Source organism: Carassius carassius, chromosome 31 (genome assembly GCF_963082965.1).
Source record: "Carassius carassius chromosome 31, fCarCar2.1, whole genome shotgun sequence".
NCBI lineage: Eukaryota > Metazoa > Chordata > Actinopteri > Cypriniformes > Cyprinidae > Carassius > Carassius carassius.
In genome coordinates this window covers 15421335-15565513 of record NC_081785.1, presented here as the reverse complement: position 1 = coordinate 15565513, position 144179 = coordinate 15421335, and the positions used below count along the sequence as shown (strand labels likewise).

The following is a 144179-nucleotide window of genomic DNA, read 5'->3' as shown; positions in this document are numbered from 1 at the left end:
TAAGTTCTATGGCCTAGATATGCCAGTCACTCCAGGCGCTTCTGTCCTCCGGTCCTGAGCGGTGCTCTTCGGATACACACCAGGCAGGGGTTTGGTAGTCTGGCTGCGTTGGTACTCGTTCCCCAAAGCGCTTTCGACGCAGCTCGAGTTCCTGAAGAGGAACGTCTCTAGGTTACGTATGTAACCCTAGTTCCTCGAGGGAACGAGACTCTGCGTCTCGGAGCCATACCCCCGGCACCCCTGCCGGCGCTTGCTGGTACTCGAAGCTGACGCCAGCTGCGTGGCACGTGCTTTTATAGCTTCCTGGTCGCTTACGTCACCCCGTCGGTAACGTCACGCTCTTCCATTGGACTGATTACACACGATATTCAGAGTCGCGCACGCTGGACGCGTTCCCCAAAGCGCTTTCGACGCAGCGTCTCATTCCCTCGAGGAACTAGGGTTACATACGTAACCTAGAGACGTTTCTCATCAACACTTCACGAAGAGCTAGCGTAGATATCAGAGTATGGTGACAGAATGATCATTTTAGCTGAACCTTCCCTTTAAATTAAGTTCTTTCACAAGCAATATTTCCTAGTTCCTTATAAGCCATTAGCAAGTAATTTGATTTACTCATCAAACCAATACTTACACACATTTAACACTTGGCGATTGTCATTTTGGACCCTGACAGTGGACTAGTGTGTGGCAAGGAATCTCTTACAGTTAATTTGAAAAGTGTACGCAGAGGCCTTGCACCAATGTTGCTTCATTAATCTAATGCATTGTTAATTAATGCTAACATGGTTGATTGACTAGGCCATGCTGAATGTCTCTGGATGTGACATACTTTACTCCATTGTTGTGTTGTCATCAGTCAGTGTGTAATTTTCTGTGGTAATGCATGCCAACAGCCTCAGTCGATCAATATGAGCTGAGAGATACAGAAAATGAGAGTGAAACTGAAGATAACAGGTGAGGATAATCTGATAAACTTGTGTGATAAGAAAATAGATTGTTTAATCTAGGCTACATATTGTAAATAAGACAAATAGAGCTGAAACGTCCAATCTGTTCTTTCACTACAAGACAGCTCTCAATATAGCAATGATGAAAAAGTGAACAGATTCACTGATGGAAACAGTGTGCAGGCTGAGCATGCTGTAGCTAATTTTGAAAGCCAGTCTAGACTGAAAAGAAACCAGCTGGCTTGAAATGGTTTATGAATGAAAAAGACTAGCTGCTGCTGTTACTCTCTGGCTGTGAGAAGAGTTTGATGTGGCAGGTGGTGCTCTTGATTCTGCAGGAACAGTAGCTGGTGAATCTCTTATCATTCTATGATGGCTAGAACTACAGAGACAACAGGCCCTCCCAAAACTGATCCAATATGTAACCCAGATCACCTCTTTTACTCTGTGCAGTCTGGGATTAATTGGACAGTAGAGACTTGGACTGAGTCAGTGCTACAAAATTCAATCCATTGCCCACACTCGTTGAAATTATACATTTTAAACCTTAATCTTGGGATTTGTAGATTTATGTATCGGTTTATATATAATGCATCATTAAGGTATTTTGGAATTGGGTTTGGTTATCGGTGGTGGATTCCCACCGATGCATTGCTTGAGATGTTATGTTATTCTTGTTATATAAATTTTAATAGTCAGAATGACTATCCATGTTATTTATTAAATAGCATGAAGGATTAATGAACGTGACTTTTAGCACAGCAAATAAAGTTTGTTATTGCGAGTCTAACAACCGTGATAAAAGTGGTTATTTAATCTTTATATAACAATTAGTTATGCTCCACTAATTTGATTGTACAAATTGTGTTCTAACAGTGCTAAAACATTTTATAGTTTCTATGGATGTTTAAATGTGTTTATGCATATGTACAACCCGAATTCCGGAAAAGTTGGGACGTTTTTTAAATTTTAATAAAATGAAAACTAAAAGACTTTCAAATCACATGAGCCAATATTTTATTCACAATAGAACATAGATAACATAGCAAATGTTTAAACTAAGAAAGTTTTCAAATTTATGCACAAAATGAGCTCATTTCAATTTTGATTTCTGCTACAGGTCTCAAAATAGTTGGGACGGGGCATGTTTACCATGGTGTAGCATCTCCTTTTCTTTTCAAAACAGTTTGAAGACGTCTGGGCATTGAGGCTATGAGTTGCTGGAGTTTTGCTGTTGGAATTTGGTCCCATTCTTGCCTTATATAGATTTCCAGCTGCTGAAGAGTTCGTGGTCGTCTTTGACGTATTTTTCGTTTAATGATGCGCCAAATGTTCTCTATAGGTGAAAGATCTGGACTGCAGGCAGGCCAGGTTAGCACCCGGACTCTTCTACGACGAAGCCATGCTGTTGTTATAGCTGCAGTATGTGGTTTTGCATTGTCCTGCTGAAATAAACAAGGCCTTCCCTGAAATAGACGTTGTTTGGAGAGAAGCTTATATTGCTCTAAAACCTTTATATACCTTTCAGCATTCACAGAGCCTTCCAAAACATGCAACCTGCCCATACCGTATGCACTTATGCACCCCCATACCATCAGAGATGCTGGCTTTTGAACTGAACGCTGATAACATGCTGGAAGGTCTCCCTCCTCTTTAGCCCGGAGGACACGGCGTCCGTGATTTCCAACAAGAATGTCAAATTTGGACTCGTCTGACCATAAAACACTATTCCACTTTGAAATAGTCCATTTTAAATGAGCCTTGGCCCACAGGACACGACGGCGCTTCTGGACCATGTTCACATATGGCTTCCTTTTTGCATGATAGAGCTTTAGTTGGCATCTGCTGATGGCACGGCGGATTGTGTTTACCGACAGTGGTTTCTGAAAGTATTCCTGGGCCCATTTAGTAATGTCATTGACACAATCATGCCGATGAGTGATGCAGTGTCGTCTGAGAGCCCGAAGACCACTGGCATCCAATAAAGGTCTCCGGCCTTGTCCCTTACGCACAGAGATTTCTCCAGTTTCTCTGAATCTTTTGATGATGTTATGCACTGTAGATGATGAGATTTGCAAAGCCTTTGCAATTTGACGTTGAGGAACATTGTTTTTAAAGTTTTCCACAATTTTTTTACGTAGTCTTTCACAGATTGGAGAGCCTCTGCCCATCTTTACTTCTGAGAGACTCTGCTTCTCTAAGACAAAGCTTTTATAGCTAATCATGTTACAGACCTTATATCAATTAACTTAATTAATCACTAGATGTTCTCCCAGCTGAATCTTTTCAAAACTGCTTGCTTTTTTAGCCATTTGTTGCCCCCGTGCCAACTTTTTTGAGACCTGTAGCAGGCATTAAATTTTAAATGAGCTAATTAAGTGGATAAAAGTGTAAAATTTCTCAGTTTAAACATTTGCTACGTTATCTATGTTCTATTGTGAATAAAATATTGACTCATGTGATTTGAAATTCCTTTAGTTTTCATTTTATTAAAATCTAAAAAACGTCCCAACTTTTCCAGAATTCGGGTTGTATATACTTTAGCATTTAGGATGATTTCTAAAGGATCATGTGACATGGCTGTTGAAAATTACATTTGATGTCTTATATGTTCTATATTGTATGTTTTTGATCAAATAAATGTATGAATGCAAACCTAGTCTTCATTATTCCAAACATTTGTATGCATCTATGCAGTTTAGAGCAACTGTGGCACAAACACACATTATAATGAAATAGCATTGTGTGGCGTAACAACATGCAAACATACAGTAATCCACAATAATCGGTTGTTCTATAATCCACATCAGTAGCATAAGAAAAGCCTGTTCAACAAAGCCCTGGATAAACAGGCTTATAAATCATGCATGTGTTTGTTTCGTAAAGTTTGTGCGAAGATTGTTGTATTGTTCAAGACAACTCGAACAACAGGAGTTCAGTTTGACAGATGACCTTTTTCAAACAGCCGTGCACAGCTGTGTGAGGTGCCTCTTCACAGCAGTAAATGAAAGATAAATGTTAAAGGACAAAAAGGTATACAAGCAAACAACACGAGTTGACACCAACATTTCCTAAAAGGGAAGTCTGCAATTTATGTGCTGCTAGCACAACTACAAGGACATACTAACTGACAAGGAAATGATGACTGTTTTCAAACAGGTTAGGGATTAAGTTTAGTTTTAGGGTAAATTCACCTTTCACGTCTCATGAAAAAACAAATATATATGAACAGTCCAGGGTCTGTGTAGAAATAACACACATTTGCCTGTATGGTAGCATTATTTATTCCTTTTCGAATGAGTTGAAAGATTATTTATGACCAGGCTTTTTGTGCTGGATATGAATTTATACAGAGGTTATACAGAGCACTGTATAACCTCCTGTAATCGTAAATCACAACTTGATCTGATATTGAGATGTATGGCCACTTCTGACTCGGAGACCTCCAAGAGCTGCAGACATTATTCCGAATTGGAAACCATTTGAATGCTAATACAGATGCTGTTTAGATGGCTTGTGGATATAAACATTTATTTTTTTCTTTTTAGATTTCTGAAGTTAAAAAGAGGCACATTTCTAGTTGTGCAATCAGTCTATCATTGAAATACTTATAATTATTTAACAAATGGGCATAATTCCACTTGAATATGTTAAATGTAGTTTTGTGGCGAGCTATTGCATATAATATACTGTATAATATACATACTTTTTAAATTATCTTCTGTTCAGTGACTGTATTGTTTTTCAATAACAATAAGAAATTACATGATAGATTATTGTACTGAAATTACCCACTGTATGTGTATGTACATACAGTTTGTACACAAGTATGTGTATTACTGTATATCCCTATGTGTGCTATTTTAAATGCATTGTAAAAACTGAGACAGTTCCAAGGTGTTCTCCAGACAGGGACAGTCCCCTTTTATTGGCGCCTTGTCCCTGGCACATCAGTCCTTGGAAATACTTTGTTACTATGAAGTTTCTGTGTGTGTGTGTGTGTGTGTGTGTGTGTTGATATTCCTAAGGAGCATGCAGTCAACTGTATCTGCAGATGTTATGGCACAGGCTTTTTGACTGACACCCCTAACAAAGGTGAGCAGGCGCAAAGAGGTGCAGATCTCACCACAACATGTGTGTGTGTGTGTGTGTGAGAGAGAGAGAGAGAGAGAGAGAGAGAGAGAGAGAGAGAGAGAGTGAGTGAGTGATTGAGTGAGTGAGTGAGTGAGAGAGAGAGAGAGAGAGAGAGAGAGAGAGAGAGAGAGAGAGAAAATGTTCACCCTCTCTTATTTTAAATTCCATCTTCATCTCTGCGTCCTCCTCCTACAGTCTGGCACAGAGTGTTCATGTAAAATACTTCTGGGTTACTTTAGCATTCTAATGAGGGATGTGTATCTGTCTGCCTTGTTTCAGAAGGATTACATAAACCTCTCAATTGGGCATATTCATGGCCTTTTTAACTTCAAGCATCCCAGCCAGAGATTGCATCTCACACATTGTCACTGTCTGGGTCATCAGAATGATCTACCACAACACTGTGATCTCAGACAAGCAGCCCTGCTGCATCTAAATGGATGGCGGTTGGAGGTAATGTCACTGGTTTAATACAGTGTGTGCCTGGTACTGTTTAGCGTCACTCCATAAACACTGAAAGTGATGTCACTGCAGGGCTCATGATGCTTATCACTGCTTGCCTGCTGTTCACTGTAAGAGCTGAGGTTTAATGACACAATCAGGAGACTTGTTACTTTCACATTTTATGCATTTCACAGACACTTTTATCTGAAGCGAATACAATACATTCAAATTTAGTTTTTTTTTTAGTTTGTTTTGTTTTTACTTTGATGTCATTTAGAGGGGTTTTATTTTCCAAAATAGGTTATACAATAATATACCGCTGTGAAAAAATTTCAGGCTCCACAAAGAGTTGTTCAGAAAACACCGGAGAAATAACAGAAATGTTTATATACTTTGATCAAAATTGGGATAAATCATAAATATATCCGTCAAATGTAAATCAAGCTTATGTCACATACATTTAAGTCATTTGACACACCACATGGTTGTTTTTGTCTTGAAGAGTCATCTTTAGTATGTATTAACCAGGTCAATGCAAGGTGCCTGACAGCTTAATGATGGTGAATTTATGGCCCACTGACAGTGACACATATCTCCACCCCCAGTGGATAAGACTGCAAGATGAAATATTGGAGGAATAAGGAGGTTAGAAACATCTGAACAGCTGAATCTCTAGTAGAACAACAAAAAAGGGACCGTTAGATAGACAGAGATGATTAAAGATAAAAAAAATAATGGGGTTACAGAAAGAAAACATTTTTGTACTTTAAGCATGTAAAAAGAAACACTTAAGATAGTCCAGATGAAAAAAACTAAAAATAGACTGACCAGGGGTGCGTTTCCCAAAACCATAGTTGCTAACTAAGTTAGCAACTTTGTTGGTTGCAATGCAATTTCCTATTGCCAACCAACTAAGTTGCTAACAGGTTAGCAACTATGGTTTTGGGAAACGCACCCCAGGATGGTTTATACTGGTTAGTCCTGGTTTGGTAATGATGTAGTCCAGCAGATTAACCAAAACAAGCAAGGGTGATAGGCCTACTGTATTCATCTTAATAGCAGGACTGAAAATGTGATATTATTTTTAACGTTCAATAACTACATTTTGCCAGTTACTTTGTCTATTTTTGCTCCACCAAACAATATTGTTTCAAGCCATAGCAGATCGAACTGCTGCATGTTAACATAAAGCACAGGCAGTGTTTAGTTACTGAATAAATCAGCGTTTTGATGACTAATTTAGTCTTTTTGTTACTTAATCAGTGTTTTAAGCAAATCGTTTAAAAAATGGTTTAATGACTCGCTCATGCAAACATTAACTTGTTTTGTTTTTGAATGAGTCGATTCTGTAATGGGGCTGACGAGTTGTGAGACGTGCGGATCCATGTGCAAGGTTTTATTACACAGAGACGTCATAACAGGCATGGGTGAAATACTTGCAAACAGGTATATACTATATAGAGGGGAAGACAAAGAATATTCCAGAGCAAGCATGGGTTTTCGATGAACGAACAATATCCAGAGGGCTAAGCAAGAGGGGTAATCCAGACTCCAGAGCAAAGGGTCAAAACACGAGAAACAGGGCAAGGCAGGAACAAGACTAAACTATGAAAACTAGAAACTAAGATAAGACTATGAAAACTAGAAACTGAAAAAAGACTATGAAAACAAACACGGAATGGCTTAGTATCACAGCTAGGAGAGGGATATGTGCAGAACAATACTCGGCAGTGTGTGAGGGGAAGTCCTATGCTTATAAAGCATGTCTGATGATTGTGCTGTGTGTGCGATTGGTCTCAGGTGAATAGTGTGATTGATTTTAGGTAAATGTGATTGGTGCAATGGAGCATGGGAAATGTAGTCCAGGGTGTACTGTGTACTGTGTACTGTACTCTGGTGGTGAATGAACAGAAGTTCAGTGACCAGGTCATGACAGATTCAATGAATGAAACAGCTGAATAATTGACTCACTCATAAAATAGCTATTCGTCTTTAATAATTATAATTATTATTATTATTATTATTATTATTGAAGTTACACTTCTTTTAAGTGCAGCAGAGACCCTGATAAAGCTGCGAGTGCAACTGTCAAATACATCAGTCTAGCGCATATTTACGTAGAAAGTTAAAATAGACCAGAACACTCTGTTGTATATGTTTATATAACGATGCTGTTGCACTGCTAAACTTTTCATACTTACAAAAAGGAACAAACCTTAGGTTTTTCTGTTTACTGAAAAAAAGTGTAACACTGTGGATCATCTCCCAAAATACAATCCACAGCAGATGTATTTTTCACTGTTCTCCAGCTTTCCTGTAACCCATATACTGTAGCTAAAGCAGATGTAATTTGTGTAGGCACTGTGTTTATACAGAGATTGTATTGAGACTGAAAAGATCCTCCACTGACACATCTTCATGTATCACTGTCTCCAACTGAGCACTGTTGGGAGCCTTCGCCACTCACAAGGGCTTCTGGGAAATCAGCTTCCTCTGTGTAAGGGATTGTTCTCATATCCACCACCCCCCCCCCCCAAATGTTTGGGGAATTTCTGGATAAAGCTACACTCCATTTTTGGCTTGGATGGCTCATTGCTCTCAGTGTAATATTGTCTATTAATATACGTTTGTATTTGTCTTATAGCAGATGCAGAGTGGTTTAGCCTAAATTTAATGCTAAGCTGATCATTTGTGCTTTAAACAATTCTGTAATATTTATGACTGTGTATTTGAATGTCGGTATGTTATGTGTAACTTCATGTTGCCTTGTACACTGCGTCTTACCTTGGCCAGGTCGTGGTTGCAAATGAGAACCTGTTCTCAACCGATTAACCTGGTTAAATAAAGGTAAAAAAAAAAGAAAAGAAAAAAAAAAGTTAATAATATTTATGCTTATCCGAAAATGTAACATACAAAAAACACAAGTGAATAACTGTATTAACTCTAATGGTGTAAAATAGATGGCTGGACTTGTTTTGAATCAGAGCCCCTGTTTGTCTGTCTAGAACTGGCTTGTGCTGATAGCACTTAGAGATACAAGCATGGAGACACTTAGGGTATACCTCACCTAATGGTGTATCCTAGCAACCAAGTGAATTTTTAGACCTCCCAGTTGATATATATCAACAAATTAATGAGCTTTATGGGAAAGTGTGTGTAAGTTTGTGTCTGCAGATCAGATATCATCTGCATCACTAGGCTATTTGTGGCCAGCGATAGAGAGATAAAAAGACTTGCATCTAATTATTTATGTTTGACAAATATTTATGTCTGATTGCAAAGCCTTGTCAACATTCTGCTTGAAGCAATTCTTTGCATCTAAGGAGCATGTAAGGAGTGCATGTAACAAAACCTGACATCAGTCAAACTATGTTATGAGTCTGAATTTATTTTAAGAGATGAAATTAGAAGTCCAAATATTTGGGATAGATTTTTCTAGACCCCATCTGGATTTGTGACTAAAGGCTAGAATAAACTAGACTTTTTAGATCGGCATCACAATACCAGACTTTCAAATCATTCTGAACCTAACAAACACACAGAAACATGCACCTCATTGCTAGTAGATATATGACAGTTGAAAACAATATGTGTTATAAAATCAGCTAAAAATATTAAACATATTCAATATCCTTTGACTGGATTGAATTATAGTCTAGTCTGTGCCTGTTATACAATATGCAGTTTTCTGTGAATTCTGTCAACTCAGAATTGCACACTGGCACTGACTTTCAGCAGCAAGTGTCAACTGCTTCAGACTGTAAATCTGGGCCAAAATTTGTATACTATATTGCAGCCTTAAAGGAATAGTTCACCCTAAAATGAAAATCCTCTAAAACTTTACTCACATCACTTGATTCTCTGCAGTGAATATGTGTCACCAGAATGAGAGATCAAACTGATGAAAGCATCACAAAAATTAGTAAATTTTATTTTTTTTAGTGAACTATTGTGAGCAGTTTGAACATAACTTTGCAAAGGGGTTGAAGTTCAAGCCAGCAGGTGCTTTTTATTCCTGTTGTTTGAATATTTGGTTTTCATAAGGATGCAAATGACTCAGGGAGCCACGTTTTAGCTGTAGGGGCCACTGACCGGATGTGATTAATAGCGGAGGAACCATTTGCTCTATTAATAATCTTTTGAAGCACATTCATAATGGATAATGGCTTTGTAATAGGTGGATATGAACGGCTGACTGGCAGGAAGATAGTTCTGTTGTTCTGATGAATTAGTCTCCTGGTGATGATAAATGATTCTCTGGCATTGGAGGACACTATCATACTGTACATGCTTGAATGCTGAAACATATTTTGTTTTCTTTATATTGTTAATGAATAACCAAAATATTGTGAGTGATGTTTGCAGTGCAAATGCTTTGGTGGGTTGTATACAGAAGGATAGAAAAGAAATTCTATGCAAATGATAAAATGCAACTAACAACATAATTATGCAGCCAAATCAGGCAGATTAGGTGAGGACAAGCTGCCTATTATGACCTCATCCTCAAAAACCATGAGCAAAACTATGGAAAACAGTAAGACACAGACTATATAAAATACTGGTACATTTCCAATGAGATTAAACTTGGGTTTGTCCGACTATGCATTTTATTGCAGCAAATGATTGGCTACTGAGAGCATGAAACCATAGAAAATCCTTGTAGAAAACAATTACATTAAATTATTATTTTATTATTATTTTCAGCAAGGATTGATTATTTGATCAAAATTGAGAGAATAAGAAAAGATATCTAATTCAAATAAATGCTGTTCTTTTACATTTCTATTCAGTATTTTATTTTTGTTGCTCAGAGTTTCTAGAAATGACATACGGCATATTCAATTCTGTACCTGTACTAATTAGGATTTTCAGTCATATAAACCCTTTATTCAGAATATGCATGAATGCAAACATACAGTATGATGTACATGTAAACATTGTCACTGTTTCAGAGAATCAGCTTTCTTCTAAAGACTACATATGCAGAGAGTGGATATTTCTAGGTCTAATAAAATGTCTCAAATTATTTTTGAGAACTTTGAAGTTTGAAAGTTCAGTTTATTTCTGCCTAGAATAGTCCTAAATTGATGTTGTTATGACACTTTGTGGTTGAAATGACCTTAATGTTTATCCCAAGCAACCTCTCAAATGTCCTCTCTCATCGTGCCACTCTCCCTCCACTGTTTTTTTCCTTCTTTGAATGCTAATAAGTAAACAGCATGCTTTCTTCGCACTTTCCTCTTTACCCATGCTAGAGCCTTCTCTCTTTCAGATGGTAAGAACACAGGCACCGATAAGTCTATTTGAAAGCAGCTGCTGTGTAATTGAATTTGTTATTAGTTGAACTGTCAGTAAATTAAAAATTGATCTTGGGGAACAGATCTACGAAAAAAAAGGAAATACCACCCACCCTGAAGCTCACACTTCTTTGAGGAGCACTAGAAATAATTAATGCTTAAAGGAATGTTCTGAGTCCGGTACAAGTTAAGCTTGATGTTGATTTACCACAAAATCATTTAGACTCAGTCTTCATTTTCTTAAAAAAAATAAAATAAAATAGGCACTTACAATGGGAGTGAATGGGCCCAGTTTGTAAACATTAAAATCCCTGCACACAAAAATGTGTTTTAACATTAGTGTGACAAAAATGTTTACTAACCCTAATCTGCTATGTGAAGTCATATCAAAATAATATTTAATATCTATTACTTTTAATGATTCTATTATTCATTATCGGATATTTTCATAAGAATACATTTATAATGCAATGATACAGCCTTTATCACAGGACAGAATAACTATAAAATCATATATTTTTCTTCCTCATTCTATGATAAGAAGCTTATTTCAAACACTCAACATTATGAACTGAGTTTGGAGTAAGAAGTTGTCATTAAATGTTCTCTTTTATTGGACAGTCTTAATGTAACTGCACTGTAAATAGATGATTCAAACAACTCACATTTCTGCTTTTACGCCCCTTTTTTCCTGTTTATGGTAATCATTATTATTACACAAGTGCTGTCAATCAAACTTAACTTGAACCTGGAATATTCCTTTAGAAGCCAAATCTTTTAAGCAGTCTTTCAGCATGAACATCTGGAGATATGCACACAAACAACATGCACAAAAACACAAAGATTCACTGGTACTGGTGCCAGAAGGGTCACTTCTCTTGTAAATGTCAGTCGCTGTGTCTCCAACCTGTGTCAGTAAATTCATTACACCACATGTGCACAGATTACCTGCTAATTAGCATCTTGCTTACCACCTGCCAACAAACCGTTAAAGCACATTAAACTGCTTGTGGCCACTTAGCCATGAGGATGAGCCACATAATCTATACCAACCTCCAGTCGTGGTTTTTATAGAGCTCTTGCTCTGCTTTAAAATTTTATAACCTGTAAACTCTTTAGAGAAAATGTCACTATGAGGGTTGACAGCACCGATGCCTTGTCATCTAATTAACCGCACCATGTTGTTCACTCGATAGACGGACATTAACATAATCTGCATAGCATAATTAGGAATCACAAGAGTCTGCAGCCACTGTAGAGCCTCCTGGAAGGGAATGTACTGACTGGGCCTGCTGTGATTTATGAGACGGCTAGAGTTCAAAGACAGCTCTCTCCCATTCCCAAAACAGTGCAGATCAGCTGAGCGAACATAGCTTTCCTGTGTCCTTCTGTGGCCTGATGGGTAGAAAAGGTCTTGCATTCCTGCTTCCAAGGGCGCATGTCTTGAAACTTTTTATAAGTTGCCTCACAATAAACAGAAGTTTAGGAAGTTCAATGGGAAGATTTTCACGCTGGCATGCTCGACTCAAGTATAAAGTCTATAATTCATGCAATTGAGTCCAGCAGATTGGCTTAAATCTCTTCATTTAAAATATATATATTTTTTTTCATGGCAAGTAAGGTACTACAAGGTTTTAGGGGTGACAACAAGTTTATTCAAGTGTGCTCTTTGAAGTTTATCCAACTATGGACTCTTCTGAAAACCCCGCAAATGTGAAAGGGTTCATTGGTCCCTGTTATGCTGATATGTTTTCCTATCAAGAGCCTCCCGTAAGATTCCTTCTATAAAGGTCGTGGGTCAAAAGAAAATTTGCGTCAATCACTGTGTTTCCTGTATCATGTCTAGACTTGTTGAAGTGATGTTGAAGTGTTTCCTGTTCCATGTTTGTAGTCAGTTTGTTGTTTTCCCCCTTGATTAAGTCTCCCCAGGTGTGTTTTGTTAGCTTAATTCATGTTTAATTCATGTAATTAATACACCCTTCTTTAAATCACAATTCTCTACAGCACATCCCTGTTGTAGAGATCCATGATCATCATGAAGCTATAGCCTCTGAAGTCCTCCCCGCTGCTGAGGAACAGCTGGAGCAGGACGTGCTCCAACCTCAAGATGTGAACACTCCAGTTGGTTCCACTAAAGATCACAACACAGAAGACAAGGGTACTGTTTAGCATTAAATATTTCTGGAATGTTTGCTGAAACTGTTGAATGTGGTATTGCCATAATGTATTTATTTATTTATTTATTTTTTCACCAGCCATCACTGATTTTCAGTATTAAAATAAAATTACTTGTGTTTTTTCATAAACTAAAATGTGGGATAGAAGTAGTTAGTAAACTAGCAGTATGCCTAAAGTTGTATAGCTGTACACCTAGTAAAACTTATATATATATATATATATATATATATGTATGTATATACTGTACATATCGAGACACTAATATGTACTGTATATTACTTTGTATATTACAATGTATATTACATTGATTTTAGCATTTACGTACTACACAAAGTGTACTTGGAAAATGTACTTGAAAATTATTTAATACTTTACTTACATACTTTTGAACATTACTTAATGCAACATTACTTAAGTTTACGCATTTAAACAACACTGAAGTGTACTTCTTTTGCGTAGGAATCCTCAGAGTCATATTATAAAGCAACTTTCTAAATTTCTGACTTGCCTGTTGCCCACAGCAATCTCCTATTTAATGTAAATGTCAATGTAATGGATGTTTAGGTCAACATACCTCAATACAAATGTTACCTTTTAACTTGCATGGGAGAGCCTGGACTGCAAATGACAAAAAATGTGTCAAGTTTGTTGTTTAGCATCCTTTCTAGCATTGGTGTCAGTTCTAATATTGTGTATTCTCCATATTGGCAGATGTTCTGCAGTCATTACTTGAAGGACAATGGTGATGTTGACGAGGAAATTTCACCTAATTTGTAGGGTCCATTCATCCCATTCACTGCTCTGTTTCATGGTATGTTAAGCTCAGCTGGAATTAATCACTGTATAGGCAGCTGAGATTTAGTTCAGGTTTTTTTTCTCTCCTCTCTATTCCAGTCCGGGACAAGCTCCCCACATCCAGTCTTATTCAATAGAGTAAAAACTGTATAGCAGATCAGGCCGCCTGCTGCCAACACCTTAAGATATAGAATCCTCAATTAAGTATTCTAGTCTTTACCTCCATGGATGGGTTTCTTTTAGACTAATGAGAGTGAAAAGATAAAGGTGAAAGTGATTTCTCAACACTTTTATTTTGTTGGGTTGAGTGATAAGGAGGGAGAACACACACACACAAGATTGCATATATTAAATGTGTGATTCTTGAGTTAGGGGAATTTTTTGGCTGCCTCGTATGTGTCACGTTCGGTGATACAGGAAACACAGGAGAGATCCAAGTGCAGGTAAGAGGTTTATTGAGGGGCAATCCAAAAGGGTAAACAGTCCAGGCAGGGTCAAAACCAGAATATCCAATAAACATGAAAACCAAACAAGAACACACGGCAAGATCAGACTATGAAAAGTATCACACATAAGACAAGGACTGCATGACACAGACTCAGACAGACCGGGTATAAATACACAGAAGGATGATGAGGGAACTGGAGACAGGTGCGGAACAACCAATTAACTCAAACAAGGAGGAAGGTGACCAAATAAGGGAACAGGAAGTGATAAGGTGACAGACACCGTGGAAAAGGAGGACACCTAGTGGAAACCCAGGGAACGCAACCCAGACACTGTGACAGTACCCCCCCTCTATGGAGCGGCTCCCAGACGCTCCAAGACAGACACAAAACAGAGACCAGGAGGGAGGAGGACCGGAGGAGGTTCAGGGGGAGGGACGGAGGGCCAGACTAACAGAGGGGAACAGGGACAGAAGTGAACACATAAAACAAAAAACAAACAACGACATGAAGCCCCCCCAGGGCGGAGCAGAAGACCACCACATCCGTGTGGTGGAGACTGGAGTCCCCCAGGGCGGAGCAGAAGTCCACCACAACCGTGTGGTCAGAGCGGAAGCCCCCCAGGGCGGAGCAGAAGACCACCATGTCCTCATGGTCGATGCCAGAGTCCCCCAGGGCAGAGCGGAAGACCACCACACCCTTGTGGTCGACGTCGGAGTCCCCCAGGGCGGAGCAGATGACCACCACGTCCCTGTGGTCGATGCCGGAGTCCCCCAGGGCGGAGCAGAAGACCACCACAACCGTGTGGTCCGGGCAGAAGCCTCACAGGGCAGAGCAGAAGACCACCACGTCCTTGTGGTCGCTGCCGGATTCCCCCAGGGCGGAGCAGAAGACCACCACACCCCTGTGGTTGAGGCCGGAGTCCCCCAGGGCGGAGCAGAAGACCACCACAGCCGTGTGGTCAAGGCGGAAGCCCTCCAGGGCGGATCAGACCTCCGTGCGGCTGGACCAGCGGAACGACAAAGCTCTGGTAATCCCCTGGTGTTTTTACTGGACTCCAGAAGATTGGTGCTGGCCTGACTCTGCTCGTGAAGATCATTGGTGACTGGCAATTGTTCATGAAGATCACCGGTGACTTGACTCAGTCCTTGAAAATCACCAGTGACTTGACACAGTCCTTGAAGATCACCAGTGACTTGACTCTGTCCTTGAAGATCACCAGTGACTTGACTTGACTCTGAAAGGTCCTCGGTGACTAGCCCTGACTCTGGAAGGTCATCGGTGACTAGCCCTGACTCTGGAGGGTCCTCGGTGACTAGCCCTGACTCTGGAAGGTCATCGGTGACTAGCCCTGACTCTGGAGGGTCCTCGGTGACTAGCCCTGACTCTGGAGGGTCCTCGGTGACTAGCCCTGACTCTGGAAGGTCAGCGGTGACTAGCCCTGGCTCTGGAGGGTCAGCGGTGACTTGCCCTGACTCTGGAGGGTCAGCGGTGACTAGCCCTGACTCTGGAGGGTCATCGGTGACTAGCCCTTACTCTGAAGGGTCCACGAACACCTGACTCGACTCTGGAGAGTTCACTGGAACCTGACTCGACTCTGGAGAGTTCACTGGAACCTGACTCGACTCTGGAGAGTTCACTGGAACCTGACTCGACTCTGGAGGGTCAACTGGAACCTGACTCGACTCTGGAGAGTTCACTGAACCTGACTAGACTCTGGAGAGTTCACTGGAACCTGACTCGACTCTGGAGAGTTCACTGGAACCTGACTCGACTCTGGAGAGTTCACTGGAACCTGACTCGACTCTGGAGTGTTCACTGTAACCTGACTGGACTCTGGAGGGTCGACTGGAACCTGACTCGACTCTGGAGGGTCGACTGGAACCTGACTCGACTCTGGAGGGTCGACCAAAACCTGACTCGACTCTGGAGGGTCGACTGGAACCTGACTCGACTCTGGAGGGTCGACTGGAACCTGACTCAACTCTGGAGAGTCAACTGGCACCTGACTCGACTCTGGAGAGTTCACTGGAGCCTGACTCGACTCTGGCGCTGGGCAAGCAGCCATCTTGTGCCATGACTCTGGACAGGCGGCCATCTTGTGCTGTGGTGCTGGGCTGACAGCCATCTTGTGCTGTGGCGCTGGACTAGCGGCCATCTTGGGCCATGACTCTGGACGGGCGGCCATCTTGGACCGTGGCTCTGGACCAGTGGCCATCCTGGGCATTGGCGCTGGGTTAGCAGCCATCTTGTGCTGTGGTACTGGGCTGGCGACCACCTGGTGTTGTGGCGCTGGGCTGGCGACCATCTTGGGTTGTGGCGCTGGACCGGTGGCCATCTTGGGCAGTGGCGCTGGACCGGCGGCCATCCTGGGCTGTGGCTCTGAGTTGGCGGCCATCTTGTCTCGTGACGCTGGGCTGGCGGCCATCCCGCCGGAAGAGACAGGAGTGGCTGGGGCATCCCACGGAAGCCGATGCTGCAAGTAGCACACAAATTCCCAGAACTCGAATGCGTCTAACTGAGCCATTTCCTCCTGAGGAACCGGGTCATCCAGCCCGCTGTTAAAGTAATCCTTTAAGGCCGCGTCATTATATCCCATACCCTTATATCCCAGAACACCTGTGCCATGGCCCCCACCTCATTGCCCTCTTGACGGAGAGCGGTCAGCTTCAAATATTTCGCTCTCCGCTCCATCATCCGGGCTGGGGAGCGAGAAACATCAACTGACATACCGCTGGATCTCGTGTTGACGGAGTCCTTCTGTCACGTTCGGTGATACAGGAAACACAGGAGAGATCCAAGTGCAGGTAAGAGGTTTATTGAGGGGCAATCCAAAAGGGTAAAGGCAGGGTCAAAACCAGAATATCCAATAAACATGAAAACCAAACAAGAACACACGGCAAGATCAGACTATGAAAAGTATCACACATAAGACAAGGACTCCGTGACACAGACTCAGACAGACCGGGTATAAATACACAGAAGGATGATGAGGGAACTGGAGACAGGTGGGGAACAATCAATTAACTCAAACAAGGAGGAAGGTGACCAAATAAGGGAACAGGAAGTGATAAGGTGACAGACACCGTGGAAAAGGAGGACACCTAGTGGAAACCCAGGGAACGCAACCCAGACACTGTGACAGTATGCATTTTAAAGAAAAATCCTTTAAAGATTATTGTAGTTTAAAATTGTTGTGAATATAGTTGATTTGTTTATTTTTTTATAATCACATGTGTATAGTTCATTATTATTAATTATTGTTCCAAGTTAATTTACTGATTGTGCTAGCAAGTCCAAAGGTTATTAAACTTTTTCTCCAAAAAACTGAAACAAAGTCAGTACCATAACACCACTGACACCACACTCTATATCAACAACACTATTTAACAAAATCATTTTGAAAGATGACACAAATCTTCAGAAGGCTTGTGGCCACATCACAAGAATGTTTTCACATAGATGAAAAGTAGTGTCCTTATTTGAAAAATCATCCAATTTGTGTTCATGTATGTGTGCAGTTTGTGTGTGTCCACAAGTAAGGAGGTTTCTTTGTCTCATCAGGACTGAGGGAGAGCAGCTGGGTCATGCTGTAATAGATCAGGGAGAGTGGACCTATAGCACATACACCCGGCTCATACTTTATTTACCTTCCTCTATATGACCCACTCAACCAGGAGGCCAGGCAGATGGGGCTTACCACAACCTGTGCTTACTGCCCTGAGAGTTTCATTTAAAAAGACACAGAAAGAAAAGAAATCAAATAGCTGCAGAGATGAAAAGAGAAGAAAGAGAAGAGAACATTTTACAGTAATAGAGAAAAACTTGTTTTGATAGTTTTGTATGTAAGGAGCAGTGTGTATGTCTATGAATTACCCAAGGCCTTGGTCTTTGGTTATGCATTCAGATTCTTTGAAACATTATTATAAGTGTACATCCTTTGGATTTGTATACACATATGTAACAACCCACTGAATGGTATGTGTAACTACAAATGTGTAACAGGACATTGGTAACAACAGGTCTAACAGCACTTTTTGGTAAAGAAAGTGTTATACTTTATATTAGATTTATCATTTAATTACTCTGCACAGCAGCGGCCAGTAATTTAGGCTTTACATATAAATTGTGGTAAGTGTCCCGAATGTTACACTTTATATTAAGTAAACAGTTCCTGAAGAGTTACCATTTAAGTACACTGTTATTACAGTGGTGCACCAACTCCAACTCAAGATCTAACTCCTCTCACTTTACATATCCCTAAACCCATTTCCACCCCCTGGGTCCCCTAAACCTACCCATCTCCACCCCCTGGATTAAATGGTTCCAATAACTCTCATAAATATTGTTGTTACAACGTGTAGTTATATAATTTCTGTTACACGAGTACTTAGTAAAGTGAAAAAAGTGTTGTTACCAATGTCCTGTTACACATTTGCACTTACACAAAACCATCCTGAGGGTTGTTACATATGTATAGTTACAGAAATATTGGTTGCACTTTATTTTACAGTATGTGTACTTACATGTACCTATAGAGTACTTACAGTGTATTTATCTAAGAAAGTTCTGGTAATACAAAGGTAACTACATGGGGTAGGGTTAGGTTTAGGGGTAGGTTCAGGGTTAGTACCTGTTAGTAGTTATTGTAACCAGAAGTTATTGTAATTACTATAATAAGTACATAGTATGTACATGGGGAACAGGACTGTAAAATAAAGTGTAGATACTATGTACCAATGTGTACTTGCACTGTGGTTACATACTGCGTACACATTTACTGTAGTTATTATGTACTGTAAGTACACAAGTATGAGGGACACATATTATAAAGTGGGACAAAAATAGTGTTTACAAAAGGCAGGTAACGTTACCTAAAATAAGATACATCAATTTAAACCCAAAATCTTAATGATGTTAGAAAGAAAATCCATGTGCACTACTCAGAAATTATGTGAGAATGCTTTATAAATTCCGCTTTAGCTCCAGAATTTGAATTGAATTTAAATTATGGTGGCAGGAACTACAAAAGTTATATTTAAGGAAGTAAAATTAGAAAGTAATAATAGAAAATAACATTACTCCAGCATGTGTAATTTTTAACAAGAAATTGTAATCTTTTACATTACTTCTTGTCAGTCTGATAAAAGTGCAATTCAGTTTCCTATAATTTTTTTATTTATTTATTTATTTTATTTAACCTTTATTTAACCAGGAAGTCCCTTGAGATAGAATCTCTTTTTCGAGGGAGACCTGGCCAAGACGGCACACCAGTTACAATTTAAATACAAATACAACATAGTCAAAACAACCAAACAAGCATCACATAAAAAGGAACAGGTCACATATGGCAGTTACATTTTTGAGTTATATGGCATTTTAACATGGTCTTGAATTCATTTAATGGGACTAAAACATTTAGATGTAGCAAGTTTTGCAGATTATTCCAAGACCATGGTGCAAAGTAAGAGAAGGCTTTCCTCCCCAGCTCAGTAAAAACCCTTGGAACTTGGTAAGAGAGCCACCTGGTGGAATGGAGATAAAAACTGCTGGAATTCTTCTTAAGAAGATTACTTAAATATGTCGGCAGTTTACCTAACATGGTCTTGTATAGAAAAATATGAAAATGAAGTTGTCTACGTAGACTTAGTGACGGCCAACCAATCAGTTCATACAACGTACAATGATGAGTACGGGAACCAGAGTTAGTTATAAAGCGCAGAGCACTGTGATACACAGAATCTAAAAAGTGGAGAGTACTAGAGGCAGCATGCATGTAACCTTTATAAGATGTGGTCAATTCATTTAAAATTCCTTCTAATGAATTTTAAAAGGTAGCTGGTTCTTAAATTCTGAATTTCTGAACGCCAATGAAAACATCATGTGTCATCTTCTTGTGTACAAGGGTGATGTGTCATTTCACCTCCACTGGCATCACCAAATGTAATAGAAATAAATAAATAAATAAATGCTGAAACCTTCAAACTGTCTCGAACTGTTTTCAGTATGAGCTGAGCTCAGGTTGCAAAATAGTTTCCGATGACAGCAGAACAGCAGTAACATCAGTAAATGAGCCACTCAGTGCAGCAACAGATGAGAGTAATGTGAGCAATAACTGGTTAGGCCATCATATCCAGTTCATTGCAAATACTCAGACTCGCCAATCTCAGAATTGGGTTTTCCTCAGCCTCTTTCCTCAGTCTATATTGCTTTCTCACAATCTCATCTTTCCCTGCTCTCTCCTTAACTTTCTCCATTCTCAGTCAGAATCCACTTTATTTTTCTTCATCTATAACATTCAATCTTTAGAGCATCAAAAAAAAAAAAAAAGATATCGCTGCAGAAACCTAAAAGCCTCATTGGGAGAACAGAGAGCTATGATGTTTTCCTCATGTTCCTGCATTGACCTCCCTCTGGGGACTGCAGGCTGCTTGTGTTAAATGATGTTTGCAGGCCTGCTTGGCCTCTTTTAAAGCTCATACTTCTCTCTCTCTTTCTGTAAATGCATATCAGTGCTGTTGTAACCTGTCATGTCAGTAATAGTCCAGGGGATTCGCTAGACACTGTTTACTAGGGCAAGAGCCACAGTGAAATAACTCTGTGCCCTAGTAATATCTTACTGCTAAATTGTTGTCTGAAAACAGTGATTACCATATTGATCTGAGAATAATTTTGCCTGATAAGATTTCATTTTGCGTGTGTTTTCAACCTGCTGTTTATAATCAGCTAATGATGCCAGATTCATAAATAAATCACTCTTTTGATCGAATCTGATGAACTGGGTCGCAAAAAGGTCTGAATTTGTTTGTGATTCAGTTTCATTCATTTTGACAGTTCACACTTCATCGCGCAATTGTGGTATGCACTATTCATTCATCTGAAAATCATTTGTAATTCAAGATGAACTCAGCTCTGTTGACAGCTAACTTCAAAAGTGCCAATAATGATTTTTCAATTCACTCAAGAGCATTTAGTACTTCACTGAATCAGTGAGTGAGCAGCTCGAGTTTGGAAAAGCTCTCATGTTGGAATGCCAGTCAAGAATGAAACTAACTTTCTCTGTTTTACTGGACAAGTAGGATTACTCTTCACAATGTCATTGTGCATGTAGCGTATTCATTCGATATCCACATTCAGGTGGTGGAAATACAGTCCATAATGCTCGAAATAGAGACATGAACTCGTACTGCCACTTTTTAAACTTTCACTTTTTAGAGTCGTTTAATGAAATGAATGGCATGAATTGTTCAGTGATGTGATATAAATATGTGTTGTTTGTTGGTAGTATGAGCGCTGTGCTGGTCTGCACTGATAGTTCCACTCTACTGCTTTCAGCTCTCGCAGGCCAAAGCTGCAGCGCTGCTGTTGTGCTGAGATCCACTACAGAAGAGCTCAGGCAACATAATGCAGTTATCACAGCCACTCTGAAAGCCCAGGAAAAACAAATCGGTTTCCAGGAATGAATCTGTCTTTCTCACTGTTCCTGTACTGCGCTGTCATTCCATATATGTCTTCATGATTTTTTTGTGATGTCTCTGAAGTACTTGCAAAGCATCAACAAATGCATTTGTCGTTTCTTTATTTATTTTACAGGATTAGGTTGTAATCTTCATAAATCCTAATCTGTATGGCAACTGTTGTGTGTATGTGAGGCAAATGTCAGGAATTTAAGATATACTGAATGAATTTAGAGAATGTTTCATACAAATGAAGAGACTTCTTTGAATAGCGCAATTTCCAGTAAATGTGCTTACAAAGTAGTCAAACTTCATTGGATTTTTTTTTTTTTGGTGGATGGAATGAAGTGTGACATTAAAATGCCCCTTTTCCTGGTGTTGTTGTTTGTAGAAATTATGGAGTATTGTGTTTAAAACTCTGGAATCTGCAATTTAGAATTGAGGCAAACACTTTTCACAGTCACTTGAAAACCGACACACTTAATCTGACCCTAGTTAAATATTTATAAACGTTTTCCATATTTTCCAAGTTTTCCATATATATATATATATATATATATTTTTTTTTTTTTACGTTTGAAGTTTAAAGTTGATTTGAGTTAGTTCACTCAACTCTAAATATGCTGATTCTAAGTTAAGCACGTACAACACAACTATAAAAATCCAAGATCATGATGGAGCTCAGACATTAAAGGTCACGTTTTTCGTGTATTTTGGAGCTTTGATTGTGTTTAAAGTGTGCAATATAACGTGCTCATGTTTCGCGTGTAAAAAAACAGTATTTTTCACACAATTCACTTATCTGTATACCGCTGTTTTCACTGTCATAAAAACCAGCTGATGACTTTCTTGTTTTTATAAAGCCCCTCCTTCAGAAATACGTAACCAGTTCTGATTGTGCCAATGGTTCCTGTGTTGTGATTCGACAGCAGCTTAGCGCACGTTGCCCTCCTGGAAACGCGATTGGGCTAGTTTTGGACTAGTTTTGAGAAGCAAGTGGGCAAGATTTTTTTTTAAAACCTGGCAATCCTGATCTGAACACACGTGCTGGAGATGTACTTCTAATCACAGGAGCACTGTTACTGATGAGATGCACATGAAAATCGCATTAGATTTTTTTGCACAGCCCTACCATCTAGTTAACAAAGCTAAACAGCGTTGCCCTTTGTGTAATAAGTTACAGAAACTGTTAAACGCACCAACTTAAATAATAAAATACACTTACCGGTTGTGGTCCATTAACAATGCCTTCTCCAGACAAAGAGAGAACTGCTCCATCTTTCAAAAATAATCTTAGTGCGAATGCGGCATTAAACCGATTGAGATTGAGGAAGCTGTCCTCAGCAAAATGTGCTGCACATAGTTTTACATGTGGATTATAATTTTCAGGAACCGAGTTAAACATAAATTGTACCATTGATCTCTAAGTACAGCGTCCCTGGGAAGGCCAAACAAAGGTGATTGGACTCCGGGATGAAAATAACAGCGTTTCGACCACATGGCGACAAGCACACTCTACAAATGGAACACTTACTCTTCTCCGTGCGAGCGCAACAAGACCACACCCCTCTTTTGTGTATTCCTGTGGGCGGAGGTTAGTCAAAAAACTGTTTTAGTGACGTCATTACTGCAGGAAGTAGAGGATAGTTCAAAATGGTTGTTCGATGTAGGCAAATTCTGTTAAATAAAATATCTCGCTTGGCATTGAACTTTGAGCTTTAGAATTTTACAGATATTATTTATACTCTAACAACAACATTACACACTAACTAAAGTTTGAAACATGGGATCATGAAGAACGGGACCTTTAAGATTCACCATGGCAACAGCACTCAACAAAAAGATGTCCACATCTTGCGAGTCAACACATAAGTTTAATTCTTTATTACTGTTATAATATCAGAGGTAAAAAGTGGCAGAACTAATATTCATTTTCATGGTATCAGTATGGTTAATAGGTATAAAAACATAATTTAATCAGGTAAGCATAAAAGGTTCATGGATGAAGGCTACATGAATCTACAAACATTTGACATATTAAATAAATATAATTGAGTTTATATTTCAGTGTGCAGCAGCTTTTTCCACATAATTAAATGTTCTCTAATCCAACCTGTTACAATTTCTTAATTAGGGTAATGAGACATGCACCAGCACCACTGACAGATGAAGAGAAGATAGCCACAGATGAATATAGAGGTGAATATAGGATCTCCTATACAGCTCGATATGAATGAATGTTAACTGCACTAAAAAAAAAAAACTTTTTCCGTTTACATGAAGATTTTTTTTTCTTACGCAAGACTATCTTATGTAATTTTTCTTATATAGAAAATAAATTCATGCAGTAAGAAAATAATTTTTGCACGGCGAATGAGCGGGTGTCTCTGACCATGTCTTTTTAAATGCATTATTTAGCAAATGTCTCAGCTGCTGACTGGCCTGGCAGATTGTCCTCTGTAGTGTTTTATTAGATGTCAGAATAGAGACTGGGGTTGGATATATTTAATTAGGGACTGGCACTGTGGCTAATGGTGCAATGTTCCCTGCTTCCTCACTGCAAGAGATGCCAAACAATGAGTTTACAGAGACTTACTCATCTAGGGACACAGCTGCAGGAACAGACATCAAAATAACCTGCACACAGGCGCAATTCACTGTAGATTACATCTGCTATAAACACCTAAATCTGTCCTCATTTTTTGTTGTGATGCCGTTTATGCATTTGACCTGAAGCAATTAGAGTCGACAGGCCCAGGGAATAGAATGGTTTGTTTTGTCTTCTGAAATATCCATCTTAGGTCAACATGAACTTCAGTGCTGCTCCAGAATGGTGTATGCTGGATTGGTGCTGGTCTAGTTGGTGGTCCAGAATTAAGGGTGGAAATTTAATAATTTCCGTTTCTTAATGGTTTCAACAGTTTAGTAATTTACTAAATAATAATAATAGTAAAATCAATCTTACAAACAGTGTGCTTTGACAATAACAATGATATTGAAAAAAAAATTATAAGTGGCAAAAATGAATGCAATTTAATAACTAGCCTTAAGTATATATTAACCAACAATACTACTGGTAATCAAACAAAGAACGTCATAATGTATTCATTGATTAATATATATATTTTTTTATAAAATGATAGTGACAAAATTCATAATGTGCATCTTTACACATCTGACAGTTATTTTGGGCAGCTATTTTTATATTCTCATAGTCATACATGTAAAGAATTTTCACTGTTCACACTGTCAAGTTTTGATTAACTGAAAGACCAAGGATGTTTTAGGCTGATTAAAAAGATATTCTTGTTAGAAATATGTACTTATAGATAGACATACTCATAGATCGATTACAAAACTATACAGGTATTCAAGGGCAGACTCTAAGATGGTTTCGATCCTACCTGTCCGATCGCTACCATTTTGTTTATTTAAATGGGGAGTCATCTCATTTATCACCAGTAAAATATGGAGTGCCACAAGGATCCGTCCTAGGTCCCCTTCTATTTTCAATATACATGTTGCCCCTTGGTAATATTATTAGAAAATACAGGATTAGTTTCCATTGTTATGCTAATGTTACTCAACTATATATCTCAATGAGACCAGTTGAAACTTCTAAATTATCTAAGCTAACAGAGTGTTTTAAAAATGTAAAAGATTGGATGACCAATACTTTTCTCCTATATTCGGATAAGACAGAGATATTAATTATTGGACCAAATAACTGTACACAGAATCTAGTAGACTACAGTTTGCAACTATATGGTTGTACTGTTACTTAGTCAAAAATCTGGGTGTTATATTAGACAGAAACTTCTTTTGAAAACCATATTTCCCATGTTACAAAAACAGCATTCTTCCATCTTAGAAACATTGCCAAGCTACGAAACATGTTACCTGTTTCTAATGCAGAGAAGCTAGTTCATGCATTCATGACCTCTAGACTGGACTATTGTAATGCACTTCTAGGTGGTTGTCCTGCATCTTCAATAAAAAAACTACAGGTAGTCCAAAATGCAGCAGCTAGAGTCCTTACCAGGTCAAGAAACTATGATCATATTACCCCAATTTTACAGTCTCTACACTGGCTACCTATTAAGTTCCGTATCAGTTACAAATGATCATTACTTACCTATAAGGCCCTAAATGGTTTAGCTCCTGCGTACCTAACTAGCCTTCTACCACGTTACAATCCATCACGCTCCCTAAGGTCGCACAACGCTGGACTTTTGGTAGTTCCTAGGATAGCAAAGTCCACTAAAGGAGGTACAGCTTTTTCACATTTGGCTCCCACACTCTGGAATAACCTTCCTGATAATGTTCGGGGTTCAGACACACTCTCTCTGATTAAATCTAAATTAAAAACACATCTCTTTCGCCAAGCATTCAAATAATGCATCTCATAAATAGTGACTGCAGTTGCATCTGATCAAATACGCATTCTTACTCTTTGTCTTTGGTTAAACTGATTAATTTTACTTTGTTGGAAAAGCAGCTACGCTAATGATGTCTCTGTTTGTTTTTCTGTTTTGCCAGGATTTACACAAGCTCTAGTCTGGATCCAAAACACCTGAGAAGAGATGATGCTGACCCACTCAGAGGACCTGATGCTAACCCTGAATCAACAAACAGAACTAACAAATATTGCTACAAGTGTGATTGCATCATATAATAATTGCTATAAATAATGTTCATCGTCTGGCTGACTACGTCTTGTATTAATATTTTCTGAAAAATCCTGTCATATGCACATAAACTGACAGTCACCACTTAAAAGCTACTGCTAATTATAGTAGAAACGTAATTTTCTGTAAAGTTGCTTTGTAATGATTTGTATTGTAAAAAGCGCTATAAAAATAAACTTGAATTGAATTGAATTGTTATAAAATATTTCATTAATCTCAAGGTACATATTTCTGAATTTTTTTATTTTTTTATTTTATTTGAGTTTTTTCTTTTGACATGTAGCAGATTCATGAGACTTCTCTAAGTAAATTTCTCTTGTTAGTCCTTAAGCCCAATATCCCATATGACATTCACACATCGGTGATGTAATCTCCTGTGCAGATGATGAACTCTATGGAGAGATGAGACATAATGAAATTAAGTTGTCCTTTATAAAGAGAGTGATTACTAAGCTTTAGAAAATCCACATTCAATATGTTTTGAAAGCAGGACCATAGCTAGAGCCTTACAGGGGTTTACACCCTTAGGGATGCAGCCATCAATCTTTTGTGTTAACATTGAATTTTCCCATCTAATGGGAACAGGTTTTAGGTTATTTGTTCTTGTGTTTTCATGGCTCTAGGCCAGAGCTCTGGGAGTAAACCTGTTCATTTTGATCCCCACTGCCTATCCTTCATATACTGAAATCTGGCCCCTAATGTCCACTTATCGACCGCAAGAAGTGGCCGGGCCCAATTCACTCTAGTGAGTGATGGTAAAGAAAATGGACGGCTCAGTGTCTGTGCTTCAGATCTTCTGCTGAATGTAAAATATGAGTAAATGATGAATCAGTTTCATTATTTTGTTAATTTGCCACAAATTCTCACTTCTATAAGTTATTTCCAGCATACATAATATGATTAAAAAACATGAAGTTAACACATTTTACATGGAAGCTGTTTGATTAGTTTTGTTGTTGTTGTTATTTTTATTTTTATTTTTTGCATCTCCTTTAAAAAATAATAATAATAAGATTACTTCTATGGGTGTCTATGTTCACAATATGGAGGCATTTATCAACAAATGAAAAATGAAGAAATGTCTTCTGATTGATTGATTGATTGATTGATTGATTGATTGATTGATTGATATGTTTGTTAGCATTTTTTTTTAAATAACATTATAAATGTCTATACTACAACTTTTGGTCAATTAAATGCAATTTTTTAGGATTTAGCATTGCTTTAAATTTGATACATTTCATGCAGTGCTAAATCAAATTAAATTCTTTAAAAGATCTTTCTGAACGATATTATATTATATTATATTATATTATATTATATTATATTATATTATATTATATTATATTATATTATATTATATTATATTAATTATATTATATTAATTATATTATATTATATTATATTATTATTGTATTATTTTGTATTATTTTGTATTATATTATATTATATTATATTATATTATATTATATAGGCATCTAGTTTAGTTCTCCCTGTTAGGACAGTGTCTGGATGTTTTCTTAAGATTCAAATTAATTATTTTAATATTGGCAGCACTATTTTTTATCTACATTTTTAAACAATTGCCTAAACTAACCAGATTGTTAATGCTTCTAGTGATGGAGCACCTAGTTAACACCTGGTTAGTGCAGTCTTCATCTGAGACTCAGGTGGATGGATGAATTATAATATTAATCCAGAGTCCAAAATGATGATTTCTGGGTTAGCGTGTGCTGAGAGGTGGCTGATACCGTGGCTCAGCTCTGAAGGTCTTTTTGGATGAGTTTTGCAGCTGCTGGCTAGCAGAAATGGAAACTTCCATTCCAGTGAGCAGAGAGAGGACAATATCCAAGGAGTTGTGCCTTTTTCCTGCCTGCAGATCAGTGCCATGCATTATTCATGCTTTATCCAGGTTTAAACATGCGCCCTGGGCCTTTAGACCGGTATGATCCCTCCACGAAGTATAGCTAGAAAGTTTAGGTCGTTTCTTCATTCAGTATTTGTGGGACTAATTCTAAAGCTCTAAATCAAACTGAAGTGTCCTGACCCCTGCCTTCTAGTGCTTGTGGGGCACAGCGGCGTGAAATTGTACAGGCTTTAATGTCTACAGAGACTTTCAGAGGCTATTACGGCTTTGAAAGCAAAAACCAAGCTGTTAGTGGCTTACTGTAAATAAACACAGTTAGGGTCAGATGGGAGAACGGATGGCATTATAAACATCAGTATTATGTTGCTCGCATTTTCACATGAGCTTAACCTGTCATTTTTTTCTCATTCTCTTCCATTGTGGTACAAGATAATAGAAGCACTGTGGTTTTATAGTCTGAGGCCAATATTATCACATTCTCCTCCTGACACAACAGGGCAAGTCTCATATGTGAGAATTGAGTTATTAGAAAGGATCTGTTTAACTGTTCCTCTGATTCAACATTTCACTCCATTAGTTGCTAGTGTACTATTATGTCCCACACACCCACATCATCTCAGTGATTAACTGCCCTTCCAAAGCAAGAGATACAAAACTCTTGCACTTTCTTGCACACTTTTTGAAGATATTCAAAGGTTGTTATTAAAAAGAGAGATTTTAAATAATTTGTTTGCTTCACTTTTTATTCCAAATTAAAAAAAAAATTATTGCTCTGAAGTTGCTCTATGGGGAACTTACATTAATGGAGTTTTCAGTAATGTTTTCCCTTAAAAATCAGTTTGACTTCGCCGTTCACACAGAAAGCATTTTTCATTTCACTGCACTGCTTTTCCATCATTTTTATATGTAAACGAGCTGGACAGATTTCGTGCTCTCTTCCAGTATCCCATGCAAGATGTGGTGCTCTAGTTAAAACAATTTGTTTTTAAATGTATATTTAAAAAAAAAAATTATTATAAGTCTTTGTGTGTTTTTGTATTCTTTAAGGGCAGGTTCACACATATACTTTGCTGTTTTAATCATTAAACTTGCTTGGCGGATGGGGACGTTGGATGCCCATTTCCCATTTTTTAGTTTGTATGATTCTTTAGGGTCTTCATAGAATGTCTGCAACATACTTAGAATTCTGCCAGCAGTCATGGACAGGGCTTGAGCAATATGATGTCATACTGAGCATAAAATCTGAACAGCTTGATAATTAAGACTGTTTTAGTTTTTTTTTTTTTACGTAGGTTTATTGAGAGGATGAAAAAATGAAGTGAATGGATTTTTTATCATTGCAGGGTTGTTGTGTCCACAAATCTTGCATTTATAAGTAATACAATTTCTAAGTACTATTTTGTGTACTAGCATTTAAATATGCAAGAGTTATCACTGAGGAATAGTAAAAACTTTCACCCTCACACAATACTCCTGATCGCGAGGATTCCTAATGAATGACTGGATTTCGTCAGTGAAAATTCACTGAACAATATCAAATGTGACTATAGCTTAAGTCTTCATTTTAAGATTTGAATAATGTCTTAGAGATCTTAGTGAGATCTAAGGTTACTGAGAGTACTGTGTATAACTGTTCTGCTACCCTTTTAAATCTTTATGCAAATCATAGAAAGTTGCACATTCCTGAGTAAACTGTATTTTACAGCTGCTAAGCTGCTCAATAATCACCCCAGTAATGTCACTGATTGCAGTTCCTTATATCTGCTCAGCCATTATATCATTATAAAACTGGAGAAAACAGGTTACTCACATTTAGACTAATCATAAAAAGCCACATCCATATACTGAAGGGATAATGCCATATTTCAGCTCTGATGGTGTTTATACAGGCCCACACAACACCGATGCAGAGTAAGCATATTACAAATGGATCAGGTTCTTGCACACATTAACCTTAGGCTTTAATTTCCATTAAAGCTCATCAACCTTCTGTTGTCACAGAAGTTCTACAGTCCTTGTTAAGTCCACTGCTGAGTCTGAGTGTCCTCATAAACATTTGAAGGGCTACTTACTTTTAAAGCCTGCTGAGCTTAAGTCCTCTATCATATATTAATGAGCTCTTAGGAAACCTTGAATTTTTAAAGCAGTGCGGGATGGAGATTAAAATTTAGCCCAAATCGGTTGTCGACATGCCCATCCGGCTTTTGCTGACTCTCTCTCTCTCTCTTCTCTTGCAGTTGTAATTACTCCTAATGCAAAAGCTTCATTTATTAACGGAAAGGTGCTTTGAGCCATTCGCTCAATCTGTTTCTTTTATGGGAGACTATGTTTACTGTGTATTTAATTTATACTGTTCCCTCTCACTCCCTTTTTTATACTGTTTTCTGTTTGCCGATGTAGGGAAAATCACTATAAGGCTGATCCATATAAGTGTTTTCCCTTAGTATTCCAGACAGTCTGGGTTTCAACAGCAATTGCAAATGTTGGGAGGATGCTCCTTTCTTTACAACTGCCCTTAACTTAGAGGGTTGCAAAATGTGGTCACAAAACTGACTATATAGAGCGAAATATTAAGATTAGATATTCAGCTGCAATTTAATGTTAAATTTAAAGTATGTTTATTTTATAATATAATAATTTAATTAATAGTGTGCATAATATTATAAAGACAACATATTACAAATCAAAATAATTGGTTTGATTAGATTTGTGTCTCCGTTCTAAGGCCAAAACAAATTATTAAAATATAATTAAGAGATAATTTCGTTAGGTTTTTATTATTATTAATTATTATTACTGTTTAATGTTAAAACTAGGGCTGTCAATAGAATAAAATGTGATTAATATCATGATTTCCAACAATTTTTTATAAAGCAAAATGAAATAGTAATAATATTGCATTTGTTAAATGTTTACTATATATATATATATATATATATATATATATATATATATATATATATATATATATATATATATATATTTCCCTATCTGTCGGTCACTACGAGTTATGTCAAACGACATATGGGGTCTCACTTGGGAGGCCAATCATCTCTGAGTTTAAGAGAAAACGCCAATGAAAATTGGCTAGTGGATTTAACATACCTGAGCCATTCCCCGTGCCAACGGGTATAAATAGGGTGACAGGTGCATCCACTCATTAGATTTTTGCTTCGGAGCCGAGTGGTTGTATGAAAGCTGTTATACTCCACAAAAGTCATTCATCTGCTGTGTCGGGAAGCTGTTCTGGTTGGCGATACGGGCAAACAGCGATGTCTCTTTCAGTGATTCCCCTGGGCGCTTCAACTAAGAGAGCAGATTACCTAAAAGAGCAAATCACGGACGATTCGCGTCTTTTTAAAGACGCTGTTTCGTCCGCGTCATTCTGGATGCGATCGTTTCCTGTTCTCTGACAACAGCCACGATCGTTGTCTTCCGTGTCTGGGCATTCAGCAAGCTGAAGGCTCGTTCGTGGATGGTTCATGCACGCACTGCGTGTGTGACCATGGCAACGCTGCGATCGCGTCTCTCCTTTCTTAAAGGGAAAGGAGGAGACCCCTCTGTCACTACCCGTTCCGGTTTCTCTGCCACGAGCAGAGGACCACCGGCTAGTGCTCTGGGAGATTTGAAGGTGACAGTGAGAGCTTCTCCGCCGGGCCACGCCCCACGGACCTCTTACCCCTTCCGCAGTGTTTGTCCTGTGCGGCTGCTGGGTGATTTTGCTGGGCTGTCTTATGGCAGTCCCAACGGGTAATTCAGTTTGCCGCCGGGGATCAGATGTCGATTGCAGCATCAGGGATGGGCTGTTGACCTCTGTGGATGAAGATTCGGCGGGGCTGCCCCCCTTGGTTGTTGTCGCCACTGCCGAATTGGACCCAGAGTTGACAGCCATGCTTCCCCAGGCAGCTGTGAGCATCAGGATGGAGGTGAATGCACCGCCCAGCCCTGAGTGCTCATGGCTGTTCGATTGGTTCTCGGTGTAGAGCGTTTTGCTCTGGTTCCTTTCTTCACGGATGTGCATGGGAAAGTGATGTAGTCGTGGATGGCCCCTTTTTACGGCTGGAAGAAGCTCATTTCGTTCCTCCGTCCTCACTACCCTCAATGATGGGGCAGCTAGGGGTGCGTCGACATTCCCCAGCAGGAGACTGTGATTGCGGTGCACTTGTGTCCGCAAAATGCCGCCACTGGGAGGAATAGTACGCGCCTCTCACCCAAGGCCTGTAAGCTGTCGGTCGCTCTCGCTGCCAAGGCTTACAGTGCTGCGGGCCAAGCTGCCTCTGTTCTGCATGCCATGGCTATCCTGCAAACTCACCAAGCCAAGGCTTTAACAAATGCACGAGGGTAGAATCAACCCGAGGTTGATGCAGGAGCTGCGCACGGCGACTGACCTCACCCTTACGGGTGATGGAAGTCACGACGCAGTCCCTCGGGAAGGCGATGTCCACTCTGGTGGTCCAGTAGTGCCGTTTCTGGTTCAGCCTGGTCTGTATGAGAGACGTTGACAAAGTGCACTTTCTCAACTCTCCCAGGCTTTCCTGTGTGGCGACGCTGTCAGGGGCTATGCCCAGCAGTTCCTGACAGAACAACAGCAGACTGAGGCCATACAGCACATCTCTCCACGACGTGATCCTCCGGTTGCCACCATTCCGTCGCGGGCAGTGCCTCAGCCTGCTCGTCGCCGTCGGCGCCCCCCTGCGTCCTCCACACCAGCTCTGCCCCGTACTGAGAGTTCTTCGAGGCCAGTGCGTCAAGCCCCGCACAGGAGAGCGGCGCCCCCCGTGTCACTTCCGGCTGTGAAGCCCTCTAGGAAGACGACTAAACGGCCCTGACACGGGCAACTCGGAGATGTGGGAGACTGCTCTTCAGGAACTGGCGGAGACAGAGCCACTCCTTCCCCCGGAGGAGGCCCGGGTGGAGAATCCTCAGTTTTTGTTTCTTTCTGTTCCGCCGTTGGTCCAATGGCCGGCGGCACCCACTTTTTCATAAAAGAGCTATTTCCCTTTCCTCCGAGTTGCAAGGCTCGCGGGTTGATGATGAGCAACGCACTGCCTCCTCATTCTCACCCACGACGCCCCCTTTCGCCAGCGGTCAAGAGGTCGCGGTTCGGATACGCAACGCCTCTCCACGCATCTCTGGCCAGTTCCTCCGGGAACACGAGGAGTGTGGCGGTGATGACTCGGAACGCGATGCCTTCTGGGCCATTCGACACAACTCCCCATCGCTGCGCCACTGTGGGTATGTCGACTGTCCCTTTGGTGCCACTTGTACGGAGTTTGGGAGCTTGGCTTGCGCTGCCCAACCCGTCATGCTGGCTCATTCGGACAGTCCGACTCGGTTATGCGATTCAGTTCGCCCGGCGACCTCCCAAGTTTTATGGCATGCTCGAGACTTCGGTGGCAGTCCGGGACGCCTCTGTCTTGCGCGAGGAGATTGCTGTCCTACTGGCGAAGGATGCAATCGAGCCTGTCCCTCCAGCCGAGATGAGGACAGGGTTTTACAGCCCCTACTTCATCGTACCCAAGAAAAGCGGTGGCCTTCGGCCTATCCTGGATCTGCGAGTCTTGAATTGGGACCTGTACAGTCGTGGCCAAAAGTTTTGAGAATTACATAAATATTAGTTTTCAAAAATTTTGCTGCTAAACTGCTTTTAGATCTTTTTTCAGTTGTTTCTGTGATGTACTGAAATATAATTACAAGCACTTCATACATTTCAAAGGCATTTATCGACAATTACATGACATTTATGCAAAGAGTCAGTATTTGCAGTGTTGGCCCTTCTTTTTGAGGACCTCTGCAATTCGACTGGGCATGCTCTCAATAAACTTCTGGTCCAAATCCTGACTGATAGCAACCCATCCTTTCATAATCACTTCTTTGAGTTTGTCAGAATTAGTGGGTTTTTGTTTGTCCACGCACCTCTTGAGGATTGACCACAAGTTCTCAATGGGATTAAGATCTGGGGAGTTTCCAGGCCATGGACCCAAAATTTCAACATTCTGGTCCCCGAGCCACTTAGTTACCACTTTTGCCTTATGGCACGGTGCTCCATTGTGCTGGAAAATGCATTGTTCTTCACCAAACTGTTGTTGGATTGTTGGAAGAAGTTACTGTTGGAGGGTGTTTTGGTACCTGAATGGTGTCAGGATGCTTTACTGTTGGCATGACACAGGACTGATGGTAGCACTCACCTTTTCTTCTCCGGACAAGCCTTTTTCCAGATGCCCCAAACAATCGGAAAGGGGCTTCATCGGAGAATATGACTTTGCCCCAGTCCTCAGCAGTCCATTCACTATACTTTCTGCAGAAGATCAATCTGTCCCTGATGTTTTTTTTTTTGGAGAGAAGTGGCGTCTTTGCTGCCCTTCTTGACACCAGGCCATCTTCCAAAAGTCTTCACCTCACTGTGCGTGCAGATGCGCTCACACCTGCCTGATGCCATTCCTGAGCAAGCTCTGCACTGGTGGCACTCCGATCCCGCAGCTGAATCCTCTTTAGGAGATGATCCTGGCGCTTGCTGGACTTTCTTGGATGCCCTGAAGCCTTCTTTACAAGAATTGAACCTCTTTCCTTGAAGTTCTTGATGATCCTATAAATTGTTGATTTATGTGCAATCTTAGTCCCCACAATATCCTTGCCTGTGAAGCCATTTTTATGCAATGGAATGATGGCTGCATGCGTTTCTTTGCAGGTCACCATGGTAAACAATGGAAGAACAATGTTTTCAAGCATCACCCACCTTTTAACATGTCAAGTCTGCCATTCTAACCCAATCAGCCTGACATAATGATCTCCAGCCTTGTGCTCGTCAACATTCTCGCCTGAGTTAACAAGACGATTACTGAAATGATCTCAACAGGTCCTTTAATGACAGCAATGAAATGCAGTGGAAAGGTTTTTTGGGGATTAAGTTCATTTTCATGGCAAAGATGGACTATGCAATTCATCTGATCACTCTTCATAACATTCTGGAGTATATGCAAATTGCTATTATAAAAACTTAAGCAGCAACTTTTCCAATTTCCAATATTTATGTCATTCTCAAAACTTTTGGCCACTACTGTACAAGCTCCCGTTCAAGATGCTGACGCAGAAACGCATTATCAAATGCATTCAGCCCCAGGACTGGTTTGCAGCTGAAAGACACGAACTTTCGTGTCTCGATCCTCCCTCGCCACAGACTGTTTCTGCAGTTTGCATTCGAGGGTCAGGCATGGCAGTACAAGGTCCTCCCCTTTGGGCTCCCTGAAATTGTATGTGGCTGCCATTTCAGCCCATCATGATGCAGTGGGGGGCCGGTCCCTGGGGAGACATGACCTGATTGTTAGGTTCCTGAGGGGTGCCAGAAGGTTACATCCTCCTAGGACACCCCTGATTCCCTCCTGGGACCTCGCTATTGTCCTGGCAGGACTTCAGAGGGGTCCCTCTGAGCCGCTGGATTCAGTCGAGCTTAAGTTCCTGTCTCTCAAGACAGCGCTCCTGATCGCGCTCACTTCCATCAAGAGGGTCGGGGACCTCGAAGCATTTTCGGTAAGTGAAGAGTGCCTTGTGTTAGGGCCGGCCTACTCTCACATTGTCCTGAGACCCCGGCCGGGATACATGCCCAAGGTTCCCACCACTCCCTTCCGAGTCCAGGTGGTGAACCTGCAAGCGCTGCCCCTGGAGGAGGCAGATCCAGCCTTGGCGTTGCTGTGTCCCGTAAGAGCGCTTCGCATATACGTGGACCGCACCCAGAGCTTCAGAAGCTCTGAGCAGCTCCTGGTCTGCTTTGGAGGTCAGCAGAAGGGGAAGGCTGTCTCCAAGCAGAGGTTGGCCCACTGGATAGTGGATGCCATCGCCTTGGCATACCATTCCCAAGGTGAGCCATGCCCCCTGGGGGTGAGGAGCACGGTGCCTCTCTGGTGGACATCTGTCAAGCTGCGGGCTGGGTGACACCTAACACCTTCGCGAGGTTTTACAACCTTTGTGTAGAGCCAGTTTCTTCCCGTGTGTTGGGTAACAGGTAAATTGGCGGGAAGGGCTGGCTGGGTGTCACACTTGCTGCGCCATTCCCCCTAACAGCAGGGATGCGAGCGCCTTTCTTCTCCCAGTAGAGTTCCCCGGTTGGCGCACCCTGGTTGAGCATCCTCCAGCACCCTCGGCAGTCAGACTTGGCGGAGCAGTCTGTCGCCAGGCCCAGTACTGGTGTTAGCATGCCCGGAGCTCCGGTCAGCGCCTGTATTGGGCTAGGTGTCCATATGGCTTGATTCCCTACAGGTAATCCCATATGTGTATTTTTCCATGGTAAGGGGTCCCTCTCGGCAAACCCGTGTCTTCCTTTGACAGACCCGTTCTGTCAGTCTCTTCTGGCAACCGTTCCATCCATATTCTAAGGTAGGACCTGCCTCAGAGACCCCTTCCATATGTAGTACTGCCCCCTGGGTCAGTCCATATCAGTATCTCCACGTCACCTCCCTATGGGTAGGATCGTGATTTGCTCTTTTAGGTAATCTGCTCTCTTAGTTGAAGCGCCCAGGGGAATCACTGAAAGGGACACCGCTGTTTGCGCCGTATCGCCAAACAGAACAGTTTCCCGACACAGCAGATGAATGACTTTTGTGGAGTATAACAGCTTTCATGCAACCAGTCGGCTCCAAAGCAAAAAACTAATGAGTGGATGCACCTGTCACCCTATTTATACCCGTTGGCACGGGGAGTGGCTCAGGTATGTTAAATCCACTAGCCAATTTTCATTGGTGTTTTCTCTTAAACTCAGAGATGATTGGCCTCCCAAGTGAGACCCCATATGTCGTTCGACATAACGTCTCCGTTCCCTCCATCAGGGGGGATGTAACCGAGACGAGATATATATATATATATATATATATATATATATATATATATATATTAAACATTAAATCTTTTTTTTTTAAAGGCCATTGGCGATATATGGATTTTGTTGGACACGGGAGGCTCTCAAAGCATGAGCAACTATTGGGAAGATTATAGTCACTCTATATGCTGTATAAGATTTAACCTCAGCACAAACCTCTTTGAAATGAGACCCAGTTATCTGCTCACTGGTAAAAAAAATTTTCTGATTCACCATCACAATCTTCTACAGTCTTAGTGTTGTAGGTTTGGCAGGAAAGCATAAGAATACTACCATCAAAATGTGTCTGTACGCCTCAATTTAGGAATAGATCACCCAAAATGACAATTTGCAGAAAATTTTGTCACACTCATCCAAGATGCAGATGAGTTTGTTTCTTCATCTGAACAGATTTGGAGAAATGTAGAATTACATCACTTGCTCATAAATGAATCCTCTGCAGTGAATGGGTTCCGTCAGAATGAGAGTCCAAACAGTTGCTAATAAAAATAATAAAATAAAAATCCATCCAAAGTAATCCACACGACTACAGTCCATTAATTAACCCTTTTCGAGTCGATTAACGCGGATGCGCGTTTTGAGTCATTTTCTCCTGATAACCCCGAAAAGAACCTAAATTACACTTTCAGTTTTAATCGTACAGTTTTAATCGTACAATACATCAATCGAATCTGTAAAGGGTTTACTTTTTTTGGATACAGACATAATAACAACAAAACTTTGTGCACTTATAAAATAAAGATAACAAACAAGGTGCGCTGTCTGCAGCCTTTGTCTGCGCTGATCTTGTTTTACAAACACGTCATTTAAATGAACTGTATAACTCCGTGAATATTCAACGAAAATACACGAGAGAGATATCTATAGAAAACTTGACATGTCTATTTTTAAACTAAACAAGTGCCGCCAAAAACAGATATTCTGTGATAAAGTAATCCATATGAAAACAACGCGATGTCTGTTTTTCAAGTCTCCCTTCATTATATCTAATGTGACCACGCCCCCGCGCTGAATGCGCTATTCAGATTCAAACTGAAGCGCGCGACTTGAATACGCCCATAACAGAGGAAAAAGCAGCCAGACTGTATGAGGTGCCCCTAGGGACATTATTCAGAATTACCATGCATATACATGTACTTTTCCTCTCACATACACATATGAAACCAAAGTCATTCACATACTATCATGAAATGCTCACACACATACAAGTGAAATGCTTTTACAAACAACTGAAACGCTCTCATACACACAACTGAAAATATTACGCTCACACACATACAAGTGAAATGCTCTCATACATACAAGTGAAACGCTCTCATACACACAACTGAAAATATTACGCTCACAAACACAACTGAAATGCTCACACACATACAAGTGAAATGCTTTTACAAACACAACTGAAATGCTCTCATACATACAAGTGAAATGCTTTTACAAACACAACTGAAACGCTCTCATACACACAACTGAAAATATTACGCTTACACACACAACTGAAATGCTCACACACATACAAGTGAAATGCTTTTACAAACACAACTGAAATGCTCTCATACATACAAGTGAAATGCTTTTACAAACACAACTGAAACGCTCTCATACACACAACTGAAAATATTACGCTTACACACACAACTGAAATGCTCACACACATACAAGTGAAACGCTCTCATACACACAACTGAAAATATTACGCTCACAAACACAACTGAAATGCTCACACACATACAAGTGAAATGCTTTTACAAACACAACTGAAATGCTCTCATACATACAAGTGAAATGCTTTTACAAACACAACTGAAACGCTCTCATACACACAACTGAAAATATTACGCTCACACACACAACTGAAACGCTCACACACATACAAGTGAAATTATTTTACAAACACAACTGAAACGCTCTCATATTCTGACATATTCTAAACGCTCTCACAACTGACAAGATTACGCTCACACACACACAAGTGAAATGCTTTTACAAACACAACTGAAATGCTCTTACAAACACAACTGAAACGCTCTCACTTACACAACTGAAAAGCATTTCAGTATGTTGTATGCACGCATTTCAGTTGTGTGTGTGAGAGCGTTTTAGTTGAAACGGAAGCACATTTCAGTTGAAACGGAAGGTGGTTAAAGTCCCCACTCCAGTCCAGTTGGTGGCAGTAGTGCACCTCAAGACGAAGAACTAGAAGCTGTTGAAAGAAAGCATAAACGCGCGCGCCTTTCACAATACAAGCGACCGCAGTTGACCGTTCGTTCGCCCGCCAATCGCGCTACACCAATGTCTACTCAACAGCAAAGAACATTAACCGAGGCAGCGGGCTTGCTGAACACCATATTGGCCTCAGCAGAGACCATCAGAACCCTGTCAAATGTCACAACAATCGGGCAGCAACCGACCGTTGCAACTCCAAGTGTGGACACTTCGATGGACAGTCACCTAGCGTCGCTCTTCCCTACCCGCCAGCGTAGCAGCGTGTCATTGCCAACCAGTGTTGCCAGATTGGAAATGTCCAAGTATCGTACCAGAAGTTCAAAATTATCGTATTTGGAAGAAAATTATCGTACACGAGTCAAAAGTGTTATTTATCTATTCTAAACCAAGAACATTTTGACACGACCTGCAAATGACCAGAATAGATAACAAGGCGTATTGTTGGACAGAAGCAGTGAGAAAAAATACATACCATTATTTGCAGTGACTGTCTGCGTCGCGGCGCATATTAAAACATATTAAAATGATTTTTAACCCTTGCTTTGTCGCGTCCAGTGAAGAAAGAATTTAGCTGTTGCTGCGTGGTGCAGTTAACTCCACATCTGAGCCGCTGTCATCGGAATCCTGCGTGTTGCCAGATGTTGATGTTCATGGACCGCAACTAGTTCTCATTGGCTTTAAAGCAGGGCACTCTCCTACATTCTTAACACACCCTCAGGTGCACATGAACGCATTTATAGTGTCTGTAATGAGCCGATTTCTTGTATGAGTAAAGAAGCCCTATGACTGCAACTACTATCATTACAATTTTCACAAAATTCTAAAATTATCGTACATTACGGGATTTTTTTCATTATTGATCGTACATCGTACAGAGGTAAAAATTATCGTACAAATACGATAATTATCGTACGTCTGGCAACACTGTTGCCAACTGCAGGTCACTTATTGCCAACTGCAGGTCCAGTCAGGAGAGAACGTGCTCCACCACGTTATCAAGCACAGCAATGTTTCAGAACATGGACGTCAGGCACAAGGAGAACAAGGTAAGTTAGAAACCAGCTTGCTTCAGCTTGTCATTTTTTAAACTAGATAGACAGCTAATCGCAGCACCTAAGTTAGCTAGATAACGTGATGCATCATCCAAACACCCATTTTCGTTAATAACGTTACTTTGACAGATTTAAGATAATGTTAGCTAGCTAGCATTATACTATGCGAAAATCGTTCCTTCCAGCCGGCCTAGAACCAACCCCTAACTTACCTAGTTAATCTTATAAAGATATCCCCTCATTGCCTGCCAAGATATGAACGAGTAACGTTATTAAAAGTAATGGTACCTATGCAAAATTTATATTCTACAAATAAGGCCTTAAAAGTATTATTTTTGTTTACAAAGGTCATAGTCATTGTATTATCTGTGGCAGCATGACTTAAATTTCACTGGCTAATTACTTGTTACATTCTTATTTCAGAGCTAGGGCACAGCAACATGACCATTTCAACAAGGACCTAATACTACTGCCCAATCCATCATGGGAAGCAGTGTGCAAACAACATCCAAAAGTACAGCTACACAAGCACGGGCATATCCTCAATGCCTATGAAATACAAAAGGCCTGGGACCACCAGACTGTTATGGAACGCATCAGGGATGGCTTTGGTGATCGTCTCCCGGAGGATGTCAGGTAATGGCTCATTTTGTTCTCCTTTGTACATTAGTAATACAATATGTATTGATAAAGCACTTTAAAAACACAATCATCATTGTGTACACAAGTGCAATCATGATTATTCAAAACATATATGATTTTAGGCTTTTTTTTTTTAAAGTATGTTAGTCAGTCACACCTCAGGAGCAAGAAACCAAGGGGACGGACATCCACACACACCAGCGTACAACGTACCAGTGTAGTGTTTAGCTACATATCCTATAAGCCTTTTTTGTTGTTGTACTATCTCCCTTCTTTGTAGCCTCCAGTTCCTAATGGCATGTGGCAATAAGCTGGTGTCCCCTACACTCCAAGAGGGTCAGGATCTGAATGGGATGCTAATCCATAAGGTTTATAAAACCAAAGCCCTGTATGTGAGACCATCAAGGACCCTTCTAGTATGTTTTTCTGTTATTTTTTTGTCTATTTAAAAATATAGCAATATGTAGCAATATACAGTAAAGCATTAATTGACATTTAACATTATTATTTAACATTATTTGAGAGAAATCAATGTTTTCACAAACAAAGTCAATTCACAAAGCATTTTATCTTAGCACTAGGAGTACTCCTAAATCGCACTAAAATATTTTAGCCAGGAGTTTTCTCTTAAAAGTCATTCACAACGCCTTTCAGACCTACTCTTAGTAAAGAAAAATGACAACTCCTAAACTAAGAGTGAGTCTTCGTTGCTATGGATGACGTCATTACTCATGCACGAGCTTGACTGAAGTGACCACCTTGATTGGCTGATGATTGTAACGCGGGAATGATTCCAAACACCTCCCCTACGTTGATGAGTGACAGGTGGCAGGTCTGAGAATGCGTGCGCTAAACAAGTAGTGCGAAGGACGGAAGATGATAAATAACTGAATAAATTGCCTAAATTAATAAAAAGTAAGGCAAAACAAATAGCCTAGCCTATGAAACATATGGATTGATGCAATATCTTTGCAACATTAAATTAATCTGTCACTATATGCCTCTGCATACGTTTGCAAAGAGAAGAACATTATAACATTATAACTTGATTCACAATGAAACGTTACAATTAGTAAATGCAATGAGTAGCCTAGTTTTGTTGTTGGTGGCGTTATTGCATCCCTAGTTATGCCTGCAATGCAAAATTGTTCCCTCGCGATTGGAAGCTCCTGTAGCCGCCGCATACGCATTTCAAAACATCGCAATGTGAAATGCCACAAAAAGCAGTTTGTGAATAGGTCTTAGTGAGTTAGGAGTCCTCTCGACTTCTTTTAAGCTGTCCCAGGCTTAGGTGCTGCTTTTAGGGCTAAAATGCTTCGTGAATTACTCTTAGTCAAAAAAATGAAGAGTCCTAAAGTTAAGAGTGGCACTCCCATTATTTTTAGGAGCTGCTCCTAAATTCGCCAGTTAGGAACTACTTTTAGCCTTAAAATTCTTTGTGAATACGGCCCCTGGTGTTTACCAGCGCTTAATCTTAATCTGATTAATAAAATATTAAAAAACTAGAAATAAATACTGTACTTATGGACAAAATCATTTTTGAGCTGCAAAAGATAACTTCGCAGTTCACACTAATTTAAAAGTAACCTATGACATTCCATTCCATCTAAATTTAAATGATGTCATGGATCTCAGCATGATGCAGTAGATGTGGCGTATTCAGATAACTTTGATATGGTTTTTACTGGGTTTAACTTCATATTGCCCGTCGTGCACAGTTACCCTAAAGGGACCACGGTGGTGGTGCCACCGGCTTGGGCCCTTCATTGCTGCTCTCAGCTATATTATATATTTGTTTTTCTTTCTCTTTTGAAGACTGACTTGGAAGATGAAAACGAACTTTCCCTCATCACTGCCAGATCAATGTTGAGCATGCATTCATCTACTAAGGACATTGATGAGGATTGTTTTGAAGTGTCTGGTCAACAAATCCCAACAAGCATGAGCAGCCATGGCACCACCAGGGCCTCTACAAGCAGTCATGATGAAGATGGCAACCCTGGCCCCAACTGTGACGCAGATGAAGACAGGTCTAATGCCACCAACCACACTGCCGACAGTGCTGCTAGAAGTGGCGGTAACCCTGGCATGAGCGGCCTTGATGGAGGCTGCCTTGCAAGAACTGATGGCAACCCTGCCACAAGCAGTCATGATGAAGACTACTCTTCATATTTGACACTCATGGCTACTCTTCCAGATGACAGCTCAGATGACGAGGAATTACAGCAAGCAATAATGGCGAGTATGGAGAGTCAGATGTAAGTAGGACACACAGAATGTGAACTTCAAAGATAAGGATATGAGGATTATGTGATTATCATGTGATTATTATCAAAATGTGCATGCATTATTATGTCATGCACATTTTGGATTTATCAACTCCACAAAGTATGGGTAACTGAGTATTTTTCTGTTAATACATTTTTAATGTTATTTGTATAGTGCAGAAAAGATCCCGGTTCAAGAGATACTGCTGGAACTGTCAAGCAGAGTTAGCACAAAACAGCAATGCAGATTTAATATAAATCACTCTGCTGTCTGGGAAGGTGCCATGCGGGGCTTCAAAAGGGTATCCTATGACCCCAACTTGATGATGTGTGTAAAATTCTCTGATGACATGGGGAGAAATGAAGAAGGGGTTGATTTAGGAGGGCCAAGGAGGGAATTCCTGAGGCTGCTGATGGAGACCATTGCCAGGTCACCCATGTTTGAGGGAAAAGAAAGCAGCAAAACCTTAGCTCTTGACAGTACTGGTAATGACTGACTTTTCAAAAATTTGTAGTGAGTCATTTATAGTTTTGGTAGTTTTTACATACAACTGTTAGCATTGGAAATTATGTATAAGTTATTTAATAGCCCAATGAAAATATTTTTATTTAATATTGAGTCTTTATGCATTAATCAATATTCCATTTATTTTCATTCCATTGTTTTGCAGCTCTAAGGGAGGACTGGTACTATACAGCTGGCAGAGCCATTGCTGTAAGCTTAGTACATGGAGGTCCACCATCTAACTTCCTCTCCCCAACAGTATTTTCTCTTCTGGTTGATGGCTCAGCAAATCCAGGACTAGAAGAAATAGCTGACACCGAACTCTTGGATAAAGTCAAAAAGGTCTGTAGTTAGACATTAGACAAGTAGACACACTTACATTAGACTGAGGTGACATTACAATGTTCTCTTGCTGTTTCCCGTTGTGAGAGGGAGTGGCAGTCCAGCCAAGTATGGCCATTGCGGAATCCCAAATTTCCATATGATGTTTGAATTCTGCCACTATTCAACAGCCAATTGTAGTCAGTAAAGTGTTTTTTTTTTTTTTTTTTTTATCACATTGTAGCAATGTGGGTAAAAACTGCTCTTCTATTAAGTGTTGGGGAACACTTGGGCATTACGTGATTATGCAGACCTCTAGTGTCCCAGTTCTTACCAATACATTATAAGACAAATAAGTAGCCTCCATAAAGCCATCCTCCTGCTCTTTGTGATGCTAGGTATCTGAAAGTACAACCCTTGAGGACCTTGAGGAGTCAAAGGCCCCCCTGCTTGACTATCTGGCCAATGCAGGATGTCTGAGGCCTATGCGGTCAATAGGAGACAGGGATCTGCTGGTGCATGACATTGTGATGTTTCAAGTCATCCACAGGGTTCAAGGTCCATTTCAAAGGTATTCAGTGTTGGTTGTCAGTCAGCAGGGCTCCACGCTAACCTTTTCCCCAAGGAGCACTTGTTATCTTAAATGACAACATTTAGGAGCACAAAAAGAAATGTAGGACAGAATTTATTAACAAACAACTTATTATATACATATTTATACTATGTTTTTGTGTGTGTGTGTTTGATCTTTCTCCTTGTTTACAATTATGATGTGAAAACCAGTGGAGTACTACGAAAGTAAAGACCCTGGTATCTGGACACTCGGCATCTCGACACTCAAATTATTGTCAAAGCTTTTTAAAATATTGAAACAGAATTTTGGAAAATTTGATACATTAAAAACAGCTTATAAGTCACTGTTTTCTCATCACAGTGATCATAGAAAACACTCATCACAGATAACTGCTGTGATTTGTGCATTGTGGCTAGTGGGATGGATACACATGATACAGCAGCAGCACCCACACAACCCAAGCCACGCTTTACACAAGATTACTGAAAAATATTCATAACAATAACTTAAGTAAAGCAGATGTAAAACAGAACAAGGGGAAGGTGATGCTCTCAGGAGGAGGTGACTAAGAGTCTATGCTATGTTGCTACATTGATTATGGTTTCATATATTTGCATACTATATAGCTTACCACTAGTTTAATATTAATTCCAATTACAGCATTTTCATGTTTATGGGTTGTTTTCTTTCATTAAATCCTTATGTAAGAATAATGCTCTAGATTGTGATTAGTTAACGCTAGATTGCTGTCGCACATCAGACTTTTTGTCTGTCCTGCCCAATACAGGCTGTGATTGGTCGATTGATGAAAAGTGACACTGACAAGCCCATTGGCTTTATGAAAAGTTGAATGTTTAAACAAAAATCACCTGATATAGCTGATATTCCTTATCTTTTCCCCATATCTTGAAGCTACAGCTTCCAACTGCCAATGACGCCCTGCCTGTTAATTATACCCCATAGGTATATACCCCAATATTGTGTCTTGTGTCGTCTGCTAAGTGTTTAGTCACATCTCTACTCGTATCTGTTTTTAGGGGCATATGTGAGTGAAATGGTCACAATGTAGAGACATGAAAATTGACAATTCACAAGTGAATTAGGAACTCTAATTAAATGAATGATGGTCCATGTTCTTTATACAGATTCTGTGAAGGATTAAAAACTCTTGGGGTTCTGGAGAAAATCAAAAGGCATCCAGACCGCTTTCGCCCCCTATTCTGCTACGAGGCAAGCACACTGACTGCTGATCAGGTGGACGATCTTTTCAGCATTCGTCTGTCTCCAGAAGGGAGCAACAAGAGAGCTGCTGAGGAGATGGTTGTTACCTTCTGGAGAGACTATCTCCAGGATGCAGAAGGTAAAGTAAAATGATGAATCAATTTTTTATATTTCTTGTTGGAGAATTTATTCAATATCAACTGATGCAAATTGCTATTGCAAGGGGTGGGAAGAGATTTCTCGTCAGGTTAAAAGCTGTTCGCACAATAGCATTAGAAACTCAACATCCTGCAGCTGTTTTGCACTGTTGGCCAGTCAAAAAATGTATTTATGTGACAAGTGATTGTCAAATGTTATTTATGTAATCTCAATCAAGCGGCAACCTCTGTAACTTAAACCTGCATTCTGTCTAACAGCCAGCAGGGCCATTCCTCGCTAGTTTCATGTCTTCTTCAATACAACATGTTCTTTTAGTAAATTATGGTGCAATTTAGAGGAAAATAAACCATAAAGCAGAGTATGCTTCAGGGCTGGACTATCTGTGATTGATAAATCGTTACCATGGTGCTCTGTAAATCAGGCCAGAGTGGCATCGTATCCACGGCACTGTGTAAACTGTAAGCGCTGTTAAAAAAGCTTATTTGGAGTTGGCTGTTCACTTTCTCTGGTGAGTACATTTAGTTTTAAGCTTGTTGTTTGCTAGACAAAATTGTCAGCCAAACTAGCTAGGTAAATATGGTTACGTCCGGTGCCGCTTGTTGCAAAAAACCAACATGGCGGTGCCCTATCTGCCAAACTCGAGGCTTCAAAACGGCAGTCCACAAACCAATGGGTGACGTTGGGATGTTTTGTTTTAAAAGTCACTTTTATACAGTTTATGGGTTAACGTTGGATACTTGATAGATGGCTAATATCCAACGTAAAAGTAACTGCACCACAGTGCCATTCCCTTGCCGAAATATTACGGTAAAGTGTAGAATTTGAAACACCACGAAATAAAGGATAATTGTAAACGATAGTCATTTTGTTATCGAAAACATGATAAATATAGTCATATCGCACTGCCATTGAACCTACCATAACCCCCCGCTAATACAAGGTACAAGGTAGTTTATTAGTCTTTATACAGCACAAGGCTGCATAACAAAACAAAATTTGTAGTTCCTTTCTGCTATACACACAACATATAATCAAGTGTTAGCCTATATTAAAATATGGTAACATATAAAATAAAACAATATTTACAGTTGTTTATATACATACACATAGCTATACCAGAGTTTCCGCTAGAAAAAAATGGTGCCGGTCAAAGTGACCGGCAGAGGTTTCGTTTTCCGGACATTTCAATGATATGCCGGTCAAATATCTCTTAATTGGTCGTTGAGGAAAAGGCTATGTAACTTAAAAAAAATGACATAATCAGGCCGAATGCAACATGTTTAGGCTATTAGCCTAACTTTCAAATAAAAAAATAAAAAAAACGGAAAAAAACATGAACGTCCGTTTGGCGTCAATCAACGGCAATTGTTTTTACTAGGGTTTCACATTCATAGTTTAACAAACCAATCCCCCTTCTCCACATAAAATATCTGAAGCCTATTGTTTTTACTCAAGCGAACTTCCCAGTGTCTCTCCACAACCTGCAATGCGCATAAGCCGCGTTACCTTGTTCTTCGCAAGGCGACTTCGCTGCTTCGTCTTGATCCGATTCTGCAGCGAGAACCCCCTCTCTGCAGGAACACTCGAGACCCATTTTCTACTCTGGTTTTGTACGTTTCTTCAATCGGATCTATTTGCAATCCATTCCATTCTAAACAAACAACACAGTTTATATGCTTCATCCTTGTTTCATTATTCATTAAGATAATAATTAGCCTAATAAATGCGCGCATAATTATCAGTGAACTTGATAAACGTTGCAGATATGTTTTGCTATGCATGCACAAACAAATGCCTTTCAACTAATGTGTGCAAAATTCAGAATAAAATGAATGTGCAGCAATTTGTACAAATAGAGAGTCTATGTCTAGCTAGCCTACTATACGTGTTGTAGCCAATAAGCTCATTTAGTTTAATATTTGTTAAAATATTATAATGTTATTTTTTTAATTTATGTGGATTATGAAAAGTGAACCGCACGTGTAAGATAGAATGTGCAATATCGAGAGAAATGGAGCTGGTCAGACATGAATTTTGACCACTTAATTAAGCTTGGTTTTGTAGAAAGACTTTTTTGAAGTGAATTTCATTTTGTATAAATTGTATCTTAATTTTAATAATTTTTTTATCAACCAAATTTCCTGTATTTGATATATAAGCAGCAAATATAGCAGACAATGGGCCTAATCATGCAGGCGCCCGCGCGGTCACTTGCATTGCTCGTGAACGGGAGCGCATCTCATCCTAATTTAACGAAACTCAGCCTAGGCCTCACAGACATGAAATATATCCATAGTAATCGATTGTCGAGTTCACGCGCATTGGTTTAGTACCTATGATCACGCGCGTGAACTCGACAATCGATTACTATGGACTTCGCCCGAACACAGGATGTAAACAGGTATGAGCGCTGGCTGAATAAACATAATTTTTATTCATATCTTTCACATCTACTGCAGTCAGATTGACCCGTGTTCACTCTAAAGGAATCACTCACATGATCTGTGCACTTGTAATGACACATCAAGGATGTTAAGAGGCTAAAAGCAGGTTTAAAACTTGCCCCATTGAAGTCAACAGGGTGCAGATTAAAAAGAGGATAACACGGTGTAGGCAACACCGATTTATGTCGTTGTTCTCTGTATTGACAGCACTCCGAATGTGCAAAAAAATGAGCTCAATGTTAAAATTGACCGGAGTTCTCCTTTAAGGATTTAATGAATAAAAACATCCCACAGAAATGAAACCTCTGTAACTGGATTTAATCTTCTGTTATTTTAATCCTGATTATTGCTTACAGCTTCCTCAGCAGGAACGATATTACATGCATTGGATTTTGTTAGTTTTAGATTTTGAATAGTCACATGCCATTTGAATTTTCTTTTCCTTTACATAAAAACATTTCCACCAGAAATCGGTGCATACCAATTCACCAGAATGCAAAAAATTAAGTGTTTAATGCTCAAATTTGTCATAAATCAGCATTTTCTTAAAAAATTGTGGAAAAATGTTGTCTTGTGAGCTAAGTGTCTCATCACACACCTAACTTTAAGTTAACCGGCTACCACTTAAAATGTTTTTTTTTTCTTTCTGTTTTTTTTTATAGAAGAAGAAGGGTCATCCAAACTACAGAAGATATTGGCCTTCTCAACTGGAGCATCTGTAGTACCACCTATTGGTTTTTCTCCAACTCCCTCGGTCCAATTCATTCATAAAGGAGAAGACGACTTCTCATCTACCTATGTTCCCTATGGCCAACACATGTGTTAACTGCATCAGGTTGCCACTTCATGTGTCATACCAGCTGTTCAAGGAGAAGTTTGACTTTGCATTAGGAAACACATATGGGTTTGGCAGGGCCTGAACATAATCCCGCTCTGTAATGCGTTTCTCTGTGTCTGTTTGTCTTAAAAAGGTTTTAAAGTACAGTTTTATGCATTTCTGAAAGGCCCATTCCTTTAAATTACATCTCCGTATGCCATATAATTTGCACTTATTAGAAAATACAGAACAGTTTATATTTCCACTGCAATTCAACAGACTTAATCAGCCTAAGGTTAAAATATATTTTTATTTTTACATGTCTCTCAAATGTTAATTGTTCATTTATTTATAATTTCCAGTGTTCCAGAACCTTAACATAACTCCCATGTTATTCACTGAAGTAATTGCAAAAGAGAATGAAACACATCTATTCCATGGTTCCCATCATTTTCAAGTGGATTCACTTGTTGAATAATGTTCATTGTTGTGTCATTAAAGGTTACATCAATGTCTGGAATTATAACATTGTTATTGGTTTGAAGTTCAGGTAATGGTCCTTCTTCGTCAATGCCATAATAGTTGTCAACGTCAAAGATGTCACTTATAACCGGGTGAATTCCTATGTTGTTTATGACACCTGCATGCCACAGCTGAAGAGGTGTCTGCCCCCCTTGTGTGGAGAGGCCATGGTTGTTCCACTGGTGGACAAATTCTGTTACTGACCTTTCAATTCTTGGTAAAAAAACATAATGTAAACAAAATAAATGTACTTCGTTCAATGATTCCAGTATACCCTGTTCCTCCATGAAGTTAAAAATGTTAATGAAGTGTCTAGATACAACTCTGTTGACTTCTGCCCATAGTCTCTCAATCCTTTGGTTGTGTACTGAAACACCAGTAATAACACTACGACTGTTTAATCCCCTTCTTTCCAACATAAAACGTGCAACATGTATATTTTCCATACCGTGATCACATCTGACCCTTAAAGGCAAACCAAAGTTCTCTATCCCTCCTAAAAATAATGACAGGACACTTGAGGCTCTGTTGTTAGATAAGCACCTTAAATATATAATAGTCCGGCTGAAACCATCAACACAGCCATGCAGGACCATCCGCCACCTAACCAGCTTGTGGTTGCCGTCAAAATGCCTGTTGAGAGATATACATTACAGAACATATAGAGTACTTGAAACTTGCAGATATTACCAAACATTTACAAGTCAACGTACCATAAGCCACGCGATCTCAGACTACCAAGTACATAGGCTTCACCTGCATTTGGAGTGTTCTGTAGTATAGTAGTAACAGTACGGTCTAAGTCTTGATTTGACAATACTGCATATCTTATTGGTCCAACTCCCAGAATCTGTCTGTGTCTGTATAGGGTTCTTCGACTGATTCCAAAGCATGATGCAATTCTCTGCCATGTCATACCAATGGACACACAGTGAGAAATCTGTTCGGCAGCTATGCTGTATCGGGGACGACCTGGATGGCCGGTCAAGGTTGTGGGAGGTGTCAAATTGTTGGTCCCATCAGTGGATCTCTGCCTGGCCTCATGGTCATGGAGCAAGTTGTGAAAACATCTATACAATGATCCTAATAGGTTACTGACATTCCTGTTATCATGATCATATCTGGACACGGTAAGAAATGTAGAGAGAGTTCGCGTATGATCATCTAGCACTCTATAAAGCCTCTCCTGACCAAAAATGTCAGACTCTTCACTTTGTATTAGTGACGCAACGCACTGCAGTGCACTAGTAAAAAATCTTACAACATCTTCTTCATTACTTCTCACCTCAAAAAATTGAGTTTGAACTTGAAAAACAAAGAGGATCAGATGAACATACATTGTGGTTGAAGGGCTGATTCAAAGTCGACTTGGCGTCTGGCGAAAGAACTGTTTTGTGCACCCGCGCTTCTTTATCTTCGATTTTATTGGTGTTGCCAGCCACCTTAGAGGTGCACTACTGCCACCAACTGGACTGGAGTGGGGAGTTTAACCACCTTCCGTTTCAACTGAAATGTGCTTCCGTTTCAACTGAAATGCTCTCACACACACAACTGAAATGCGTGCATACAACATACTGAAATGCTTTTCAGTTGTGTAAGTGAGAGCATTTCAGTTGTGTTTGTAAGAGCATTTCAGTTGTGTTTGTAAAAGCATTTCACTTGTATGTGTGTGATCATTTCAGTTGTGTGTGTGTGAGCGTAATATTGTCAGTTGTGAGAGCGTTTAGAATATGTCAGAATATGAGAGCGTTTCAGTTGTGTTTGTAAAAGCATTCCACTTGTATGTGTGTAAGCATTTCAGTTGTGTGTGAGAGCGTAATATTTTCAGTTGTGTGTATGAGAGCGTTTCAGTTGTGTTTGTAAAAGCATTTCACTTGTATGTATGAGTCGGCATTTCAGTTGTGTTTGTAAAAGCATTTCACTTGTATGTATGAGTCGGCATTTCAGTTGTGTTTGTAAAAGCATTTCACTTGTATGTATGAGTCGGCATTTCAGTTGTGTTTGTAAAAGCATTTCACTTGTATGTGTGTGATCATTTCAGTTGTGTGTGTGTGAGCGTAATCTTGTCAGTTGTGAGAGCGTTTAGAATATGTCAGAATATGAGAGCGTTTCAGTTGTGTTTGTAAAAGCATTTCACTTGTATGTGTGTGAGCGTTTCAGTTGTGTGTGTGAGCGTAATATTTTCAGTTGTGTGTATGAGAGCGTTTCACTTGTATGTGTGTGAGCATTTCAGTTGTGTGTGTGAGCGTAATATTTTCAGTTGTGTGTATGAGAGCGTTTCAGTTGTGTTTGTAAAAGCATTTCACTTGTATGTATGAGAGCGTTTCAGTTGTGTTTGTAAAAGCATTTCACTTGTATGTGTGTGAGCATTTCAGTTGTGTTTGTGAGCGTAATATTTTCAGTTGTGTGTATGAGAGCGTTTCACTTGTATGTATGAGATTATTTCACTTGTATGTGTGTGAGCGTAATATTTTCAGTTGTGTGTATGAGAGCGTTTCAGTTGTGTTTGTAAAAGCATTTCACTTGTATGTATGAGAGCATTTCAGTTGTGTTTGTAAAAGCATTTCACTTGTATGTGTGTGAGCATTTCAGTTGTGTGTGTGAGCGTAATATTTTCAGTTGTGTGTATGAGAGCGTTTCAGTTGTGTTTGTAAAAGCATTTCACTTGTATGTATGAGAGCATTTCAGTTGTGTTTGTAAAAGCATTTCACTTGTATGTGTGTGAGCATTTCAGTTGTGTTTGTGAGCGTAATATTTTCAGTTGTGTGTATGAGAGCGTTTCACTTGTATGTATGAGATTATTTCACTTGTATGTGTGTGAGCGTAATATTTTCAGTTGTGTGTATGAGAGCGTTTCAGTTGTGTTTGTAAAACCATTTCACTTGTATGTGTGTGAGCATTTCACGATAGTATGTGAATGACTTTGGTTTCATATGTGTATGTGAGAGGAAAAGTACATGTATATGCATGGTAATTCTGAATAATGTCCCTAGGGGCACCTCATTATTTGAGAAATGGATTTCCTCAGAAAAAAAGAATGAAGCACTTTATTCAGCAGAGATCATAAACATGAGTTTTATTTATTTATATACTTGTACTAGTTTTCACATAACGTGTAAACATTTTACTAGTTAGACTTTTTCCAAATACTTTTTCCAAACTATAATTCCTGACTAAATGTATAATCAATTGAAACATTATGAAGTTTCAATAACAATATACAATACTATACCATTCAAAAGCTTGATGTAAATAATATAAATTTAACAAACAGATAACTGTAACAAATGTAAAAACAATGCTTTTCTTTCAAATTATTCCCCCTAAAAACCCAGAAGAATATTCTCAGCTCTTTTCAACATTAATAATAATGATAATAATAATAACAATAAATGTTTTTTTTTTTTTTGTAGAAAATAAGATTGTTAAAAGGATTTCTGAAGGATTGTGTGACTGGAGTAAGGATGCCAAAGAATTTGTTTGAAAGTCAGCTTTGATTGTTTCTAATAAACTGTTTAACTGCTCCCCCAAGTGGATATTAAATTATGTTGTGGGATAATTAAATATATTCTTAATAAACTACAAACATAAAATTATATACTTTTATTTTGTTCTCACATTCTTTCTTGTAACTCCTTCCTCTCAGTGGCACAGATGACTGAATGGCTCATTATGCAGCTCATTATGCAGGCCTTTGTCTTCTCAGGTGTAAATCACAATGATATTCATGATAGTTGACGCCTACTCGCATATGACTTTTACCAACAAAAAGTGTCTTAGAAAATTTTAATCAATATATTGTTTTCTGTGAGTGAGTAAACAAGATGATTTTCACATCATTTAGAAAGAAAAATGCTAGGCTACAAGCTGCAGTTCTCAAAAATCCTGGGTACCATTGTTCTTTATGTGTTTTTTTGCCTTATTCAAGTGTTTTAACATTTTTAGTTTTTCACTAACCATGCATAATATTTTTTTTCTCAAAAATACAATCATGTACATACATACATTTCACATATTATTACAGCCCAGTTTGTGCTGATTACAGTGAGATTAGACTTTACCCATTTAGATGTTTATAAGAAACTGAAAAAAGCACAAATGTCAGGGCATGACAAAACTTCTCCAGGCCCCAAAAATACCCTCTGTAAAGTGGAAACCTGTGTTGGCAATGAACAAAATGATCATTCTAACATTTTTTAATTCAAAATGTTGTCTTTGGATAAAATGTATTTCCTTTATCCATAATATTGCTTACTTTCATCTTAATTGGGAGGGAAATATAAACACTGTTTACAAGTGCAAACAGTCCAACACAGTTCTAAACAAACATTTTGATGTGAGAGGACAACAGGGGATAGTTTTTTTTCACTAGTGGAAGAGTTATTATGGATTATGGCCAGAAGAGATAGTTTAGTTAAAATGTCTTTATAGGTTTTTTTTACTAAAAACACACAGCTTTTCACTTCTCAAGACATTAATTGATTGACTGGAGTTGTGTGGATTACAGCTGTTTGAACTCTCATTCAACAGCACCCATTCACTGCAGAGGATCCATTGGTGATGAGCAAGTGATTTAATGATTAGATCTTGAATGACCTAAGGGTGAGTAGATTTTCAGAAAATGTTATTTTTTTGGTTGATCTGTTGCTTTAAATAAATATTAGTTAAATTAGTTATCTTTTCTTGTTGTAAAATGTAGTTGTTGCAAATCCTTTTTTTGTTTTTCTTCTTTTCAATCAAGCCTTTTTTTATTAGTTTTTAAAAGATTGCAAGGACACAAAACTGCAATCAGTTTTCTTTGTCATTTTGGTCACAACTTCCATCTGGTTATCATCTTAAGTAGCAACTGTTATCAATATTAAAATAGGGCTGTCTGATTAGAGAATAAGTGCATGTAAAGTCTGGAGAGATTTGTTTGTAGTCATATCCCAACGATGGGTCAGCAGATTTATATATTCGCCATGTTTACATTAGTTACGTTTGCAGAAAGAGTTCAGAGGAATATTTCATCCCTTGACTCAAAAAGTGACTGACAATATCTTGGCAGCAGGTGTTCTACTGGAAGCTGTCCAATCACAGAGCACGTCTGTAGAGTGTGCAGCAAAGCTGAAGCCAATCAATTTTAGAGAGAAGTGTTGCAACCAACTCATTATCCAGCTGAGTCCAGTTCAAAGCACTGTTCAATCATCTTCATGAATTGAGTATCATCACTTTGCAAGAATCCCAAAGCAACCCACACTCCACTGAAGAATGTTCATGGGAACAGGACAGTCGAGCCGTAATATTTTGCATCAGTTTCTTTATTGTAAATGCACTGTGGGTAGAAATTGTATAAAATTTAATATTGGACAATATAAATCAATTGCACTTTATTTCAAGGAATAATGATGCATTTGTGTTATGCTACAAGAATATGCAGATACTGTGCTCCAATTAAACAACAAGATACTGTGACAAAGGTTTTTTTTTTAGTTTGAACAGATTATTACTTTTAAATATATAAACAATAGTTATCAAAAATGTCTTCCAAGTATGAAGGTTCTTGGGCTACCCAGCTAAATACAGTGTTTGGCACTGTAGTGAATTTCTAACACAAAGACTGTTTAAAGCTAATAAAAAGCACAGTTTCTATATACATAGCCCTCTATGTTACCTGCATTTTTATACTTCCCAATTTGTGTTGTGATCATTTTATTATTTTGCTTTAGGTGGGTAAACAAGCACAAGATTTCAATGATTGACTGCCGTCATTAAAATTTAATTGAGCAAATGACACGTCAGCTTGAACAGAGTGGTGTGTTTTATAGAATAGAGCCTATTTCTATTGTTTCGTGTTCTGTATTTGTGCACTTTCCACACTATAACACAAAACAATGATCATCTAAACAGATTTCAGGTGTTCTCATATTTTTTCACCATGGGATGTATTTTCTGTAATCTCCAGCCAATTCTCAAGCATCTTTATGAGTCAGAAAAATATATTTACCTAAAAATTTACCTCGGTCTACATTATAAATGAAGTGTTTGGTTCCAAAACACGATAAATGCCATTTAGAATATTTTAAAACATTTTTTAACCAAGCATCAATCTCCAGCTCTCTCTCGTGAAGCCCAAATGGAAGTGACTTAAACTGTATTTCGTCGACTGGTTGCTAGAGGCTGGTACCAGCAAACCTCCATCACATGCTTTCAGATGGAAATTATTCAGATGCATTTAATCCACAGAGCCGTAGATCACTGACAAGCTAGGCTATATCGCATTCATTAGATGAATCGCATTCGATTATGAACACGATATTGCGTAGATTGTAAGTGTACTGTTTTCATAAATGCCTGTTTTTGTTAATACAGCACATAGCATTAGTCAACTAAATGAATTTAACATGGCAAAGATGAATACACTTTTGGAAGTTGAATGTAAGGGAAATGTCATTTTGTCACAATTTCTGTGGTCTAATGTGATATTGTTGTTTATGTTCTTGATGAAATTTTCTTTTTTTGTTGTAATTCATTTTTTTAGCATTAACAAGATGACCCAATGAATTCATTTAGGAGGTGATAACTGATGAATGTATTTTTAGTCCAGTGCCTGTATGTAAGATATATTGACCAAGTTCAGAGGCTGTCATATGTGGATCAACTTACCATGTTGTGTATTTAGATCAGTTTAAATATGAAAAATAACTTTCATATTGATTCAGTGGATTTAGGGCATTTTGAGAAAAAATAATAATAATACAATTTTAAAATAAATCTATGAAAATAAAAACCTGGATTTGAATTTTTTATATTATAACCTAAATATGCTATGTGAAAGTTTGAGACAGAAAATAGTGGTTTTCATCTTGCCACTTTCTTGGTAAATAAAACACATTTTTTTAATGGATTTATTGAGTTTTGGAACCAAACTCTTCAATTACAGTGTCATATTCCCAAGAAAATACTTTCAGACCTGAACATCTGCAAATCAAAATTTTACTGTAAAGGTTTTTCTTATTCCAGAAATATTGATTTCCCATTATTTGATGCCGAAATACATATAATTGAAAGACAAATCACTGTATTTTCGTAAATTATTACTATTATTATTTTACTTTTATGAGAACACCAGTGTGTAAACCTTTTTTCATTCATACTGTACATTTACAGCCTAAACATTTCTGACACACTAATTGTGCATTCTCAACATTTTCCAGAAATAATACTTCTACAAAGTCATTGATTATTAGTGCATCCAGTCAGCTGATTCTGCATTTACTCACTAATTTAATTTCATTAATTTAATTTATTCTGTCATAGAATGATAATCAATTTCCATGTAAAATGTAAGAAGTAAGAGACTTTGAGAAAGAAAGAAAAAACGAAAGAAAGACTGGTAAAGAGACAGAAGCATATCTCAACTATCAAATGTACTTTATAATTCCCAAAAGTGTGTGCTTTGCTGATTAGATGTCTTTGATGTACGGCTCCAAGTAGCTTTGTGGCAAACTAGCATTTAGCTTTGAAGTTTCTTGTCGCCTCTGCAGGATCCCTAAATTAAAATGGAACAAATGTAGAAAGAAGAAAGAGAGATCTCAGAGTTAGACACTGTAAAATATACACACTCGCACAATGCATCTGCAAACATCCCTGCTCTCTTACCTTGCTAACTTTACTATAAGGATCATTGAGTAATCCCATTGAAAAATGTGAGAGCAGGTGAATTCTGCAGTTCCCAAACTCAAGAGGGTTTATTAGAGGTTCATGAATAGAAAACAACTTTTATTCCTCATTAGAATCTAGCCGCTCAGTGGATCCCATGTTCCAAAACGGTGGCTAGCAGTAAGCATTTCTCCATGTTTATCCGATTAGTCAAGCAAAATTCCACTAGAATTCACTCGTTGTGATGGTTTCAGGGATCCAGAATCCATGTTAGAGGAACCAGAGTTTCCAACGTGCATGCTTCTTGGACTCAGTCTTGGACTTGCGTTTGGGGGTAGAGGTGAACACCTCGTGTGTGTAAGGCAGAGAAGGGTAGGACGGCTCTTCGAATGGACACAGTCTCTTCATTAAGGGCTGCAGTTTGTCCTCTTGAAGTTTAAAATCTAGTTCCACACTAAAAAAGAAAAAAGGGAACATTATAGATGAGGATAACGTAAAGTAGAGATCATATCAAAGCAGATTACACAAAAATGTCTTGATTAGGATCTACAAGTAAACTAGTCAAATTAAAGCCAGCAATAAATCAAATTTGACTCCATTTACTTAAATTTTTTTAAATGAATTTTCCATATCTTATTGTGCCTATTTCATCAGCGACATCCCAAAACTCCATTCCTAAGTGCATCAATAAATTTTCTTCTGAATTTTTCATCATGCAACCCTCTGAAACATCTTTTCTTTTCTGTCCTTTGGTCTGTTACAAATGTTATATATTTTTTTAAATGGTAATTGTTTTATTATTGTTTTTATTAAAGAAATTAATGCGTTATTTGGCAAGGATTCATTAAATATATCAAGTGGCATTAAAGACGTTTACTTTGTTAAATATATATAAAAACATAAAAACTTTTTTATAAATGCTGTTCTTTTGAACTTTTTATTCATCAAAGAATACAGAAAAATATTATGAATATTATGTTTCCACAAAAACATTAAGCAGCTTTTCAACATTAATTTTAATATTTGGATGTATTAAATACCAATGGATGTAATCAATTTGTCTACTTCCTGTTGAAATCCTTTCACTCATTAATAATTTGACAGTAAAATGAGTTGCAAATGCCATTTTATGTTCAAGTTTTGTCTAACTTAGAAAATGTTATGAGCGTATACCACCTCATTCCTGACCTCTTACATCATGACTAAGCTGTTTAGCTCAGTCTCAGCGTTTGTGTGTATGTTTGTGTATTTGACTGTCCCCGCACAGCCACAGTCTGACCTAGTCTTCCCTCTAAAGTCCTAATCTCATGACAATCAGATGATTCCTGATGATTGCAGTGGCTAAACTCCCAGATTAACCATCAGGGGCAGCTTTAATCAGATCTAAATGAAATCATTCACAAAGCAGCGTCTGACTCGTCAGTGTAAAGAACAGAGACAGACCAATCACACACATATCAGTACCACTCACTTTCAACTGCCCTATTCCTCACTCGCCCCCTTCTTTTTTACTTTCCTGCACTACAAATGAGCGTATTGGAAATCAATGTTGTTTGACACATAAATTCCTTCATTCTTAAAAGATTTGTGCAAAAAGAGAGCTCTCTAACCAAAGTGCAGTCAATTATGTTTATCTACGACTTTACACTGGTTTGCGGTAAGGAACACTTTATATATGACAATCAAGCTTTTTGGCTTTCATTCAAGGTTTTGTATTGGATAACACACATTTAGTTTGATTATAAGCTGCTATGGTGAAACACAGACATTAATTGTTCAGATCATTATGGAATAATGTACTCAATTTCAAAGCCTTTGAAAATGCAATAGCGCTTTATCACAATTCCACACATACACACCCTAAACCAAGGACTTTTTCCCATCACATATGTATCGAGACAACAGAATAAACCAAAAACAAACTAAAACCCATGGAGACAAAGCAATCTGCATCTTATTTTCAAGTCTGTCCTGGATTTGCACAAATGATCTGAAAAACTTCTCTGGCATGGTATATTTAGAAGATGCAGTGTTTTGTTTGTGTATTCACAGAACTAGTGAAAGCTCAGCTATTCTCAGCAGACACTCTGGGGGTGAAAGAGAATGGAACAACCACATGCTCCTGCTAGGGGTTGAGCTAAAACTACACAATTAATCACATGAAAAACCCAAACAGTTACCTTGTGTACACTGCCAGCTAATGTTGGGAATTGTTAGAAATTTTCTGGTTCCGGTTCCACCTAACTGTTCCGGTTCTGATTCCAATTCCGGTTCCATTAAAATTAATCAGAACACCGGTGCATGGCTGCTTACAGCACTTGGTCACATGTCGCAACTGAAGCTTAGAAATTGCTTTTGGTTCCCAACCCTACTGCCAGCAGGGGGGTGTAAAACATATGGGTGGCTGCTGAATAATGCATAGCAAACAATTGCAGGATCTGCAAACCTGGCTCAGAATGGAGATGATGTCTTAAGTTCATCAAGTATCCTAAGAAATGTTCTTTATTTTCTGTTCTCTTATATGGAGTTTTGTAACCACAAATTCTGATTATCTGTTACTGCCGAATTTGATTGATACACCATTTTGTAATGTTACTGTTGGAAAAGGAAAAAATCCTACTCTACAAAAAAAATGTAAATGTACAACCAATTATATGATTTATACAGTATATGACAGTACATGATTATGACTTCCTGGACAGCTTCAAATGGAAAATACTTAAGCATTTCTATTAACTAGAAATGAGAAATTCTAATAATAATTAAATATTATGTGGCACAACTGTTTTTAACACGGATGAAAAGAAATGAATCTTGATCACCAAATCAGCATATTAGAATGATTTCTGAAGGAACATGTGACACTGAAGACTGGAGTATTGTCTGCTGAAAATTCAGCTTTGCCATTACAAGAATAAATTACATTGTAAAATACATTACATTATATATAAAGCAGTTATTTTAAATTGTATTATTAATAATATTACTGTTTTTACTGTATTTTTGTTACAAAAATAACAATGTAGCACTTCTGAGCATAGGTAAAAATATTTGTGGAAAATATTTTTAAAAATCGTACCCCAAACCTTTTATTATTTGTATGTGTGTGTGCACGTGTATGTGTGTGTGCACGCATGTGTGCGTGCCGGTTTATCCTTGCATTGTGGGGACCAAATGCGCCCACAAGGATAGTAAAACCTGAAATTGCAAACAAATGCAAACAAGTTTTCTGTGATTGCTAGGTTTAGGGGTAGTGTTGGGTTAGGGGATAGAAATTATTGTTTCGTCAATATAAAACAATATAATTATATGAAAAGTCCCCACAATTCAAAGAAACATAACAGGTGAGTGTGTGTTTGTATGACCTGGTATTCCCTATGTTAAGAGGACCAAACGTCCCCACAAGGATAGTGATACCAGTACATTTTAACCTTACGGGTAATCCTAAGAACCCAAGGTTCATGCTCAATTATTTGCTTCACTGCTTTGCTGTAATGCAGAAACATACACACACAAACATGCATACGGTCAAACCCGCAGGGGTTGTAGACATGGAGCTAAATATTTAATCTCAGTAACACTGAACCTCATCCTTTATACAGGTATACAAACATTCAGCCGTGAGCTTCGGTCAATGACAGGGTACAAACCCAGCCAGGCAGATGCCAGAAATATTATGTTCAAACACTTTACCGCAGGGACAAACTGTAATAGGTTCAGTCAATGAGAGGCTGTATTAAAAGAAAAGCTCAATCTTGGACACAACAATGTCAAATATTATGTTCCAGTACGAGTCAAGATAGCAATTGATTTTAGTAGGAGGCCTAAAGGTTTTTATCAGAGAGAGCGGAGGCTGGTGCAGGAGATCAGCTGGATCATTTCTAAGGGTCTTACTGAAGTGAGTGGATTATTATCAAGCTCTGTCTGTAATTTCTGCTCAAGCGGCACTGCTGTCCATCCCTGCTGTGCACATTGGCAGGTATCTCTGCCACCTCTAATTCAAACTAACCACTCGTCCTCCAGCAACCTGACACGTGACCCGCTTGAGTCCATTTGTCTGGATTCATGTGGTGTCGTGTGGACAGCACAGACTGAGGTGGTGCTGAAGGACGGGGCCCATCGGGTGACTAATGGCCACATTGCTCTTGGCCTTAGAAGGCAGCCGCAGAGTGAACTTATCCAGTCCACTATGCCAACAACAGGCATCACATTCAATGCATCCTCACTGGCCACTATGCCAGTTCAGGGCAGGAAATTTGAATTTTTTTTTTATAATCAGACTATCAGACTTCCTCTTGTGTTCGGGTTCCTCTCCTCTGTTTGGTAGTGAAGAACTGGTCTGCTAATTAGTGCTGAGTGCAGCACAGTGTTCAGCACTGGTGAGTGCCGCCATCCAAAAGCATGAATATTCACACTTTGGGTCAGTCCTACTATGTAGTACATTTATTTTCATTATATACACAGAGAATTCTGACATTCTTGAACATTTTTCAAAATTTTAAAAGAATCCAAATTTTTTAAGTATCATTATACATTTAAATTAATCAATTTATCAACAGGAGAAGTTTTACCAACGCAAATATTACCTATTAAAGCCGCAGCAAAACTGCATCTCCAAATAACACAATTTCTGATCCCACCTTCCATGCAAATCACTCTCAAAAGCCCCACATCCTCCAAAACACATGAACCTGCACAGGCCGACCAGAAACTAACCACAGACACGATGAGAGATGGTGTTGATGGAGGGTTGAATGCAACACTGTCATTCACCACACGTCTCGTTCACCAGAGAGAAACATTACAGTACAAAGCACATAATATTACAATAAAAAAGCCTTCTATTCCCTCTCGGTCTGCAATAACATAATGGAATGTGCTGATAACGTATAATGTCTATTTTAACAGGGTGTGCAGAGATATGCAAATGCCCTCGGACCAAGGAACACGATTGGACGAACATTTTATTCTCCTACACCTTCCACAGATGAAATAAATACATATAAATACTGTACATTTAGACCTTATTGATTGTTATCGGGATGTGAAGAGAATTTCAACCAGCATAACAAAAAAAGTTTTTGAGCCAAATCACCTACCCTGCCTTTTATTCCTGAATGAATCAGCCTTTGAACAAATCGAATGAATGAATGAATCACTTAGTGATTTAATAATTTAATCTCTGACGAACGACAAGCGATAGACCGGAAGTCATTCATTAAGAATGAAGAGTAGTGATTGGTTGATTTGTCTAATTTTAAATATTCCATCATGTTTGATTAAAATACATAAATCACTATGATTTTACAAAAATGCATGGTTAATAATATAAAAATTAACTTATTGACTCAGGTATACAGAAAATGCATTTGTGAGCACTAAAAACGTACTCGGTTACTAAACGTAACCTCGGTTCTCTCTAGAAGAGCGAACGAGTACTGTGTCTTAGCTAAGACGCTACGGGAAAAGTCTCTTTTCACGAAATACTGAAGCAAAAAATTATCCTTAATTTTGTATTTTTGTAAAGCGCATTTGCAGCAGTACACAGCCATAGGCGAGATGGCTCGTTCGCTCATTGGCTTGTTCTGCGGCAACTGCACAGCCTATCGAGCGCAGGCTGATGCAACATCAGACCAATAAGGGCACTTCGCGCCCTTCTTGCCACTTTCCGCCGAAACGGGTGTGGCCCAACCTATAAAAGGAGCTCGAAAAGGCTGACTCATCTGATTTATTTCATCGCCGAAGCGAACCAGAGTGAATCGTACGCACGGCAGAGAAACGCAGTACTCGTTCGCTCTTCTAGAGAGAGCCGAGGTTACGTTTAGTAACCGAGTACGTTCTCTTATGAGAGCTCTCTCGTACTGCGTCTTAGCTAAGACGCTACGGGAACCCAATGTAAAACGCCGTGCGCGCAGGGATCACACACCAATAAACCTGAAGCAACGCCCAGGATTTACAGTGCACAGTCACCTGAGGAACTCACAGAGAGTCCAGGACAGGAAGGGGGGAAGCCCTCCGTCCCATATCTAGCAGCATCCGTAGATGCGGCAATATGACATCACACAGCCAAGGCAAGGCCTGACCAATGTGGCAATGCGGGTCTTACGCAATACTGCCCATATAACAGTCAGCAGCGCATAACGCTCACGAACTCAGAGTTCCCTTCAGGGCCCTGATTCGACTATACCGACAGCAGCCTTGCTTGCAAGGCGGGAACCTCCAGGTTATAGAACCTGATAAATGTAGACGGCGAGGCCCAACCTGCCGCCATACATATATCCTGCAAGGAGATCCCAGTAGACCATGCCCACGACGAGGCGACGCCCCTTGTGGAGTGTGCTCTGACGCCCAGCGGGCAGTGAAGGCCCCTGGAAGCGTAAGCTAATGCTATAGCGTTAACTATCCATCTGGATAGAGTCTGTCTCGAAACAGCCATTCCTTTGGAATGTCCACCGGACGAGACAAACAGCTGCTCAGTCTGTCGAAAGGCAGCAGAGCGAGACACATAAGCTCTTAAAACCCTGACAGGGCAAAGAAGACTCGAGTCTCTATCCTCTCCTGACACCGGCAGGGCAGACAGGGCAATAACCTGAGCCCGAAACGGCGTGTTGAGGGATTTAGGCACATAACCGTGCCTAGGTTTGAGTATGACCTTTGAGCCATTAGGCCCAAACTCCAAGCACGACTGGCTCACCGAGAGCGCGTGCAGATCACCCACACGCTTCACTGAAGCGAGAGCCAACAATAATACTGTCTTGAATGACAGATGCTGAAGGCTAACTGATTGGATAGGCTCAAAAGGGGGACCCTTCATGGCCTCCAAAACCGAGCGCTGTTTCAGAAAACGCTGCGATGGCCGCCACATAAACTTTGAGCGTGGATGGGGCTCTGCTCTTATCCAACAACTCCTGTAGGAAGGAGAGAACCTCCGTCACCTCACAACTAAGGGGTGAACATCCTCGAGCTGTGCACCAGCTGGAGAACACCGACCACTTCGAGGCATACAGACGTCGTGTCGACGGAGCTCTAGCCTGAGTGACGGTATTTAGCACTCCCACTGCGAGATCAGCGGGTAACCGTTGAGCGCCCACACATGGAGGGACCACAACTCCGGTTGAGGGTGCCAAATCGAACCCCTGGCCTGCGAGAGGAGGTCCCTCCTCAACGGTACTGGCCACGGGGCGACATCTGCTAACTGCATCAAATCTGGGAACCATGGTTGGTTCTTCCAAAGAGGTGCTACAAGCAGTATTGAACATCTCGTTTCTCTCACCCGTTCTATCACCTGCGGAAGGAGGGAGACGGGAGGGAAAGCATAAAGCGGGCAGCACGGCCATTTCCGTGACAGCGCGCTTTCGTTCTTGGAAAAGAACGCGGGGCAGTGAGCGTTTTCGTGGGACGCGAAGAGGTCCACCTCCGCCCTGCCAAATCTCTCCCACAACAGCCGGACTGTTTGCGGGTGTAGAGACCATTCGCCCGTAGGAACATTGCCCCTGGACAGCCTGTCTGGACCCAGATTCTGTAGCCCAGGCACATGCACTGCCCTCAGCGAACGCACGTTGTGCTGAGCCCAAACCAGGAGGCGTTCATGGAACACGAGTTAAGAACTATACCCAAAAACAGAATCGTCTGACTGGGGTTCAGCGAACTCTTCGCCCAATTGACACTGAGACCGAGCTTCTCAAGGTGATCGAGTAAAACGGCCCTGTGCTCCACGAGCTCCGCTCGTGATCGAGCCAGAATCAGCCAGTCTTTCAAATCATTCAGCACTCGCACGCCTCTGAGTCTAAGAGGAGCGAGCGCTGCATCCATGCACCTCCTAAACGTACGAGGAGCCCGGACAAGCCGAACGGCAGGACTGTAAACTGGTATGCCTGGCCCTCGAAGGCGAATCTCAAATATCGCCTGTGACTTGACGCTATCTGTATTTGAAAATATGCGTCCTTCAGATCTATTGACATGAACCAGTCCCCTCTGCGAATCTGCGCGAGGAGCTTCCTGGTCGTAAGCATTCTGAAACTGCGTTTCATCAATGCCTTGTTCAGCTGTCTTAGATCCAGTATGGGCCTGAGACCCCCGTCTCTCTTGGGCACCAGAAAGTATCTGCTGTACAGCCCCCCCTCGCTTTGAGCTCGAGACACAGGCTCTACAGCCCCTTTGCTCAACAGTTTTGATATTTCGGCCCGAAGTATGTATGCTACTTCTGTTTTGACCGTAGTTTCGACGCACGCTAAAAAGCGCGGAGGGCGTCGAAAAAAACTGTAGTGAGTAGCCTCTCTTTATAATGCCTAGCACCCAATCCGAAACCCCTGGAAGCGCTGACCATGCATCTGCATGAATGGCTAAAGGCTGGATGCGAAGCACGCTCTGTTGACTGGGCAACGGCGGAACTTGGGTGCGCTGCACCATGGGCGTTACACCTGTGGCATTTGAGGCGGGGAGCGCGCTGATCACAGCGGGCAGATCGCTCGTCCTCGACCCCATCCCGGTGCTTAACCGATTGGGGGAGGGCTGAGCGGGTCCCGTGGGACTCGTGATGTCTGCGAGTAACTGTGGGCTGCAAGCGTGCACATTCACCACTTTCGACTCGCTGTCTGCCTGGGCAGAGCGTACGTGCATGGTTTTTGCTTTTACAGAAACCATGCGCCGTGTGTGACATAATGTATGTGGGCACTGAGGAGTGGGCACGTTTACTATGTGGCGCGCGTGACCGATCTGAGTCGATCTTATGTGCGCGAGCCCTGTGTGCAGGGCTGTGCTTACATGTGGAGATGGGCACTGAGGAGTGGGCATCGTCACTACATTTATAGCACCATCGGCCGTGGCCGGACAAACGTGCATGGGTTTCGTTTTTACAGAAACCACATGACGCGTGTGACATAGTGATTGTGGGCACTGAGGAGTGGGCACGTTTACTATGTAGTGCGCGTGATCGACTTGAGTCGCTTTTATGGGCACGAGCCCTGTGTGAAGGGCTGTGCTTATATGTGGAGATGGGCACTGAGCAGTGGGCATCGTCACTACATTTATAGCACCATCGGCCGTGGCCGGGACACCAGAAATTACACCTTTTTCGGGAAACATCTGGGTAGCCGTGATAACGTTTTTTGTGTGCAGGCAAGCGGGCAACCGTACAGGCTTGCGCATTGCAAAAGACGCTGAAACAGTCACAATCCCTGGAACTGAAACAGCGGCACGTTTAGGTTAGAGCCCGGCCACAGCGGAACTCGTACACTGGCGCTTCGATGAAGCAGCCATCGTGTGTAGTGCAGACGCAGCGTCATGCAGCAGGCATAGATGGCTTTCCTAGGATGGCTTCGGGGCTCCCGGCCTCACTGTAATCCTCTGCCGCGGTCCCCGCGGCGCGGGGCGACGGCCGGTAGAGCGAGAACGGGGGTCTCGAGCTGCGTTGCTGAAGCAGTTGTGATAACGGCTTTTGTGTGCAGGCAAGCGGGCAACTGTGCAGGCTTGCGCGCGGCAGAAAACGCTGAGACAGTCACAATTCCTGGAACTGAAACAGCGGCGCGCTTGGGTGAGAGCTCGGCCACAGCGGAACTTGTACACCTGCGCTTCGATGAAGCAGCCATTGTGAGTAGTGCAGACGCAGCGTCACACAGCAGGCTTTAGATGGCAACACCGCTTTTGCCGCCGTCCAGCAGAGGGCGGACAAAGGTGCGTCGCTATCGCCTGTTCCACCGGCGGAAGTGACTGGTAGTTCCTGTTTTTAGCATCATCCAGTGTGGAGAATGCTAGTGAGACAGACGAACGAGTTCGCGCTGAATATGGAGCGTTCCAAGCCTTCGCCACCTCTTCGTGAAGCTCAGGAAGAAATGAGGCGGGCTTTGAGAAGTACGCTCATCCGAAAGGAAAATACCATCCAGCCGGGAACGAGAGGGGGGGCGCTGGTGCAGACCACTCGCGGCCGAGACTCGTCGCGGGCCAACGTGAGCACTCGCCCCGGCTCCTTCTCGATGTCAGCTCGTCTGCTGGGCTTCTGAGCAGAAGGCGCGAGATCCTCGGAGCTCGCCCAGCCCTCACTGCCCGAAGCTAGCAGAGAGCACGTGTCCTCTTCCCCCGACGCGGCCCTGAGATCGACTTCCTCGGACGACGCGCCGGCAAACAGCGGCCGCTGCCCACCGGGAAGCGATGCAGGGGAGGCCGGTGAAGCAGGGCGAACCGGCGAGCTCGGTTGAGCTGAAGACGGTTCCGGAATCCGCTGGAAGCGGCGCTTTCACGGCGCCTCAGCGCAGCGGAGAATGCAGGCTCAGAGAAAAAGGCCAGGCGAGTCCTCAGAGTCACCATGGCAACAGCTCGCAGTGAGGGCATCCGCCGTCAGCGAGCGCGAGAGCTGCATGATCTTCACCCAGGCAGGAGACACAGATGACGTACCGGTCTCCCTCGCTGAGTGGGGCTCTGACGAGCCGCAGGAAGGCATCTTAAAAAAGACGCAAGCTCTTTTACGAGTGTGTGTCGCAAGGCGAACACACACACACATAAAGAACAGTTGGATATAATAGAATTGAAAGGATATAGGCGCCGGACAGCGCAGCAGGAACGGCAGTGGAAGGCGGCGAAGGCCAGCAGCTTAAGAATGGCTCGTCCCGCTGATATGCTTCTCAGACGGCGCTTGCTTCCTTCGTGATCCAGCGATGCGTGAGCTTCGCTGAAGAGATGAAAAATCAGGTGAGTCAGCCTTTTCGAGCTCCTTTTATAGGTTGGGCAACACCCATTTCGGCGGGAAGTGGCAAGAAGGGCGCAAAGCGCCCTTATTGGTCTGATGTTGCATCAGCCTGCGATTGATAGGCTGTGCAGTTGCCGCAGAACAAGCCAATGAGCGAACGAGGCGTCTCGCCTATGGCTGTGTACTGCTGCAAATGCGCTTTACAAAAATACAAAATTAAGGATAATTTTTTGCTTCAGTATTTCGTGAAAAGAGACTTTTCCCGTAGCTTCTTAGCTAAGACGCAGTACGAGAAAGCTCTCGTAAGAGAACTGATGTTAGCCGGTTTAAATATAAAATGCAATTTCCAAACTATGTGTGAACGCAGCCATATTTATCATTGCTCACCTGCTTCTGTTTGAACACAGCCATTGTGATTAAGCTGCATTTCTCTGAGCTGCACGGGTGTTAGGCTGAGAAAAATAGAGAGTGAGAATGGGGACACTTTCCTACATTTTGAGAAATCTTCTGGAGCCTGTGAAAAGCTTACGATTTACCAAGTTTGATCCTGGTTCATAAATAGTTACTCATAAATGGAAACTGACTTGCTGCTTATAAAGAGAAATACTGCAGCCTTTAAAAGTAAGATGAGGATATCTGCATCATACCATCTCAGTAATTGATGCACGCAAGTCACTTACAGTAATCCGCTTGAATTTCTTTTTTTAAATACCATATACAGAACCAAATGGAGAAAATCACAACTGTATTTGGCACCATTATTGTGCCTTTTTCATAAGGAATGATATTGCCAAGCGTCTGTAGATACCCACTGGGCCGCCGTGAGACGTGACACAAAATAAATGAAATTGGAAGGAAAAAGGTGCTAAATGCAAACTGTAGGAATACCACAGGGAGTTATCTTGGATGGCACGCAAGAAAACTGATGGTTGCCACTATTTGAAAAACTGATGCTTTCCCCTGGAGAAGTCGTGGCCTAGTAGTTAGAAAGTTTGACTCCTAACCCTAAGGTTGTGGGTTTGAGTCTTGGCCCAGTAATACCATGACTTAGGTGCCCTTGAGCAAGGCACTGAACCCCCAACTGCTCCCTGGGTGCCGCAGCATAAATGGCTGCCCACTGCTCTGGGTGTGTGTTCACGGTTTGTGTGTGTTCACTGCTGTGTGTGTGCACTTTGGATGGGTTAAATGCAGAGCACAAATTCTGAGTATGGGCCACCATACTTGGCTGTATATCACATTACTTATTTCAAAACTCGAATGGTTTTTTCTTACTTCTGATGAATGAATCATGCCTGTCTCCCCTCAGCGCACCCTGAGGACAGAGGCTTCGGCAGGATGGCCACAAGTCAGGATGTTCGTTCAGTTGCTATATGTTTCCCAGTATGTGTCCAACTACAGAGGCATCGCAGCAAATCACACAATGCTGGCTTCAGTATTTTGACATATGAGAATGTAAAAATATACAGAAGTGTATGTACGGTGATGTCTACACAGGTGCAAATGTTTTCAGGAACATGAGCATGCTGGTACTATATTGTCTTTATATGCACAGAAGTTTTTTTTTAATTTTAAGTCAGCTGTTAGCATCACCATATATCAAGCAGCTGACCTATTTATTTTATTATACATTCTTCTTCTTTTTTTCTCCACATGACTGGGTTATTTATTAATTATTTGTTTTCCATAGAAAAGAGAAAGTCATTCAGGTTTGGAACAACATGAGGGTAAGTAAATGAATGTTTTCAGAATGTTTCCTATGATATTTCTAATAGTGCTTTAGCAATGACACCATTAACTGTCAGTGCAAGGCCTCATCCTACAAAATAGGCTTATTTTTTTAACCAAGTAGTGCACATGCTCAGTTTTTGAGAACATGTTCAGCAAGTCTTATGGTTCAGTGAGGAATTAAGTCCTTGGATTATAAAGCCGATGTTGTTTTTGCCATATGTTCTGGTGCACTGGGTATTTGATAAGAATCTTTGTAGCTATGTTCTCTTAGATATGAGTGCCAAACAAAAGCACAAAGAATTTGAGCTTAGTTGAAATGATGCAAACGTGCAAGAATCAAGGTTCCTCTAAAGCGCTCTAAGGGTTCAGACAAAAAAAAAAAAATAATAACCACAACATATAGTTTGGTATTTGCTTATTGAGACTACACATAGCTTAAAAAGTCATTTTTTTAATTGGCCCTTTTTTTTTTTTTTACACAAAACTGCAAACGACAGGACTGACCTTTCCCCTAGAATAACTTCTTAATAGATATTAAATATATGAATATATGAATCATAATTTTTTTTATATTCTTAACAAGGTTGCACGGTTGGGCTCTCCTTAAGCTCTTATTAAATAATAAAAAGTGTCCAGTTGTGTTCCTGACAGATTAAGGCCAGTTGTCTAGCACATGAAAAAAAAAATGTAATTAAAAATGGGGAAAAAGTTATTTAATAATATAATATAATATAAATTATATTATATAATATAAATTATATTATATAATATAAATTATATTATATTATATTATATTATATTATATTATATTATATTATATTATATTATATTATATTATATTATATTATAAGCATTTTAGAACACACATAAAAAAAAACAGCTATGATGTAGTACTCAAATTATTCACTATTCAGTGCCTTAGTACTCAAAGCATTCACTTTTGCCAATGTTTGGAAGAGGAATACACATGAAATAGTTTTGGGTTGAGAGAAGGATGTGTCATTGTTTCAAACAATAGTGTGGCACAGTATGCTGCAGTCAGCTAGTTGGTTGTTTGCTGGGAGCATGCTGCTCTCTTAGAGTGCCTCCTCTGCTCCTTTGAGTAAGTTGTGATGGAGGAACAGCGAGAGCTCTCTTCCACCATGCTGGCATCCATTTTAAACCCTGTATGGGTCATGTGGAGTACAGTGAATAAACAATGAACTTTTACCTTTTAGGCCTTCTTCTCTTGTCCATTAGGATTTGTGGGCAGTTGGACAGTATACAGGAATGTCAAAAGTATTAACTTGACACTAAATTAAGACAAACATATATTATGTAATAAATATTAATGTATTAACTATTATAATGTATTAAATATTCTAATGCCATAAATAAATGTTGTTTTTATATACAGGTGCTGGTCATATAATTAGAATATCATCAAAAATATGATTTATTTCACTAATTCCATTCAAAAAGTGAAACTTGTATATTATATTCATTCATTACACACAGACTGGTATATTTCAAATGTTTATTTCTTTTAATTTTGATGATTATAACTGACAACTAAGGAAAATCCCAAATTTAGTATCTCAGAAAATTTGAATATTGTGAAAAGGTTCAATATTGAAGACACCTGGTGCCACACTCTAATCAGCTAATTAACTCAAAACACCTGCAAAGGCCTTTAAATGGTCTCTCAGTCTAGTTCTGTAGGCTACACAATCATGGGGAAGACTGCTGACTTGACAGTTGTCCAAAAGATGACCATTGACACCTTGCACAAGGAGGGCAAGACACAAAGGTCATTGCAAAAAAGGCTGGCTGTTCACAGAGCTCTGTGTCCAAACACATTAATAGAGAGGCAAAGTTAAGGAAAAGAAAAAAGTGGACAAGCAATAGGGATTACCGCACCCTGGAGAGGATTGTGAAACAAAACCCATTCAAAAATGTGGGGGATATTCACAAAGAGTGGACTGCAGCTGGAGTCAGTGCTTCAAGAACCACTACTCACAGACGAATGCAAGACATGGGTTTCAGCTGTCACATTCCTTGTGTCAAGCCACTCTTGAACAACAGACAGCTTCAGAAGCGTCTCGCTTCAAAAAGGACTGGACTGCTGCTGAGTAGTCCAAAGTTATGTTCTCTGATGAAAGTAAATTTAGAGCACTTCATTTTCCAACAGGACTTGGCACCTGCACACAGTGCCAAAGCTTCCAGTACCTGGTTTAAGGACCATGGTATCCCTGTTCTTAATTGGCCAGCAAACTTGCCTGACCTTTACCCCTATAGAAAATCTATGAGGTATTGTAAAGAGGAAGATGCGATAGGCCAGAGCCAACAATGCAGAAGAGCTGAAGGCCACTATCAGAGCAACCTGGGCTCTCATGACACCTAAGCAGTGCCACAGACTGATCGAGTCCATGCCACGCCGCATTGCTGCAGTAATTCAGGCAAAATGAGCCCCAACAAAGTATTGAGTGCTGTACATGCTCATACTTTTCATGTTCATACTTTTCAGTTGGCCAGGATTTCTAAAGTAATATTCTAATTTCTGAGATACTGAATTTGGGATTTTCCTTAGTTGTCAGTTATAATCATCAAAATTAAAAGAAATAAACATATGAAATATATCAGTCTGTTTGTAATGAATGAATATAATATACAAGTTTCACTTTTTGAATGGAATTAGTGAAATAAATCAACTTTTGGATGATATTCTAATTATATGACCAGCACCTGTATTATTTTTATTGTGAATTCACATGTTACACAGAGACTGGTGAAATTTCACTGGTATTAGTATCAGCTACTGAAAGTGGTTCATTACAACCTTAAAATGTAGAATGAAGTGTGTTGTTTGACCACACACAGAGAGAGAGAGAGAGATTCATAAACTGCTATAATTCACTAACCCCAACCTAAGCTAGGACAACCTTTTCCCTCTTCACCAGCTCATCACTTTGGTAACTATGACAACCACATCACCTTCTCCAATACATGTCTCTGTTTCTGCTCAGTATTCTTTTCATACTAATGTCACAGCGTGTCCTCTTCAGTAAGAACCTCCAGTAGTAGGTTATAGGGTAGGGTGACCAGACGTCCCGTATTTCAGCTCTATTTTTAGTGTCCTGACATATTTTGAAAAAAATCAATGGTTTGTCCCGTATTTCCAAATTTCTTTACAACTGGGTGATCAGAGCAAGTAGTAAAAGTGTTCTATCATGTAAGAATAATCTAATCAAAGGTAACTAAGCTTGTCGTTGGACAAAATTACCATCCAATTACAATTTGTTATCGATTGCCGTAAGTGAAGGTGGGATAGATCATGCTGAATGACAAACAGAAATGCTCTCTCAGCCGCTCGCCCGCACGATCCCAGTTCTGCGATCAGTTCTCCTTGTGTCTTTATTGTCAAATACACACAACAGCTGTCAAAATCTCCATCATGTGGTGCTTCCTCACATATGTAAATACAGTCGTGTATGGCTTAAGTGAACATATACATCCCCTATTATAGGGTATCTCTGTAAAAAGCATTGAACTGCAATTTAACACCACTATAATGCTCACCCAAACACACTGTATTTCCACCCTGAACTGTTCCTAAGAACCAAAACCAATTACAGCTTTTACAAATAAGATCCTTCAATTTCATGGTTTACTTAACAATCGGTAGCACCCCAGAGCAGAACAGATGAATATTCACGATAAACATACTAACAATCAAATAAACAGTCCTTTAACACAGATGCAAGCAATAATATCATATCTTACTAGTGCAACATTTTAGATTTAATTTGATAAAGAATTTTTAATTGTTCTTTTCATTAAGTCTGAAAATTCTGGCATCATTTACTCAGCATTATGTCATTCCAAATTATAATATAATATAATATAATATAATATAATATAATATAATATAATATAATATAATATAATATAATATAATATAATATAATATAATATAATATAATATAATATAATATAATATAATATAATATAATATAATATAATATAATAGTGCATTTCTAGTCCTCTGGGCCAGTGTTTAAAGAGTGCTGACATGCTGATACAGTATGCATATCGGTGTGTATTTGACTTCCCTGACTGTGCAAACTGCATTGAATATTTTTGATTTCTTTTCTGACCCATGTTATATATTCCATGGTCGTCTGGTAGGCGATGAAATGCTGCATTTGTCTGATGATACATGGCATGCCTTTATGTACATGTCACTCCATTTGATTTCAATGTATAAATGAATTAATACAAAAATGCTTGAGAGGCAAAATGTTTATGTTATGTGCCCACGTGCCAGCATACTATGTGTGTGTAATATAGGTGTGCTGCATTCTGGGTTTCAAAGCCATATTGGTTTGAATTGACATGGGGTAATTATTGCTTTTACAACAAAATTAGCAAACCCATACATTTAAGAGGAATGGTTTCTGAAAATCATACAGTTACATTCGCTTCTTAAAAAACAAACTTTTAAAAATAAAATAAATAAACAACTCTAGACTTACAGTTCATGCCAGATCTAAGTGTATTTTTCAATTGGTCTGGTTGGTAAAAAAAAAGTCCATATGTGGCATGCATCAAAGGAACTCAATCAGTCATGATATTTTTGATTTTATCCTTGATAATTCTTACTGGAAGAAGAGCCAAGGCTAACAGTACAGATTTTACATTCTATAGTTATTCAAAGCTTACCTACACCATTGACATATTTGCAGCTATGATTGGACACTGTAGCTGCGCTTGTACAAATATGTGCCTTAGTATGCTCAGAATCTTTAAATCAAGGATTCATTTTTTTGGCTGAGCTGAAAGATTCAGATATAGCATATAAAAATCTAAAATATGCAATTCAGTTTTAAAGATTTTTATTTAGCACAGTGGCTAAATTAACAAATAACCAGACACAACCTGATTCAAATATTCAATCAAGGTTTAATACTAATGACTTCATGAATTTCTTCACTGATAAAATAGATAACATTAGAAATACAATAGCGAATGTAGATTCTAAAGCGTCTAATACTTCAGTTTCATCCATCGCACCCAAAGATAAACTGGAGTGCTTCACAACTATAGGACAAGAAGAGCTAAATAAACTTATCAACTGTATCTAAACCAAAAACATGTTTATTAGATCCTGTACTCACTAAATTACTGAAAGAGTTGTTACCTGTAGCCAAAGAACCGCTTCTCAACATTATTAACTCGTCGTAATCTTTGGGTCACGTCCCAAAACTATTCAAGCTGGCGGTTATTAAGCCTCTTATTAAGAAACCACAACTAGATCCTAGTGCACTGGCAAATTATAGGCCTATTTCAAATCTTCCATTTATGGCTAAAATATTAGAAAAAAGTTGTGTCTGCTGATCTCCTTCCTGCAAAAATGATCTGTATGAAGAATTTCAGTCAGGTTTCAGGCCACACCATAGCACAGAAACTGCACTTGTTAAATTTACAAATGACCTGCTTCTTGCGTCAGATCAAGGCTGCATCTCATTTCTAGTTTTACTTGATCTTAGTGCTGCATTCGACTCCATAGATCATGACATACTCATAGATCGGTTACAAAACTATACAGGTATTCAAGGGCAGACTCTAAGATGGTTTAGATCCTACCTGTCCGATCGCTACCATTTTGTTTATTTAAATGGGGAGTCATCTCATTTATCACCAGTAAAATATGGAGTGCCACAAGGATCCGTCCTAGGTCCCGTTCTATTTTCAATATACATGTTGCCCCTTGGTAATATTATTAGAAAATACGGGATTAGTTTCCACTGTTATGCTGATGATACTCAGCTATATATCTCAACGAGACCAGATGAAACTTCTAAATTATCTAAGCTAACAGAGTGGGTTAAAAATGTAAAAGATTGGATGACCAATAATTTTCTATTATATTCGAATAAGACAGAGATATTAATTATTGTACCAAAAAAACAGTACACAGAATCTTGTAGATTACAATTTGCAACTAGACGGATGTACTGTTACTTCCTCTGCAGTCAGAAATCTGGGTGTTATATTAGACAGCAACTTGTCTTTTGAAAACCATATTCCCCATGTTACAAAAACTGCATTCTTTCATCTTAGAAACATTGCCAAGCTCCAAAACATGTTACCTGTTTCTGATGCAGAAAAGTTAGTTCATGCATTCATGACCTCTAGACTGGACTATAGTAATGCACTTCTAGGCGGTTGTCCTGCATCTTCAATAAACAAGCTACAGGTAGTACAAAATGCAGCAGCTAGAGTCCTTACCAGGTCAAGAAAATATGATCATATTACCCCAATTTTACAGTCTCTGCACTGGCTACCTATTAAGTTGCATATCAGTTACAAATTATTATTACTTACCTATAAGGCCCTAAATGGTTTAGCTCCTGCGCACCTAACTAGCCTTACACCACATTACAATCCATCACCTTACACCACATTACAATCCATATTCTTTAGCTTGGGTTAAATTAATTAATTTTACTTTGTTGGAACAGCAGCTAAGCTAATGATGTCTCTATTTGTTTCTCTGTTTTGCCACACTAGGATATACACAATCTCCAGTCTGGGTCCAGAACACCTGAGAAGAGATGATGCTGACCCCTCAGAGGACCCCAGATGATCCTAACCTTGAATCATCAAACAGAACTAACAAATATTGCTACAAGTGTGATTGCATCATATAATAATTGCTGTTAATAATGTTCATCGTTTGGCTGACTACGTCTTGTATTAATTTTTCTGAAAAATCCTGTTATATGCACACAAACTGACAGTCACCACTTATAAGCTACTACTAAATATTGTAGAAACATAATTTTCTGTAAAGTTGCTTTGTAATGATTTGTATCGTAAAAAGCGCTATACAAATAAACTTGAATTGAAAACTTTAATTGAATATAGCAGAGACTCACCTGTATATGATGCAGGCACTGTTACGACATGTGTCACAGTTGGCTGTATCCTGCCCAGTTCGATAAGACAGCCTGTGGAAAAACAGTGTGTGATAAATGTAGCATCCAGAAACAATAGAATGCATAACTTAAAGGGATAGTTCAAACAAAAGTAAATATTATATCATCATCATTTACTTGTGCTCATTTTGTTCAAAACCTGTATGACTGTGGGGGAAAATAAGCTATTTTGAAGAATGAGGTTCAAACAACATTGGACCCTACTGACTTTTATTTTTATGGACAAAAACACAGACATTTTTCAAAATATCTTCTATTGTATTTCGCAGAAGAAAAAAATCATACAGGTTTAGAACAACATGACGGGCAGGGGGGGATGAATTACCTTTTAGCAAGGATGCATTAAATTGATCAAGTGACAGTAAAGACTTTTCATTGTTACAGAAATATAAAAATATCTATATATATTAAAAATGCTGTTCCTTTGTATTAATCAAAGAAAAATTAAATACCATTTCCACAAAAATATTAATCAATACAACAGTTTTTGACATTGATAATAATAAGAAATGTTTCTTAAAGGGATAGTTCACGTTGAAATTAAATTTTGATAAGTTTTAGCTTACCTCAAGGGCATCCAAGATGTAGGTGTCTTTGTTTCCGCAGTAGTTTTAATTTTGATATTTTTAGGTCAAACCGTTCTTGTCTGTGACTCATATAATGCCGGTCTATGGTCACCACCTCAAAGAGCATGCACAGAGAAGTCCAAATTAAACAATTTCCCATCGTAAGTACACATTGATGGCCTAAGACACGAAACAAGCGCTTTGTGTGAGAAAACGAACAGTATTTATATCGTTTTTACCTCTTATACACAACCACGTCCAAGTGATCTGAGGGCATGCGCGTTTCCTGGTGTGTGACATGTGCGCGGAAAGCGTCAGATGTGATCTCTCACGCGTGTACGTCACTCATGATGTGTACTTACGATGGGGAATTGTTTAATTTGGACTTCTCTGTGCATGCTCTTTGAGGTGGTGACCATAGACCTGCATTATATGAGTGACAGACAAGAACGGTTTGACCTAAAAATATCAAAATGGGAACTACTGCGGAAACAAAGACACCTACATCTTGGATTCCCTTGAGGTAAGCTAAAACATACCAACATTTAATTTCAAAGTGAACTATCACTTTAAGCACCAGATCAACATATTACAAACATGTGACACTGAAGACTGGAGTAATGATGCTTAAAATTCATCTTTACCATCACATGAATAATTCAATTTTAAAATATATTAAAACAGAAATAGAATAGTTTTATTGTAAAAATAAAAATACAGCTATGGTAAGCATACGAAATATCGTTATATTTAATTCAGTCAAATGTTTTCATTGATTTATAGCCTTAACTATTTCTTCTGCATTGGTGTATTTTATTAACACAGGGCATCTTGCAGATTATTGCTTTACTCTGCCCTGTTGCCAGGATTTCTTTACATTATTTAATGATGGAAGACAGCAGGATTGAATTCCTTCTATCTGTCTGCTGTTCATTTGTGGCCCTTGGGCTTCAGCAGCATTAACGTATGTACAAGGGGATGATAGATCATGCACTAGCCTGGCATACTTGAAGTGGATATATTATCTGTGTGCTAATGTGACACTGTAACACATGCCTAGCATTTTTCCAAAGACAATAACAGGGCTACACCCAGCAGCCATGCAGTTATGCATTTTCATTAAAACTTAATGAAAGCCTAATTGGATCACTTTATTCCTTTGAGCACTCAAGTGTCAGGATGGTCATTGATATTCTGCATTCAGTTGGATCTGACATTGCTGAGGAGTTCACGGTGACAGTGATTACACATTATGTCCAAACATAAAAGAGTGATGTTTTGCTGCAGCAATGCATTCGGCGAGAACAACACCTGAACTTAGCTTTTACTTTACTTGTTTATAGACTAGAATAAATTATATTTTTAGCATAATTATATTTTTCCCAGTCTGCTCAGAATCAGGGCACTACATCATGGTAGGAGAGAGCTGTACTTAAAAGGAAGAAATTCAGTTTTTCAGTATGATCTGGAATACATGGGAATGAGATGAGTCATGGCAGAAGCACTGGAGAGGAATTAATAATTATCCTACAGGTCAGGAAGGTCGAGGAATTATTGGTAGTCAGGGTGACCCAAAGAATAGCCAATGTGATGATTAGGTCTGACGGTGACGGTTGCTGTGTGTTTAGGCATTTACTCATGCTCATCTCTCTTCAAACCTGAATGATTTTCTTTCTTCTCCTCTAACAAAAAAATAAATAATAATAATATATATATATATATAATAATAATATATATATATATATATATATATATATATATATATATATATATATATATATATATATATATATATATATAATAAAAAAAAGTCAGTGGGGTCAACTGTAGGGGTGTGTGATATGTATTGTCTACGATAACACTTCAATTGTTGTTAACAATATGTGAGCTGACAATATGGATAAATGTCACTCACACTGTGAAAAGCTGTGTTTCAGTACTGAATGAATCAGAATTTTTTAACAAATCATTTGAGTGAGCTTTGAGCTTTGTTTCTGAATGAATCAGCCATTTTGAATGAACAGTTTGAATTAATGATTCAGTGGCTTAAGACAGTGACTTGCCTCTACTGTACTTATTTGTGGCTTTCGATTAATATTTTAATATATGTTTATGAATATATATGATTATACACACCTTAATATAAAATATAAAAATAAAACTGCATTTAAAGTTTGACATAAAACTTGACTCATATAGACCTACATAAGGTCAAAATTGCCACTGGAAATCAATTAAGAGGGGCACATATCAACCCTTAATGAAAAAGCTGGTTTCTGTCATTGCTGTGAACTTACCACTGCACATAATTTGAAGAATACTAAAAGCTTTCATAATCTGCTGCCCGCAACAGGCCTAAACCAGAACAAAAACTAAATATTGTCTAATTATCGTTTACAACAATTATTATTATTTTTTATTATTATTATTAATATCGCACAGACCTAGTCCAATGTCGGTTTGGACCCAACTGATATTCACTGTATGCACTGTACAAAAACAATTGAAATTTTCTTCAAAATATCTTCTTTTCTGTTTTGCAAAAGAAAGTAAGTCAACCAGATCTGGAACAACATGGGGCTAAGTAAAATACATTTCACAGACATTTCATTTTTGTGTAAACTATCCCTTAAAGCTAATTTCACCAGCTGGTAGCTGGTTTGTTGGTTATCTAAGATGGTCTACCAGCTTTCACCAACTAACAACCAGCTTAGACCAGCTAGAAACCATGTTCCAAAACAGCTATGGAATCATTTAGAGCTGCTATAGGTCCCTTTCTCCTCTGCGAAAGTGTAAATGTGTGGAGCATACAGTAATATATGTATATATTTCAGTTATTTTAAAATAAGTATTGATCAGACTGTGTTGTGCATTTCACTGAATCACACAAGTGCTTTGTGTTTTTCCCTGCGAGCTGGCTCTCCATTATTGCAGACATCAGCTCTGTTGAAAGACACGCTCTGCCCTCTCTCGCTGGAGGTGTGCCCTGAGTGTGCAGGGAGGTGGCACACTGCTACGTTCCTGGAATAACCTGTGAAAATCTGACACTGGCAGCAGAAGCATGTCTCCATTGCACACAGTGCTAATGTTTCTTTCTAACATGAATACACAATGGTTCAGTATGCCATTGAAATTCAGCGAATGCTGTTAGGACATACTCATATTTGCACTAGCTAATGAAAATGATATGTGACAATGTCAGTAAGAGCGGCATCTAATGATACTCCTATTGAAGTCCTTTGACTTCAGACACAAAAATGCATTGGAAGCTGCTCATGGATAATTCATTTGTTGATCATCAAAGACAGAATATACAGAGAAGAACTAGATGTTTATATTATCTTAAAGAAATGTGAGTGATGGTTGCTAAGGATTGGAAATCAGGAACCATTTGATGGTTGACTCCCCGTTACAGTTCTTGCATTTGCAGAGGGACAGAACACCATACTAAAATACTTGGACAGTTTCCAGCAATATTTATTCAACAGTGCTGCGACACAGATACAGGACCTTAGTGCAAAGCACACAACATGACCAGTGTAGTTTGATTCCTGAACAAATGACTTGCTAGGTTCTTTACAGTGAATCAAGACACACAGCGCAACCAGTTTAGTTTGTTTATAGAACTATAACCCTTTATGAGTTGGTTCCTTTTTAGTGAATCATAAACATATGGTGCAACCAATGTAGTCCAAATCTTGAACTTAACTCTTAGGAGCTAATTATTTTTAATGAATTAAAAGCAGAGGGGGCTAACACTGTCTGTGTAGTCTGTTTATAGAAAGAGTGACTCTTGTTTAGAGAACAAAACCTCCTATGACACTTTACTTTTTGGTAAATCATAAATATATGGTGCAACCAGTGTAGTCCATTTACAGAACAAATGACTCTAATGAGTCAGTTCTTTTAGATGAATTTTAATGAATTAAATGGCTCTAACAGTGTAGTCCATTTATGGAATGAGTTACTCTAAAGAGACGGTTCTTTAAGTAAAAGCATATACCAAAACCAGTGTAGTCAATTTATATAATGAATTAATCTTATGTTTTGGTAAGTGAATCAAAAGCACAATATGCTACTGACTCTAATGAACCTTTTAGTGAATCAAACATATTTTTAGTGTACATATAACAGATAAACCTGATCAGTTAGAGTTACATTTAAATGTATTTATTAATGCAATCATTCCATTATTTAGCAATAAAATTGCATTTCTTTTTCCCAAATATATATTTTTGAAATATATTAAAACATGAATTGAAACCACAACTGTGAAATTCTTTACATTTTCATCCAGACACTGAGAATCTGTTGCCGTCTGGATAGACTGTAGAAGTCATTGACATACTAATGAGCCAGTCATGATAATGATTAAAAAGCAGTTAAGGTGGCTAGATCTCAATTTGGATACATCAGCCAGTGACTGTCCTTGGAAAGTACTGCATTAAAAAAGCTGCTGTCGTCTAATATAATGGTGAAATGAGCCTCGGTGAGTGGAACAAAATGTGTTAAAGTACATGTGGAGAAAATTATACATTGTTGCAAATTTGAAGCCACAGCAAAGTTAAAGTTATTCCTCCTCGACAATTATCTTGCAATTTCCTCCCTAAAAAAACAAACCAAAAAAAACGTAAAAAAGTTGTGCTTATACAATAGGAGTTTATCAAAACAAATGTGACAATAATTACTATTTACTAAGGTTCATAAGTTTGTAGTCCGTGAGACATAGCAAAATGCAGCAAAAAACGAAAATACTGTGAAATATAGTTCAAATTTAAAATAACTTTTATCTACATACAATATTTAAAATAAAGTGTGATAATTAATTCCTGTGATGGCAAAGCTGGATTTTTAGCTGTCATTATTATAGCCTATGTACTGTACATATTAAATATTGTCATATCTGCTTTGATGACTCAGTGCAAAGATAATATGGTGCAGTATTTTTCTAATGCAGACTACGACCATTGAAAACTAAATAACTGGCTAAATTTCCAGGCTCAGCATGACTCTATCAGCACTAAAAGCTGGCTTAACACCTAAAGGCTCTACCCTGGTGTTCCAGAGACATCCATGCCAGGGCTCCTGAGTGCTTGGCATTTTAAGCTCTGCCCACCCCGGCTGTCAGCAGCATGCAGACGCTTTGTTTGCACTAAAAGGGCTGCACTCAGACAGAGAGGAACATCAAACCCTTGGCTCTGACTGGTTTAACCCAGGGAGACTGGCTGGGCTCTTATATGGCCAAACTGAGCCCCTCATCGGTTCTGAGCTCAGCTGCTCTGATGACACCTAGCTTGTGGGAGTGCAGGCACGGTCCTGCCTCTAATAATAGGGCCCACACTCATTGTGGAAGATGGGAGCTACAAATACACACAAAACAGACACACTTTCTCCTTCGGAAGATGAAAGGGCTGCCTGATGAGGCGCTGCTAATAGAGCAGTGAGTTTGAGTAGTGGTTTTGTGCTCTAAAAATACGGCCTGTTTTTCTCACTCCTGTTTCGGAATTAGAAAGAAGTCTGGCTCTCCTAAGAGGTGAGTTAGGCTTGAGGGCCATTAACCCAAAGCAATGCCTAAAGGGCCTTAAGTGCTGGGACTGTGGGTTTTAGACCAGTTCTGTGGTGCCAATTTGACTCATTTCAGGAGATTTTTGGGTGAGATAATGTATACACACATTCAGCCATCTGCTGTTTACAAGATCCCTACCATAATAAATGGGCAATAAAATAGTAGACGTAAAGTGGCTACTTTTTAAAATGGCTCATAATTGACAACCCGCTGAGCCCAGCAATAAAAATATTATTGACCAATCTTACCTTAGAAACTGCTGTCATTTTCAAGAACTTTCACTTTTAGGTTAGTCTACTGAGGATCTCAGTGTTTGAAGAGTTTCAAAGAGTAATTTCAGAGAAATTATCCATGGTCATATGTTATTGTTGGATTACTTACAATAAGCACAAGGTACCCAGAGATACAGAGATTTTTTTATTATTATTGTTGTTATTATTGATCAGTTGGAATTGCTTTTGAGGCTTCAGACAAAATTTAGGTTTATTTAAAAAAATGAATGAAAAAATAATGAATAATGTTTTGAAAAAAATGAAGCAGAAATCTCTAGTTCAGGGATTCCCAAAGTGTGGTGCGCGCACCCCCCAGGGGTACGCGAGCTGCCACCAGGGGGTGCACGAGAGGTAAAATGTAATGGCGGTCTGTTTTTTTAAGTGGGATTTTTCCATACAGTAAAAAACAGGAACAGTAAACATTTCCTTTGTAATAGCTTTTATTTTAAATAAAAAACTATAATTTATTAGTTTTCGATGGAAACGTAGAAGACAGATGCACTTTTCTTCTTTTATGTACTACTGCAGGCTAGGCTATATGCGTGCCAACTCGTTTCATTTATTCCATAATATATATTATAAATATGCTTAACTGGCTGAAATCAGGGAAACTGTCAAGTGGGACATCTTATGATAAAGTTGTTAGTCAGGAGGAGAGGGGCCAAGAGAGAGTGAGGATTTGGAGGCAACAGAGACGAAGAGAATAGAGAAAGAAAATGAGCGAAGAAAAAATCTTGAGGGAAATCTCTCTCTCGCTGCAGGCTGAGCGACTTTTGCGCTGCACTCGAAAAGTTACAGATGCATCCTCTTTTATTTTATTTTATGTTTGAGCCTATGCTCTTTGCAACTTAATTATGTTGTCATTCGTGTGTAGGCTAATTTTATTGTCGCACTTGAAAAGTTTCAGATTGATCCTCGTTTTTATTTATTTTATCTATTTCAGAGCTTATTCTCTTTAATGATGTGGATCGTTTGTAACTTCATTGCAATTTAATTCAATGTACTGTCGTTCTAATTTCCATAACCGTTGTGTTATAGTGGTTCTCAACCTTTTTTTCCACCGGCCGCACTAAGGTCCAAGTGCAAGTCTCGCAGGCCACACGCATATCATTTACATATTACGTCATCAATACACACCAACCTGATTTATAATATTATAGCATAAATATTATGATATCTAATCGATTACATTCATTTAAATAAATAAATAATTATACTCCCCATATAAATAAAACACCTGATGCTGTTGGGAGCTAACCAATTATGTGAGATTCAGCTCGAAAGGAGTAACAGCACAATGAAGTTGCAATTGTAAAACCTGTGTTATACTTTCCGCATGAGCAATCCAGACGTGGACACGGCCAGGGCGGAGGCACGCGTTCGTCCTCACAGAGCATCCGCACACACTCTCCCATGACGAAGTTTATGTCACACCTACCTAGCGGTCCATAACGGTCTCCCCCGCGGACGCGGAAAGTTTATCAAAGGCTTAAGATGCAGTCTGTAAGACGCGCACGGGAGCATGACTTGACGCGCGACATTGCAGAAAATGTGCGTTCACAAATGTAGCCTATGTTGATCCAAATATGGAAAGCACTTAGCACAATTTAATAATATTAGAGATGTTTTGCCACATTTCTTCAATTAAGGATGATTGCTACATAGTATATGGTGTTTATATTTGCCTGAACTTCTTCAAGTAATTGCGGGGCAAACCGAAAATCCAACACTCTCCTTCACTACTGATACTCCAACTATTATTTTTTCAATTTGCTGGCATTTTCCACATTTCGTTTTTTTTTTCTCCCTTAAAAACAAATTTGTCCATTCTGATGCTCAATTTTACCGAACTAATGGCTGTTGATGACTATTTGAATTGAATTCTGCCAAAGCGGGCGCTTGTGTTCGTTAAATGCTGTGAGTAGGTCTGCTCATGTCTGAAAATAATATATGAAACACAAAATAATTTAACATAAAAAAACATTAGGTTATAGCTTATATTTCTTCAGTACATTTTTAAATTAATGTAAAAAAAAAAAATTGTAAAACTGAAAAAAAAATAATAATAATAAAAATTAATTGGGTTCAGCATGGTGGGCCGAATTTGAATTCGTGACGGGCTGCGGGTTGAAATTATGCTGCTGCTAGCTCCATGGTCATTTAATAGGCCTAGCCTAATGCTGCAATGTTTCTTTTACGTGGCTGCAATGTTTCTTTTTACGTGCTTTCTGTTACTCAGCCTGTGTCTGTCACAGGCTTTTTTATTTTTCCTCTTAAAAGTGGAAGCTTGTGCGTAGCTTTGTTGCATTATATTGAAACTTTGTTGATGTTTTTATTGTCATGCGTGTTCTGGTTATTTGCGCATGATTAAACATGACAATTTATATGGCGATAAAAGAAAGCTTTGTTGAGTTTTTTTTTAAGTGGGGGTTAGGGGTGCGCCAACCCGGTTGGGACATAGAAGGGGGTGCGCAGGAAAAAAAGTTTGGGAACCGCTGCTTTAGTTCATTCCTGGGATGTTCTGTAAAGGTTTTCTAAGTGAATGAATGAATGGTTTATTAGTTTAGGGTATAAAGACACTTTATATACCTTCACAACATTATCTCAATAATCTCACAACATGAGTGCTGAATGAGATTTACATTTCAACACCTACCAATTGTTAATTAAATCGAGCGCAACGTTAATTCAGTCAGGCCACGAAGGCATAGGCTGCGACCAGCTGATGCGGTCAGCTGTCATCGCTCCAATCACTACCACTCTCCTATTAGACACGGCTCATATATACGTGGCACCACTGCTCAGTAAGCATGCTCAAATGGCTTGCAACCCTCCCTCCCTCCCCATTATAAGCATGAGCATATTACCATGCACTTTCTGGTTGTCGTCTTCTTTGTTTAAGATCACTAAGGCTTTCAAGTCTTAACTGGTATGGACCTCACTGCTGAGAGACATCATCTTCATAACCAGGCTACAGGATAGACATACCACTGCCACATCTACATGATTATCACTGTTTGCTTTAAAGATCAGCCACTCTAATCTCCAGTTCATTATATAAGTTCGGAAGAAAACCCAAAAGCTTACAGCACCTGGTATTCCTAGGCGGTCTCCCATCCAAGTACTAACCAGGCATAGCCAGGTATGGCCGTAAGCGAAGGCTGCTGCAAAGAGAGGGTAATTTAAAGATCAGCCACTCTCCAGTACATTATATAAGTTCGGAAGAAAACCAAAAAGCTTAGAGCCCCTTGGCTTTCCTGGCGGTCTCCCATCCAAGTAGTAACCAGAACCAAACATGCTAAGATTCAGAGATCGGGCACTGACTCTTTTTTTTTTTTTTTTGCAAGATTATTATATAATTAGTGAAAAATTTCCAAAAAGCTTACAGCACCTGGTATTCCCAGGCGGTCTCCCATCCAAGTACTAACCAGGCCCAAACCTGCTTAGCTTCCGAGATCAGATGAGATCGGGCATAGCCAGGTTGGTATGGCCGTAAGCGAAAGCTGCTGCAAAGAGAGGGCTATTTAAAGATCAGCCACTCTAATCTCCAGTTCATTATATAAATTCGGAAGAAAACCCAAAAGCTTACAGCACCTGGTATTCCCAGGCGGTCTCCCATCCAAGTACTAACCAGGCATAGCCAGGTATGGCCGTAAGCAAAGGCTGCAGCAAAGAGAGGGCAATTTAAAGATCAGCCACTCTAATCTCCAATACATTATATAAGTTCGGAAGAAAACCAAAACACTTAGAGCACCTGGCATTCCCAAGGCGGTCTTCCATCCAAGTAGTAACCAGAACCAAACATGCTAAGATTCAGAGATCGGGCATTGACTCTTTTTTTTTTTTTTTTGCAAGATTATTATATAATTAGTGAAAAATTCCCAAAAAGTTTACAGAACCTGGTATTCCCAGGCGGTCTCCCATCCAAGTACTAACCAGGCATAGCCAGGTATGGCCGTAAGTGAAGGCTGCTACAAAGAGATGGCTATTTAAAGATCAGCCACTCTAATCTCTAGTACATTATATAAGTTCGGAAGAAAACCAAAAAGCTTAGAGCACCTGGCATTCCCAGGCGGTCTCCCATCCAAGTAGTAACCAGAACCAAACATGCTAAGATTCAGAGATCGGGCATTGACTCTTTTTTTTTTTTTTGCAAGACTATTATATAATTAGTGAAAAATTTCCAAAAAGCTTACAGCACCTGGTATTCCCAGGCGGTCTCCCATCCAAGTACTAACCAGGCCCAAACCTGCTTAGCTTCCGAGATCAGACGAGATCGGGCATAGCCAGGTTGGTATGGCCGTAAGTGAAAGCTGCTGCAAAGAGAGGTCTATTTAAAGACATTATTAAGAGTCTTAAAGGGTTAGTTCACCCAAAAATTGAAAATTATGTAATTAATGACTCACCCTCCTGTCGTTTCAAACCAGTGAGACCTCTGTTCATCTTCGGAACACAGTTTAAGATATTTTAGGCTACGTTCACACTGCAGGGCTTAATGCTCAATTCCGATTTTTTGAAAAAATTTGATTTTTTTTTGCAAGGCTGTTCACATTTCCAATTAAATGCGACCTTTTGTAATCTCCTGTGTGAACGTGAAATGACCCAGAAGTGATCCGCATGCGCAGAAGAGTACTCAACGGCCAACGACGTCACTCGTTGTTTGCGGAAGTAGCTAAACATGGATGTCAACAACAGTGTAGTCAACAGCGGAGCTCGTTTAGCAATATTAAAGTTATTTAAGCAGCATCGTCCGCCATGGTTGTTGTTTATCTTCTCATTCCCGCCTACTTCAACGTAGAATTATGACGTTTGTAGCGTATCAATGACGTACGGGTCGGATACATGTGACCTGGCCGTTCAGACGGAGGTCGCATTTCAAAAGATCGGATACATATCGGATTTAGGACCACATACCCAAGTGGCCTGGGTCGCATTTGAAAAGATCGGATCTGTGTCGTTCAGACTGTATTGAAAAGATCAGATACAAGTCGCATAGGGGCAAAAAAAATCGGAATTGGGTCGTTTCAGCCTGCAGTGTGAACGTAGCCTTAGATTTAGTCCGAGAGCTCTCAGTTCCTCCGTTGAAACTGGTTGAATGGTATACTGTCCATGTCCAGAAAGGTAATAAAAACATCTTCAAAGCAGTCCATGTGACATCAGAGGGTCAGTTAGAATTTGTTGAAGCATCGAAAATACATTTTGGTCCAAAAATAACAAAAACTATGACTTTATTCAGCAATGTCTTCTCTTCCGGGTATGTTGTGAGCACATTCACAACACTGCAGTGAAGTGATATTCGGTTCGCGAACGAATCATTCGATTCAACCAGTTCTTCTTGAACCAGTTCACCAAATCGAACTGAATCATTTGAAATGGTCCGCGTCTCCAATAAGCATTAATCCACAAATTACTTTTTTAACGTGGCTGACACTCCCTCTGAGTTAAAATAAACCAATATCCTGGAGTAATTCATTTACTCAAACAGTACACTGACTGAACTGCTGTGAAGAGAGAACTGAAGATGAACAGTCAGCCTTGCCAGATAACGAACGAACGATTGACTCGTTCTCGAGTCAAGAACCGGTTGCATCGGTTTTCGGATCACGTACTGATGGGAAATTTGGTAATGATGTCATTGGCAATGATTGGCCTTGATTCAAGCCTTCGGTTTACCCGCACTCATAACATTAGCACAGAATCAGTTCAGAATCAATCATCAAAAGTATCAGTTCGGTTCAGATGCACTGTGTCAGTCTGCTTCACACTGAATCACGCTTGCGCAGTATCATCAGCTCCTCGGTTCTCGAATCTGACGCATCTGACAGAAACGGTTCTCGGTTCAGTGTACTGGTGATCCGAAAACCGATGCAACCAGTTCTTGACTCAAGAACGAGTCAATCTTTCATTTTTTTTTTACTGAAATACAGTAATTGTTTGTATAAATATGCTTTTTTTTGGTATCAGAATACTATTAAGATACCATAATACATACAACTCTTTTGTTCACATAGGCTGAATTTATTTAATCAAAAAAACAACAAAACTAATTTGCAGTAAAATATTATTACAAATAAATATAACTGATTTCTATTTTAATATATTAAAAAATGTCATATATTCCTGCAAAGGCAGTCATGATCCTTCATAAATCATTCTAATATGCTGATTTGGTGTTTAAGAAAAAATTCTTATTACTGTATTATCAACGTTGAAAACAGTTTTGCTGTTTAAAATTTTTGGAAGCTTTGATACAATTTTTTCAAGATTCTTCAATGAATCTAAATCTCAAAGGTCTTTACTGTCACTTTTGATCAATTTAACGCATCTTTTCTGAATAAAATAATTAATTTCTATCAAAAATGTGACCTCAAAAATGTGTACAGTATTGTACATGTATAAAACAAATAAACTGCCTAACATTCCTTTCAGATTTCTATCAGGGATGAAGAGCAACTAATATCTCCAGAACCTCCTCTCATCGACCTTTACTAAATAAACTGCCATGTCCTGTCTGGCCAACAGCTGAGGCAAGAACTTCTAAGCTTCCAACATCCCAACCAGAAGAGACGTCGACTTAATGGAGGGGCATTATTAAACATGAGTAGCACTGATTGTATCGAGTTCTTTCCACTCATCGGGCGGGCCGTCAGGCAGCAGAGAGAAAATGAGGCTGGCTCTGTGTTTGTGAAGCAATGGGTATTAGTGAATGCAGGATGACATCTGACATTGAAATGTCCTCATGTTGCTATGCAAGTGGCTTTCAACAGGCACCACAAAAGAGTTTTTCACCTCATTTGCTTCCCAGGTTACAATTTCAACAGTCACCACAACCCATATAACCCTGAATTTCTGCCACTCACCATAGATGCTGACATGGAAATGGAGCTGAAGTGCATTTAAAAGCTTTAAACAGTTGTTGTAAATGGACCTGTTCAGCCTTAAACATGTTCGACACTAACACTATAAATGCAGTGAAATTAAAATATTTGAGCTGCTGAGTTGAATACATATTCCCTGCTGACTTTACACCTGCCTTTCATTCATAAATCAGGTATGATGGATCATTTTATAAGTGCTTTATTGTTTACGAGTGACCTTATCTGCTAAATGAAGTATTGTGCAACAGAAGAGTAGCCCCAGCACATTTCACAAACAAACATCATTCTTCTATCTTTTGAAGAGTGACTACTAGAGGCAATGAACTGACAGTTCACTAAGCCCCGCCCCCTTGTTTACTGTTGCTAACACAGACCAGCTCTACAAATTCTCATAGGAGTGAGCTGAAGAGTTATGTGAACATAAGATTGTCAATTAAATGTGCTCATAAAGTGGTAACACATTAAAAAAATCTGCCATCCTACAGTAGTTTTTTTTTTCCTTTTTCAATAATCTATTCAATTAAGATGTAGATCACAATAAGGAAGAAAATATCTATTGACACTTCCATTTCACCATGATTGAGTTGTTGCTTCGTTTATGGTTAGAGATGCACAGTATATCAGTACCACACAGTACCACACACTGGTTATGGGCCAATAAATTGTTATATTAGATACAAGTTGATATTGTATATTTAATTGTGCCTGATCATTTTAATTATTTGAATAACCTGTCCCTTAATGTGATCTTTATTGCTAAATTAATATCCATTTTTCAAATTGTACATTATATTGTTGTGATAACTAAATACACTTTTCGTTTTTAGTAATTAATTTTTATTTTAGAGAAAATAATATACAGTATTTATAAATAAATTCAAAAATTGTATCTATATAATATTTAAACTGGTGCACCGCTAGATGCAGTTACACTTTTTATCCAGCTTGACAGATGTAGACTGTGAACAGATACATGTGGTGCTGCCCACTTTTTGCAAGGCTTTGATTACACTGAAGGTGTATTTCCTGTTTATGTTTACAAATTGAAATCAAAATAACTTTTCCTTAAATTCTGATCAGCAAGTGGCAGATTTTCTAAACTCTGATGAAAAACAGGTTCAATAGCCTTAGAACTCTAGTATTTTTTTGTATTATCTTTTCTTTCTTACATTGAGAAAACAAGCCCCAAACACAACAACTGCACAAATACAGCTGATGAATAGAAAATGTGTTACATAAAGACTATGACTCACCCCTCTCGCTGTGCTTCCCCTCTTTCCAATTCCTGAATGACCCCCAGCAGCACTTTGATGGTTTCTTGACTGGAGTTGATCAGACACTCCATGGCTTGAAGCCTGGCTTTCACATTCCCACTGGCCCCAGGGAGAGCAATCAGATGCCCCTGTGTGCCCTGCCGGGTCTCTGCGGTGCCCAGGTTTTGGCTACTGTGACAGTGGGCCTGTATTTGGGTCTGGGAAGCACAACTCGCCGAATGAGGCAAAGCCTGAGACTGCGTCTGCAATCCATTGAGCTGTGCTGTGTCTTTTTTGCGTTTACAGCTCCCTGAGGGATTCTCCAGGCATTCCACTTGTGTCAAGGATGTCCATGCAATAGGGCCAGAAATCTTTGAAAAGTCACCTCTGACCTGCAGAGGTTGAGTCAGCTTAGTTGAGGAGGCACAGTTGGGCTGCTGGCCTACCCCTGCCTCGCTTTCACTGGGTAATCCTTTGTGCTTGGCCCCACTCCCCGGAATGTTGGTGTCTCTCTTTGAGTCTGACTGATCTAAAACCGTGTCTGAAAAATCAGGACATAGTTTTCCATCCGAACAGTCTGGCCCAACACACAAGTCCTTAGCATCACTGCACTGTGGCATAGTGTGGAGCAACACTCGGGTCTGTTGCACCCTTCCCTCGCACCTTGTCCCCCATTCCCCACCCTTCACATCACTCAAAATGCCATTGTTCTGATCTGGGTAGTTCTCCACTAGAGCGGTGTGTTTGATTATGTTTCCCTTTTTGCGCTCGAAGGGAAAAGTCTGGTAACGCTTTTTCAAGTCAGGCGAGGTTTGCACGCCAGTGCTCTTGGTGACATTTGGGATGGAGCGGCGCGCCGGCATTGTCATGTACCTCCGGTGAATGACTTTGCAGGAAACAGAGTGGTCTCTGGTACCTCGGTGGGCAGCCTCATTCTGCGCCTCACAGATGTCTTTAAAATGCACCTGCAGGGCTTTGTTTCGCTTGCGTACCACGTCTGCTCCGCTCCGCTCCAGCAAAGAACCGCCGGACTCTGAGTCAGACTCTGAGCTTGACAGAGTGCAGCAGCCTGCCTCCTTACTGACCATAACTCCTGTGGGAGAGAGCGAGAGAGAGAAGGGAGAAAGAATGAGGAACAGCGAGAACAATTACAGTTAATAAAATGGCAGTGATTGCAGCTCAAGCAGCTCAAGCACAGATGGTCTAGTTTTGTCTTTTCCTCAGCGCACAACATCCTGGCAGTCAAAGATTGTTTTTTTTTTGTGCGCGCATGTTTTGTTTAGCAGTGGAAGTCACAGCTGACACAGATCGACCTGCATTCAGGCTCTCTCATTACACCAAGGCTTCATCTCTCTAATGAGGCTGCCAGTACATGGGAGATGGGGGCTGATGCACAGACTGCCAACGAGACGGAACAGGATCTTTGAGTCCTCAGATATGAAATACAATTCAACACTTGATGGCAAATACATACACACATGATAACATGACACCAAAATTAAGAGGACCAAAATGGTGTAAACATCAGCAAATAGGTGTGTGCAAGTGCATAAAAATTATATATAGGAGTTTTTGCTATTGTCACTTTTCCCACTTTTCAGTTTGGATCAGAATAAGTTGTTGATATACAGAAAAATATAATGGATGGCGTGTGCATCTGCTTTACCAGTCATTGGACCATAAATAATTTGTCAATTTGCTTTCCATTTCAACTATGGCTGTGTAAAACTCATTTGATGGTGCTTGGGTAAGTTGTTGCCAGAGCAATGCTATATGGTTGCAAAGGTATTCTATGTGGTTTTGATGCAATGCTGCATGGTTGCTATGCTGTTCTTGATGGCTTCTGGGGCATTGCTAGGTGGTTGCTAAGGTGTTATGTTTGGTTTCTTGATAGCCCATGTCAAAAATATGCACTACTCAAAGTAATATTATGGGGTGGGTATTATGTGGGGCACCACAAGCGTACATGTTACTTAACTTGGCGTAAACGGGAACTAGGTTCCAGCTTACTCACTACTAAATATTAGAAAGCTGTGTCATTAAACTTTAAAGGAAAGAGTTGAAATGTAACCCTGAATATAAATTATATGAATAAAAATTAAATCCTACAACCTGGAGTTACATTTGGAATAAAATGGCAGACCAATTGGATCACATGAATGAGCTCATGTTTTCCTGGACATATATAGCTTATATGTCATAGTTATTAAGAAGTTGGCTGAATAGTTAAATTAAAATGAAATGTATGCCTTTAGCAAACACTTTTATCCAAAGTGACTAACATTGCATTCAGGCTAACAATTTAATCCTAAAGTGTGTTCCCTGGGATTTGAACCCCCAATCTTGCGCTTGCTAAAGCATTGCTCTACCACTTGAGCTATAGGAATAGTCACTATAATTACTTAAAAGTTAGATGTTAAATGTTTTCCTGACAGCACTGTGCAACATTTCAAAATATCCAAATCAAATAAATATCAAATGGCGGAGTCCTGGAACAGGTGCAATCCATCAAACAGGTGTTTGCTCCCACAGCTTACATGTTAACAGATATTCTCTCTGGAGAAAACTATGTTACTGTTTCCTCACTTCCGCCCATGTTGGCACACCTGGAAGGTGACTTGAAGTGTGTCATCTTGGATCAGATGGAAGGCAAAATTGGCTATGATGCCACCCAGAGGATGATGCGCAAACCAACCTTGCTTGACTTAAGATAGAGAGATCATCACATGAAGCTACTCGAGCTAAGTGCCACAAAAACTGAATTGGTAGCAGAGATGGTGGCAGCAGCAACACCCACAAGTCCACAACCTGTCCCGCACAAGTGAGAAAAGCGGAAGAGGAATCAGGTGCTAGCACCTCAATTAAGAAGAAAAAGGGTTCACTGTGCAGCCTTCTTGTTAAAAGAGCAGTACAGCAGCCATGCTCACTGCTGATCAAAAAGCTGAAGCACAGATGTCGATGGACCTACAGGAAATGGCTATTGATGTAGAAGGTTGCAACATCGTGAAGTCTGTCAGCACATCAGCGACGGACGATGACATTGTCTATCGGTCCAACCCAAATGTCCTAATATTTTTATATTAAGGATTATGAATTTGTTCAAATCCCTAACACCTCATATGAGCAATACTAATAGCAAAGCACCATTAATTATGGTTAAAAAAAAATTACCGCTCAACACCATAACTCTGTTTAAGCATTAATATTGTTGGGCAAATAAATGCCATTTACACACAATTTGAAACATGCCATGGACAGGCTATACAATGTAAAATAAATGTTTCAGCCTGTAGATAAATATATTGCCAAGACAGTTTTCATTCTGTATCATATTCATTTCACTTCAGCTGTGGTCCATCATTTACTATTAGTCATTGCAATGTCTGACTGGCTCAGTAACAGGGAAGAATACAAATGGACACCTTGTCATCTGTCAGGCAGCAGCAGTGTCTTTCAGTGTCTGATTTTCACTCCGTAAGCTTATCTGACTCGACAGTGATAACACTCATCCTCCTTGAGTCATTGAACTGCCCCCTCTAACGATTCAATCAGCATCTCAAAATAATGAGCCCGGTGATTTGTCCATTTTTGGAGCTAATATGGCAGGTACTTTTAGCCAGGCTGCAGAATACACAGTTTATCATGTCAGTAATTCCACATCTAGGGTTAAATGAACCCCATTCTGCTTCAGTCTTTTTTTCTTTTTTACATCCTTTTTTAGTTTAAAAGTTGTAGCATTATGTAACAGGGTTACTATCGTTAATTAAAACTAAAACTATTAAAAGCATTTTGTTCATTTATGGCAACTGGTATAAAAATAAATTAAACCTTAATAGTAATATTTAAAATCTATAAAAAAAAATACAAAATTACAAAAATAAACAAAAATTTTAAATAGAAAAATACATTTATTATATATATTATTAACACAAATTGTATTACTATAATTAATACTAAAATAAGACTGTTACACTATAATGTATATTTTAAAATATGAATGACAACACTTAATTATATCTTGTGAATTCAAAAAGTAAACATTCCTGGTTTGGCCTCAGTAGTTTTGTGCATGTCTGTAAAATCATTTGTCATTTTAGGGGTCACATGCTCCTCGATGTGGACTTCTGTAGAGCCTGCAGAGGTATTACTCAGCAGGCCATGTGGCAAGCCGAGAGAAGTGATGCAGGTGCCATTTTGTACAGGTTCAAAAAAGGTTTTTGTAACACTATGTATTTTGCACTTTTTCAGATGAACACTTTCTACAATCACTTGTCAGTATTGTACTGTCTTGCACATGCCAAAATCTTGAGATCCCTCATAGCATCTGCACTCCCACCAATCTCTGATTTATAGCACCATCTGTCCTTAAACAGATGGCGGCAGCTGATTGATTCATTGATTCTGTAATTTAATTAAATCCACATGGTAGTGGCTCACCGTGTCTCGTAAATGCCAACAGAATCGCGATTTAGGATCGAAAACATTCTTTGGGTCATTTGTGAGTACTCACTGTGGTATAAAGGAAAACGTTTTGCATGTTCTGGGAAGGCATTCAAAGCCGTGAAAGGCAATTATTAAAACTGTAAGAGTGGACACTTGTGCAACTAATTCTGTTTATTCTTGTGAAGAGTATTAATGGTCAGTACTGGAAGCCCAGCAACACTGCTATGCTGTAATAGTATTTCTTGATGATAGCAATTATTGTCATCATTACTTTCATCATCAATAACTTGCAGTGAATAATTCCCCTCCCAAAGAGCACTTGGCAAAAAATACCATGGAGTTATCCATATAGTCCATCTGAAAATGAACAATCTCTTATAATTTACTCACCCTCACCCTGTTGTTCTTTTCCATACAACGAATAAAAAAGCCCAAAAGCACCATCAAATTATCATAAAAGTAGTTGGTATGTACATGAGTGAAGTCAAGTTCATGAGTAATGAAATCCTATTCAGGAAATAATTATTCTTTTAAATCTTTTTGGTTGAATCAGTTCACAAAAGCAGTCTAAATGATTTATTCACAAACCAGACTGATTTGATTCTTAAGTTTAACTTACTGACATCATTCAACATTTTGAAGAGATAATGAACAGTGAAAACCTTAAACATCAGTCTATCTGTCATGCAAAGCTATCGTATGACTTCAGAAGACTGGATATATAGTGTCAAAGTTGTGTAGAGCACTTTTATGGTGTTTTTTAATACCTTTTAAAGTTAAAGGGCTCGGTTACTGTTTTCTTTGTGATTGTAAAAGTGCAACCAATACAATTCTTCAAACTTTTCATTTTTGGATGAACTATCCTGTAAACCAAATCTCTCTTTTCACTCTCTCTCTCTTTCAGGCACACACACAGAGGTCCCCCTTCGACCCTGACAATTTGGTCACCCTCAACCCCAGGATTATGAGTAATGCATTGAATCTAAAATTGCAAAAGTAATCCTCTTAACTCTCCTCATGCACTTTAGCAGCATGTCATTTCAAACAGGCCCAGTGCTCCCATTGAAAATGGCTGTGAAAAAGAAGCAGACTTTAAATCTATGGCTATGTGCATTTGTAATACGTTTCTCAACACCATTTATTTATTAATTTAACCCACGGTCTCATCCAGCTGTGTCTATGGATGGCTATCGCCAGCAGCAGGTACTGTAGATATGCACTGTAAAGCTTTCATGCTTTTCCTTTGGCAAGGGAAACAAAGTCCCAAACAATGTGTTGTTCAAAACATCATCTTAAACCCTATTCTATGCCATCATATTCTCAGATATTTCTTCATGTTTCAGATTTCATTTATACCAGCTTCAGTTTTTTAAAATCCTGTTAGCTTGGAGCACAACCTGATATTCTGCATTGAAGGAGACTGCAGATTTAGGGGTCAGTTCCACTAGGGACTTCATATCAAAAATCTGTCCTAATCTCACGATTTTGGGGGGATAATAGAATTGGCTGTGGATTTGTGAGCTGATATGATTTTTATACCACAGAGATATAATTAGTATTCCTTTTACATCACAATGATGTAACAGCACTAGCTGGTTTCATTGTTGTGCGTGCATCAGGAGCTTTATTGTATGCTATCGTACTCAGCTTTTGTTTACAACCTACAAATATTATTCATGTTATGTAATGCAAATGAAGCATGATGTGTGAACGAAGCATTGTAACATTTAGCAGGCAAATGGTGGTAATGCTTAGAGACAACAGGGAGAGTTTGCCTATAACATATATAAAAAAATTAAGGTTTGTATGAAGTTATAGGCTCGGCTTATAAAACTAAATGTTATGTATTAAAATAAAATTTATATTACACAATGGTTGTTTTTGTTATAATGGGTTTCTAGCCATGATTCGTTCCATCAGACTGCTGAATGTGCTGTGAATGTATAATGGTGGAGAATGCAGGCATATTTTAGCCATGGTATTCTTAATATCATGTCAGGTTCAAACCATCAGATTGAACTGAGCTGATTTGATGGCTTGATTTTCTGTCATCCTTTTTTATTTTTATGATAGCGCCTTTGGAAAAAAACTGTGAGTGAAGCAATCAACCAACTCCCAACAAGCTTTCAAACCACCAAGTGGTCTATGGAAGATTCAAGAGAGAGCGGATAGGTGCAATACTGTCTCTGCCATAGATAAAACAGCACCTGACTGACTGTCCTTCTACATCATGCTGAGGTCTTGAGCTGTCCCTGTCTGCTGCTCTACACCCTCAACTGACATATTTCATTGCTTCCCTTTGAAAAAGTGTTGACTACTTTGTAATACAATATTGTTTGAAATCTCACAGACGTCACAATTTTACATATTTTTTGTGACGTATGACTGTTGATTAGTATTGGGGTTCGCAGTAAAAATTAAGGCTCATCTGTCTCTGTATTGGTTTGTCAGATCTTACCTTTGACATTACTCAAACAATTCAGCATAAAAAATTGCATAAAAATTAATAACTAACTTCAGTCCCTGGAAAAGAACCTGTAAACTGGCTTCCAGCAAACTGTCTCATTTGGAAAACATTGGTACGTCTGCAATTTATAAACGCATTGCTTTTTCCAAAAGCACACAGTATAACACAACATCCCCAGCCAGTCCAATGTTAGCCCTTTTTATCCTCTTACCCTCCTCCTTTTATCATAAACATATCCCAAGCTGCATGTGGTGCAACAGTCATTAACATTGGGAGAGCTGTAATCTCTGTATTTTATTCTGCAAAGGGCTTTGAGTCCTGTTTGTAGCACCAAACCTCAACGTGACAAAAAAATCTAATGATTTTCACAAGCTGCCTTTGCCTTCCATTGGCACCACATGACTGCACAGTCTGAAACCCGAAAGCACTGACACTGCGGTACAGTCAAAAGTTATGAGTTGCTGGAAGGTTGCACGCTGGGAGGCCAAAAGTCCTCACACTGCTATCTAGCATATATGCTACTTTCCACAAACAGCTTACAAATTAGGCATGACACGTCAGTGAAAAGGAGATGTTTAACCTTCATAAATGTTGAGGCTCAGGAGGCCAGCATAAATGTTAAATAATATGTAAAAAATTTAATTGTAAAAAAAAAAAAAAAATTACTTGAGCTGCAAAGCTGCAAGTAAGAAGTTGGCAAACCCTAAATTAAGCTGTCACTCTGTATGGGCTATTTAGCCTGGGACCAAATGTAGGTTATCATTATATATTAGTTTATTATATATATTAAGACTCGTTAGGACCTCATTGGGCCACGGGGCTATGACTTACTGCTACATATATAGCTTTAAAAATGATTTTTATCCTATCAAAATTTTTTATGTACTGAAATTGTATAATTCTTGTTACCAATTTCAATATGACAAAAAAAATAAATACTAGCCTAAAAACAAGTTTACTGAAGACAAGTAAACAGTCACAAATTACAAGAAATTGAAAAATTGACCTACTTGTCCTAAACATACAAATGGACTGAATAGTCTTCACTGTATAAATTAAAAATACATTCATTCATATTTATTTTATAAAAGTGATTCAGTCAAGGACAGTGACTGATTTTCTTTATGATGATGGTAACACTTTACAATAAGGTTCCATTAATGTTAGTTCATGAATTAACTTACATGAAAGAACAACATACAATACATTTATTACAATATTTATTAATATTTGATAATGTTAGTTATACAGTCGTTCATTGTTCGTTCATGTTAATTCACAGTGAAATAACTAATGTTAACACATCGTAAGCACAGCTTTCGATTTTAATAATACATTAGTAAATGCTGTATTAATAACATTTATGTTGCATTAATAAATGCTTTAGAAGTGTTGTTCATGCTTAGTTCATGTTAACTAAAGTAGTTAACTAATGTTAACCTCATTTTAAAGTGTTGCCCTGATGTTTGATTTACATTATTGATACAAATGGCAAAAGCAGCTATTAGGCAACTTCATAGTTACCATATGGAATAGTTCACACAAAAATTTAAATTCTGTTGTTGTTCTAAACCTTCATAACCTTCCTTCAGCTGTTAAATGCAAAATAATTTATTTGGAACAATACTGGTAACCAAACTGTTTCAGGGCCTTGCGTAGGATGAAAAAAATAAAAATGTAATAAATAAATAAATAACATAGACAGTTGGAGTCAATGGGGACCAGAAACTTTCTGGTTACGAACATTTTTCAGAATATCTTCTTGTATGTTGTGGAGAACAAATACATTCATACAGGTTTAGAACAACTTAAGGCTGAGTAAATGACGACAGTATTTAAATGTTTGGGTGAACTATGCCTTCAAGAAATCATTATAATGTCAGGATGTAGCCTACTACTACAAGTTTTATCTTTTAATTATTATCGTTCATTTAAGACACAAATGACTGTGTTTACGAGGATACTCGCAAAAATTGGCATTTTGACACATAACTGGGCATATGTGTATTTGAACGTTTAAGCACAAGGTGCGAAAAAGACCTCAAGTCTGGTCAAGCGCTCATTGAGCAGGTGCGCGCTGCGCGTATCTGAAACCGTCTAAACGCTCGCTCCGCATTTAAAAACAAGAATTTTGCTCCGCTGCTTAATGTACCTAAACATCTAAAAATGTTTACGTTTAAATGTTTTTTTTTTACCACAATGCTTAGAGCGCGTTTAAATGATAAGCTTACGATATACATGTTTTTTTCTGGGTTATGACCCAACGAGTTAAGCGAATATAGATTATTCAAACATATATAAAAAAAAGCAATATACTGTAGGGTAGCCTACATCAATCAAGTTAATAATCAAACTAACCTACAATCTGTGGGGACGATGACGCTGTGTTTTATCTGCTTCATGTTCCCGGTCCACTTGTTGTTCCACAACTTCCACTCCATCATCATCTTCATCATCAGGTCAAAATGTGGGACAGCCCAAAATCACCATTCATTGTCATTGGGGGTCATTGTCTCTCTGTATTGTGTCAGGCTTTACGAAAAATGTTATTGCATTTGGTCTCTCTTACTAGTTTCTAACACTGGATTTACAGACTTATCAGCAAGCCATTTAAGGAGTACAGTGGGATCAAATGACTGCTATGAGAAATGTGGCGGTAATCCTACTAACAAGCTAAAGTATTAAGTGACTGAAAATGGAGAAATTCCCTTTTGGATTTATGATGTAGGCTACACTGGGGTGTCATTAAACCACTGTAAGTAAGGGGTGGATGGATGAAAGGAAGAAAAATGTAATCCTTTAGTGCATGAATCACAAACGCTAAGTAAAAAAAATGTAATCATTCACTTTTTTTATTCAACATGATATACAGTGGGAATCAAAAACTGAATTCAAAAATGCTTCTATTTACTAATTGTTTTTTTTGGGTTTTTTTTTTTTTTACACATATATCCTCTACAGTGGACATCATCTAAAGGGGTTAAAACAAAGAAAGCAAAAGAAAGGTGGGTGTTTAATATGTTCTCTACATGTTGCCATGAAAATTATAATGGAGATTTGGTGTGCTGAACAAAACAAGTGAAATAATAAAATGTATCATCTAAATGATCTTTCCTTTATTCACATATTTCCCGAATTTAAACACAAAAGCTTATTTCAATGGGCCATCATCAGTCATGACTTACAAAAATGAACAAAAACTGAAGAAGAAGCTAAATATAAGGAAAGAGAGTAAAGACTCTTTGGAGCCTGACTAAGCGCATTCATCCTCTGTTCAAATAGAGGCCTAAGACCGCAGGACTGAGCTATACAGTGGACGAAAATGGTACTAAAATGAGATGGAAAAATGTAATGCTTCACTCTGGTTTCCTGAAATCAAAAGGTAAATCTGTATTAAAATAGAGGATCTAATCTCCAGCAAGGAAAAGATAATGAAAGAATGATGAAAACATTTCACTCAAAATACCAGAAAAGTAAAACGCTGGAGATTTTTCCATTCTGGCATGTGTACAAATGGCAAAAATTTCATATCTGAAGAAAATTAGATTCTGAATCACAGTGAAGAAAGTGTCATTCCATCATACAGGGTGGTCCGTTACAGAGTAGAAATCTCTATCTCTCTCTCTCACACACACACACAATGTAGCCATCATTCAAATGCACATCCTCTCATGTTTTCCTGACAGGTTTATACCTTACATAAAAGTTCTCTAAATGATTTCTTGTCACGTCGACAATATAGCTTCCAATAAATGCTTATTTAACTCCCCATAATAGTGACTAACAGGTTTTAAACAAGTCTGCACCATAAACCATACATAACTTTAACTAAAAACCTTGCACCTTATGCATATGAAAAAAAAAATCACACCATTCAATCGCAAACATTGTGCTGAGCCTGAGCCTGCTGAGGCGTGGGAGAAAAAGCCCTCATCCACAAAGGACACAATACCATGTTCATTAGATTGACTTTACACCTACAAATATTGTTTTTGCAGCTTTCATGGTAGTATTGTGACATAGCTTTTAACGCATAATATTTTAGGTTGTAGAAAGACAAAACAATAGCAAACCCACTAAGCTCCAGCCTTCCCAAAGGACAGGAAAAAGTGTAATGAATTATCACATTCCAGTCTGTGTCACAGACATACAGTAGATGAAGTGTAATTGAAACCAAGCTCATTCACTCACTCACTCAGCCTCAGTACAGTAAATAATCGTCAACCAGCCGTATGTCAACGAATGAGCACATTGCAATGCACAAACAGACCTTCCAGCTCCAGGACTTGATGTGAAAACGGACGGCTGGACGGAGGGCACACTCACCCCGAGAGGACCATTAGCGGAGGAGAGGAAGACAGTGAAGGCGTCAGTCTCCCGTGGCACTGGGGCATATCCGCTTCTTTAGGAGCCATGTGATGCGGCCGGCTGCAGACGAGTTGTTCCACATTGGCTGAAGTGCAGCAGTGAGAGGGCTTGCCCGAAACCGGAGCTGCAGCGAGCAGACACTCTCACGTGCACACACGCGCGCACTCACACACATACAGGGAGAGTGTGTGAGAGCGAAGACGCGCGCTACGTTTAGAGTATCAGATTGAAATCCCACCACAAGGAGGCTTAAGAGTCTTGATTTCTCACATCACCGAGAGAGGCACATGTGTGCGCGCATTGCACACACACTCAAGCGCACAGACAGTTGGCACGAGCGCGCGCGCCAACGATGTTCCTCACCAGCCGCTGCAGACCCTGTGTGTTTGATAAAAAAGAGGGAGAGATAAAGGAGGAAGGTGGGGAGGGAGAGTCTGGAAAGCGAAAGAGAGAGAGAGCGGAAGAGAAATGAGGTGAAGAAAGTCCTGTTTCAGTTCAGTTTAGTTGGTAATCTCACATACCAGCAGCAGCAGAGACAACCGTTTCTTATCTAAGCTTATACGAAGTTTATGTAATCAGAGGGGTGGGTGTTAGTGGGCTTTCGGAAGCTGAGAAGTAATAATAATGACGCATTTTAATTGGCTGGCCGGTGTATTATCACACTGATTACACCTCGTTACTAGATGACATGATTTAAATGAGAACGAGATGGAGAGATTGGAAGATTACAATGTGGGTGAAAAGAAAAATCAAATGTAAGGAAGCGTAATTGGATTGTTAATTAACGCGAGTCATCTCTGTTTTATAATTACCAGAATTCTTCTTGGGATAAATCAACCTTGTTGTTGCTGCTTCAAACACGACTGTCCCGATAATCCTTGCTCACTACTGCTACTGCATGTCTGAAATGAATCACGTAAATCATGTTGAAAGAACAGCATATGCTTACTTGATTGATTTAGTGTTTTGTTTACTTGCTGTTCTGAACCTCTAACAAAGTACAGCACAGAACACAATAAATGCATATTTCTTTCCCATTAGGAAAAGTGAAAGGCGCCGTCAAGCCCCTTCAAGACCCTTCAGATTTCTGAGACAAGTGGATTTTGAATGCAGCATCCAAAAGAAAAAAAAATAGCCGAATAATATTTTTTATATATATTTGATACAATCACACGGGCGTGATTAGAACATTCATAACCAGCTGCTAAATTCAAATCTGCCTTCGCTGGCTGGAACATAGACATAATAACCTGCGCATTATAACCAATCACTGTTGAGCTTATGAATGCAATGACCAATCAGAGGCGTTCTTTACTTCTTTATTTAAAGAAACAGGGACAGCGTACAATAAACATTAACCTCAAAGGGAGAGATGCATAGTACCGGGTTTTAGCTCAAGAGCTAATTTTCATCCGTAGTCCTTGGGCAGGCTGATGTTAAGCTACAATATATAAAACATACGAGTAATAAGATTTACACTTGCCAAAAAAAAAAAAAAAAAAGTCATATACTTAGACCTTAGAACACACACTTACACACACACATACACATAGGTATTTATTCAATACAGTGGCTAAATTAACGAAAAATAAAGCCTCAACAAGTGTTGACATTTCCCAACACCACAGCAGTAATGACTTTATGAACTACTTTACTTCTAAAATCGATACTATTAGAGATAAAATTGCAACCATTCAGCCGTCAGCTACAGTATCACATCAGACAGTGCACTATAGACCCCCTGAGGAACAGTTCCACTCATTCTCTACCATAGGAGAGGAAGAATTGTATAAACTTGTTAAATCATCTAAACCAACAACATGTATGTTAGACCCTATACCATCTAAGCTCCTGAAAGAGGTGCTTCCAGAAGTCATAGATCCTCTTCTGACTATTATTAATTCCTCATTGTCATTAGGACATGTCCCCAAAACCTTCAAACTGGCTGTTATTAAGCCTCTCATCAAAAAACCACAACTTGACCCCAAAGAACTAGTTAATTATAGACCAATCTCGAATCTCCCTTTTCTGTCCAAGATACTAGAAAAGGTGGTATCCACACAATTATATTCCTTCTTAGAGAAAAATGGTATATGTGAGGATTTCCAGTCAGGATTTAGACCGTATCATAGTACTGAGACTGCTCTTCTTAGAGTTACAAATGATCTGCTCTTATCATCTGATCGTGGGTGTATCTCTCTATTAGTTTTATTGGATCTTAGTGCTGCGTTTGACACATTTGACCACAACATTCTTTTGCATAGACTTGAATACTTTGTTGGCATCAGTGGAAGTGCATTAGCATGGTTTAAATCATACTTATATGACCGCCATCAGTTTGTAGCAGTGAATGAAGATGTATCCTATCGATCACAAGTGCAGTATGGAGTACCTCAAGGCTCAGTACTAGGGCCGCTACTCTTCACGCTTTATATGTTACCCTTGGGAGATATCATCAGGAAACATGGTGTAAGCTTTCACTGTTATGCTGATGATACTCAGCTCTATATTTCTTCGCAGCCCGGTGAAACACACCAATTTGAAAAACTAATGGATTGCATAGTCGATATAAAAAACTGGATGACGAGTAATTTCTTACTGCTAAATTCTGAAAAAACAGAGGTGTTAATTATAGGACCTAAAAACTCTGCTTGTAATAACCTAGAACACTGTCTAAGACTTGATGGTTGCTCTGTCAATTCTTCATCATCAGTTAGGAACCTAGGTGTGCTACTTGATCGCAATCTTTCCTTAGAAAGCCACGTTTCTAGCATTTGTAAAACTGCATTTTTCCATCTCAAAAATATATCTAAATTACGGCCTATGCTCTCAATGTCAAATGCAGAAATGTTAATCCATACATTTATGACCTCAAGGTTAGATTATTGTAATGATTTATTGGGTGGTTGTTCTGCACGCTTAGTAAACAAACTACAGCTAGTCCAAAATGCAGCAGCAAGAGTTCTTACTAGAACCAGGAAGTATGACCATATTAGCCCGGTCCTGTCAACACCTCATTGGCTCCCTATTAAGCATCACATAGATTTTAAAATATTGCTTATTACTTATAATGACATTGACATCTGGTCACATGTGGGGACAAATTTGATTTGATAAAAGCAATTTTTTTGCTTGGCGTGTGAAGGTGTAAAAATGTGTGCTTTTTTTTAGCTCTGTAGGCAACATATTCCATTGACGAGCGGCCACACAAGAAAAAGCAGAGTTTCCAAATACTGTCCTGCATTTAGGGATCCTGCATTCACCTCGCACTGTAGATCTTGTGGCTCGAGCTGTTGTTTCAGAGCCCAAAGATATGAATTCTTTTAGTGGAGGGGCAGCGTTGTCATAAAGGATTTTATACATCAAACACAGATTGGTGTGAATTATCCGATTTTCAAAGCTGAGAAACTGGTATTTTACAAGAATATGACAGTGATGGAATCGTCTGCTTTTCTTATCGTGAATCTTTAGAGAGCTTTTATATAATGACTCAAGTGGCTTGAGGGCAGTTTTAGTAGCCTGTGACCAACTTGTCATACAATATCGAAAATGAGGAACAATCATTGCATTTAGATAGGCCCCTGAGGCCTCGATTGTAAAGGAATTTTGAATGTATCTGAATTGTGCCATATTAAATTTTATTGTATTTGTTAACTTTTTTATATGCTTTTAAAGCCTAAATTTGGTTCCAATATGACACCTACATATTTTACCTGTTCTTGATTTGAAATGATTTGTCCATCAATTAAAATATTAGGGTAAATTTGTATTTTAAAACGATTTGTGAAAAACATAGAAACAGTCTTATCTAAATTTAGAGTGAGGCATGAGTTTTTCAGCCACAAAGAAACCTTCTTCATCTCTTTGGTCAGTTTGTGAGCGACTTCTTCCACAGTTTTACCACGTGCATATAGCACCGTATCATCAGCATACATAATAATTTTACTCTTACACACAGTTGGTAGGTCATTTATGTAAAGGGTAAAAAGCAGGGGGCCCAGAATGGAACCTTGTGGCACTCCCATGCTACAAGGTCTTATTGGTGATTTTTTATTGTCAACCGCAACACATTGTTGTCTGTCATTAAGGTAAGATTGAATCCATGTTATTGTATTTGTGTCAAGAGAAAAATCAGATAGTTTGCCAATGAGAAACTGATGATTAACTGTATCGAAGGCCTTTTTCAAGTCCAGAAAGACCGCACCTACCACACCTCCACCATCAAGACTGGATTTGATGTCTTCTAGTAGGTAGCAGCACGCAGACTCTGTGGAGTATCTTTTCCTGAACCCAAACTGGCAAGGATGTAATGCATCAGTGTGGTTGAGATGCTCTACTAGCTGTTCTGCCACCACCTTCTCAAAGATCTTGGAGATGGCTGGTAGAATGCTAATAGGTCGATAGTTTGAGACACAGAGCTTGTCTCCTGACTTGAAAATTGGCTTGACTACTGCTTTTTTTAACGCCAAAGGAAAATTGTTTTCATTTATAGATTGATTCACAGCTATTGTTAGTGGAGAAGTTAGAATAGTTTTGTGTTCTTTTAAAAGTGATGTATCAAGTCTGAATATATCCTTTGCTTTAGTATTTTTTAAATTTGACATTATTTTGAAAATTTTGTCTTCATCTATATTCTGCAACCTAAAGTAAGACGCATTACCATCCCCATGATCATCTCTGCAGCAGTTCACTTCAGGGAAAGTCTCCGCCAGGTCTAATACAGAATCCAAGAAATAATCATTGTAGTGTTTAGCCAAAATAGAGCTCTCATTTTGAACAATTCCATTGATTTTGAGCTGTAAAAGCTCCTGATTTATTTTTTTCCTTCCCAATAGTTTGTCCATGCTTCTCCACAGATTTTTACAATTACCTTTTGCCTCTTTGATTAAGTTTAGGAAAAAATTTGCTTTTGCTTTTCGAAGCAGCATGGTAACTTTATTTCTCAGAGATTTATAAATGTAATAATCAGTGGTTAATTTAGTTTTAAGAGAAACCTTGAGAGCTTTATCTCTCTGTTTCATTGTATCCCAAAGGGATTCATTAAACCACGGGAGACTCTTTTTATTAGATTTTCTATGTATAAAGCTGTGTATGTTTATCAATTTTATTCTTTATAGCAGTTATAATATTGTTGCATGTATGTGCACAGCTTTCTTTATCAATTTTGGAGGCCCAGTCAATTTCATTTAAATCATTTTTAAGTTGTTCTTGATTTCTTTTAGGAATATGAGGAATTTTGCATTATTTGATTGTTCTTTGTTTATGTATCTTGATTTATTGAATTTCCTGGCTATTAGAACAAAATTATGATCGGATAGTCCAGTTATTAGGTTGTATGTTTTAACTATCCTGTCTGGTTTATTGGTGAATATTAAATCTATCAAAGTTTGAGACGTTTTTGTTATTCTAGTAGGCTTTTTAATCATGTCATTTGTATTGAGTTTGCAATATCTTTTAGGTGTTTCCTCTTGCATTTATCAAGCCAATTTATGCTGAGGTCACCCATGAGCAATATTTCCTTTCGTTCATATGTTTTTAGAATTTTTGTTAAACCAGTATAGAAATCACTTGTTGCATTTGGTGGTCTATATACACAAAGTACAATAAATCGAGTGCAGCGTCAGTTCAGTCAGGCCACGGAGGCAAGGCTGTGAACAGCTGATGCGGTCAGCTATCAAATCGCTCCAATCACCACCTCTCTCCTATTAGACACGGGACATATATATACGTGGCACTACTGCTCGGTAAGTATGCTCAATTGCTCGCAAGGCTCAAACTGCGCACGAGAGCCATTGCTCGCTCAGGAACTATCAGACGACGAATCTCCATAGGAAGCGTTAAATCAGGTTTTGGCAGGATTCCCACAGACAGTGGCGGACTGGGACAGTAAATCAGGCCAGGAATTTGACTCCACCCCAGGCCACCTCTGTTGTTGCAGTCATCACCACCCAATTCATGTGTCCACCAGACTGCTAAACTCTTTGGCTCTTTCAGTTGTTTGAATTGGGTTATACTTAAAAAATAAATCAAAATACTTAGACTGTGGGTGGGCAAAATAATCAAATGAAGTATCAAGAAGTATCAAGGCATTCACTGTCTCTATCATCTTTCCCTGAATCCCCCCTCTCTCACTCTGCACATTGAGTTTCTCTGCAATATGAAATAAGCACTTTCAATAATCTATATTAATTATACAGCCATCAATTGTATGTACCAATGATCACAGTCCTACTACTAATGACCTTATAAATCATAAAAGCACATATTTTTTAAGAGTATAGCCAGCATGTTTAGTTTTGCTTATAGCTTAAACTTTACCTGAAGGTTCCTGCTCTGACTCAAAAGCTGAACTGTCCACCCCCTCTTGTTCAACAGCAGGAGGACTAGCAGCACTAGTGCTACTGTTGCTTCCTTCGTCACCTTCAAAATAAATAAGCATTGCACACTAGGCTACATATTGTAGGCTAGAAACGGAAAATCAATTTCTGGTCAATTTTGGCACTAAAACAATACTGTATCTTCATATGTAAAACAGTGTGCTAGTTTGTCATTAAGATGCTCTTTTAAAACATCTATCATTATATACATTTGTAATATATATATATATTTAAATAGATTTTATCTATTGTAAGTTGCTTTGAATGAAAGCGTCCGTCTGCCAAATGATTATGTAAATATTAGGGTGGAACAGTTCAACTTTTTCACAGTTTGGTTTGTTTCACGGTTTTCGAGTCACGGTTTCGGTACCGTTGTATGTGCTACGTTTATGGAAAAACGATACTTTCACAAAATATATATACTATCATATTATTAAGAATATTCTAACCACAAGCAACAGTGCAAATAAATACAATAGAGTAAAGATACAAATAAAATAAACTGACTTTCAGGGGTTTTTTAGGTAGGTCTTGCATTAGTTTTTAGGTACAGAAATTAAAGTAATCAAATGTAAAACAGCATTGCGTTTTGGACTATAAATTAAAGATTATTCTTTATTAAAGTAAAAAATAAGCTTTTTAATCAAGAGCAGTGAGTGATTTCTTGGTTGTTGCTGTTAGAGTAATATAAAGACTGTCACTTTAAGAGAATGCACTGATAGAGTGTTCGTATTAGTATTGAACAAGAGTGAATGATTTGTAGAGTTTTTTTTTTGTCATCGCTGTTGTTGTAATGTCTATGAATCCAGAATGCGCATCCATCAACAGAGACATATATTAGTTGAACCCTGTTTGTTTTACATGTTATTTATAGTAAACATTTGGTAAAATCTGTTCCCCCTGTGTTTTCGGTGTATGGGATGGTTCTATAGATTAAAAGTTGTTACATATAATGATGACCCTTAAATACATCACCAGCATCACTGCAGTGCTTTATGAAGAAAGGCAGGGAATACGGGAGGGGGGAACCATATTTCTCAGGTCCTTGGGAAAATCTGTTCCCCCTGTGTTTTTGGTGTATGGGACGGTTCTGTAGATTAAAAGTTGTTACATATAATGATGACCCTTAAATACATCACCAGCATCCCTGCAGTGCTTTATGAAGCCTCAGAAGGGAATACGGGAGGGGGGAACCATATTTTTCAGGTCTTTGGGAAAATTCCCGCTGTTCCCGCTGTGTTTTCGGTGTATGGGACGGTTCTGTATATTAAAAATTATTCTAGACGTGAGTAGCTTAACAATAATAATAACACAATATTGTACATTGCAATATGGTTTATTTATGGAAAACATAAGGTTGTGAGACAACCCCCACAAACAACAACAACAACATAATAATAATATAATAACGTAAGCGTCTGTCGAAATTTGTTTATTAACTTGACACGGTTATACAGTTTCTCAAGTTGTAGCCTAAACCACGAAAGACTGAGCTATAAAATCTCCAAAAACAATACATTCTACTTATGTTTTTGACAAACAACGTGAAATATACCTTATGTTGATGAAAAGTAGGAAATAACATCAGAAACTGACGCTTGGGATAATAAAGCACACATTTTCCGCTTCGAAATCATGACGTCAGGAATTCACGCATGCGCGCCGAAGGGGAAACCGGGAATCAGATCTCACAGTCTAAGATGATGCCTCATCTCCTGCCGAAACTGTCTCAAGCCCCCCCTGCAGCGAGGTCCAGGTCTTCTTCAGCGCAGCGCCTGGCGGGATATACCAGGCGCGCGTTCCCGAGCGCGGTAGAGCGTCGTGAGCCAGAGCCACCGTTCCGCCAGAGGCAGCCCAGGAAGCCCCGTTTTGGTACTAAACCGGCCTCTAGCAGCCAAGGGCACCCGGCGGGCAAGAAGGAGCAGCGTTCCTGATGCTCGTACCAGGGGGAAGAGAGCACGGGACGTGTTCGTCGGACCCGCAGCGAAGAGGGCATGTTCCCGCCCGGAGTTCGTCAACAATGTAAATGTTGTGAGAATGAAACCGCTGTGTTCTGTTTCAATAAACATGCATTACATGCCTCAGCAAAAGAGCTTTCTTCCTCCCTCTACTATTACCTGCTACATAAGCGAAGCCTCTCCCCCGAGAGACGCTTCGCAAAGAAGAAGCTCGAGGAAACCCGAGGAGGTTACTATGTATGTTCCCGTGCAAGAAGCCGCGGACAAGTCACCTGCCATTCATATAGCGGTAAATACTTCCCAGGTGGCTGGCGTGCAGCCCCCGGCGCAGCATGCATTAATACCCACTGTATTGAGTCATCTGAGCGCGTGGGCGACGCTCCCGGCGGCATCTTATTGGGTGATCAACACGATAAAACGCGCCTTCGCTCGCAGACCACCCCGCTTCGGCGGTGTGATTATGACAGAAGTATAAGAACAAAGTGCCCCGCTGCTACGGGCAGAAATCTCCTCTCTCCTGGCCAAACAGGCACGGAGGAACGGAGAAATTCTGGGTTCTACAGCCGTTATTTTCTAGTTCCGAAAAAGGACGGAGGTATGCGCCCATCTTAGACCTGAGATTACTGAACAAAGCGCTCGCGAAATGCACGTTCAAGATGATAACTTGTGACGATTACTTCATTGCAGTGGATCTAAAGGATGCATACTTCCACATCCAGATAGCCCCCCATCACAGGCGCTTCCTGCGTTTTGCATTCGAGGGTGTGGCGTACCAGTTCAAAGTGTTGCCGTTTGGGCTCGCTTTGGCTCCCTGCGTATTTACAATGTGCATGAATACAGCGCTCGCTCCCCTGAAGCTCAGTGGAATGCGCATACTGAACTATCTCGACGACTGGTTAGTCATCGCACGGTCGAGAAGCGCTCTCGAGGAACACAAACACAGACTCCTCGCCCATCTGACAGGTTTGGGGCTGTCTGTGAACATTCAGAAGAGCACACTGCAGCCGCGCCAATATATCACATTCCTGGGTATGATACTGGACTCGCGCAGTATGATCGCGAAGCTGTCAGAGCCGAGAATCCAGTCGATTCACAATACACTAGCCCTCTTCGTTCAAGGCAGATCTATCCCCTTAAGAATGTTTCAGAGGTTGCTCGGTCTGATGGCGGCTGCAGCCTCCGTCTGCAGACTGGGCTTGTTGCACATGAGACTGCTTCAACACTGGTTACAGAGCCGAGTGAAGCCGCGGGCGTGGAGAGCGGGAACAGAATGCCTTATCATAACGCGTTCATGTCTCGAGACTCTGGCGCCTTGGTTCGGCACGACCATATTCGATCAGGGTGCTGCTATGGGCAGAGTGGTCATACGTGTAGTGGTCACTACGGATGCATCACTATCAGGCTGTGGAGCCCTATGCGACGGCAGACCAGCATTCGGTACGTGGACAGGGGAACAGACGCGCTGGCATATAAACTGCTTGGAGATGGAAGCGGTTCATCTAGCGCTGCAGAGTTTCCTTCCGTTTGTGAAACACCGTCATGTTCTCATCAGAAAGGACAACACGGCGGTGGTGGCATACATCAATCGCCAGGGAGGTTTGCGTTCACGATCCCTGCAGGGATTAGCGAGACAGCTGCTGTTATGGATGGACAGGGTACTTTTGTCGATTCGAGCAGTGCACGTACCGGGCAGTTTGATTTGAGGCGCGGACATGCTGTCCAGGGACAGCATTGTACACGGAGAATTGAGGCTCCATCCGCAAACGATAAATATGATCTGGAATCTGTTTGGCAAAGCCAAGATCAACCTCTTTGCGTCGCAAGAGAACGCCCACTGCCCTCTGTACTTCTCGCTGTCAGCATCCCCCCTGGGGGGAGACGTGCTTTCGAGCCGTTGGCCCAAGGGACGGAAGTATGGTTTTCCCCCAGTCAAGTTAATGCCGCTGTTGCTGCAAAAGATCAGGGAGGAGAGATGTGCGTTGATCCTGGTAGCACCCAAATGGCCCAACCAGCCGTGGTTCCCGGAACTGGTGAACATGTCGTGGCCTCCCCCGTGGCGGATCCCGCCGAGAAGGGACCTCTTATCCCAGGCGAAGGGCACCATATGGCACCCCAACCCAGAGCTTTGGGACCTGCATGTGTGGCAGATCAACGTGGAGTATATCAGCGAGTGCTGCAGACAATAGCAGAGGCTAGAGCCCTTTCGACGAGGCATTTATACACTCTGAAGTGGAAAGTATTTGCTAACTGGTGTGTTGACAAAAATGAGGACCCCAGGAGTTGCGATATCTCCATTATTATGACCTTCCTACAGGAACGTCTGGATGCTGGCAGTTCCCCATCTACAGCGAAAGTCTACGGGGCCGCTATCGCCGTTTTTTGTGACTTGCTAGACGGCCATTCAGTGGGGAGGCACCCCCTGATAACGAGCTTTCTTTGGGGAGCTAGGCGGCTTAATCCACCCCGCCTTCGTCAGATGCCGGTCTGGGACCATTAGTGCTTAGTGCGCTGTTCGACCCACCTTTTGAACCAGCCGTGTTTAGCGACCTTAAAGTGCTCTCATTTAAGACGGCGCTACTGCTCGCGCTAGCTTTCGGGAAACGAGTGGGAGACTTGCATGCCCTGTCAGTGAACAGTGCGTGTATGCAGTTTGGACCGGACGATTGTATGGTCAGACTTTTACCCAAACGCGGCTATTCGTCTAAAGTACTCTCAACGCCGTTCAGAGCTCAGATAGTTACAATTCAAGCATTTTGCCCCGAGGAGGACAGTAATTCAGTGTCTCAGAAGTGCGCTTTGTGCCCCGTGCGTGCCCTGCGTGCATATGTGAACAGAACTAGCCAGTTTCTAACTTCATCTGCTACGCGGGTGCCAAGAAGGGCAGCGCGCTGTCAAATGGAGGTTATCACACTGGATAGTGGAGGCTATGCAACTAGCTTATGCTTCCCGGGGAACCGCCTGCCCAATCGGGGTGCACGCCCACTCCACAAGGAGTTTGGCGTCGTCATGTAGTTGGGCGAAAGGCATGTCTATTCAGGACATTTGTTTCGCAGCGGGCTGGTCTTCTCGCAACACGTTTGCGAGATTCTATAATTTGGACATTCCCTCGTTCGCATCACATGTGCTGTCAGAGCAGGAGGAGGGAGTTGAGCAGCCATTGGACTAGGCTATGGGCACGCCTCGCCTGGCGCGTGCCCTAGCCATGGTTTCGACCAGGTCTTATAGACAGCGTCAGTTATTTTAGTAATAGCTGCGGTTGAGGTATTCATTCACTATCTAATGTGGCCCCTTTATTATGCCCGCATTATAAGCCGGCAGTGTATTCCCAAGCACCAACATATTGCTGCATTTTCCCCATATCACACCAGTGTTGCTTATCTGGGTGCACGGGATTACGATGGTGTAGGAGCTGATTTGGCTCTGTGCCAAGAGGTGTTTCAACCAGGTCCGGTACCCGACCTAGAGCTAATGCGCTGTAAGAATTAGTGCTAATGCTCTTCTGTGGCTCGATGCGAGCTGGGCCGGACAGGGGTTTTATTGTTCCCCATACGTAATGTCGAGAGACCGACTCGATAAGGGAACGTCTCCGGTTACTCACGTAACCTTAGTTCCCTGAGAGGAGGGAACGAGACATTACGTAACCTGCCATGTGGAAAACCTTCAAGCCTCATTACTCTCGTTCAGTCGAAGATTCTGAGGTTTTTGGCGCCCGCCGTCATCTATATTGATGGTTGTCAGCCATTCAGGTGAGGGCGGGGGCGCCATTGGCTATATGCAAGCAAAATAGTTATTTAATCTTGACTTCATAATTTCGAGGAAATGGATTTCCCCATACGTAATGTCTCGTTCCCTCCTCTCAGGGAACTAAGGTTACGTGAGTAACTGGAGACGTTTTATATCTTTACCTTTTTTATTTCGTTGCCATGGTGGTTACGCTGCTATCGCTGAAACCACGTAGCTTGCATCACTACTCACTTCTGGCAATCATCGCGAAACTATATCCTTTTTTCTCATGGACTCCCCTGTTGCTCCCATTGTGTTAGGTCACCCCTGGTTAACTAAACATAATCCACGAGTGGAGTGGGGTTCCAACACAGTCACATTGTGGAGTGAAAGTTGTCATGAGTCTTGTCTGGTTTCTGCTTGTCCTGTTGTCCCTGTTTCTGTCTTTCAGAAGGAGAACATGGTATTGCCAAACGTGCCCGCAGAGTATCTGGACCTGAAGGAAGTGTTCAGTAAGTCCTGTGCTGCTTCTCTTCCTCTGCATCGTCCCTACGACTGTGCCATAGATTTAGTGCCAGGTAAGTCTCCGCCTAAGGGCAAGTTACACTCCCTTTCTATTCCTGAGAGGGAGGCCATGGAGAAATACATTTCTGATTCCTTAGCATCTGGGTTCATCCGTCCTTCCTCTTCTCCAGCAGGGGCGGGATTCTTTTTTGTGGGTAAGAAGGATGGTTCTCTGCGACCTTGCATTGATTACCGAGAGCTGAATAACATCACGATAAAGAAACACCTATCCATTACCACTCATGTCTTCAGCTTTCGAGACGTTGCAGGGAGCATCTGTATTCACAAAATTGGATTTACGTAATGCTTATCATTTGGTCCGCATCAGGAAGGGGGATGAATGGAAAACCGCCTTTAATACCCCCAGGGGGCACTTTGAATACTTGGTGATGCCGTTCGGGCTCTCCAACTCGCCCGGGGTTTTCCAAGCACTCGTTAATGACATGTTTAGAGATATGGTAGATCAGTTTATATATGTTTACCTGGACGACATACTGATTTTTTCTTTATCTCTACAGGAACACGTTCAACACGTCAGACGAGTGGTCCAGAGGTTACTTGAGAATGGGCTTTTTGTCAAGGTGGAGAAATGCGTATTCCATGCACAGTCTGTCCCCTTCCTAGGGTATATCGTCTCGTCCGAGGGGAATACGTATGGACCCTGATTTTTGCCGGAGGAGTTGAGGTCCGAGGTCGTCCAGTGGGGTCATTGTTCTAATGTGGCTTGTCACCCAAGGATAAGTCGAACTAATGGGTTGGTTAAACAACGATTCTGGTGGCCACGTATGGCTCGTGACGTCCGCGATTTTGTTTTGGCTTGCTCAGTTTGCGCCAGTGGTAAGTCATCTAACCGGCCTCCTGATGGGCTTCTTCAACCGCTGTCTGTCCCTTCGAGACCCTGGTCCCACATCGCTCTAGATTTTGTTACCGCCCTCCTGCCCTCTAATGGCATGGACTGGTTCTCGAAAGCGGCACATTTCACTCCCTTGCCCAAATTACCGACAGCCACGGAGACAGCGATCACTGTCCTAGAACACGTCTTTTGGCTTCATGGCCTCCCGGTAGACGTGGTTTCTGACAGGGGATCTCAATTTATATCCAAATTTTGGAGAGAGTTTTGTAAATTGCTAGGAGCGTCAGTTAGCTTGTCTTTGGGTTATCATCCCCAAAGTAACGGACAATCTGAGCGAGCCAACCAAGATTTAGAGAGGACGTTGCAATGTTTGGTCTCCAAGAATCCTTCTTCCTGGAGTCAACAAATCTCTATGGTGGAGTACGCCCACAAGTCGTTGCCAGTGTCAGCTACGGGCCTTTCTCCGTTTCAGTGTAGTTTAGGTTACCAGCCACCAGTCTTTCCCAGTCTGTAATCTGAAGTCGCGGTCCACTCCGCTCACGCGTTTGTCCAGAGGTGCCACCGCACCTGGACCAGAGCCCGCGAGACTCTGCTCCGGATGAGGGAGCGGACTAAGGCTAAGGCCGATCGCCACCGGTCAAAGCCTCCCGTTTACGTCGTGGGTCAAAAGGTGTGGCTTTCTACTAGTAACATTCCTCTGCGTTCCATTTCTAATAAATTAGCTCCCAAATTTATTGGCCCGTTTACTATCACCAAAATCATTAGTCCGGTGACAGTCCGCCTCAAACTACCTCCAGCGTACAGGAGAATACACCCCACCTTTCATGTGTCCAAAATTAAACCCGTGTTTTATGCACGTATTAATCCGCCTACTCTGGTTCCCCCGCCACCGCGTCTCGTAGATGGGGAACCAACTTATTCGGTAAATCGTATTCTGGACTCGAGACGAAGGGGGCGAGGATTCCAGTACCTGGTGGACTGGGAAGGTTACGGTCCGGAGGAGAGGAGTTGGGTATCTGCTAGGGACATATTGGATCACTCCCTTATCGATGACTACAATCAGCAGGTAGGCCCTTCTGGGAACTCCAAGAGGAGTTCTTAGAGGGGGGGGTTTTGCACTTTGTGGTGAAGTCTGTGTGTTTCGCGTCGGCACTGATTAGTTTGTGGGCATCTCCGTTAATTGTCATCAGCAGCAGCTGTCACTCATTACACACTCCCTATATATTGGCTTGTCTCACGTCTTGTGTTTGTGAGAACATTGTTTAATGTCGCTTCCTCTGTCTGTCGGCTTCAGTGTTGTATGCATTTGGATGTCCGTGTTTTCCCCGGAACCTCATCCACTCTCCGCACTTTCACTCAGCAACAAAGACTTACCTTCGGCTCTATTCCCCGCAGTTCCTGTGCCATCCTCTCCTGCTGCCTTCTCCCCGTCATCACCTGGATTCCTCACCACCTCACCACCATCTTGGATTGTCGTCTTCCCAGCATCGTCTTTGTACTCCTGTTTGTTTGTTTCCTTTTATTATATTGTTAAACTCGCTATTGTTTCCAGTCCTTCATTCACCCAGCCGTCACAGACAGGCTAATAACGTAATAAAGTCTAGCGATAACGTTTGCAGACACATCGCAATACGGTTATCTCATCAACAATCATGTCACACAATACGAGTGTATGTATTTTTTATCCTTACTGGCTAATTAATAACAGTTTAAATGCCTGTCAAAAATAGTCTTACCTGAAAATATCAAGCTGGAAATATCGCAACGTTGCCGCATCATCCAGTAGACTTCCGATTACCGGTGAGCAGGAATTCTGGGATTGGATCTGGAGTCTTCTCTTGCATATTTGTGGGTGATTAACCATGTGGATGGATGATAACGGCCTTCTGAGCCTACTAGTAGGCACAGTAGGCCCCTCCTGGCCCATATCTATGGGCTGATAACCGCTGATAACGCCCATTCAATCGAGTGATAACATTCGAATCGGGTGACTGAGCGCTCACCTGATCAAACGGTCAAGGCTTCATAGGTGTCACATTCACTGTCGTACAGGGTAATAGTACGGGTGTTCGAATCCTCGAAAATACTGGAAATAAATGCAGTGTTTTCAGAGTTAATTATATAAGTGCTTGGATTTATATAAGTGCCTGGAAATGCGTGCACTATTTGCTTCTTACTGAATGGGTAACCATTTGAGTCTGCGCCTGTGGCTGTGGAGTGCTCTATTAACGCGAGCCCTCAGATAAAGAGAAAGTCTGCTTGGTTTGTTTTCCACGGGAGAGCGTGTGCTTGAGCATATATACAAAAAAAAAAAACTCTGCTCAGTTAAACTACATTCTAAGACTGCAATGCATACAATCATATGCAGGGTTCCCCAGCATCAGGGTTGGTATTATTGGCATTATATAATCACACACGGTGTTGAATGCTACAGCCGTGTCAGATCATGTGTCACTGGACTGGACTCTCTCGAACATCGTCATCACAACAGCGGAACGATGTAAACAAGAATTAATTTGTGGCATAGTCCACGAAATGCAGTGGAATCGTCACTCATCAATCAGGGATGTGTTGCACGTTCCGTAAATTAAATCCCGAATGGATCAACCATCTGTTATGCTACAAAAATCACATATCGAAGGATGTATTAACATGATATGTCATTCTCCCACAAACATTAATCATTATTGTGACAAAATCTAAGGACATCATTATTGTAAGGACATTCAAACAAACCGCGGTACCAGTCCAAATGCGCTGCCTGTGGCAATTTGATGATTTGTCTGATAATTTATCCAGTCTAAAGTGCTGAAAAATTAAATGTCTTTGGAAGTGCTTGGATTTACTCAAAGGTTTAAGAACCCTGGTGTACCTTTCTCTGAACAACAGAGGTCGACAAAGACTAACCATCCTCTGAAACCATCGGGAATCAATAGTGAGAAGTACTGGCTGCATCCGATCTTAGGCAGCTGACTCGCTGAGCATCAGGCATGTTCTCTGGAGCGCTGATGACGACACAGCTGTTCACAATTGGCCATATTCACCACATGACGATGATCACGTGCGGGGTTATTCAACATTTCAGTTCCAATAATGGCCACAAATCTGCGATTAGAACTGTAAAAGCTTTTAATGTAGTCAGTTGTCATATTGAGTCACGTCATCATCCTACACCGATCAAAGCGAATATACCCCTTTATTAGCAAAAAAAAAAAAAATTTAATAAATAAACCAAAAAACCCTTCTGAAACACCCGCATATTTGACAATTATGCATTTTATTTACTTCATAGCAGACATGGGGACTTGTGACTTGGTGACTTGGACTCGAGTCGACTCGAGTCGCTATTTTTATGACTTGTGACTTGACTTGACAAAAAATAAAATACTTGAGACTTGACTCGGACTTGGAAGTTAAAGACTCGGGACTTGACTTGACTTGAGACAGGATGACTTGAATGACTTGAGTGTTAATCACATTATGTTTTCAGTTTGAATATAAAATATATAAATTATTTTTAAAAAATAAAATTGATTACTCAGCTGGAGCGCAAGCTGAGAATCGCGTTGTCATGTCATGACATCATCAGTCATGCCCTCTCTACCTTACGCAGACCACGCCCACTTAGATCAGATATCACATCACATCAACATCTCAGCTTGAGGGGTACTGAGGGTCATCGCTTTTGTCGTCAATAATTCGCGCCTAAAAACGCGTGGAAATCGCTAGTCGCGCCGCTTTCTCATTGTTTCCAAAGCGCTCGGGCAGTTGCGCCCCTGAGGCGTCGAGCGTTTCGCACCGCGTGTGAGTCGCGACCGCGTTGCTTCCATTATGAGCGCGAATACCAGTGGCGCATACATGGTGGGATAGGCCACATCGTGCTCGGCTTGCAGACAAGACTCTCGAATCTTATATTTTGCAAGTGCAATACCTTGTAATAGAGGTAATGACTTCAATGACTCTGAGAGAGAGAGAGATTGTGTGTGTGTGTGTGTGTGTGTGTGAGAGAGAGAGAGAGAGAGAGAGAGAGTGAGTGAGAGAGAAACACACTCGTGCTTCACCTGATGAAGGAAACCCAAACTGAGTCTGACTCCAATCACAACCCCAACATTCAGAAACTAATTGACAAAAATCTGAAGTATAATTATGATGAAAAATAAAAAAAATGAATTTGAGCTCCAAACCAAACTCCAGTGTTATTCGGCCCTAAACAGAACCACAAAACTGGCAAATTACTTATCACTCAAGCAATTAAAAGAAAGACAAATCCTTTCAAAATATCGACTCAGTGATCATGATTTGGAAATAGAGATTGGTAGACGTAAAAGATCCTGGCTACCGAGAGAAGAGAGACAAACACTGTGAGCTGAATCAAACAGAGGATGAGAAACACTTCCTTCTTGTCTGTCCCAAATACAGCACTACAAGAGAAACATTCTTCCCACAGTTTGAAGCTTTGAATCCTTCATTCTTGTCTCTAAATGACTCGGAGAAACTACTCTATATACTTGGAGAGAATGAGACGGCAGTCACAATACAATAATTATACACATACGAAAGGGATAATTTATTGTATTCAACTGTTTTATTTTATATTCTTAATTCTATATAATTACTATTATTAATATTAGAAATATTATCTGCTGCTGCTATTTTTATTGTATTTTATTGTAATCATATTTTATTCTGTATCTAAATGCTAAATTTGGCAATACTGTAACTCAAATGTCATGCCAATAAAGCAACTTGAACTTGAGAGAGAGAGAGAGAAAGAGAGAGAGAGAGAGAGAGAGAGAGGAGAAATGTAAGAAAGTTTAATGTTGTATGTAAACTGTGTTTGAGGGGAAGTTGTGGCCTAATGGTTAGAGAGTCGGACTTGCAATCGAAGGGTTGTGAGTTCGAGTCTCGGGCCGGCAAGAATTGTGGGTGTACATGTACAGTTGCATGTACAGTTCTCTCTCCACCTTCAGTACCATGACTTAGGTGCCCTTGAGCAAGGCATTGAACCCCCAACTGCTCCCCGGGCGCCGCAGCATAAATGGCTGCCCACTGCTCCGGGTGTGTGTTCACAGTGTGTGTGTGTGTGTGTTCACTGCTCTGTGTGTGTGCATTTCGGATGGGTTAAATGCAGAGCACGAATTCTGAGTATGGGTCACCATAATTGGCTGAATGTCATGTCATGTCACGTCACGTCCTCTGTGTGTGAGAGAGAGAGGAGGGGGGGGGGTTCAGAGAGGAGTCTGTTGGATGTTTAGCTGTTATTTGTTTTATGGACTCAATGTTGAAAATGTAAAACATTTCTGTTGGCAGAAGTGAAATTACAAAGAAATTACAGAAAGTGAGTTACAATTTTGTTTGATTCCATGATGTATTTTACTGAGCATGAGTATTTACAATGCAAATCCAAATTATTTTAATTTACTGTTACTTATATCTTGTCTTTTAACTTTATTAAGATCAGATTCTGCAGGTAAAATTACAATAATAAGGTGACTTGACTTGACTTGACTTACTACAGGACTTGACTTGACTTGACTTGACTTGACATAACTTGTGACTTGACTTGCCCAAGAAAAAAATACTTGGGACTTACTTGAGACTTGAAGGTTAAGACTTGAGACTTACTTGAGACTTGCACATGTGTGACTTGGTCCCATCTCTGCTTCATAGTGACAAGTATGTGATAGTCTGTTTCTCCTCATGAATCGATTTGGGACAGGCTTCTGAAGCAGAATAATGGTCTATAGCTGATCTACAGCTAAATATAGATGCGTTGATTATAACCAGTGGATATTTCGTACTACGTACATTTAATAATAAAATACGACACTGACCGCAAGGGAAAGAGGAGAATGAGGAGGAGGATGAGAAGAATGAGGAGGAGGACGAGAAGGAGATAGAGAAAGAGATGAAGAATGAGGAGGAGGATAAGAAGAAGGAAATGGAGAATGAGGAGGAGGATAATAAGAATGAGGAAGAGGCTGAGAAGGAGATGGAGAATGAGGAGCAGGATGAGAAAAATGAGGAGCAGGATGAGAAGAATGAGGAGACGGATGAGAAGGAATGGAGAAGGAGATGGAGAATGAGAAGAACGAGGAAGGAACTGCTGTTTTCTCCAGCTGGAGAGAAAACCCTCGCTGCTATGTTTAAAAAAAAGGGGCTGCTGTTTTGTTAATGGAGATGGAGAAGCAAAGTTGAAGGAGATGGGGAGAAAAAAAATTATAAAGGAAAAGGGGCTGCTGTTTTCTCCTGCTGGGAGATCACCCCTTGCCACGATACCTGAGGGGGCCGCTGTTATCCCTCAAGCGAGGGACGGACTCCCCCTCAGAAGAAAGGGACCTGCTGTTCTCTCCAGCTGGAGAGAACACCCTTTGCTGCTATAGCTGCAGGGGACTGCTGTTCATCCCTCAGCAGAGGATGAACACCCCTGCTACTTAAAATAAGAGGGGACTTGCTATTCTCTCCCTCGGGTTCTAGAGGAGAATACACCTCTCCTACCATAGGCTGCATTAAGGACATCTCTATAACATTGTCTTTCTCTTTTGCAGGAAGGAAACAAGGAAATGCTACTCTCACACCACTCATACCAAGCTCAGGGACATGCTACTCGTTTGAGGTTCTCCTGCTGGAGAAAATACCCTTCGCTGCTATTATCAGCTACCTTAATTATAGAGAGCCCTGCTATTCACTGCCTCATTAGAAGGGAGAATACCCCTTCGCTAGCCAGTAGGCTACATTAAGGATATATCAATAACACTTTTAACCGTCTTTTCTCTTTGCAGGATTGGAACAAGGTTGGTTTTGGAGGGTTCTTCTTCAGGCCGTAATACCTCTCATTATGTTTTGGGGGTTAATGTTAAAGCTCTTGTATGTTCAGTTATTCTGGGAGCAAGAACCCCCATAAGGAACCATACCGCCAAAGATAAATTGTGTTCAATAAACTCAAGTAAACTTGCCAAAGTGGTTCCTGTCTGAAATGACATTTGAGGCGATAGTTTGATTGTAACACCAACACATTCTATAGTTTGACTCTATGAGTCATCGCTGAAACGCGGTGTTTTGCTCACTTGCTCGCTGACTGAATGCGAATTCTGTCATCAGAAACAAAGTACAGACATGCGTACAAATGTAAGATATTCATTTCACACTGTAGCTTCAGTGATTTTAATGGGAGTTTTTGAGAGTGCCTGAACTCTGGCTAGACTGAATGAAAATGTTCTTTGATCATGTAGGCTAAATGTTCTTTGCTCTCTGTAAAATGAAAGTATTATAATTAGTAACTCACAATACTGTTATTAAATTAACATTTAATACAAAGTCAGTCGTATTAAAAAATATTGTATGGTATCACACCCATAACTGTTCACTACTTAAGTAGAAAAGGGGAGTTTTTATGTAGATTACACTATTAGTCTACTTTGCCCATCACCCATAGATCAACTAACATAATCTATAAAGGTGCAAAAAGCATTTACTTTCAAATAAAAAGGAAAAATATAAAATAAAACATAAGCCTATATCAGTTATACAGTGGCTGCTGTGTATGACAAGGACAAGAATGACAACCCCAAACCCAACTTCAAATAAATGCAGCCTTGGTGAGCATAAGAAACTTCTTTTAAAACACACACACTCAAAAATATTACTGACACTTTTTTTGTTGGAAAAAAGTGGGAGAAATTTTACTGAATACCATTTTTTTATTTACTTTTAAATTTGCATCTAACTTATATTCTTATATACTTGCCAGACCATTTGGACCGATAGTTTTTGTACAAACTGTTCCCATTTTCCTCCAAAACAAGCTTGATTGCTTTACAAATTCAGCTTACTCCGCAGCAGTGTTAAAAATGTTTCTAAATCCGTAAATGTGCTCATATCATATTCATGAACATTCATGATTCATGAAAAAATATTCTGCATGCGTATTCTGCAATTAAAACTGCAAAAAAGGCTGTTCTCATTAAAGGGTGAGTATAGTGAGTTCACACACAGTGTCCCTCTTAGCCGCAAAATGTTAAGTCTCTGTAGGTATCTGTGAAATGGAACTTCTCTCCTCTGTGCCTCAGGCCATCGGCTGTCATTAACCAGAGAGTGAAATAAAATGTTCCCTCCACCAATTACTGACGGAGAAAAATCTTCATAATTCAGCAGGAATGCAGACTCCATCTGCTAGCACAGCTTCAATAGTTTTATAACACACACACAAAAAAAAAGATTTGTAAAAACATACTTTCAGGGATGCTCCATTCACAAGATGTTTAGAATGGGAAGTATGTTGAGCTGACATTTCCCAGAATGCCCTAAGTGGTAATATGTGCAAATTATACAGTGTCTTTCAGCGAGGTCAAATATTTTAAATGGAATTTCTGCTGTTTTCAGGATGCCCTCTGTCTCATGCAATTCAATTTGTCTTTTAGTGCCGCCAGCACAGACAGACATATCAGCTCTTTTAAAGGGACGACGAAATCAGAATGGGCCCACTGGTGCATGGGATACGCCCGTGATGTGGGGTTGCAGATCCCATGCGAGGCCTTCCTCATAGCATTATGAGACAGGCAGGCTATATTATGGTTCAATTTGTCTGTCAAGGGTGATTTTTCTCTGCATATAAGCCAAAATCTAATTCAAAGGTGACAACAACAGGCAATAGAAATCATTTTCTCTTCTGGTTGTTTTAACGCTGATCTGAACATGCCCTGAGGTGTGAGTCCAGACATGAAGGAAAGAAACTGAGAGAGACAGCTAAGATGTTTGCTGAGATGCACCACTGAGCTCTAGCCTATATTACTGAGCAGGGCTAATCAGAGGAGTGAAAGGAGAGAGAAGAAAATCCTCTCTCTGTACTCCCCGTCTTGAGGCTGAGAACATCCTCCTGCTTTCTTCTCATGCTGCAGCTAAGAGTCGTTTTCACAGCTTGATCCCCATTGGATCAGCTCTCGTTGAAGGCCGCTGGGTGTCCTCTTATTGTTACAGGAACAGATCACCTTCTGCTCATTTATTTCATAATGTTCATGCATAATCCCTCGAAACTTCAACTATTTATACTGTATGAGCCACTGCATATATTCTGTCTGAATAATAACAAAACAATGTCCAAGAATTTTCTCACCATCCTTTAGGTCACCTAATTTCCATCCTTATAGTACAAATAGGTGTAAAAAGTAATGTGCATTATAACTAAAATCACACCCTGAAATATTTCTTCTTTTATGTATTATCTACTGATGAAGCCACAATCTATTTCTATAAGGGAAAATGCTTATTTTCCAAACTTTTTTTTCATTTAATACAAATTTCTTTTGATTACAAATTGTGTTTCTCAAATTCAATTGTAAAGTGTAAATCATCCATATTGCTCAAAAAGAGTAAAAGAGTATGCATGCCATTTTAAATGAGACAATACATGGACTTGTAAGAATCATTTTGTTTGTGAATCAGACTACATTGATCGTGCTGTATGTAACTTTTGCTGTAGTTCTTTAGATTTTAAGCATTAGAATTTGGTGTAAAGAAATTGCCTACAAATACAATTTAAAAAAGCTAGACATTTGTTTATTTACATGTTTACATTATACAGTATTTTGAATCTGTATTTAAGAATGTACAGAAAACCTAACAAATTTTTAGTGTACTTAGAAATAGTGCACAATATAATTATGTATTATTACATTTTTAGCATTTACATTTTAATGTTCATTCAACTCGTCTTTCTTTAAATTCTATTTCAATTCTAAACCTTACCTACACTGGAAAAAAATGGTGAAGAAGCAATTCATTCAGAAATTGTTAGTAAATTTAACAAACCATTTTAAAAACACACACTACCAGTAACACACCGAATTAAATGTGAAATTGTGAAGTAGAAAAACTTAAATAGTTTTTTAGAGTGTAGTTTAAACCATTCAGTGTTGTTTCACACTTCAGGGCTCCTCTTTATTTATGCAAATACAGTGTATGACTGCACCTACATATGATGGAAATAAGAGATTTCTCCAGAGCACATTGTCAGGATGAAAGGATGTTTCCACAAATCATTTAGTAATTCTACATTTTAAGCAAGATTGAAAAAAGGTTGCTATTATAGAGTAGAATGAGGAGTACTGTGTTCATCTCATGAGTGCTATATAGAGGGCTGCTGGCAGATGCAACACAGTCTCACTCCCTACTCGTCAAATGTCTGACCCATGGTCAAGGGATCTGGCATCACTTTTTTGACGCACTGGGTATACCTTTGGCGTCATTTTTCAACGTGCAGGATAGTCCGAACTCAACAGCGTTTAAATTTGACGTCTTGGGTCAGCACACCGCAACTCGTTGTCTGCCTTGTATGGGTCGAGACTAATTAAATACAACCCGAATTCCGGAAAAGTTGGGACGTTTTTTAAATTTTAATAAAATGAAAACTAAAGGAATTTCAAATCACTTGAGCCAATATTTTATTCACAATAGAACATAGATAACGTAGCAAATGTTTAAACTGAGAAATTTTACACTTTTATCCACTTAATTAGCTCATTTAAAATTTAATGCCTGCTACAGGTCTCAAAAAAGTTGGCACGGGGGCAACAAATGGCTAAAAAAGCAAGCAGTTTTGAAAAGATTCAGCTGGGAGAACATCTAGTGATTAATTAAGTTAATTGATATCAGGTCTGTAACATGATTAGCTATAAAAGCTTTGTCTTAGAGAAGCAGAGTCTCTCAGAAGTAAAGATGGGCAGAGGCTCTCCAATCTGTGAAAGACTGCGTAAAAAAATTGTGGAAAACTTTAAAAACAATGTTCCTCAACGTCAAATTGCAAAGGCTTTGCAAATCTCATCATCTACAGTGCATAACATCATCAAAAGATTCAGAGAAACTGGAGAAATCTCTGTGCGTAAGGGACAAGGCCGGAGACCTTTATTGGATGCCCGTGGTCTTCGGGCTCTCAGACGACACTGCATCACTCATCGGCATGATTGTGTCAATGACATTACTAAATGGGCCCAGGAATACTTTCAGAAACCACTGTCGGTAAACACAATCCGCCGTGCCATCAGCAGATGCCAACTAAAGCTCTATCATGCAAAAAGGAAGCCATATGTGAACATGGTCCAGAAGCGCCGTCGTGTCCTGTGGGCCAAGGCTCATTTAAAATGGACTATTTCAAAGTGGAATAGTGTTTTATGGTCAGTCCAAATTTGACATTCTTGTTGGAAATCACTGACGCCGTGTCCTCCGGGCTAAAGAGGAGGGAGACCTTCCAGCATGTTATCAGCGTTCAGTTCAAAAGCCAGCATCTCTGATGGTATGGGGGTGCATAAGTGCATACGGTATGGGCAGCTTGCATGTTTTGGAAGGCTCTGTGAATGCTGAAAGGTATATAAAGGTTTTAGAGCAACATATGCTTCCCTCCAAACAACGTCTATTTCAGGGAAGGCCTTGTTTATTTCAGCAGGACAATGCAAAACCACATACTGCAGCTATAACAACAGCATGGCTTCGTCGTAGAAGAGTCCGGGTGCTAACCTGGCCTGCCTGCAGTCCAGATCTTTCACCTATAGAGAACATTTGGCTCATCATTAAACGAAAAATACGTCAAAGACGACCACGAACTCTTCAGCAGCTGGAAATCTATATAAGGCAAGAATGGGACCAAATTCCAACAGCAAAACTCCAGCAACTCATAGCCTCAATGCCCAGACGTCTTCAAACTGTTTTGAAAAGAAAAGGAGATGCTACACCATGGTAAACATGCCCCGTCCCAACTATTTTGAGACCTGTAGCAGAAATCAAAATTGAAATGAGCTCCGTTTTTTGCATAAAATTGTAAACTTTCTCAGTTTAAACATTTGCTATGTTATCTATGTTCTATTGTGAATAAAATATTGGCTCATGTGATTTGAAAGTCTTTTAGTTTTCATTTTATTAAAATTTAAAAAACGTCCCAACTTTTCCGGAATTCGGGTTGTACAAATAAAAACGAATAGGCTACAAAAAATTATATATGACAGAGATCATTTTATCTGGCCCTCAAACTTGTTTTTGAGGTTTAAAAATCCTCGCAATCTGATATCTAAGTGCTCTCTGTGCAAAGGCTTAGTGCGTTCATCAGTGGTGAGTTTAACAACACTCAACTGCAGGTAAAACAGCATTCAGCGGTGAGTTTAACAACACTCAACTCCAGGTAAAACAGCATTCAGCGGTGAGTTTGACCAAAGCAACGCTCCACTGCAGGAAAAACGGCATTAAAAGGTGAGTTTAACAACGCTCCAAGACGCGTGCAAGTAAGCAGTTTAACCGTTTTCTTACAACCCATTCTCGCTTATCGCTTATTCATAGTTTATCACTATGAAATCACGTTCAAGAAGTCTCATTCAGCACACATCGCGATACTTGCCATCAGTTTACATGTGCCACAGGTTCGGTGAGTAGACGTAAATACGCTCTTTTAATGCCTGTTATGAAGTGTATTCTGTCTTCTTTATTAATCAGATTAGCGCCGTATTGTTTACTCGCTGTATTATATCAGTCATCCGAGGCTGTCTTTGAGTTTCATTGCGTTTAACTAAATGAACACACTAGCTAACTAGTGTGATTAAACTCTGTCGGTCACGTGACGTGCCATAGACTTTCAATATATATTCATTTCAGGTTCAAAGATGTAAATTTGTAGTAAAATCATGGTAACCACGACACGTACAATAGTAACAAATTAAATTTGAAATTAAAACCCAGGAACGGGACATTTACCATGTTTTTACCACAGTAACTGTAGTTTTACTATGGTATATTAATAATCAATACAATAATCATCAAACTAACTATGGTTGTACAACTGTAATGATCGTTTTTGATGTGCTTTTATATGACAGATATCACCGTAATCACATTTACGGTACCATGCTTTTGATACCTTTTTATGTAAATCCAAAAAAAGTAAATAAATAAAAGGACACATTTTTCCCCCTCTTGCAGTTCATTCATATCAGTTTATATTTTAAATATTTTGCTCACAAAACATATATATATATTTTTTAGCTGAAAAGATGTAAAGGAAGCAGTCATCCCTGTGGTGTTTGTGGAGAGGTATTCCTTCAGAAATGGAGAAGACAGAAAGCTGCGGAGGCAGACATTTGCAGCAGTAAGTCTGTGTTAGTTTGACCTTTTTATCAAACTGCTGTTATAAATTGCACAGCACTTGTTGTTTGTTAAACTTTTGCACTGTCCAAATACCCACACTTGCCATCTTTGCACTTGACCACTTGATTATTTATTTGACGTATTTCCTGTGTTCAGCCCAAGTGTTCGAGTGAGCATGGTGACCAAAAGTGTGTGTTGAACTTTTCATGACCTGATGGCAGTGTTTCCCAATCCTGCTCGTGGAGAACCCCAGCACTGCATGGTTTTTGTGTCTCTCTTATCTGAAAAACACACTTTTGAGGTCTTGGAGTCTACTCTGATGAGCTGATGAGTTGAATCTGGTGTGTTGGAACAGGGAGACATATCAAATGTGCAGTGTTGGGGTTCTCCAGGACCAGGATTGGGAGCCACTGCCTTATGGGACACACTTAAGTGTTTACAGAGATTTTAGTTTTTTTTTTTATTATTATTATTCAACTTTGCATTTTAAAATAAATTCTAAATCTCTTTTCATTAGTCCCTATTAAAGAGGATAATTAAATTTTTGGTGCTTCTAATTAAGTGAAAAAATTATTGTCAATATCTAATTATTATTATTATTAATATTTCACATACATTGGAAAGGTTTCCGTGACCCCTTGTGAGATCTCGGCCAAAAGTCTCACAATTTATTCCAAAACATGATGCATGATGGGATACATTAAGCCTGGTATAGAGCACCGGAGCGGTATTGGAGATAGTGTGGGTTTAGTGTGCATTAAGGGCACTGCGCTTTGGCATTATTAAGACTTGCGCACTACTGATAACAGTCCTGTTAGCTTGTAATAATTTTTTTACTAATTCATATGAATATAGCTTGTTATTAATGACTTGCTTTTATTAATGGATGCATTTAACATTTAACTATCCAGCATCTTTAAAGAGGCTGTATAATTACACACACACATACACACAGTAATGTATAAGTTGCATGTAATGAAATAATATTTCCTTTCTGTCTCACAGGATAGTTTGCAGATAATGCTGTTCTTCTTTTTCAGAAGTTTTTTGTGAGCCAACCCTCACAAACCTTCCTAAAAACTAAAAGAGCTATTACTGAGTCTCAGCGAATCTTGCCATATCAGCTCTTCCCAGGTACATCTGTTTAGAATATTTTTGAATCAACATTTACTCATCAAATGCTCTGGTCTGAATCTTATTTTAAATTAACTTAATTATATGTTTAATGAGCAATATTAATTGCACACAGAGTAAGTAGAGATTATCTTGTTTTTCAGAAGATAAGGAAGACCAAGGAAATTATTTGCTCAGAATGAGGAATGAAGATGGGCATCTTGTGCTCAAACAAAGACAGAAGTCCACTGGTATGTGTGTATTGAAGCAATGCTGTGTAATGTGTTACAGCACTTTATGGCTTTATCTCACAGGACTGTTCATGTCAGCCGTATTTATTCTTTCTAATATGTTTTTTTTTTTTTTGATACAGCTATTACAATTATAGCATGTTAGCAAAAGTGTGACTGGAACATTTTTAAACCTAAGTTTAAAAAAAAAAACACACCACCTGTTTGTCTTAAATAAAAGAATACAAGTTTTATAAAAGTGGTTTACATTATTTCATTGTTTCATAAATGTTTTGTTATAAATTGTGGATTGATAGTTGATTGGTTTGAAGCCAGGCCTTACACTGCACAGACTAAAACACATTTGTGAGAGAAGTCAGGAACTTTGGAGAAAGATTCTAGAGGAAAAAAAGACACATTTACTGCAACAATAGATGAATTATAGAGGCAAAAATGTCTGTCACGTGCTAAGGGGTGTCTCGTGAGCAAGTCCTTTGCCTCTAACGTTTTCTTAGTTCTTGCAGAATGACATTTTTATTGCAGTATTTTAATTTGTACAGATGGTCTCATCAGCCAAATGAGGGGTTTTGACCAAGTGATGCTCTTGAACGGAGTGAAAGAAGAGGATGTGGTAAATTGTATTCAGAGAAAAATATTCTCAAAAGGTCTTAAAACAGCTTGAATAATGGTAAGTGTACAATACTACAAGGGTAATAGTTGCTCACACTGCTAAAATCACACAGAACATAAGCCGAGCTCTCTGTCCATTAAACAACTTAATCTGAATTGTTTGTTTTTTGTTTTACTTTGACCAGGTCTGGGAACTGTCTGAAAATGGGATGTTAGGACTGAGAGATCCTCTGGCTGAGAAAAGGCTACACTGGATATCAACCACAAACTGTTTCCAGACACGAGAGAAGAAGATTATGATGGGGAGATGAAATCAGTATAGATGTGATGATAAGGAATCATTATTTTCTGAAACAGTATCACATGTCTTTTATGTATTACATGATCTGTACCATAGTTAGTTTGATGATTATTGTATTGTTGTATTGATTATTAATATACCATAGTAAAACTACAGTTACTGTGGTAAAAACATGGTAAATGTCCCGTTACTGCGTTTTAACTTCAAATTTAATTTGTTACTATTGTACGTGTCGTGGTTACCATGATTTTACTACAAATTTACATCTTTGAACCTGAAATGAATATATATTGAAAGTCTATGGCACGTTACATGACCGATAGAGTTTAATCACACTAGTTAGCTAGTGTGTTCATTTAGTTAAACGCAATGAAACTCAAAGACAGCCTCGGATGACTGATATAATACAGCGAGTAAACAATACGGCGCTAATCTGATTAATAAAGAAGACAGAATACACTTCATAACAGGCATTAAAAGAGCGTATTTACGTCTACTCACCGAACCTGTGGCACATGTAAACTGATGGCAAGTATCGCGATGTGTGCTGAATGAGACTTCTTGAACGTGATTTCATAGTGATAAACTATGAATAAGCGATAAGCGAGAATGGGTTGTAAGAAAACGGTTAAACTGCTTACTTGCACGCGTCTTGGAGCGTTGTTAAACTCACCTTTTAATGCCGTTTTTCCTGCAGTGGAGCGTTGCTTTGGTCAAACTCACCGCTGAATGCTGTTTTACCTGGAGTTGAGTGTTGTTAAACTCACCGCTGAATGCTGTTTTACCTGCAGTTGAGTGTTGTTAAACTCACCACTGATGAACGCGCTAAGCCTTTGCACAGAGAGCACTTTGATATCAGATTGCGAGGATTTTTAAACCTCAAAAAACAGTTGGAGGGCCAGATAAAAATGATCTGGATGCCACCATTTGACTCGCCCTGTCATATATAATTTTTATTGCCTATTCTTCTTTTCTTTTTTTTTTTTAGTCTCGACCCATACAAGGCAGACAACGAGTTGCGGTGTGCTGACCCAAGACATCAAATTTAAATGCTGCTGAGTTCTATAGAAGTCCATCGGACTAACCTGCACGTTGAAAAATGACGCCAAAGGTATACCCAGTGTGTCAAAAAAGTGCAGCCAGATCCCTTGACCATGCATCAGACATTTGACGAGTAGGGAGTGAGACTGTGTTGGCAGATGTTACGGGTGCCGAGGGACTGAGGACACTGGATGTTCTTCAGGCTTTGTGAAGCGTGGTGCACAGGAGATTGACTGTGATTAACAGCATCAGTGGTGGTTGTTTAAACCTTTTCTTAGGCGTTATGGTATCAGAACAGCTCTCTTGGCAGCATGTGTGCAGGTACCTGTGTGTGCGTGTGTAGTGGTGAGTATAAAAACAAAGCAGGTGTCTTGTTTAGATTTGGACTATTTAACATCTACTGAAGCGTTGCTGCCCCCTACCTTCAGTAATCTCAGTTTACCTAGTGTGTTTAAACACACACACTGATTTTTCACAATGATAACAGAGATTGCATGCCTAGTTAGACACAGATGGGGACTGCACAATTGACCACACTTTAATCGTTAACCTTCTCTTGTTATCCTGGAATGTATTATTCCTTGGAGGCATCCAAGGAAGAATCCATACTGTATGTAAAGAGAAGACCTACTGTCCTCAACTAACCAGCATATTTGCATTTACCAAATCACCCCAGCTAATCTTTGCTAAAGACATGTTCCAGAAACAAAAATGATCTGTCCGTCAGGTCTGTAGTTTTAGCAGGATAATGTTTGTAGCCTTGTTAATTAAATTCACTGGCATGCACCATATAATTGCAAGTCACTTTGAGATGTTCTCAAGTCCTAAATTTCATTGTTAACAAGGCATTATACTCGATCCTCACAATCCGTTCTCTGTATGGTTAAAAAGTACTTATATAATAGCAGTAATGGAAGCATAGCTGAGATATTTACACTTTAGAGACTCATTTACATTTTTTGTAAAGGCTTGCATCTGAACTGTGTGATATGAGCAATGTTATATGTGTGTTTCTCTCTCTCTCACTCTCTCTCTCTCTCTCTCTCTCTCTCTCTCTCTATCCTTTATTAACCCAATCTCGTTGGATAAATGTTGTCTTTTTAATTGTACTGATTTGTAGGGCTGGATATATATAAAGATTTTCTGATTTGATTCCAATTCACAATCTCTCTATTAAGTGTAATTAGATTCTGATTCATTTGAACACATTTTAGTTATGTCTATTTTGCTCACATATGAAAAAAACTTTCTTAGCTAATGCTCTAAATTATACTGGGAATTTTATAACATGGGGCAATTGCAAAAAGATTAATTGTGAAAATGATCAGCCGTGTCCAAACTTATGAACAGCTTCAGTTATAAACTCTTGTGAAAGAGTACAGAAAGTTTGTGAGTCATCCATAAAAGGACCAAATCATAAGAGGAATTTGTGCAGCTTGTAAAGACAGATGCAAGAAGTCATGCTTTGTTGCTATTATGTCATGGTTATCTTATGCTGCAGTTTGATCATCGAAGGTGCAGAAACACTAGAACAGAGGTAAAGATTTGTCATGAGATTTTAAGAATGTCCAAATGAAAATCGACATTTATACCCAGTCCCTACTAATTTGTTCTTTAGTTGAATTATCCACAGCAACTCAGAGTTAAGTGCCTTGTTCAAGGGCACAGAGGCATTTGAATTTACAATCTGACTAGACCAGATCTTTAAGCTTCACCATCCTCCTATCAAACCTGAGTTGTCAATCACTCAGCTTTATCTGAAATGACAAAAAATGGAGTCAAGTAATTGCATGCAAATACCACTGAAAGAAGTGGGGTCGCGTTAGAATGTATCTTATCTGTGCAGTACTGAGGCTATGTCTGGATTTAGCTGACTGACTTTTACCAAGTAAGTCATTAAACAGTAAAAACTCTATCTTTAACACAGTGAGAGGAACAAAAGCCACTGACTCTGACACGGATGATTTTTGAAAGCAGGGACTGACCTTCCTCTATCAAAAGCAATTACAATCACGTTTAATAATACAGTAGGGACCTTCTCCAATGTGTCTTAATGCCAAACAAAATCATTATGGTTAATGTCAAGAATGTCTTTTGAGCTGGAAAACGTTTTATTTTTTTCTTTACCTTGAACAACATAACATCTTACAGTTAAAAACACTTTGATTCAGAACGTCTATTTTGAAGTTGTATTTTTTGCAAATGTAATTGTTTAATTCTGTCACCATCAAGATTAATGTGAAACAATGAAAAACTTAAATATTGCCTCCTTACATTTTTATTTTATTTAGTTAGCTACTTTTAGTTTGTAGTGTAGCTAAAAAAATAACATGACTGACATTTAACTACTTAAATGATAGCTAGCATGGCATTTAGTAGATTTAAAGCGGCTTTCCAACAATGCCACTAAACAGTTCGGTCAGAGCATCCACAGAACAGAAGCGACGGGAACCGTGTCAACCTAGCCATAAACTATGTATCAACTATACATCTGTTTAACATAACTCTCTCTGTTCTGTGGGTTGTTAGTCTTTGCTTGGAGCAGATACAAACACAAGCACTAAGGTGTGTTGGCAAAACATGACAGCTTTGCCATCTAACAGATCTCGCCACATGAGGAGGCTTTGCTTTAAAAGCAGGATTCCTGGAGAGAGTTTCAATGCTGTCAAATGTCCTTTTGTCACCACATGCAGCAAATCAGAGGAAAATGTAAATGTTTGTGCTGTTTGTAATGCAGTGGTGGAGTGTTTGTCCTCTCTGACAGTGCATGACAATAGATGTAATGGCTTGTTCCCAGTGGCTACTTTGGAGTTTTACATTGCCCATGCAGTTTAATTTTTTGTTTTTGATATGGAGTAGATTGAGTAATTTGTGGTAAATTATGACAAATAATGTATAGCCATTCTTTACTTAATTGCTTGATATATAATATAGCCTGAGGCACAAACAGAGTCCTATTTAACAGCTGTAAAAAAAAATATGAAACCATGAGAAACATATAACAAGACATTCATTAGATTCTCACTGTGAATCTGTTGTTTCATTTGGCTTGACCATGATCACATTAGAATTTGTGTGGTTCTGTCACGCATTCATTTTTGCACAGACACTGAATTTTACAGTATCAACAGTCTGGCAACACTTCAAAATAAATGTTTTTGTACTTGTGCAACTTTAGAGAGGTAGAAACATTTATGAATCCTGTTAGTTTCATATAATATTGAATTTATGGAATTAATTTTTATAGCAATCGAGGTTAATTAACACCATCACATCTATTAAATGCAATAAATGCATTTACCTCATTTGATATAATAACGGTTTCATCTGTTTTGTGTGGCTTCTAAAGAACACACACAGACTTATTTACATATTTGTTGAGCTCTGATAATAATTAAATCATCTGCATAACAAATACAAATGACTGTATCTTGCATTGCTTACATCTACTTTTTATTTATTTAAGAAATTTCCATTTAAAAGGTACTTTTCCTTTGGGAAATAATAAACAAGAGGCCTGCTGTGAAATTGTGTCGGAGTAACTTCATTATCTGTGACGATCATCTCACAAAGGTTACAGCAATTTCAGTTCTGACCAGTCATCAGATTAGTAAACATCTACAGTGGCCACCACTGTATACATCTCTAAGTTGTAAAAGTATTTAACACTTTTAAACACTTTTAAACTTAATCACTGTCAATGCATTGATATTGTACAAAATGTGCAAATGCCTTGAAAATTAATGAAATCCCCTGAAAAGGAGGCCATATCCCTGAATACACACGCACATTTATATTAGTCCAATAAGAACCTCCATCAATATCGGCCTACACAACATGACAGACCAATTGGGACTCTATATCATTTGTATAGAGCTTAGTCATCTCATTTCTCATCTAAATTCTCTTGTGTTTCCAACAAAATGTGGCCTGGAAAAATAAGTCTTATTTTAGGCAATTTTGTGGAGTTATTCTTCTGCCTGGTCTGTTAGAACGTAATTACAGGTCCTTAAATTAGATTTAACAAGTGAACGAACAGCTTCATTGAGTGAGATTGAGTGCATTCCCCTGACAACAGACAGAACTGACCCTTGTGGACTGAGAGCTTCGGCTTGTCACATAATGACATCGCCAGGGACAATTTGATTTCTACAACACCAAGTGCACACCCACATAAATGTCATGAGGCTCATAGTTGTGGCACTTTTCTCAGCTTTGGATGACAAATTAAAGAAGCATACATGATTTTTTAATGAGCTCTGCTACTATCAGGGTGGAGAATTGTGGTTTCAAACTAGCACGTGATGGGAGCTTCACTTGGGGGAACATTCTGAAACATAATTTCCATTGATGGTTGATCTGATGTCTGTGGAACGCAAAGCTAACATTTGCATTGTGACAGAAGCTCGTTCAGCTACAGCCATGCCTAATTCATGTGAAAGATCACCTGAGCTCAGGGGAAAGTTATCATGGCTCTATTATTTTAAATGATCAGCTAAAGCTCATCCAAAGTGCATCCAGAAAATTAAGCAAAATGGCAGTATAGGCTCACAAGAGCGTTAAAAAAAAGAAAAAATAATTTAATACTGAAATCATGAGTAGCTAGGCCTAACTATTTTGTCAGTATAAGAATTTCTAGAAAAGTCAAAGAGAATATTACTCTTCCTAGATTATAATTATTCCTTCTATGTATAGTGGGGTTTGTTCTGTAAGACCATGTTGTTTTACATTTGCAATCATTATAGTAAAAATCATACTTGACACAGTTACTGGGGCAATCAGAACAGCTGCGAATATCTTGATAAATCAATTTTTATACAATAGTTCAAAAAACAGGAAGTTAATATTGACTAGCTTACATATTATACACCATATTTTGAGTAACACTTGAATAGTTTCAAAGTCAAAACGGCTGCATCTCGTAGATGTAGATGTAAAATTTCAGATTTCATTCATACTACACCCGCTTATACTATATAGAACATTATTTTTTATATCAGTTGCAAAGTTTTATACAAATGAAGTAGTGTGATTTCTAAGCTTCAGTGTTTTAAACAAATTGGTTGAGTGAACAATTCAATGGCTTAGATTGACTAATTGGGATCAGGTATGCCATTGAGACGTGTTATAATGTGGTTTACCTTTGTACCTGATTTATATTAACTATCAGTATCAAATGTTTCAGAAGTTGCTTCATGGGGTTGAGAGGAAAGGTACATATTTTCATCTCTCCTCTCCCTCTGTAATCTGCATCAGAAAGTTAATTAGTGCTACAGTCACAGCCGCACCTCCTTGTTATTAGTGCTCAGCAATTACAATCAGCACATTGTCACACTGAGCACAGAGGAGACCAGATAACACATTAACCTCACTGACAGTTGGCACTCAACCGCATGAACTTGTTTTTGTTTTTTGTTTCCCTACGAAGCACTGTTAGCGTTGTCGTGGTATAGGAAGGTGTATAAAGTGCCATTGAATGTTAAGAGAAAAAGCAGTCGGTTTATGCAAAATGGTGATTTGCATTCCAAGATAAACAGATTTTAACAGCATATGGATTCAGGCACCCACGTGTCTGAATTTCATTTATTCAAGGTGTCCTGCTGTGTGAACACAGATGACATCAAAAATTAATCACTGGTGTTATGATAGTAAAATGAGGAAACAATTATAGCATCTTTCATTTATATGTCATTAACAAGTATAAAACGCTGAACAGTTCAGTAGTTTAAGTATATTTAAACATGCATATATATATATATATATATATATATATATATATATATATATATATATATATATATATTAATCAAACTTTTGACATTCCTAATGAAATATTTTAGTAGTTTAGAAAACTACAAATTCTCAAATGATATGAAATTAACAAACTTCATACATGCCAATTAATTTTTTCTTTGAATCAAAATGTCTTGAACTGCTTCCAGAAAATCACCTGTTCCTTAATAACCCATTTAATAATTGTAATTTGTGTGTAAATCTATTGGTTTTCAAAACTAATTATTTTAATAATTCTATTTAAGTCCTGTGAAGATGCCCTTTGGAATTTTAAATCTGATTTATTTTTGTACAATACAAAATAAAAAAAAAGGCAATGGACAATTCAGTGTTTTAACGTGATCAAAAGTCCATTGCGTGTCTTTCCCTGTTATTGGGATTATTCTTGACGTATCACTAAACTGTTGTGAAAGTACCTGTTCTCCATTCTTCTTATCAGGCCAAGACAGACTGTATGCAGGATAAACCTGCTGTACCATAAATATCATGAAGTTCGATTAATTGCTGGGCAGGATGTGTATAAAATTGATTTCATGAGAGAGATAGTGAGTGAGAGCGTGAAAAATAGAGAGAGAAGTAAAGGCAGGATAGAAACATGTAATCGTAATCCCAGATCATTTTGAGTGAGTCTGATTTATGCCTCTTTTAAAAGGTGTATATTGTACTTTTATGACTGAACTTCACTTAAGATGGAATGAATGTGCTCAGCTAAATCACTGTGTTCTGGATTTGAAACGTGGGTCCATGGCATTTGAAGAATTTGAAGTATTTTAATTCACTATCAGTCTGGTGGATTTCCAGATTAAATAAAGACCTCAGATTTACAAATGTATAACTGAACATTCCTCAATATTGCTAAGAGGCAAGCCTCAAATTCTGAATTGCAGTTGAATAATGTATGAGGAGCTTATGACAGCAAACAGAACAGGGAATAAAATCCAAAGGTCTGATTTACTTAAGCAATTAGATTGTCTAATTGGCTAAAGCATGGAATGTCAGTAATGTTATTAGATGTACATTAAGGGCAGCTCTGTTGCATTAGACCCCAGCATCCACAAAGTATTGCAATTTGAGACCCATAAACATGTTCATGACTGTCTTTACCTATATATATGTATATATACAGTATATATATAGTCTATGTCAGATAGATAATGTGTTCTGGGTGGTTTTTAGCATGTTGATTCAATAAAAAAAATGTAAAAAAAAAAAAAACAATAAGATATCTATAGCAGTGTTGTAATTGTTAATAACTAAAGCAATTCAATTTTGTTTTCAGTATTTGAAATAAATAATATAAAAATACTAATGAAATAAAATACAAATATTAGATTAAAAACTTAAACTGTTAAATGTTGCATTTGGAACTAACTGAAATAAGTTTGTTCAAAGTCCTAAAATTACTAAAATTGAAATAAAAATAAAGATATTTAAAATTAATAAAAATAACAAGAGCACATGACAAAATTACTAAAATGGAAATGAAAACTGAAAATATAAAAAATAAAACCAAGTTCAGAAAAAAAAAAAAAAAAAAAAAAAAAAAATATATATATATATATATATATATATATATGATGCTATATAGATAATATTAAATGAATATTGTCTAGTTAGTTGGACGAGAAACCCAGAAAAACCTGTTAGATCCAGTGTGAAATGAGCATGAGAAATAAAAAAGAGAAAGTGCCTGTTACCTGTGAGTTTTGTGCATAAAGAATGCTTAGCCCGGCATTGCTATTTACTTTGCACACTCCTGAGGGTATGTGCCTAGTCAATGGCCAATTATCTCCCCAGCACACAATAAAATGAATATGCAGACGGGATGCCTATAGTAAGATCCATAAATTTACCTCAGTATGAATCACTGTCACATGCTAAAATCATTATATTGCCATGTTAGAGATGCTTTCTGTGCATGCTAGGTGAGATTATGTGCACGGTTATTGCCAGTAAATGAACCGTGAACACTGTGGCTGAGGCAAAGACAAACAGCTACACTGGCTTCAGGTTCGGAACTGAGTGCCAGATGACTAGATGGATTATATAGCTGCCCAAATCTGATGTTTTGCAACTTCTTTGTCATAGCAGCAACTGTTAAGGGGATTTAGACCTTGACAAAAGCATAAAAAGAGTATCATATATGAAATATTTAAGCATATTGTTTGACGGTTCTTTACAGTTAATTTTATTGCATGTTAATGAACATAGAGGTCTGCGTTATGACCCTGAACCAACACAGTGATATTAGGGGGCCACTGATCACGCTAATGGACCATTAAAGCTATAATTTTGTCATGGAGTTATCATAGCTTAAATAATGAGTTTTATTAACCAATGAAAGCAGGCATAAGCATTCATTTTTAAGCAGATTATCCTTAGCTCCTGTTTCTAAGGAGGAGTAAATTAATTAGCAGAGCTTCTTATAAAAATATTCATGGGAGGTATAGGGATCGCTGTCCCGGTGAGTTCTGAGATGTAATTTGAAGCTGATGTTGGGTTAGGTTGGGTATGAGTGTTTTCTTTGCATGTCCTTTCCCCAGGATACTAATAAAGGCAGTGGATTCAGATACAAAATGATATGCATAATAAGAAATGGGCACTCAGCAGAGCGGAAGTGTGAAGAGGCGTGAAGTGATAGATTCATTCCTGAAATATTAAACTCTGCTTTCTCTTTTTTCCAGTCACTCATATAAAAAAGAATGTTTCCGGCATGTTTTGGAAACTTCATTAAGGCTTTCTGTGACTTTTTCCTTTTGATGTTTATTGCTTTCCTCACCATATAGATCTTATCAGGCGTCTGCCTTACAGACATTCTGAGAATAAGGCTGCCCTTATGTTTATTGCCTATTGCTTGAATGAAACTAATATCAATTTAAATTATAACACGTGTGCATACATTGCCACAAGCTTTTATTCTACTTTTATCAGAATCCTTATTCCATTATATCAACAGCCGCTAGCATGAAATAAAAATGTCACCATCTATTATTATACTTTTTTCCAAGACTCTGATACGGATTATAACTCTGTATAATAGAAAAAAAAACGTTTCACTTTGTATCCAAGCCTTTGAGGCTGTTTACACTAGTGTGTTTTCCCTTTAAAACACATAAACGGGCCCTCTCAGTGCCACTACCCGTTTGCGGTGAGAACACAGGAGGATCCTGGCTCAACACGAAGGCTATAGAACCTAGCGAACGTGTTAGGGCTCGCCCAGTCTGCAGCTCTACAAATATCGGTCAGTGAGGCGCCACGAGTGCCCAGGAGGATGCAACACTTCTAGTTGAGTGAGCTTACAACCTGAATGGTTTTGGCATCCACTTGGAGCAGAGTTTTCAATGAAATAAATTTTAGCTCAACTGAATGCAAAGGTTTGAATGGGCCCTGCTGGGCCGGAGGATGCAGTCTGGGGCACTGCGGGTGGCAGGTGAGTGGAGGCCTCAGTCTGTTGCGCTGCAGACAAGAACTGCTGGGCCAGGTTCTCGACTGTGTTGCCGATGAGGCTGGTCTAGGACACAGGGGCATTAAGGAACCGATCTTTGTCGGCGACCCTCATTTCAACCAGACTCAGCCAGAGATGGCGCTCCTGGACCACAAGCATGGACATCGCATGACCCAGAGAACACGCAGTGACGTTCTTCGCTCAGAGCACACGGTCAGTGGCGGTTCGGAGTTCTTTCAGAACTTCCGGATCGTGAGAACCCTCGTGCAGGTCCTTCAGGGCCTTGGCCTGGTGCACCTGCAGTAACGCCATAGCGTGTAAGGTGGAAGCTGCTTCCCACCGGAAAACCAAACCACCGGCGCTATTGCCGGAAGTGGTTCTCGTCTGTAGGCCACCAGCACAAGCCCCAGATTGCGGCAATGGGACTCCGCCCCCCTGAAGGTGGCAGAGCCTGGTTCACAGCTCCGAGATGGTCACCTTCCCGCAATGGGAACATGACACATCCACAAAGGCCACTTCAGCGTGCTTGATGCCCAGACACGAGAGGCAGCGATCGTGACCATCACCTGTTGCCAGGTAATGACCGCACCCAGAAACGCACGGCTGAAATGGCATCCTTATAAAGACGATCCATCGTCTTTACAAAGATGCACCCGTGAAGCTCTTTTAGAGAAATTTGCTCTTTAGGAAATGCTCTTTTAGTGCTGAGGCCCAGAGGGGAATTGGCTGTTTGCAACACAACAAGGGGTAGGGCAGCCTGAAGTGCACAACCCACTTGACTCAGGAATGACCACCGTTGAAGTGCCTTTTTACCAACATACAAAGCTTCCGAGAGCATGCTGCACTCGTAGTTCACAGCAGACACAGTTGAGCAGAACGATACTAATGCTCAGCTCCGAAGCGAAAAGCTGGTATGCATTGCATCTGTTGACTTATTATACTCACGCTTTGATCAGCGGCAGCTGGATGCAATAATTGCATGCCAATGTGCAATGGCTCGTTTAGTTTACACTCGAAGTAGATTGGTCTATAGAAGCGATATCCCAATTTCGTCAGTCACCGATGTGACGTCAAGAGTGACCGACTGAAAGGGAACTTTTGCTACGGTTACGCCTGTTGTTTACACTACTCTGGCGTTTTCGAGGAGAGATTGCAGACCCCATTTTAGTTTGAACGCTCAGGGGTTGCGTTTCAGTGTAAACGGACCAAAACAGAGACTTTAAAAACAATGGCGTGGCTACCAACATTCGATCTGTGTATCCATGATGACCGTGTAAACAAGAACATCATGCTCATTGTTGTACCTGCATGAGTGGTCACGTGACATGCTTTTTGGTTGTGCAGGGTGGACGGTGATCGTCTTTGAAACACAAGTGTGGACGAGGATCTTTTTATTTTAAAATGAAAATGCACTAGTGTAAACAGGGCCTAAGTCAGCAGGATTAACAAGGTTCAAACAGCACTGGCACTTTTCACTGTTTGTATCACTTTGCTGTGTTTACACAGTCCAGACTGTCATTCTGTGTATTAGTGGTGGGAATTTTCAGTGATTCTTTCTGTAGTTACACTGAAAGTGTCTTTAGTCATTGAATCATTCAGTCAACCTGATTCATTCAAAAAACATGATTCATTCTGGAACTGGCTCAGTGAGTGAGTCATTGAACTACTTTGTGTTGCTCAGAGACAACTTTATTTCATATTAAATATTTTGTTTATTGTTGTTTATATGCTGATAGTCAGAACAATGGCAATCTTGCATGCGACACTGCTTCATTATCATATTTACAGTAATGTCTACAAGACATTCCTCACATATGCTCACAATAGCCTCATCTCCATATCAAATGCTTGACTGACTGATCCTTAATTTATGATGACCTGATAATAGAATATACTATATGAAGCATAAGGCTGTTTTGATTTTGCCGATGTGTGAAGCAGTCTTGAGATATGAAGATAAAACGCTAGACTGAATTATGCAATAGCCTAACAGAGCAGTAGGCTATTGGTTTACTGTAACTAACCAAACAGAGGACCAGTTCTCAAATCTGCAGAAGCTTAGAAATATTTACAGAGTGCTTGAATTTGATTAGTCTTGTCAAAATATCCCGGAGTCAGTTCTGCCTGACGTTGTCTTTTGATAGGCTCCTTTGATCACTTGCAGTGGCTGGCCGCCTGTGAGAAACTCATGGTGTTGCTCCTGACAGAAGTACTGTGATACTGTGATACTGTTTATGTGTGTGTGTGTGTGTGTGTGTGTGTGTGTGTGTGTGTGTGTGTGTGTGTGTGTGTGTGTGTGTGTGTGTGTGTG

The 144179-nt window shown here is 39.5% G+C and overlaps 1 protein-coding gene, 1 long non-coding RNA gene, 2 other non-coding genes and 1 pseudogene across 5 annotated transcripts; 2 read left to right on the top strand and 3 right to left on the bottom strand.

The window, feature by feature from the left end:
• The first annotated feature begins 32360 nt into the window (after positions 1-32360).
• LOC132111925 (G2/M phase-specific E3 ubiquitin-protein ligase-like) lies at positions 32361-49456 on the top strand (annotated as a pseudogene).
• Positions 49457-56771: 7315 nt separating this feature from the next.
• LOC132112093 (inhibitory synaptic factor 2A-like) lies at positions 56772-103132 on the bottom strand. The gene is made up of 5 exons (XM_059519680.1): positions 102677-103132; positions 91441-92533; positions 76846-76917; positions 57517-57970; positions 56772-57406 (listed from the first exon to the last, which is right to left on the bottom strand). The coding sequence occupies exons 2-4, from the start codon at positions 92526-92528 to the stop codon at positions 57787-57789; spliced, it is 1344 nt and encodes a 447-aa protein (XP_059375663.1). The 5' UTR covers positions 92529-92533; positions 102677-103132; the 3' UTR covers positions 56772-57406; positions 57517-57786.
• On the bottom strand, positions 86689-86807 carry LOC132112168 (5S ribosomal RNA). The gene has a single exon (XR_009424909.1). It is a non-coding gene; the product is annotated as a 5S ribosomal RNA (ribosomal RNA).
• LOC132112169 (5S ribosomal RNA) lies at positions 87499-87617 on the bottom strand. Its single transcript, XR_009424910.1, has one exon. It is a non-coding gene; the product is annotated as a 5S ribosomal RNA (ribosomal RNA).
• Positions 103133-128213: 25081 nt separating the features above from the next.
• Positions 128214-130664, top strand: LOC132112091 (uncharacterized). Of its 2 annotated transcripts, none has more exons than XR_009424886.1 (4): positions 128214-128315; positions 128360-128599; positions 129222-129316; positions 130321-130664. It is a non-coding gene; the product is annotated as an uncharacterized LOC132112091 (long non-coding RNA). The 2 variants fall into 2 exon arrangements; XR_009424885.1 differs by having other exon boundaries at positions 129214-129316.
• Positions 130665-144179: the final 13515 nt, after the last annotated feature.

Excerpts from the sequence above, each read along its gene's own strand:
- LOC132112093 (XM_059519680.1), bottom strand. The coding sequence starts at position 92,528 with ATGGTCAGTAAGGAGGCAGGCTGCTGCACTCTGTCAAGCTCAGAGTCT. Across the intron at positions 76,918-91,440 it reads GGGGAAGCACAGCGAGAGGG|GCTGTCTTATCGAACTGGGC; the intron begins GTGAGTCATAGT and ends GTTTTTCCACAG. Across the intron at positions 57,971-76,845 it reads AGTGCCTGCATCATATACAG|TGTGGAACTAGATTTTAAAC; the intron begins GTGAGTCTCTGC and ends TTTCTTTTTTAG.